The 144,179-nt window shown below is 42.9% G+C and overlaps 3 protein-coding genes, 1 long non-coding RNA gene and 1 pseudogene across 32 annotated transcripts; 4 read left to right on the forward strand and 1 right to left on the reverse strand.

Moving 5' to 3' along the window:
• Nucleotides 1–1,484: 1,484 nt before the first annotated feature.
• Nucleotides 1,485–61,843, reverse strand: LOC102122229 (uncharacterized). Of its 27 annotated transcripts, XM_073999910.1 has the most exons (6): nt 48,060–48,127; nt 47,537–47,696; nt 45,250–45,367; nt 44,942–45,108; nt 39,417–39,530; nt 1,485–4,790 (listed from the first exon to the last, which is right to left on the reverse strand). In XM_073999910.1, the coding sequence occupies exons 4-6, from the start codon at nt 45,063–45,065 to the stop codon at nt 2,680–2,682; spliced, it is 2,349 nt and encodes a 782-aa protein (XP_073856011.1). In that variant the 5' UTR covers nt 45,066–45,108; nt 45,250–45,367; nt 47,537–47,696; nt 48,060–48,127; the 3' UTR covers nt 1,485–2,679. The 27 variants fall into 27 exon arrangements, with proteins under 27 accessions (XP_073856011.1, XP_073856015.1, XP_073856002.1 ...); XM_073999914.1 differs by lacking the exon at nt 47,537–47,696; XM_073999901.1 differs by lacking the exon at nt 47,537–47,696 and having other exon boundaries at nt 39,387–39,530.
• On the forward strand, nt 39,823–40,601 carry LOC102121832 (transmembrane emp24 domain-containing protein 10 pseudogene; annotated as a pseudogene).
• Nucleotides 51,976–61,776, forward strand: LOC141407485 (uncharacterized). The gene is made up of 4 exons (XR_012416874.1): nt 51,976–53,564; nt 53,965–54,406; nt 61,043–61,218; nt 61,385–61,776. It is a non-coding gene; the product is annotated as an uncharacterized lncRNA (long non-coding RNA).
• Nucleotides 61,844–62,222: 379 nt separating the features above from the next.
• Nucleotides 62,223–64,375, forward strand: LOC102122596 (UPF0488 protein C8orf33). Of its 3 annotated transcripts, none has more exons than XR_010577615.2 (5): nt 62,223–62,251; nt 62,340–62,651; nt 62,818–62,972; nt 63,052–63,198; nt 63,770–64,375. XR_010577615.2 is itself a non-coding variant. In XM_065519933.2 (5 exons), the coding sequence occupies exons 1-5, from the start codon at nt 62,246–62,248 to the stop codon at nt 63,907–63,909; spliced, it is 690 nt and encodes a 229-aa protein (XP_065376005.1). In that variant the 5' UTR covers nt 62,223–62,245; the 3' UTR covers nt 63,910–64,375. The 3 variants fall into 3 exon arrangements, 1 of the variants encoding a protein (XP_065376005.1); XR_010577616.2 differs by having other exon boundaries at nt 62,818–62,960; XM_065519933.2 differs by having other exon boundaries at nt 62,818–62,902.
• Nucleotides 64,376–126,633: 62,258 nt separating this feature from the next.
• LOC135964855 (tubulin beta-8 chain) lies at nt 126,634–129,000 on the forward strand. The gene is made up of 4 exons (XM_065519934.1): nt 126,634–126,751; nt 126,998–127,106; nt 127,185–127,295; nt 127,778–129,000. The coding sequence occupies exons 1-4, from the start codon at nt 126,695–126,697 to the stop codon at nt 128,839–128,841; spliced, it is 1,341 nt and encodes a 446-aa protein (XP_065376006.1). The 5' UTR covers nt 126,634–126,694; the 3' UTR covers nt 128,842–129,000.
• Nucleotides 129,001–144,179: the final 15,179 nt, after the last annotated feature.

The raw sequence follows: 144,179 nt of genomic DNA on the forward strand, positions 1-144,179 counted from the left end.
TCACTTAGTAACCCGATATTCTGGCAAGTCAGACAACTGAATTAACTATGTTGAATATTCCACTCCAACACCCATACGTGAACCTGGTTGTCCTCACAGCCTACTGCCTCACTGCTGTGATGTCTTGGGCAGATCCTGGAGCATGATTTTGAAGACAGACCAGGGCCCTTCTCTACATCCCCCATCTCTGCCTCTCAAGTCCAGTCAGGCTATAAACATATGGCAGGGAGTAGACCATCAACTACTGTGAACTCTACCAGTTCAATGAGGAGCAAATAATGTCAACAAAGTATGGCCACCAAAGTACTCTTCTGTCACAACTGACATAGCCTGTGGTGAAAATTGCTGATGCATAGAGATATGAGGGGTAGGAGACACCATCTATTTACTACATAGCACAAGTGGGAGAGAACTATAAGGAAACAACTTTCCTTCACTACATCCCAGGGTGACCTGCAAATATGCCACTTATTCTTTTGTGAGTATAGTGAGCATGACTAAACACAGTAGCTCTCTGGGAAGAGCAAGAATAAAGGAGTCTTCAGAATGAGTTGTAAGATATGTATGATGCTTACTAAGTGGAACTCACAATTGTCCTGTTTAATGTCAGTCTCCTTGTTTTGAGAATGCTTCAGGTGACAAAGGCCTGTCAGCAGTATGGATCATGATGAGATTCCTGGAAGGCTGAACCTCTGCTGGTACAGGCATAAAACTCCTCCAGAAATGGCTTCTTTTTATTAACTAAAGAAACTGAAAATGCCTTTCTCCTCTCAATTTCAATGTAATTGGTTAAGCAGCCAGGAGAGGCGAGTGTGGTGGTACACACCTGTGGTCCCTGCTACTCATGAAGTTGAGGCAGGGGAATTGCTTGAGCCCAGGAGTTCAAGGTTACAGCATCCCAAGTAGCTGGGACTGCAGGCTTCCACCACCATGCCCAGCTAATTTTTGTATTTTGTAGAAATGGGGTTTCACCATGTTGGCCAGGATGCTCTTGATCTCTTGACCTGCCTGCCTCAGCCTCCCAAAGTGCTGGGATTACAGGCATGAGCCACTGTGTCCAGCTCCCTTTTGTCATCTCTTGATGGAACCTCAAAGAAGAGATCCTTGGGGGAAACTGATTTCTTTTTGCTTCCTTCTTGAAAGTTCTCTAGAAGTTGTAATTGGGTAACAAGCTCTAAGTCCCTGGCTCAGCCTGCAGGCAAGAGAGCGGGGTGAGTTGACATTGAGTTTTGACTTAACTTCAGGAGATTAAGGTTTCCAGTCACCTCAGGAAAAGACAAGAACTCTGTTCTTGCAGTGGAACATAGCTCTCTGTGATGGGTAAGTGAAGACATAAGCCACAGGCTCCCATTCTTGGACATTTTCCTGAATTTTCTTCATGACAACACATCTAGAAAACCCATCTACCAAATCCTATTTAAGTAAACTGTTGGGGTCCGTGTGTTTCCTAAACAAAGGAATGAACACACAAGACAACACAGGACGAGACAAACATGGCGGCCCCCCCGAACAACACGCTCTGCTTTATTTTATACAGCCGTTTGTGGAATGTTGCCAAGTCACAAGACACATTGTTGTTTTTCTGACCCTTCCCTGACTTTCTGGATTTTCAAGATGTTTACACATAAATCAGCCCCCAGGGTCTGCTGTTTGCAGTTGGCTCCTTTGTCCTCCCTGTTTGCAGGGAAGGAACGCCCTGCTTCGTTTGCAAGAGCAGGACTTATTGGGAACATCTCGTTTGTGAGCACATAGTCTTCTACAGTAAAATGTACAATATCCCATTTTGAATTAGTTGGATATATTGGGCCAGCTACAAGACTGCAAGCTCCTTGCTGGCAGCATCTTAACTCTTGGAAACCTGGAGGTGGAGTACAGTGTTATTTGACTTTTTAGCAAGGTCTCAACTATTTTAATCTACACAAAGACTCACCTTATTTCTTAACAACTTTTGCTTATAATCATGTTTCTCTTCCCTGTGAATTATCTGATGTTGAAAAATAATACTTCTGAAGCTTAAGGTACCATACTCCTTATCACAAAATAAAAACATTTTGAAGGGGCCCAAACAAACAAAGAAAACCCCAGCCTGGTTCCATCACACTTGGAAGTGCAAGGATCTCAACTACTTTCTCTGAAGTTGAAATAAATGATACAAAAAAAAAAAAAAAAAAAAAAAAAAGAAAGAAAAAAAGAAAGAAAGAAAGAAAGAAAAGCAAGTGGTCTCAAGTGAAATACCTAACTGTACCTTAAGGTCTGGTGCTATGAAATGCATCTAAATAATTAAGTTTCACATATCTACAGGGCTCAAGAAGGGGGCCCATCCTCTGAATCTGAAACAAGGTGTGCTATTGTGGGACTGTCACTACACACTTCAGTAGCCTGCCTTTAGTAAGCAGCTCACTGGGAGAGTGAAATCCCTTAAGAGCTGAATCTCTAAAAGGAAAACCATAAAGTGACTCATTTCTCACCAGCATGACTCTTGTATAACTGTGAAGAATTTATAGACTAATCAGTTACTCTCCATTGTGAACCGTACAATGTTGAATGAAAGATGACTGTGCACTAGAGTTCCCCACACTTACTACATTCATAGGCTTGCTCTCTAATGTGAATTGTGTGGATTTTCTCATGACTACTAAGAGTTATTCTCTGACTGAGGTTTTTCCACATTGATTACGTTTAAGGTCGCTCCCCACTGTGAATTCTCTGATGTCGAGTAAGGTGAGACCTTTGTCGGAAGGATTTTCCACATTCAGTGCATACATAGGGTTTCTCTCCAGTGTGAATTCTCTGATGTTGGATAAATTGTGAATGCTGACTGAATGCCTTGCCACACTCACTACATTCATAAGGTTTCTCACCAGTATGAATTCTCTGATGCTGAATGAGAGAGGAGCGAATATTGAAGGCCTTCCCACAGTCACTGCACTCATAGGGATTCTCTCCAGTGTGAATTCTTCGATGGCGGATAAGGTGTGCACTCTGGCTGAAGGCCTTCCCACAGTCACTGCACTCATAGGGCTTCTCTCCATTGTGTGTTCTCTTATGCTTAATTAGGGTGGATATCTGTCCAAAGGTTTTCCCACACTCATTACACTCATAGGGTTTCTCACCAGTGTGACTCCTCTGATGTTGAATAAGGTGTGACCCCTGGCTAAAGGCCTTCCCACATTTGTGACACTCATAGGGTTTCTTTCCATTATGTATTCTCTGATGCTGAACAAGGGAAGAAAGCACACTGAAGGCTTTATCACATTCATTACATTCATAGGGCTTCTCGCCATTGTGTGTTCTTTGATGGTGAATAAGATTAAAACTCTGGCTGAAAGCTTTTCCACACTCACTACATTCATACGGTTTCTCTCCTGTGTGAATTCGCTGATGCTGAATAAGATGTTCCTTTTGACTAAAGGTTTTCCCACACACACTACAACCATAAGGTTTCTCTCCAGTGTGAACTATCTGATGCTGGATAAGGGATAGACGAGCGCCAAATGATTTTCCACACTCATTGCTGATATAAGGTTTCTCTCCAGTATGAATTCTCTTATGTTGAATAACTTGTGAGCGTTGACTAAAGGATTTCCCACATTCATTACACCTATAAGGTTTCTCTCCAGTGTGAATTCTCTGATGGACAGTAAGAGTTCGGTTCAGGCTAAAGGATTTTCCACACTCATTACATTCATAGGGCTTTTCTCCTGTATGGATTCTCTGATGCTGAATGAAAGATAATCGTGTACTGAAGGCTTTGCCACACTCCTCACAGTCATAAGGTTTCTCTCCAGAATGAATTCTCTGATGTTGAATAAGGTGTGATTTTCTGTTGAAGGCTTTCCCGCATTCTCTGCACTTGTAAGGTTTCTCTCCACTATGAATTCTCTGATGATGAATTAGATTAGAGCTATGACTAAAGGCTTTTTCACACTGATTACACTCATGAGGTTTCTCTCCTGTATGAATTTTTAGATGTCGAATATAAGATGAATGTGTACTAAAAGCTTTCCCACATTTAATACACTCATAGGGCTTTTGTCCAGTGTGAATTTTACAGTGCTGAATAAAGTATGAGTGAGCACTGAAAGATTTGCCACAATCCTCACATGTGTAGGGTTTCTTACCATTGTGGATTCTCTGATGTTTACTGAGGATAGAGGGCCGACTAAAAGCTTTTCCACATTCATTGCACTCATAGGGCTTCTCTCCACTATGAATTCTCTGGTGCTGGTTAAAAGCTGTGTTCTGATTGAAAGTTTTTCCATGCCCAGTATGCTCAAATGGTCTGTCTGGATTGTTCATCCTCTGATTCTCACTAAGAACTGAACTCTGTCTGGGTACTTTCACTAACACAGCTGTCTGACAGGCTCTTTCTCCTAACTGGAAACTCTGGAGGTTAGTGAGGTCCTCAGGTTGTTTCAAGTTTTCTACACTTGACACTCTTGGATGGAGACTCTTCTCTCTAGACATTCTAACATGTTTGTCAAGATTTGAGTCTGTAATGCAGTTTTCTCCAACAGCATTGAACTTGTGGCCATTCTCTCTAGAGAGGGTTTTCACACATCTCATAGTAATTGCTCTGAAATTGTTCTTCTGGGAAAAGGAGTTCTTAACTCCTTCTACTGCATATTTTCTCCAGCAATTCTCTAACTTTCCCTCAGTTTTACTCATCTCTTCAGTTTCCTTAAAAATATTCCTTACATGATCTTCTGATTTTGCTCTCTGGGATTCCAATTCTTCAGAAATTTCCTGCTTTGGAATCAATTCCTCTTTTTCAATCATAGAATCATAGCCTGAAAGAATGAAAAAAAAAAAAAAAGTGAAACACTTGCATTCTACTATGGGAGGAAGAATTAGAGAATAAGCAGGAATATTTATATCAAACAAGTATCTTGTAGGATAACACTGACACTCAGAATGCAAATTTTAAAAAAGCAACAAATATGACCCCCTTGGGAAGAGGAAAAAGAGAAGCATGCTGGTAAAGCAATGAACCCTGGTGTGGGGAGGAAGAAGGAAGGTAATATGCCCAAGGTCAAAGGCTTAAATCTGCAACTAGGCTGACCAGGAACACATGGAGTAGGAAAGGCAAGATCTGAGAAAGGATTTGAGGAGGGTCATCAGGAAGGAGGAATTGGAGGCTGCCTCCACTATTCATGTCATTGCTGCATACTTTGTAAACAAGGTATCTTCTTATGGCTTACATATAGCATATTCAAATAGTTGTTGAAAATAAGTGATAAATGACTCATAATGAATGAAGTGTACATCAGTGCAATAGATGATGAAAAAAAACTATTTGATCTGGACAACTTGGTTTCACAGAAGCAAATCAGGAAAAACAGAAAAAAGCAGCAACCTACTCAGGCCAAGTATACACAACACTCCCAAATCCCACATTTCCAGTGAACAAAAGTGTCCAAAAATTTGTAAAAACTATAAAACTGAATTCTGAGACCCAATGAAAGCAAGCTTATTAAAAATAAAAATCCAAAACCAACCAACGAAGCAAACAAAAAAACAAGCACTAAGTCACATAGATACAAAGACTGTGGGAAGGATAACTGAGGTCAGAACAGTAAAAGGACAGCCCTATGTTGAGATACTACAAAATAACAATGGAATCTCCCTTTTGCAAATGGTGGTTATCATTAGTTATAATGGGATGCTCCTTGAAACTGCACTGCTTGAATAGGGAGACTGAGCTAAAAATACTAACTGGATGAGCTCTAAAATTGGGCTAAATATGGCTGGGTGCAGTGGATCACGCTTGTAATCCCAGCACTTTGGGAGGCCAAGGTGGGTGGATCACCTGAGGTCAGGAGTTCCAGACCAGCATGGCCAACATGGCAAAACCACATCTCTACTAAAAATCCAAAATTTAGCTGGGCATGGTGGTGGGTGCTTCTAATCCCAGCTACTTGGGAGGCTGAGGCAGGAGAATAGCTTGAACTCAGGAGGTGGAGGTTGCAGTAAGACAAGATTGTGCCACTGCACTCTAGCCTGGGTGACAGAGCTAGACTGTCTCAAAAAATAAAATAATAAAATACAATAAAATAAATAAAAAAATAATAAAATAAAATAGGGCTAAGTAATCTTAATAGATTTCCATGAACTACTCACGGTACTACAGAGGGACTGATTTTGCCATTCAGAGTATGAAAGGAAAAAAGCAAACTTCATAATTTACTCTAAAACCTACAAACAGTGTCCTAGAAGATAAACATCCTGAATTTAGGGAGAAAAATTTCTGAGGTATCTGAGGAGTTGAGTCCTCAAGGTAGTTTCAGGACTAAAGTCTAAAAGATGATTCTATTAGGTGTTATTTTGCTGGGGAGGAGACAAAATAAATGTGAACAAAATGAGAAACCACAAGACAGAGTCATCCATAAGACAAGAACCAACATCTCACACTAAAGTTCATGTTGCCATTTCCCTCAGATATCTGGTGATCCTTGGTTGGCTGTGTGTATTTTCTTTCTTTCTCTCTTTTTTTTTTTTTTCTGAGACGGAGTTTTTTTGCTCTTGTTGCCCAGGCTGGGGTGCAATGGCACAATCTTGACTCACCACAACCTCTGCCTCCTGGGTTCAAGTGATCCTTCTGGGTTCAAGTGATCCTCCTGCCTCAGCCTCCCGAGTAGCTGGGATTATAGGCATACACCACCATGCCTGGCTAATTTTGTATTTTTAGTAGAGACAGGGTTTCTCCATGTTGGTCAGGCTGATCTTGAACTCCTGACCACATGTGATTCGCCCACCTTGGCCTCCCAAAGTGCTGGGAGTACAGGTGTGAGCCACCACGCCTGGTCAGCTGTGTGTATTTTCAAATGACACAATAAAAAGATGCTTGGGACCTCTGCGTATGAGTGTACTTGTTAACTGGAAAGGTACTTAAGTGAGATGATTATAAGGTCACAGCACCCCTAAATACTAAAAACTGAGCTGTATTTGCTCAGCTTTGGTTTCTTTTGAGGCAATTTCCTGGGTTTTGCCCTAAATATACGATGCCTTGCTGTTAGGTATTCTTAGTGCAGGGTAGGGAGAAGATGTGGTAGTAGCGTCAATCATTTCTCTATTTAGATTATTTAGATAATACCTTAGGTTCAGGTTTTTTAGGACCAAAAAAACAAAAAAAAAAAAAAAAAAAAGAAAAAAACCTTCATAAGTGTTATATTTTTCTATCAAGAGGTATAAAACATCTGGTTGTATTTTTTCATGTGATGTTAACATACTTAATGGTCATTATCTAGATTCACTTTCAAATTTGGGATTGCGAAATAGTGATGTTTCAGTTCTGTCATTCCTTGGTTTTTTAGCCAAAATTTCCATGAAGTTAAACTTCTTGTCATCAATTGGGTATCCTGCCTTTCTAGTATTGTACCCAATACTAGATGTACAATACATCTAGTAAAGGCAGAATGTTCGATTCTTTTATTTACCAGTTTTCAGAGTGATGAATCAGTTTCCTAGCTTTCCTCAAAGGTGACCAATGAGTAGGACTTTCTTTTTTCTACCAGCCTTAATAAAGCCTAGGACCAACCTTTGATAAGATGATCCAATGGCATGTTATCTTCCTGTCAAAAGGAGACTTAATCCTCTCAAGAGGATATCATACAGAGCCTCTATGCCTTTTTATCTATAATAATTAACACTCAGAGCTGGCACAGTGGTGCATGCCTTTAATCCCAGAGACTTGGGAGGCTGAGGTGGGAGAATTGCTTGAGCCTGGACATTCCAGACCAGCCTGGTAAGCATAGAGAAATCTCATCTCAAACACACAACACACACCCCACTCAAGTATCAGAAAGCATGTGGGGAAAAAAAAGAAAAAATAAGAGATCAAGAGAGAAAATACATGATAGAAACAAACCCACAGGGGTCCCAGTGGCATGGGCAGTGTATGGAGCAACAGTAGGCAGCCCAGCTTCAGGAGGGCTCTTGGCAAACTGCATCCCACAGGCCCCTGCCACATGCCCTCCCTGCTACCAAGATGCCCAAGAGGAGGGTCAGCTCAGCTGAAAGGGCAGGGAAGGAAGAAGAGCCCAGGAGGAGATTGGTGAGGTTGTTAGCTAAACTGTTTCTGCAAAAGTGGGAATGAAACCCAGAAAAGGAGGAAGGTACAAATCTTCAGAGAAGAATGCAAATAAAAGAGAAAATGAGAACACAACAACAAAACTGGCCAAAGTGACTAATCAGGAAACTAAAAATGATTCACCTGCAGAAAATGAAAGCTATGGTGGCAAGCACCAGTAATCCCAGTTACTTGGGAGGCTGAGGCAGGAGAATTGCTTGAATCTGGGAGGTGGAGGTTGCAGTAAGCCAAGATTGTGCCACTGCACTCCAGCTTGGGTGACAGAGCGAGGGTTCTCCATCAAAAAAAAAAAAAAAAAAAAAAAAAAAGAAGGCGGGTGCTGTGGCTCACGCCTATGATCACAGCACTTTGGGAGGCTGAGGTGGGCGGATCACGAGGTCAGGAGATCAAGACTATCTTGGCTAACACGGTGAAACCCCGTCTCCACTAAAAAATACAAAAACATTAGCCGGGCGTGGTGGCGGGTGTCTTTAGTCTCAGCTACTCGGGTGGCTGAGGCAGGAGAATGGCATGAACCTGGGAGGCGGAGCTTGCAGTGAGCTGAGATCGCGCCACTGCACTCCAGCCTGGGTGACAGAGCAAGACTCCATCTCAAAAAAAAAAAAAAAAAAAAAAAAAAAAAAAAAAGAAAGGAAGGAAAGAAAAGAAAAAAATAAAATAAAATTGAAACTAAAAATGAGAGCTGGGTGTAGTGGCACACATCTATAGCCCCAGCTACTCGAGAGACTCAGGCAAGAGGATGGCTTGCAACCAGGAGTTAGAGGCCAGCCTGGGCAACATAGCAAGACCCCATCTCTAAATACAAAAACAAAACAAATCAGCCAGGCATGTGACTCAAGCCTGTAATCCCAGCAGTTTGGAAGGCTGAGGCAGGTGGATTGCCTGAGCCCAGGAGTTCAAGACCAGCCTTAGCAAAATGGCTGGGGAGGTCTCACAATTATGGCGGAAAGTGAAAGGCAGGTCTTACATTGCAGCAGACGAGACAGAATGAGAATTAAGTGAAATGAGCTTCCCCTTATCAAACCATCAGATCTTGTGAGATTTATTCACTACCACAAGAACAGTATGGGAGAAACCGCTCCATGATTCAGTTATCTCCCACCCGGTCCCTCCCACAACACATGGGAATTATGAGAGTACAATTCAAGATGAGATTTGGGTAGGAACACAAGAGTCATACCATATCACCACATATTCAAGAAGCTCTGAGAATCCTAAGATACAAAGAAAACCACACCTGGGTATAACACAGTCAAAACTACTGAATACCTGAGGAAAAAAATATCAAAAAACAGCACGAGGAAAGACATATTATCTTCAAGGTAACAATAAGACTGAAAGCTGACTTTGTGATTTTAGAGGTGGAAAACAACACACAAAAGGACATTTTTTAATTTTGAAGAAAACAACTGCCATGCTAGAATTCTACATCCACCAGAAATATTATTCAGAAATAAAAGCTTGAAAATTCCACTTCCTGGATAACAGTATAAACTGGAATTCAGTGGATTCACTTCTTGCAAAACAAAGCAAGAACTATTTAAAAAGAAAAAAACAAACCAAACAACCATTTAAAGTCTCTAGCAATTGCCCTGAGGGAAAAGAGCAGAGGAAGAAATATTTATGCAAGAAATTCTACTACAATTTGGTAAGAATAGGGAGAGTATGTAGAATTCCTCGTTTTGTTCTCCCCCTCTTCTCCTCCATCTTCTCTCTCACTTCCCTCTCTCTTCCCCCCACCAGCCTCTTTCCTGGAGAGGTTGTGGCATTTGAATCACAACCTGCTCCACCCCCTCCCTCACCCCCAGCTCAGTACAACAGATGGTCCACTCTAGGCAGATGTGGCCAAGAAGGGGCTCCCTCTCCCCTCAGTTTCCAATGAAAGCTTACCATATCTCACCAGTAGGATAGGCCTCCAGTGTTGGAACCGAACTGTCGATTCCTTCCTGGGCAGGGGTCGCCGCGAAAGATCACCGACACGAGATTCACAGCAGAGAGTTATTTATTACTAGCGCGCTAGGGTCCTAAGCTCTAAGTTGGCCCTGGGACCCTGACTGCTTGTTACAGGCTGTTTATATAGGCAAACATAAGTTCAAACACAGCTTAGGGCGCGAAATTCAAACAAAGCTTTAGGCGCGTGGTAATTGGGTCTGTCTATGGCTTGAGCAAGGTGTCTTGTTCTAATTGGTTAGAGCAGGACCTTATGAGGTTTTTTCCTGGAGTTGTTGATTCCGGGAACTTCGAGGCAGGGTGGGACCCCCGGAATTGGCAGGGTGGGACCCCATGAGGTTGTTTCCCGGAATTGGCAGGGTGGGACCCTATCAGGGTGGGACCCTATTGAGGCAGGGTGGGACCCTATCCAGAGCCACCTGGTGTTAATTTTTTTAAGTTCTTTTTTTATGAGGCCTAGTTTCTAAGTTTTATGCGGCCTAGTTTCATTCCCTCCTCTTTTTGTGTCAGAGGCTCAATCTTGAGCCTCTTCTTCAGTCCTGAGGGTCTGGTATTGTTGGGTCAGAACTATAGCATGTACTATATTTATTCTATTTTTAATAAGGGTGAGTAAGCGGTTGAGTATGCATGGCCTGAAAGTCAGGATGAGCGTGAGCAGGATGAGGGGTCCTAAGATGGTGGAGATTAGGGTGCTAAGCCAAGGGGATTGGTTGTACCAATTTTTAAACTAACTTTGTTGAGATTTTCTCTCTTATTATACACTTTTTCTGCCTCATTAACCAATTCCTGTAATCCATAGGTTTGGATTCCATCTAGTCTTTGGAGTTTTCCTTTGATATTTAATGCAGCTTGGTCTATGAATGCCATAGCTACGGTAGCCTTATGTTCTAGGGCCTCTGGGTCTAATGGGGTATATATTTGGAACCTTTCCAGAAGCCTTTCCATGAAGGCTGCCGGGCTTTCGTCCCTTTCCTGAGTTATGGTCCTTACCTTGGCCAAATTTGTGGGGCGCTTTCCTGCCCCTTTGAGACCCTCCAACAGAGCCTGGCGATAGATTTGGAGACTCTCCCTACCTGGTGCTGTTTCATAGTCCCAGTCTGGGCGGGTGAGGGGAAATCCCTCATCTATTTCATTGGGAAGTTGGGTTGGGAGGCCTCCTGGTCCTGGCACATTTTTCCGGGCCTCCAGGAGGACTTGCTGCCTTTCTTTAATGGTTAGGAGGACCTGCAAGAGTTGCTGGCAATTATCCTAAGTGGGCTGGTGAGTGAGGAGAATGGATTTTATTAACGAGGTTAGGGCCTGGGGATCTTGGGAAAAGGAAGGGTTATCGGTTTTCTAGTTGTAGAGGTCAGAGGCAGAGAAGGGCCAGTACTGGACCGTGCGATTGACAGTACGGAGGGGAAAAAGGGAGGATTGCTAAGTGGAAGGGCCTTCTGGGTCCTCAGTCCGCCGCAAGAGGAGACGAGGAGGTGTTGGCGGCGGCGTCCGAGGGGTGAGTTTGGGCGGGGCTGGAGAAGGAGACGGGGTGGAGGGAGGGGCCGAGGGAGAAGTTGGAGAAAGGGTAGGGGCCGAGGCGGTAGAGGAAAGAGCTGGGGACAAGACAGGGGGCAAGGGTGAAGCGTAAGGTGGAGGTCTCAGAAGGGGGTTTTGAGGTGGAGGAGGCAGGGGGTCAAGAAGGAGGAGGTCCCTCTGGGGTTCATCTGGGAGGACTGGCTTATGCGGGTCCGGATTCCGATTCTTTGGGGCTTCTAAGGCAAGGAGGGTAGATTGGGATGGGGAAGGGGAATGGAGGAAGGGTTTCACCCAAGAGGGAGGGTTTCGGACCAGATCCTCCCAAGTAATTATGTAGGCCACCTGGTCTGGGTGTCCGTGTGGCCCAGGATTCATCACTGTTGCTTTAACCTGTAAGATAATTGGGAGGTCAAATGTTCCGTCCTGGGGCCACCAAACATGGAGGGTAGGCCACTCGGACGAGCAGAATTTTCGCCATCGCCTCTTATGGACTTCTATGGAGAGGTTGTGGGCTCGAGCCCGAACGTCAGGGAAGTGAGTCAGGGTCAGAGACAAAGGAGTCATCAACGTCTGTCTTATTTCGTCCACGTATAACAAGGACAAAACGAAAGTAACAAAAACAAAGACCAGACAAGTAAGGAGAAGCCGCGCGGCCAGAGAGTGGCGCCACAAGATCACAAAATATTCAGACGGCAGGGGCGGCCTGCCTACGGATTTGAGGAGGCTGACTGAGTCGTTAGCCTTCTCCCAGACTACCGCCAGGGCGTCCCCCGGGGCATAAGTGGGAAGGTGCCGGACACGTCTGTGCCCCTTCCCCACTTAATTCAGAAGGAGTACCCCCAGAGTTCAGAGTTAGCCGGCAAGACAGACAGAACAAAACGAAAGTACCTGGTAGGTCCGTTCAGTCAGCAGTCCGTGGCCCGGGCCAGATGGGTCTCTGCCGGATGGGTCGGGGGTCCTCGGACGACACCACTTCCCGGCCAATGCACCAAATGTTGGAACCGAACTGTCGATTCCTTCCTGGGCAGGGGTCGCCGCGAAGGATCACCGACACGAGATTCACAGCAGAGAGTTATTTATTACTAGCGCGCTAGGGTCCTAAGCTCTAAGTTGGCCCTGGGACCCTGACTGCTTGTTACAGGCTGTTTATATAGGCAAACATAAGTTCAAACACAGCTTAGGGCGCGAAATTCAAACAAAGCTTTAGGCGCGTGGTAATTGGGTCTGTCTATGGCTTGAGCAAGGTGTCTTGTTCTAATTGGTTAGAGCAGGACCTTATGAGGTTTTTTCCTGGAGTTGTTGATTCCGGGAACTTCGAGGCAGGGTGGGACCCCCGGAATTGGCAGGGTGGGACCCCATGAGGTTGTTTCCCGGAATTGGCAGGGTGGGACCCTATCAGGGTGGGACCCTATTGAGGCAGGGTGGGACCCTATCCAGAGCCACCTGGTGTTAATTTTTTTAAGTTCTTTTTTTATGAGGCCTAGTTTCTAAGTTTTATGCGGCCTAGTTTCACCAGCAGTTTTCATCCCCTCCAACTCCAAGTTAAAGAGGCTAAATTCCAGTGAATAAGGCTGACAGGACAAGGGCTCCCTCCATTCAGCCTCTCTCCAAGGGCAGAGGCACAGCAGGCTAAGACTATTTGGGACCTGACTGCTCTGGCCCCAGCTTGCTCATAGGCAGAGGTTCCACAATGGGAAGACCATAGACTACTGCCTCACTCACTGCCCAAGGAAGTGGCTCTGAGAGTTTGCCTAGGAGGAGAGGCAGTCCATAAGAGAATTCTCAAGCTCTCCCTTAAAGAACTGACTTTATTTGAAACAGAGCATGGGGGAGGTTCAAGTCTAGGGTAACTCTCAAGAATAGCTCTTTAAATTAATAAGACACTAAACCACAGGTCAGCTGGTTTATCAGAGAGAACTAGGGAAAGAGACAGCTTCTGGAGTCAGAATAAACCTCAAAGATGGACTTTAAACAATACTCCTGCCCAAATTTAATTGGATCAGACCACTGAGCAATTCATGCCCTCAGGCAGGGGTCCCCAACCCCGAAGCCATGGACCGGTTTTGATCTATGGCCTGTTTGGAACTGGGCTGCACAGCAGGAGGTGAGCAGTGGGTGAGTGAACGAGCATTACTCCCTGAGCTCTGCATCCTGGCCGATCAGCCACAGCACTGGATTCTCATAGGAGCACGAACCCTGTTGTGAACTGCACATGCAAGGGATCTAGGTTGCGTGCTCCTTATGAGAACCTATTGCTAGATAATCTGAGGTGAAACCATTTCATCCCAGAACCATCCCTTCTCACCTAATCCATGGAAAACTGTCTTCTATAAAACTGGTCCCAGGTGCCAAAAAAGTTGGGAACCACTGCCCTAGGGCACTGTCAAAAACACCAGAGCAATCTGCCTGCAATTAGTGGACCCTAATGGGAACGATGTAATACCATCTGAAGTGGATAGCTTCACAGGCAGATCAGGGAGAGAGACAGAGAGTTGTGCCAAAAAGGTTATCATTGCAGGATGACTCTGATTATGCTCGAGGCTCCACATGGTGAAGAAAATGTATGCCACTGAAATAGTCTCATGAAGTCATAAAACAAATAAACCAGCAAACAACAAAAACAAGCTCTAGAGAAGGGGGAGGGGAACTAGTAACCAGAATTCCTGTATTACCTAAAATGTCCGTTTTCAAAAAAAGCAGGAGACATGCAAATAAATAAATAAATAAATAACAATAAAATGTGACCCATAACACAGGAAAAATGCAAGAACACAAACTGCCTGTGAGAGGGGCCAGAAGTCAGATTTAACAGACTTCAAAGGAGCTATGATAAATATGTTCCAAAAACTCAATGAACCATGCTGACTGAAGTAAAATTAGGTATGAAGACAATGTCTTGTCAAGTACAGAATATCAATAAAGACAAAAATTATTTAAAAAGCAACTAAATGGAAATTCTGAAGTTGAAAAGTACAATAATCAGAAATAACAATTAATTTGTGGGGCCAACAATAGATTTGAACTGGCAGAAGAATCAATAAACTTGAAGATAAACTGTGAGAAAAAAGAATTTTAAAAAATGAATGGAGCCTCAGGCAAGTGTGGAATATCTTTAAGCACATCTATACACACATAATAGGGGAGCCAGGAGAGGAGACAGAGGAGGTGCAGAAGAAAATATATGAACCACCAATGGTCAAAGAACTCTGAAAGGAAAATATCTTGGGCCCCCAAAATCACTAAGGAAAACTCAAGCTGGAAACTGCTTAGGGCAAACCTGCTTCCCATTCTATTCAAAATTATTCCTCTGCTCATTGAGGTAGATGCATATCTGACTGCCTCCTTTGGAAAGGCTAATCAGAAACTCAAAAAAAAGTAACTATTTGTGTCTCAGCTATCTGTGATCTGGAAGCTCCCTCCCCACTTCAAGTCTTCCTGCCTTTGCTTCAAGTTGTCCCACCTTCCCAGGCCGAACCGATGTACTTCTCACATAAATTTATTGATGTGTCATGTTTCCCTAAAATGCATAAAACGAAGCTGTGCCCCGACCACCTTGGGCAAATGTTGTCAGGACCTCCTGAGGCTGTGTCACAGCACATCCTCAACCTTGGCAAAATCAACTTTCTAAATTACCAGAGACCTGTCTCAGGTTTTCTGGGTTCACAGAACTAATCAAAAGAGTTTAGAAAGTATCTCAAAATAAACATGGAAATGCTGTCAGGCCTCTGAGCCCAAGCTAAGCTATCATATTCCCTGTGACCTGCACGTACACATCCAGATGGCCGGTTCCTGCCTTAACTGATGACATTCCACCACAAAAGAAGTGAAAATGGCCCGTTCCTGCCTTAACTGATGACATTACCTTGTGAAATTCCTTCTCCTGGCTCACCCTGGCTCAAAAGCTCCCCCACTGAGCACCCTGTGATCCCTGCCCCTGGCCACCAGAGAACAACCCCCTTTGACTGTAATTTTCCTTTACCTACCCATATCCTATAAAACAGCCCACCCCTATCTCCCTTTGCTGACTCTCTTTTCAGACTCAGCCCGCCTGTACCCGGGTGAAATAAACAGCTTTATTGCTCACACAAAGCCTGTTTGGTGGTCTCTTCACAGGGACGCGAGTGAAAAATGCAACATACCAAAACTTACGGGATGAAGCAAAAGCAGTACTAAGAGGGAATTTTATAGGAATAAATGCCTCCATTTTAAAAGATGCAAAATAATCCCAATTTTATACTTGAAGGAAGTAGAGGTGAACAAACTAACCCCAAAGTGAGAAGGAAGGAAATAACTGAGATTAGAGTAGAAATAAATACAATCTGTAGAAAGCAATAGAATAGAAAAACAATAGAAAAAACAACAAAACAGTTGGTTTTTTGAAAGTAACAAAATGGATAAACCTGTAGCTAGATTAACTAAGAACAAAAGAGAGAAAACTCAAAATCAGAAATGAAAGAGACATTACAACTGATGCCACAGAAATTAAAAGATTGTAAGATACTGCTGTGAACAATTACATGACAACAAATTGGACAATGTAGAAGAAATGGATAAAATCTCAGAAATATACAATCTACCAAGACTGATTCACGAATAAATAGAAATTCTGAGTAGACCTATACCTAAAACAAGGAGACTGAAGCAGTAATCAAAAACCTCCCAATAAACAAGGCCCAGGCCAGGTGTGGTGGCACATGCCTGTAGTCCCAGCTACCTGGGAGGCTGAGGAAGGAGGATTGCTTGAATTTGGGAGTTTGAGGCTTCAGTGAGCTATGATCTCGCCACTGCACTCTAGCTTGGACAACAGTGAGATTCTCTCTGAAACAACAGACAACAAAAGTCATATGTTGAATCACAAGGTGATGGTATTGGGAGGTGGGACCATTGGGAGGTGATTATGCAGGCAGGTCCCTCATAATTGGGATTAGTGCTCTTATAAAAGAGACCCCAGAGACCTTTGCTTCCTCTGCCATGTGAGGACATAGTAACAGGTTGCAATTCAGAAGGGGCCGTCATTAGAACCAGATCATGCTTGCACCCTAATCTTGGACTTCCAGCCTTAAGAACTGTGAGAAATAAAGATATTTATTGTGCAGAGGAGGTCAAGAATGCAGTGAGCTATGATGGCACCACTGTACTCTAGCTTGGGCAACAGAGCAAGACCCCATTTAAAAAAAGATGGGCCAAGTTTTTTTCTCAAAGAAGACACATAAATGGTCAAAAGGTATTAATATATGAAAAGATGCTCAACATCATCAGGAAAATGCAAATGAAAACCACAAAGAGGTATCACTACACACATTAGAATGGCTATTACTTTTTAAAAGCCTGAAAAATAACAAGTGTTGATGATGATGTGTTGGTAGAAATGTAAAATGGTTCAGTCATGCAAAACAATATAGATGTTTCTTTAAAAATTAAAAATAGAACCATAATATGATTCAGTAATCCCACTTTTGGGTAACTATCCCAAAGAATTGATATCAGAATCCTTTTTCTTTTTTCTTTTGAGATGAAGTCTTGTTCTGTCACCAGGCTGGAGGGCAGTGGCGTGATCTTAGCTCACTGCAACCTCCACCTCCCAGGTTCAAGCAATTCTCCTGCCTCAGCCTCCTGGGTAGCTGGGATTACAGGCACATGCCACCATGCCCAGCTAATTTTTGTATTTTTAGTAGAGACAGGGTTTCACCATGTTGGCCAGGATGGTCTCGATCTCTTGACCTTGTGCACTCACCTTGGCCTCCCAAAGTGTTGGGATTACAGGTGTGAGCCACTGCAGCTAGCCAATGTCAGAATCTTGAAGATAGGTTTGTGCTCCCATGTTCACTGCAGCATTATTCACAATAGCCAAGAGGTGGAAACAACCTAGATGTCCATCAACAGATGGAGGTATAAAGAAAATGTGGTATATCCATATGATGAAATATTCAGCCATAAAATATTGTAGAAAAAAATGTCATATGCAAAAAATGTCACATAAGTGAACTTTGAGGATATTATGCTAAGTGAAATAAGACAGTCATAGAAGGATGAATACTGCATAGTTCCACTTATATGAGGTATCTAAAACAGTCAAACCCATAGAAACAAAAAGTGCAATGGTGGTTGCCAGGGGTTGGGGAGAGGGAGAAATGGGGAGTTGCTATTCAGTGGGCATAGGGTTTCAGTCATGCAAGGTTTTGAGAAAGTTCTAGAGATCTGCTACACAGCATTTTGCTATTGTATTGTACACTTAAAAATGTTTAAGAATGTAGAGTGATCCTCATGTTATATAGTTTTACCACCATTTAAGAAATACTTGAATAATGGCTGAAAACTTCTGATATTTCCTGGAAAACATTAAACTGCACATCCAAGAGGCCCAAAGAACTCCAAGTAGGATAAACACAAAGATACCAACACTCAGAAACATCTGGGTAAAAACATTAAATGTTAATGACAAGGAGAAAATCTTGAAAGCAAGAGAAAAACAACTGATCATGTACAAGGGAACCCCAATAAGATAAACAGTAGACTTCTCATCAGAAGTAATAGAGGTCAGAAGGCAGTGAATAACATATTCAAAGTTCTGAAAGAAAAAGACTCTCAACCAGGAATTTTCTATACTGGCCTGGTGTGGTGGCTCACGCCTATAATCCCAGCAACTCTAGAGGCCGAGTTGGATGGATCACCTGAGGTCAGGAGTTCGAGACCAGCCTGGCCAACATGGTGAAACCCCATCTCTATTTAAGAAAAAAAAAAAAAAAAAAAAAAAAGAAAGCTGGGTATGGTGGCGTGTGCCTGTAATCCCAGCTACTCAGGAGGCTGAGGCAGAAGAATCACTTGAACCCAGGAGATGGAGGCTGCAGTGAGCTGAGATCGCACCACTGTACTCCATCCTGGGCAACAGAGCGAGACTGTCTCTAAAAAAGAAAAAAAAAAAAGAAGAAGAAGAAGTTTCTATCCAGCAAATTATCTTTCAAAAGTGAAGATGAAATAAAAGCATTACCAGATAAATATAAACAGACAATTTATTGCTACTAGACCCACCTTATAAAAAATACCAAAGAACATTCTTCAGGTTGAAAGCAAGTAAACCCAGATAGAAATGAGAACCCACCAAAAACACAAAGAACAAAGATAAAGGTAATTCTTTAATTATATAAGACAGTATAAATGTATGTATTTAATCTCAATTAATTTAAAAAGCAATGTTATAAATCAATTTTATATAATTATATTGTTTAGGCTTTAAGATGTAAACATGTATTATATATGACAACAGCACAAAGGAGGTGGATGAGAGCAGAGTTGTACTGGACAAAGGAAATGACAGCAGATGGTAACCTGAATGTACAGGAACATATGAAGAAAACCATAAATGGTAAGTAGGAAAGTAAACATTAAAAATTTTACCAATATATACTTTCTCATTTCTTTTCTATTTCCACAATTGACATAAAATTATATAAAGTAAAAATTATAAAAATGTATTTGTGGGTTTATAACACACATATAATTGTAAAACAACAGTACATAAAGGAGGAAGATTAAATAGAGCTATATATGAGTAACAATTCTATATCTCATTGAATTTTGTTAGTATAAATCAGAAGTAAATTCTGATGAAATGTATGTGGTAAGCTCGAGTTGTCATTAAGAGAATAACTTTCAAAAAGTGAAAATATCAGTAAAGAAATTAAAATGTTATAATAGAAAAATTGTACTTAATGCAGCTGGGCATGGTGGTTCACAGCTATAATCCCAGTCACTTGTGAGGCTGAGGCAGGAAGATCACTTGAGGCCAGGAGTTTGAGACCAGCCTAGGCAACATAAAAGCAAGACCCTGTTTCTAAAAATAAAATTGGAAAAAAAAAAAGCAAACAAAACAAAACAAAACAAAAAACCCCCACACACTTAGCCAGGCATGGTGGCAGACACCTGTAGTCCCAGCTACTTGAGACTTGAGGCTTGAGGCTCAGGAGGAAGGATCCCTTCAGCCCAGGAGTTCAAGGCTACAGAGAGCCATGATCAGGCCACTGCACTCCAGCCTGGGGAAACAGGGCAAGACCTGACTCTAAAAATAAAAATAAAGTAAAATCTACTCAATGCAAAAGAAAAAAATTAAGGAGGAATGGTGGAACAGAAAAGACACAAGATATACAAAATACAAAGAGCACAATGGCAGATGTAAACCCAACTACACAACAAAGTACAATAAATGTGACTAAACAATTCAAAGAAAAGGCAGAAAGAAAAAAAGGAAGGAAAAAAAGTCAGAGTCACAGTGGATTAAAAAACAATATCCAACTATATGCTGTCTATAGGAAATATACTTTAGATTCAAAGATATAAACAGATTGGAAGTAAAAGAATGGAAAAAGATACACAGATGCTTCTCAACTTACAATGGTGTTATGTCCTGAAAAACCCATCATACGTTGAAAATATAGAAGTTGATACGGTTTGGATCTATGTTCCCACCCAAATCTCATGCTGAAATGCAATCCCCAATGCTGGAGATAGAGCCTCGTAGGAAGTGATTGGATCATGGGGGCAGTTTCTCATGAATGGCTTAGCACATCCCCCTGGTGCTGTTTTTGTGATAGAGTTCTAGTGAGATCTGGTTAAGTGTGTGGCACCTCCTTCCTGTATCTCTTCCTCCTGCTCCAGCCATGTAAGATGTGCCTGCTTCCCCTTCACCTCCTGCTATAATTTTAAGTTTCCTGAGGCCTCCCTAGAAGCAGAAGCTGGTATGCTTCCTGTATAGCCTGCAGAACTGTGAGCCAATTAAACCTCTTTTCCTTACAAATTACCCAGTATCAGGTATTTGTTTATAGTAGTGTGAGAATGGACTAATAAGTAAAAAATGCATTTAATACATCTAACCTATCAAACACCATAGCTTAGCCTAGCCTACCTGAAACATGCTCAGAACATTTACATTAGCCTACAGTTGGGCAAAATAATCTAATACAAAGCCTATTTTATAGTAAAGTGTTGAATATCATGCAATTTATTGACTACTGTACTGGAAGTGAAAAACAGAATGATTTTGTACCATTGTGAAGTTGAAAAATCATAAATCAAATAAGATACCCTGTGTTATGCAAATAGCAACCATAATAAAGCTAGAGTGGTTATACTAATAACAACAAAATAGACTTTAAAATGTAACATGCTACCAGAGATAAAGAGGGACATTTTATAATGATAAAAGGGTCAACTCATAAGTTATAACACTTGTAAACATATACACAGCTAACAACAGAGCTTCAAAGAATGTGCAATGAAAGGTTGAAAGAATTGGGGTGTTGGGAGCAAACCCCCCAAAACCTGGCCATAAACTGGCCCCAAAACTGGCCATAAACAAAATTTCTGCAGCACTGTGATATGTCCATAATGGCCCTAACGCCCAAGCTGTAAGGTTGTAGGTTTATGGGAATAAGGGCAAGGAACACCTGGCCAGCCCAGGGCGGAAAACCACTGAAAGGCATTCTTAAGCCACAATTAGCATGAGCAAACTGTCTTAAGAGCGTGTTCTTGCTGCAGTTAACTAGCCCAACCTATTCATTTAATTCGGCCCATCCCTTCATTTCCCATAAGGGATACTGTTTTTTTTTTTTTTTTTTTTTTTTTTTTTTTTTTTGAGACAGAGTCTCACTCTGTGCCCCAGGCTGGAGTGCAGTGGCGCAATCTTGGCTCACTGCGAGCTCCACCTCCCGGGTTCAGGCCATTCTCCTGCCTCAGCCTCCTGAGTAGCTGGGACTACAGGCGCCCGCCACCGCGCCCGGCTAATTTTTTGTATTTTTAATAGAGACGGGGTTTCACCGTGGTCTCGATCTCCTGACCTTGTGATCCGCCCGCCTCGGCCTCCCAAAGTGCTGGGATTACAGCTGTGAGCCACCACGCCCAGCCCATAAGGGATACTTTTAATTTAATATCTATAGAAACAATGCTAATGACTGGTTTGCTGTTAATAAATATGTGGGTAAATCTCTGTTCAGGGCTCTCAGCTCTGAAGGCTGTGAGACCCCTGATTTCTCACGTCACAAAGAAGGGGAGCTTGGAAGCATCAGGGTAACAATGGGGCAAATTTGGGGGCTGGTTCTTTCCACCTTGGAACTTTTTCACACTGATGATGAGGAGGAACAAGAGTATAACGAAGTAACAGCAGAGGTTACAGAGCATGTTTATTTGCCAGCCAAAGCTAAACCGGCAAAGGAAGGAGAAGTTCATCCCTACTCTTCTGCACCCCCTCATTATTATTTTGAAGAAAATGACCCCACAAATCTTTCTTTTCTGGAGGACACTGTGCAAAAAGTAGTTGCCCCAGTGACTTTTCAAGCATTGCCTCCAGTGACTGCTCTTAATTCTATTCAGGCAGGAGTTCAGCAAGCTAGATGAGAGGGTGATTTAGAGGCTTCGAAGTTCCCGGTTAGAATACACACTCCAGTTCAAGAGGGAAATATTACAGCTACATTTGAGCCTTTTCCTTTTACATTACTCAAAGAATTAAAACAAGCTATAAATCAGTATGGACCAGGTTCTCCTTTTGTAATGGGACTGTTGAAGAATGTTGCTATTTCCAGTCGGATGATTCCTACTGAGTGGGATGCTCTTACTCAAGCTTGTCTAACTCCTGCTCAGTTCTTACAATTTAAAGCTTGGTGGGCAGATGAAGCTTCCATTCAGGCTGCTCGCAAGGCCCAGGCCCAACCTCAGATTAATGTAACCGCAGACCAACTTTTGGGGGTTGGCAGCTGGGCTGGTTTAGATGCACAACTGGTCATACAGGATGATGCCAAAGGACAGCTTAGAGGAGTGTGCATTAGAGCTTGGGAAAAAAAATCACTTCAGGTGGAGAACAATACCCTTCCTTTAGTGCTATAAAACAGGGACCAAGGGAACCATATGTTGATTCTATAACTCAGTTACAGGAGTCTCTTAAAAAGATGATTGCAGATTCGGCTGCTCAGGATATAGTATTGCAGTTATTAGCTTTCGACAATGCTAATCCCGATTGTCAGGCTGCTCTGTGACCTATCAAAGGGAAAGCACATTTAGTTGATTATATCAAGGCCTGTGATGGTATCGGAGGTAATCTGCATAAAGCTACCTTGTTGGCACAGGCAATGGCAGGACTGAGAGTGGATAAAGGAAACACTCCATTTCCTGGAGCTTGTTTTAACTATGGGAAGCATGGTCATACTAAAATAGAATGTAGAAAAAATCAGCAAATCAGGCCGCCAGATAGGGGAAAAAAAGAAAACTGTTGAGCCTGAAATATGTCCAAAATGTAAAAAAGGAAAACACTGGGCTAGTAAATGTCACTCTAAGTTTGATAAAGATGGGAACCCGATTTCGGGAAACACCATGAGGGACTCGTCCCTGGCCCCATTCTAAACCGGGGCATTTCTAGTTCAGGCCATTCCCTCACTCCTGTACAATGTCTGTCCCCCGCCACAGCTGGTAGTGCCACAGTAGATTTTTCTGCACAAAAGCTGTGAGCCTTCTGCCTGGGGAACCCCTGCAAAAGGTCCCAACAGGAGTCTGCGGACCCTTGACAGCAGGGACAATAGGATTACTTTTAAGAAGGTCTAGTTTAAGTTTAAAAGGCGTACATATACATACAGAAGTCATTGATTCAGATTACAATGGGGAAATTCAGATTGTTATATCTGCTTCTGTTCCCTGGAAAGCAAAGCCAGGAGAGCGCATAGCACAGCTCCTGATTGTGCCATATGTGGGAATCGGAAAAAGTGAAATTAAACGAACAGGAGGATTTGGAAGTGCAAATAAACAAGGCAAAGCGGCTTATTGGGTAAATCAAATTACTGATAAACGTTCTACCTGTGAAATAACTATTCAAGGAAAGAAATTTAAAGTTTTGGTAGATACAGGAGCGGACATTTCCATCATTTATCTACAGCACTGGCCGTCCACGTGACCAATTCCACCCACTCAATTTAACGTGGTTGGAGTTGGTAAAGTCGCTGAAGTTTATCAAAGTAGTTATATTTCGCATTGTGAGGGGCCTGATGGACAACCTGGGATTATTTAACCAATTATAACTTCTGTACCTACAAATTTATGGGGAAGAGATTTATTACAACAACGTGGAGCACAAGTTCTAATTCCAAAACAATTATATAGCCCTCAAAGTCAACATACAATGCCTGAAATGGGGTATGTCCCTGGTATGGGACTAGAAAAAAATTTGCCAGGTTTGAAAGAACCGCTTCAAGCAGAAAAACAGAGTTCCCACCAAAGATGAGGAAAACATTTTTGATGGTGGCCATTGTTAAGCCTCCAGAACATATACCTTTAAAATGGTTAAAAAAGATAAGCCGATTTGGATAGAACAATGGCCGCTAAGTAAAGAGAAACTGGAAGCTTTAGAGAAATTAGTTGCTGAACAACTAGAAAATGGGCACATAGCTCCAACATTTTCTCCTTGGAATTCTCCAGTTTTCGCAATCAAGAAAAAATCAGGAAAATGGAGAATGTTAACTGACTTAAGAGCCACCAATTCAGTTATACAACCTATGGGAGCATTACAGCCAGGATTGCCTTCTCCTGCTATAATTCCAAAAAATTGGCCTTTAATAGTCATAGACTTAAAAGACTGTTTCTTTACTATGCCTTTAGCTGAGCAAGACTGTGAACGGTTTGCGTTTACAATTCCTGCAGTAAACAACCTGCAGCCTGCTAAGCGTTATCATTGGAAAGTGTTGCCACAGGGCATGTTAAACAGTCTATTTGCCAGATGTATGTGGGGCAAGCAATGGAACCTACTTGTTAAATATTTTCACAGTGTTACATTATTCATTATATGGATGATATACTTTGTGCTGCCCCCACTCGAGAATTACTCCAATGTTATGATCACTTGCAAAATTCAATTTCTCATGCTGGTTTAATTATAGCTCCTGAAAAAATTCATACTCCTCCTCCTTACTCCTACTTGGGGACTTTAGTAAATGACACTACCATTGTGCCACAGAAACTAACCATATGTAGAGATAAATTAAAAACACTAAATGATTTTCAAAAATTACTAGGGGATATTAACTGGATATGACCTGCTCTAGGCATTCCTACCTATGCCATGAGTAATCTATTGTCTATCCTTAGAGGAAATCCTAGTCTCATTAGCCCTCAGCAATTAACAAAGGAGGCTGAGGTCAAGTTACAACTGATTGAGAAGCAAGGCCATAAAGCTCAGATAAATAGAATAGATCCAGAGAAGACTCTAGATTTGCTAACTTTTTCAGCTCAGCATTCACCTACTGGTGTTATTGTTCAAGAACAGGACTTAGTAGAGTGGCTTTTTCTTCCACATACTAATCCACGGACTCTAACTCCTTATTTAGGTCAAATCACTACTATGATAGCGATTGGGAGAACTCGGATTGTTAAATATCATGGATATGATCCTGGAAAAATTATTGTCCCTCTCACAAAGGCACAAATACAGCAAGCTTTTATAGTCTTACTTGGCAAATCCATTTAGCTGACTTTGTGGGCATTCTCGATAATCATTTTCCTAAAACGAAGCTGTTTCAGTTTTTGAAATTAACTAATTGGATTCTCCCTAAAATAACTAAATTTAAACCAACTGAAGGTGCTGAGAATGTTTTTACAGATGGGTCTAGCAATGGCAAAGCTTCTTATTTTGGCTCAAAAAGTAAAGTTTTCCAGACGTCCTATACTTCAGCTCAAAAAACAGAGCTTGTAGCTGTAACTGAGGTATTGACTGATTTTGATATGCCTATTACTGTGATTTCTGATTCCTCATACGTGGTTCACTCCACACAGTTAATTGAAAATGCTCAGTTATGATTTCATACAGAACAACAACTGATGACAAAAACAAACAAGGAAGAGAAATACAGATTACAGGACAGCCCATACACAACTGAATCTAGCATCATTTGGTGAAAAGATCCAATAACAAAAAGTTAAGAAATAGGCAAAATAATAACTTGGGGAAGAGGTTATGCTTGTTTTTCTCCAGGCCAAAATCAACAGTCGATTTGGATACCATCAAGACACCTGAAACCTTACAAGCCAGATGTCGAGGAAGAGACTCTGGGAGGATCCTGAGGACCCCTCAGTTGCAGCCATGTTGAGGCTGACGCTGAGGAGGACCCCAACTGTCACGAGCAACAACCGTTGAACACAGCCACCCACCTGGGGACAGATCAAGAAGCTGTCACAGATGGCAGAAGAAAACCTAAGGAAAGTGGGGCAACTAGTCACAATGAGTAATTTAATTGTAGCTATGATAGCGGTTATCACCACAGCCATGAGTATTCTTTCCATAAGGGCTGGTAATAATGCCTAGATGCAATCACTCTGACACAGTTACACATGCTTTCTGATCTCAGTATTTACCATAATAAATCTGCTCCTATAATTGAGGCATACCACCCTCAAAAACCTATTTGTAAACAGAATTGGACCCAGTTAGAAAAAAATGAACGTACTTGTTTAGGAAGATTGCTTTGCAGAACAGGCAGAGAGGTGCTACACAATGATTCCTATGGAATCATTATTAATTGGTCCCCTAAGAGGATGTTTAGCTTGAACTGCACCTGAGTCTGCGTGGCACGGTCACACTATGTTCAGCTGATCTGAACAAAACAGTCAGATGGTAGAAATTATAAGAAGCACGGCAAAAGTTCCTATTATCTGGAACCACGGTGATATAGTGGCACCTCAACCTCAAATGATATGGCCCGCTCTAGGAGGTAAACATAAGGATTTGTGGAAACTATTAAATGCTCTTAATAAGATCAAAATTTGGGAAAGAATAAAAAAGCATCTAGAAAGACACTCTACAAACTTGGTTTTGGATATTGCAAAATTAAAAGAACAAATATTTAAAGCATCCCAGGCACACCTGACCTTAATGCCAGAAATAGAGTGCTTAAAGGAGCTGCAGACAGATTAGCAGCTAGTAGCCCATTTAAATGGATAAAAACACTTGGAAGCTCTGTGATTTCTATGATGGTTGTGCTTTTAATCTGTGTTGTCTTTGTACAGTCTGCAGATGCAGATCCCAACTCCTGCGAGAAATAGCTCACCGTGACAAAGCTGCCCTTGCTTTTATCTCTTTGCAAATCAAAGAAGGGAGACATATTGGGAGCAAGCCTCCCAAAATCTGGCCATAAACTGGCCCCAAAACTGGCCATAAACAAAATTTCTGCAGCACTGTGATATGTCCATAATGGCCTTAACCCCCAAGCTGGAAGGTTGTGACAGGTTTACGGGAATAAGGGCAAGGAACACCTGGCCCGCCCAGGGTGGAAAACCACTTAAAGGCATTCTTAAGCCACAATTAGCATGAGTGAACTGTGTCTTAAGAGCGTGTTCCTGCTGCAGTTAACTAGCCCAACCTATTCATTTAATTCGGCCCATCCCTTCATTTCCCATAAGGGATAATTTTTGTTAATTTAATATCTATAGAAACAATGCTAATGACTGGTTTGCTGTTAATAAATATGTGAGTAAATCTCTGTTTGGGGCTCTCAGCTCTGAAGGCTGTGAGATCCCTGATTCCCCACTTCACACCGCTATATTTCTGTGTGTGTGTCTTTAACTTCTCTAGCGCCCCTGGGTTAGGGTCTCTCCGACCGAGCTGGTCTCCGCGTTGGGGGGAAATACATAGTTCAACAACAGTTGTCAGAGACTTCAAACCCCACTTCCAATTTGGATAGAACATCTAACCAGAAGATCAACAAGGAAATACAGTTGGCCCTCTGTATCTAGGTGATACAGTTTGGCTCTGTGTCCCCATCCAAATCTCTTCTCAAATTTTAATCCCAACATGTTGAGGGAGAGACCTGGTGGGAGGTGATTGGATCATGGGGGTGGTTTCCCCCAGGCTGTTCACATGATAGTGAGTTCTCACAAGACCTGATGGTTTAAAAGTGCTTGGCAGTCGACCCTCCCCGCCCACTGCTGCTGCCATGTAAGACGTGCCTTACTTCCCCTTTACTTTCTGCCATGACTGTAAGTTTCCTGAGGCCTCCCCAGGTATGTAGAACTATGAGTCAATTAAACCTCTTTCCTTTATAAATGACTCAGTCTCAGGTAGTTCTTCACAGCAGTGTGAAAATAGACTAATACACTAGAGATTCTGCATCAATGGATTCAAGTGACCACAAATACAAAAAAAAATTGGAAATTAAACAAAAAGCATGGTTGCATTTGTACTGAACATATACAGATTTGTCATTATTCCCTAGACAGTACAGTTTAACAACTATTTACATAGTATTAAAGTATATAGGAGGGGGATGTACATAGGTTATATGAAAATATTACACCATTTTATATAAGGGACTTGAGCATCTGTGGAGTTTGGTATTTGGAGGGGTTCCTGGAACCAATCCCCCATGGATACTGAGGGACAAGAGTAGAAGATTTAGAACACTATATACAAACTAGACTTAACAAACATATAAGTTGTTAGAGAATACTCCACGCAACAACAGCAGAATATACATTTTTCTCAAGTACACATGGAATATTTTCCAGGACAGATCATAGGTGAGGCCATAAAACAAGCCTTGAAAAGTTTAAAAAGACTGAAATTGTACAAGTTTCCTTGTCATTATGTTTTCTAAACATAATGGAATGAAACTGAAACTAATAACAGAAAACAATTTGCTAAATTCACAAATATGTAAAAATTAAGTAACATAGTACTAAATAACCAATGGGTCAAACAAGAAGTACAAAGCAAAATTAGAAAATACTTCGAGATGAATGAAAAGGAAGACACAACATATCAAAACCTGTGGGATGCAGCTAAATCAGTGCTTAAAGGGAAATTTGTAGCTGTCAATGCCTACATTTTTTAAAGTTAAAAAAATTTTTCTTTTTTCTTTTTCAGAAACTTTACTTTAAGTTCTGGGATACATGTGCAGAACCTGCAGGTTTGTTACATAGGTATACATGTGCCATGGTGCTCTGCTGCACCTATCAACCTGTCATCTAGGTTTTTAGCCCACATGCATTTGTTCTAATGCTTTCCCTCCCCTTGCCCCTCACCCCGTGACAGGCCCTGGTGTGTGATGTTCCCCTCCCTATGTCCATGTGTTCTCACTGTTCAACTCCCACTTACGAGTGAGAACATATCGTTTTTGGTTTTCTGTTCCCGTGTTAGTTTGCTGAGAATTATGGCTTCCAGTTTTATCCATGTCCCTGCAAAGGACATCAACTTATTCTTCTTTATGGCTGCATAGTATTCCATGGTGTATATATGCCACATTTTCTTTATCCAGTCTATCTGTGATGGGCATTTTGGTTGGTTCCAAGTCTTTGCTATTGTAAATAGTGCTACAAGAAATGTATGTGTGCATGTTATCTTTATAGCAGAATGATTTACAATCCTTTGGGTATATACTCAGTAATGGGATTGCTGGGTCAACTGGTATTTCCGGTTCTAGATCCTTGAGAAATCACCACACTGTCTTCCACAATGATTGAACTTATTCGCACTCCCACCAACAGTGTAAAGGCATTCCTATTTCTCCACAGCCTTGCCAGCATCTGTTGTTTCCTGATTTTTTTTTTTTTTGAGATGCAGTCTTGCTCCGTCGCCCAGGCCAGAGTGCAGTGGCACGATCTTGGCTCACGCCCGGCTAATTTTTTTGGATTTTTAGTAGACATGGGGTTTCACCATGTTAGCCAGGATGGTCTCAATCTCCTGACCTCGTGATCCACCTGCCTTGGCCTCCCAAAGTGCTGGGATTACAGGTGTGAGCCACCGTGCCTGGCCGACAATGGGGTTTTCCAAATATACAGTCAAATAGACACAATTTGACTGCCTCTCTTCCTATTTGAATACTCTTTATTTCTTTCTCTTGCCTGATTGCCCTGGCCAGAACGTCCAATACTATGTTGAATAGGAGTGGTGAGAGAGGGTATCCTTGTCTTGTGACGGTTTTCAAAGGGAATGTTTCCAGCTTCTGCCTATTCAGTATGATATTGGCTATGGGTTTGTCATAAATAGCTTTTATTATTTTGAGATATGTTCCATCAATACCTAGTTGATTGAGAGTTTTTAACATAAAGGGATGTTGAATTTTTTCAAAGGCCTTTTCTGCATCTATTGAGATAATCATGCGGTTTTTGCCATTGGTTCTGTTTATGTGATGGATTACATTTATTGATTTGCCTATGATGAACCAGCCCTGCATCCCAAGGATGATGTTGACTTGATCTTGATGAATAAGCTTTTTGATATGCTGCTGGATTCGGTTTGCCAGTATTTTATTGAGCATTTTTGCATCGATGTTCATCAGGGATACTGACCTGAAATTTTCTTTTTTTGTTGTGTCTCTGTCAGGTTTTGGTATCAGGATGATGCTGGCCTTATAAAAAGGTTAGGGAGGATTCTCTCTTTTTCTATTCTTTGGAATAGTTTCAGAAGGAATGGTACCAGTTCCTCTCTATACCTCTGGTAGAATTTGGCTGTGAATCTATCTGGTTCTGGGCTTTTTTGGGGTTGTTAGGCTATGAATTACTGCCTCAGTTTCAGAACTTGTTATTGGTCTGTTCAGGGATTTGACACCTTCCTGGTTTAGTCTTGGGAGGGTGCATATGTCCAGGAATTTATCCATTTCTTCTAGATTTTCTAATTTGTGTAGAGGTGTTTATAGTATTCTCTGATCATAGTTTGTATTTCTGTGGGATCAGTGGTAATATCCCCTTTATTATTTTTTATTGTATCTGTTTGATTCTTCTCTCTTTTCTTCATTAGTCTAGCTAGTGGTCTATTTTGTTAATGTTTAAAAAAAAAAAATCTCCTGCATTCATTGATTATTGAAGGGTTTTTCCTGTCTGTATCTCCTTCAGTTTTGCTCTGATCTTAGTTATTTCTTGTCTTCTGCTAGCTTTTGAATTTGTTTGCCCTTGCTTCTCTAGTTGTTTTAATTGTGATGTTAGGGTGCCAATTTCAGATCTTTCCAGCTTTCTGATGTGGGCATTTAGTGCTATAAATTTCCCTCTTAACGCTGCTTTAGCTGTGTCCCAGAAAGTCTGGTACATTGTCTGTTTGGTCTCATTGGTTTCAAAGAACTTATTTCATTCTTAATTTCATTATTTACCCAGGAGTCATTCAGGAGTAGGTTGTTCAATTTCCATGTAGTTGTACGGTTTTGAGTTTCTTAATCCTGAGTTCTAATTTGATTGCACTGTGGTCTGGGAGGCTGTTATGATTTCTATTCTTTTGCATTTGCAGAGGAGTGTTTTACTTCCAATTATGTGGTTGATTTTAGAATAAGTGCCATGTGGCACTAACAAGAATGAGAAGAAGTCAAGTCCTGAATATCCTTTAATTTTAAAGGATGCTGGCTGGGTGTGGTGGATCACACCTGTAATCTCAGCACTTTGGGAGGCCAAGGTGGGCAGATCATGAGGTCAGGAAATTGAGACCATCCTGGCTAACACAGTGAAATTCTGTCTCTACTAAAAATGCAAATAAATTAGCTGGGCATGGTGGCACGTGCCTGTAGTCCCAGATTCTCGGGAGGCTGAGGCAGAAGAATGGTGTGGACTCAGGAGGCAGAGCTTGCGGTGAGCTGAGATTGCACCACCGCACTCTAGCCAGGGCAACAGAGTGAGACTCCACCTCCAAAAAAAAAAAAAAAAAAAAAAAGAAAAATAAATTAAAAAATAAATAAAGCCTGCTAATCTTTTGTCTTGTTAATCTAATATTGACTGTGGGGTGTTAAAGTCTCACACTATTATTGAGTGAAAGTCTAAATCTCTTTGTAGGTCTCTAAGAATTTGCTTTATGAATCTGGGTGCTCCTGTATTGGGTGCATATATATTTAGGATAGTTAGCTCCTCTTGTTGCATTGATTCTTTTACCATTATGTAATGCCCTTCTTTGTCTTTTTTGATCTTTGTTGGTTTAAAGTCTGTTTTATCAGACTAGGGCTGCAACCCCTGTTTTTTTTTGTCTTTGCTTTCCATTTGCTTGGTAAATATTCCTCCATTCCTTTATTTTGAGCCTGTGTGTGTCTTTGCATGTGAGATCGATCTCCTGAATACAGCACACGGATTGGTCTTGACTCTTTATCCAGTTGGGCAGTCTGCATCTTTTAATTGGGGCATTTAGCCCATTTACATTTAAGATTAATATTTTTATGTGTGAATTTGATCCTGGCATCATGATGCTAGCTGGTTATTTTGCACATTAGTTGATGCAGTTTCTTCATAGTGTCATTGGTCTCTATATTTTGGTGCGCTTTTGCAGTGGCTGGAATGAGTGTTTCCTTTCCATATTTAGCGTTTCCTTCAGGAGTTCTTGTAAGGCAGGCCTGCTGGTGACAAAATCCCTCAGCATTTGCTTGCCTGGAAAGGCTTTTATTTCTCTTTTGCTTATGAAACTTAGTTTGGCTGGATATGAAATTTTGGGTTGAATATTCTTTTTTTTTTTTTCAGATGGAGTTTTGCTCTTACTGCCCAGCCTGGAGTGTAATGGCGCAATCTCAGCTCACTGCAACCTCCACCTCCCAGGTATGCACCACCATGCCCAGCTAATTTTTGTATTTTTTAGTAGAGACAGGGTTTCTTCCATGTTGGTCAGATTGGTCTTGAACTCCTGACTTCAGGTAATCTGCTTGTCTCAGCCTCCCAAAGTGCTGGGATTACAGGCGTGAGCCACAGCACCTGGTCCAATTCTTTTCTTTAAGAATGTTGAAAATTGGCCCCCATTCTCTTCTAGATTATGGGGTTTCTGCAGAGAGATCCATTGTTAGTCTGATGGGCTTACCTTCGTAGGTGACCTGACCTTTCTCTCTGGTTGCCCTCAGCATTTTCTTCCTTCATTTCACTCTTGGAGATTCTGATGATTATATATCTTGGGTTTGATCTTCTTGTGGAGTATCTTAGTGGTGTTCCGTGTATTTCCTGAATTTGAATGTTGGCATATCTTGCTAGGTTGGGGAAGTTCTCCTGGATAATATCCTGAAGTGTGTTTTCCAACTTGGTTCCATTCTACCCATTGCTTTCAGATACACCAATCAATCATAGGTTTGGTCTTTTCACATAGACCCATATTTCTTGGAGGCTTTGTTCGTTCCTTTTCATTCTTTTCTCTCTAATCTTGTCTTCATGCCTTATTTTAGCAAGGTGATCTTCATTCTCTGATACCCTTTCTTCTACTTGATCAATTCAGCTATTGATACTTGTGTATGCTTCATGAAGTTCTTGTGCTGTGTTTTTCAGTTCCATCAGGTCATTTATGTTCCTCTCTAAACTGGTTATTCTAGTTAGCAGTTCCTGTAACCTTTTATCAAGTTTCTTAGCTTCCTTGCATTGGGTTATAACTTTTTTTTTTTTTTTTTAGCTCAGAGAGTTTGTTATTACCCACTTTCTGAAGCCTACTTTTGTCAATTTATCAATCTCATTCTCCATCCAGTTTGGTGTCCTTGCTGGAGAGGAGTTGTGATCATTTGGAAGAAAAGAGGCTTTTTGGAATTTTCAGTGTTTTTGTACTGTTTTTTCCTCATCTTCATGGATTTATCTACCTTTGATCTTTGAGGCTGATGACCTTTGGATGGGGGTTTGTATGTGTGTGTGTGTGTGTCTTTTTTGTTGATGTGGTTATTGTTGCATTCTGTTAGTCACTTTTTCTTTTAACAGTCAGACCCCTCCTTCTGCAGGTCTGCTGCAGTTTGATGGAGGTCCACTCCAGACCCTGTTGACTTGGTTATCACCAGTGGAGGCTGCAGAACAGTAAAGATTGCTAGGCCGGGCGCGGTGGCTCAAGCCTGTAATCCCAGCACTTTGGGAGGCCGAGACGGGCGGATCACGAGGTCAGGAGATCGAGACCATCCTGGCTAACACGGTGAAACCCCGTCTCTACTAAAAATACAAAAAACTAGCCGGGCGAGGTGGCGGGCGCCTGTAGTCCCAGCTACTCAGGAGGCTGAGGCAGGAGAATGGCGTAAACCTGGGAGGTGGAGCTTGCAGTGAGCTGAGATCCGGCCACTGCACTCCAACCTGGGCGACAGAGCGAGACTCCATCTCAAAAAAAAAAAAAAAAAAAAAAAAGATTGCTGCCTGCTCCTTCCTCTAGGAGCTTCATCCCTGATGGGGCACTAACCTGATGCCATCTGGAGCTCTCCTGTATGAGGTGTCTGTTGACCTGTTAAGAGGTGTCTCCCAGTCAGGAGGTATGGGATTCAGGGACCCACCTGGGGAGGCAGTCTGTCCCTTAGCAGAGCTGGTGTGCTGTGCTGGGAGAATCCCCCTTGTCAGGATCAGCTGCTCTCTTCACAGCCAGGCAGGAAAGATCAAGTCTGCTGAAGCTGTGTCCACAGCTGCCCCTCCCTCCAGGTGCTCTGTCCCAGGGAGATGAAAGTTTTATCTATAAGCTCCTGACTGGGGCTGCTGCATTTCCTTCAGAGATACCCTGCCCAGTGAGGAGAAATCTAGAGAAGCAGTTTGGCCACAGCTGCTTTACCACACTGTGGTGTTCCGCCCAGTCCAAACCTCCTGGTCTTCTTAGCACTATTGGGGAAAACCACCTACTAAGGCCTCAGTAATGTCAGAAGTTGTTCCTTTCCCCTCCAAGCTTGAATGTCCCAGGTCAACACCAGACTGCTGTGCTGGCAGTGAGAATTTCAAGCCAGTGGTTCTTAGCTTGCTGGGCTCCATGGGAGTGGGACTCATTGAGAAAGACCACTTGGCTTCCTGGCTTCAGCCCCCTTTCCAGGCGAGTGAACAGTTCTGTCTCACTGGGATTCCAGGTGCCACTGGGGTATGAAGATAACTCCTGCAGCTAGCTCAGTGCCTGCCTAAACTGCTGCTCAGTTTTGTGCTTAAAACCCAGGACCCTGGTGGTGTAGGCTCATGAGGGAATCTCCTGATCTGCAGATTGTAAAAACCATGGGAAAAGTGTACTACCTAGGCTGTGTAGCACAGTCCCTCATGGCTTCCCTTAGCTGGGAGAGGAGGGAGGTCCCCTGGCTCCTTGCACTTCCTGGGTGAAGCGATGTTCCACCCTGCTTCCACTCCCTCTCCACTACCTAACTGGTCCCAATGAGATGAACTGGGTACCTCAGTTGGAAATGCAGGAATCACCCATCTTCTGTGTTGGTCTCAATGGGAGCTGCAGACCGGAGCTGTTTGTATTTGGCTGTCTTGGCCATCCCTCAATGCCTAATTTTTTTTTTTTTAAAAGGGAGCAAATCAACAACCTAATCTTCTACCTTAAAACACTGGGGAAAACAAACAAACAAACAAAACCCAAATCAACCTTAAAACACTGGGGAAAACAAACAAACAAACAAAAGAACTAAACCCAAATCAAGCAGAAGGTAGAAAATAAGGAATATAACAGAAACTAATGAACTACAGAATAGAAAAAAAGGCTTAATACTAATTCTTCACAAACTCTTCCAAAAAGACAAGAGAACACTTCCCGATTCATTCAATGAAAACAGTATTACCCTGATACCAAAAACAGACAATAAAACAACAGATCAGTATCTCTAATAAATACAGACACAAAATTCCCCAACAAAATGCTAGCAAATCAAATTCCACAATATATATATATAAAATTATACACCATTACTGAGTGGGACTTATCCCAGAAATGTAAGGTTTGTTTAGCATCCAAAAATCAATTAATACATCATATCCATTGAATAAAGGAAAAAAATCAAGAAAGGAAAACAAAGACACTTTCAGACAAAAGCTCACAGAATAATGCCAACTTAAGTACAAGAAATACTAAAGGAAAAATTTCAAACTGAAAATAATGATCTTGAACAGAAGTACAGAATTGCAGAAAGGAATGAAAAACACTAGAAAGGGTAACTCTAAATGAATATTTACTGTCAAGAAATAGCAATGGAATAAACTCTCTGGTGAGGTTTCAAAGTTGGTAGTACAAAATAAGTGACAATAATAATGAAAGGAAGGAGAGGGACAAAAGGAATTGTAAGGATCTTGCATTTTCCAAGAAGTGGTAAAAATATTAAGGTAGACCATAGTAAGTCAAAGAGACATATTTAATCATTAGAGTCATCACTTAAGAAAGAATGTACAGCTAAAAAGCTAATGGAGAAGAAACATAAAATTACATACAAAGCTTGATTTATTCAGAAGAATACAAGAGGCCGGGCGCAGTGCTTCACGCCTGTAATCCCAGCACTTTGGGAGGCCGAGGTGGCTGGATCATGAGGTCAAGAGATACAGACCATCCTGGCCAACATGGTGAAACCCCATGCCTACTAAAAATAAAAAAATTAGCCAGGCATGGTGGTGGGCACCTGTAGTCCCAGTTACTTGGGAGGCTGAGGCAGGATAATCACTTGAACCTGGGAGGTGGAGGTTACAGTGAGCTGGGACTGCACCACTGCACTCCAGCCTGGGCGACAGAGTGAGACTGCATCTCAAAAAAAAAAAAAAAAAAATATATATATATATATATATATATATATATATATAAAAATAAATAGTATAGGAAAAAAAATAGATGAGACAAATAGAAAACAAATAGCAAGATGGCAGACTTACTCTCAACTTTATCAATAATTGTGTTACATTTACATGGACAAAGCACTCTGCGAGGAGTACCCAAATCCACCTTCATGTTCGATAATTTACTAATTTTCTGACTCACAGAACTCAGAAAAGCTCTTATGCTCACAATTACACAGTTTATTAGGACAAAACGATACAATTAAAAATCAGCAAAGGAAAATGCCACACAGGGTCCAGGAGAGACCAAGTGTGAACTTCCAGGTATCCTCTTCCAGTAGGGTCACCTGGACAGACCTTAATTCTTCCGGCCACCATGTGTGACAACATATGCAAAGTGTTGATGACCAGGGAAGCTCACCTAAGCTTTAGTGTTCAGGATTTTTATTAATGGTTAGTACATGGACTTGGGGCACTCAGGTACCTTGACAGCTCCCCTCAGGGGTTAATCTGATACACTGTGGTCCAGGGACCCAGGCAAACAGAAATAAGCATTTGCTTTAAATCACATAGTTAGCATAAATCAGCATAGCCCAAGGCCCCAGGTGTACTCAAATACTTTTACCAGGCAGAATATTCCAACAGCTTAGAGGTTACCTCCAAGAAGCTAGTCAAGGGGTTAGTCCTAAAGACCTTTGGAATATGCAGGATTTGGGCAGTGCAGGCCTCTGAGTTAACCCTTTACTGCACACTCTAAAAAAAATGACTGTCAGACTGAATAAAATAATTCGACTTATATGAAGTTTATAAAACATTTCATACATAAGGACTCAGAAACATGAGGGTAGAATAAAGCCATATTGAGACACAAAAGGGCTCAACCTATTTGAGGATGTACTTCAGCAAAACAAGGAATAAATGAACAAATAGACACGGAATTCAATAGATGGTGACTCCAATGTAAGAGAGTAAGAATGGAAAGTGCCAGGAAGATAGCTATTCAGCAGCCCTGGAAAGCAATGAATCCTGGCCTTAATGCTGGATGAGTGACTGCACCTGGGGGACAAGGGAGAGACTAGTAACCATTCTTGACAACTCACAACAACTTAGGGAAGTACAAGATGAGTGGAAGGCAATGTTCACAGCAGCTTTATGTATACTGACCAAAAAACGAAAACAACTCAAATGTTTGTTAACAGAGTATGAACAAATTGTAGTATATTCAAACAATACAATATTATTCAGAAATAAAAAGAATTATTGATATACAACATAAACACATCTCAAAATAATTTTGTTGAATAAAAGCCAGACCAAAAGAATACATGCTCAATGATTCCATTTTCACATAAAACTCTAGAAAATATAATTTATAGTGACAGAAAGGAGATCAGTAATTACTTCAGGATATAAGTGGGAAGGAGTGAGAAAGGTAGGAAGGAGTGAAAGATGATGAAGGAGGAGAAAACTTTTGGGGGTGATGGATATATCTGCCCTAGATTGTAGCAATGGTTTCACATGTGTATACATATGTCAAAACATACAAAATTATATACTTTAAATATTTGTTAACATATTGTATGTTAATTACACCTCAATAAAGCTGGTTCCTTAAGGAAAATAAATAAGAGTATGGAGCTGAGATAAATCTGCCAGGAACCCAACCCTGTTCTGTCCCTGGCTGGCTGTGTGATCTGGGGCCACCATTTAATCTCTCTGTGCCTCAGTTTCCTGGGCACAGATTGTAAAGAGATATTGGCAAATTCCATAAATTCACTGTGACAGCACAGTGCCAGGCCTGCATCAAGCACAAATGACCAACGTTAGCTGTGTGGCAGCATGGAGCCCCAGGACTCTGTTCTGCTTACTGTTTACATGCTCAGGCCCCCCACTACACAGGAAGAAATGCTTTCTAGCTCATCTGTTTCCTTAAGACCCAGAATCAGCCTGGGATGCTCTGAGTGAATAACAGCAGGAATGAGAGACTTGGAAGAGAACGAACATCTCTCTAAGTGGCGTCTCCAAGCAGCCAAAACAGAGCTGGTCAGCAAACCCTGTGGGCAGTGTGAAATATATATTTGGTCTTCACCCCCATGACCTGGCATACAACTCCTAAAATCCTTGTAATCTCCAAAGTGCTTTCTTTTCGTAGGCTTATGTTGACTGACAGCTTTAGGATGAAGCTGATCACTGGAAAGGCCAAGGCATGATTTCAGGGTCGGGATTCTTAGCTCCAAAGCCCCAAACTCAGAGAGGGGAAAGGAGCTAAAGGTTAAGTTGATCACCAATGGCCAATGGTTTAATCAATCATATCTACATAATAAAGTCTCTATAAAAACCTAAGAGGACAGGGTTCAGAGAGCTGCTGGATAGCTAAGTAGATAGGATCCTAGAGGGTGATGCACCCAGGGAGGGCATGAAAACTCCACACCCCTTCCCCCATACCACAGTCTACACATTTCTTCACCTTTATCCTTTATAATAAATTGGTAAATCTCTTTTTTTTTTCTTTTCTGAGACAGGGTCTCACTCTGCCACCCAGGCTGGAGTGCAGTGGCATGATCTCAGCTCACTGCATCCTCTTCCTCCTGGGTTCAAGTGATTCTCATGACTCATCCTCCTAACTGGGACTACAGATGCACATCACCATGCCTGGCTAATTTTGTATTTTTTGTAGAGATGGAGTTTCACCATATTGGTAAGACTGGTCTTGAACTCCTGACCTCAAGTGATCTGCCCACCTTGGCCTCCCAAACTGCTGGGATTCCAGGCGTGAGCACCGCGCCCGGCCTAAACTGGCAAATCTAAGTGTTTCCCTGAGTTCTGTGAGCTGCTCCAGCAAATTAATAGAACCCAGAGTGAGGGTCATGGGAACTCCGACTTGAATCCTGTTGGTCTGAAGTTTGGAAATCTTGAACTTACAAGTAGTGCCTTGAGAGGACAGTCTCAGAGACTGAGCCCTCAGCCTGTGGGATGTCAGGCTATCTCCAAGAAGAGAGCACCAAAATGGAATTGAATTAGAGCTGTTTGGAGCATGGGAAAAGCCCTCCACACATTTGGTCACAAAGTCTTTGTTGATTGTTGCTGTGGTGTCAGAGCAGAGGAAAAATGTAATTAGCATTTTTCCCAAACAGCCTAAGGAGTGGATGACATGGAAGTGAAGAGACTGGGAGCCAGCTGCCAGGGAAAGACACTTGAGCTCTTTTTTGTGGCTGAAAGAGCATTTTCTAGGGTAAATAAAACACAAATCTACTTATGGAGAGATAACAGGGGCAAATAACAGCAAGAAAAGAGGACAAGATAGAAAAAGGAGGAGGAAAGCAAAGGCCTGAAGGTAACAAGAGATTTGTCTGGAGCTTGTAGAGAAGGGATTCGTGAGTGAAGCTGCAGCACCTACCACAGAAGCAGAAAGTGGGAGCAGACTCACATTCTCTCTTGTGCCTCCAGCTCCAGCTAATCTGAGTTCTCAGGATGTGTGGGGTCCATGGTTTGTCCCCCTGCTCCAGCCTGGAGATGACATCAGGTTTGGAAGCTTGCAGTCCTGTTCCAGAGAAAGGAAACAAGAGCCAAAAGTTCACCCAGGTAGAGGGTAGGATGGACCTGTGGTCTGAGTCTGTGTGATGGTTGTGTGCTTCCCTGCCACCTAGTCTCTAACCATGAAGAAAGACACAGACCTCTGCCTAAGCTGAAGAAAGGTCAAAACTAGCTTTTCAGGGGGACAGGGGGCATAGATAGGACAGCACTGTGGCCTGAACACATCATGGTAGAGGACTCATAGTAGGAGGTGTTGATGCCCAGCAGAAGGGTTAAAGGGGGAATGAGTCTCCAACACCATGTCTGGTTTGTCCGGCCCACCAGCCTGGCATGGCCCTTGTCCGTTGGCATTGCTGCTTTTGTTCCTGCTCAGCCCCAGCTTGGTCCTTGCCATTTCCTTCCATCTGCCCATTAATTCTCGCAAGTGCCTCCATGAGGAGATCCACAAGGACCTGCTAGTGACTGGTGCGTACGAGATCTCCGACCAGTCTGGGGGCACTGGCGGCCTGCGCAGCCATTCCTCAAGATTACAGATTCTGCTGGCCATATTTTCTACTCCAAAAAGGAGGCAACCAAGGGGGAAATTTTCCTTTACCACTGAAGATTATGACGTTTGAAGTGTGTTTTGAGAGCAAGGGAACAGGGCAGATACCTGACCAACTCATGATGCTAGACATGAAGCATGGAGTGGAGGCAAAAAATTATGAAGAGATTGCAAAAGTTGCGAAGCTCAAACCATTAGAGGTGAAGCTGCAACACCTAGAAGACCTTTCAGAATCTACTGTTAATGATTTTTGCGTACATGAAGAAGAGAGAAGAGGAGAAGTGTGATACCAATGAGTCAACAAACACTTGGGTCCTATACTTCAGCATCTTTTCAATGTTCTGCCTCATTGGACTAGCCACCTGGCAGGTCTTCTACCTGCAATGCTTCTTCAAGGCCAAGAAGTTGATCGAGTAATGAATGAGGCATATTCTACTCCCACCTTGTACCTCAGCCAGCAGAACATCGCTGGGACATGCCTGGCCTAAGGCATCCTATCAGCAGCACCATCAAGGTGGGTTGGAGCTTTCTTGCCAGAACTGATCTCTTTTGGTGTGGGAGGACATGGGGTACCACCTATACCCAACAAGTCAATGAGGGACTTCTTTTTAATTTGGTAGAATTTTGACTGGTTTTTGCAACAATAGGTCTATTATTAGAGTCACCTATGACAGAAAGATAGGAATTACCTAGATAAAGTCAAAGTCAGCATTTGTCCTGGGTTCCCTTGTGTGATCTGTTTGAACCATGTTTTCTTTTCTTCTCCCACTTGCTCAGCGGTTTGGGCTTCCACTCTAGTTCTTTTACCAAGATTTTTGTGTGACCATATTGACTTCATTTGGATTGTCCTCTTTCAATTTCCTTGCGAAAACACTCTTAACTTTCTCTTTACCCTTAGCTGAAACGTTTATGTAGCTTCTGGTGATATCTTTTCACGATTTTATGTCTCTTAAAATGGTGATGGATGTGACACTTCATAAAAGTGAGCTTCGAACTGTAGATAACTCTTAAAGAAAATATCATTTTAGACAATTAAAATATTCGTGCTTAACTGCTTGAACATTTTTCGTGTATGTGTATTTAATTCTATACAGTATTATCACATGTGTAGATTCATGTGACCACCACCATGACAGACAGAACAGTTCTGTCACATGGATCCCTTCCACTGCCTTTTTACAGCCACAGCCACATCTCTTTCTTATCCCCTAACCAAAACCTGCGGCTGCCACTGTTCTGTCCTCCAACTCTGTAATTTTGTCATTTCAAGCATGTTGTATGGATGGAATTATACAGAATGTAATCTTATGAGGTTGACTTTTTTTCATTCAGCATAATTCCATTGAAATTCATCCAAGTTGTTGCATGTATCAATAGTTTCTTCCTTTTTTTCTTTTAAAAATATTTCATATATTTGGGGGTATAAGTGCAGATTTCTTACATGCATATATTGCATCGTGGTGAAGTCTGGGCATTTCCTTTTGATTGCTGAGTAGTATGCCATGGTATGGATGTACCACAGTTTGCTTAACTATTCACCTACTAAAGGACATAAGAGTTGTTTTCAGTTTTTTGCCCTTACTAATAAAGCTGCTGTGAACATTCATGTACAGGTTTTTATGTGAACATATATTTTCATTTTCTGGGATAAATGCTCAAAAAGGCAATTGCTGGGTTGTGTGGTAAACATGTACATTTTTGTAAGAAACTACCCTACTCTTTTTCCAGAGTGGCTGTACCTTTTACATACAGCCACTCATACAATTCATACAGCAATGTATGACGGATCCAGTTTCTTCACATCCTTACCAGTGTTTGGTATTACTACTATTTTTTTATCTTAACCATTCACATAGCTGTGTGTAATGATACCACATGTGGTTTTGATTTGCATTTTCCAGTGGCTAATGATGTTGAGTATCTTTTCATATGTTAATTTGCCATCTATATATCCTCTTCATTGAAATTTCTGTTCATGTCTTTTGTCTATTTTCTATTTAAGTCATTTATTCTTTTAACTATTGAGTTTTGAGAGTTTTTATACATCCCAGATAAAACTCCTCTGTTAGATACGTGGTTGCTTGAATTTTTAACATAACTTCTACCAAGGAAAAATAAGTAAAATTTCCAACTCTTCTTGCATGGCCAGTCACTTAATTCCTGTCCTTCAGTGTTCCATCTAGAGAATTAAGAGATATGATGTATAAAATAGATATCTAGGAGGACCATTTAGAGTAAATACTTAAAAATCCAAAACAAATGAAAGCAAAGCCAATAATCACTGTAGGAGTATGAGGTGCCTAAGGGTCAAAACTAATGTAAATAAGAGAAAACGTGAATATAAATGACCATGTTTATAAACAGTTATGAAAAATGTTGTCACTTGAAATCTTTCCCACATCTCCCAAGAAAGTAGGTAGGAGTTTATCCTTTCTGTAATCTCTTTTTAACCCTGCTGACTATTACAGAGCTTGTTTAATCACAGTGGCAAGAATTACATGTATCTTACAGTAAAGCAGCAGAATACTGGAATTGTTAGAGAATCCTGATGTGTTGACCTGGATAAAGTACAAAGGTGGAAGAAGGAATGAGTTACGTTGTTAAAATCTTAGGCTATTCTGTTTATGTTCCTGCTACTATGAACCCAAGTCGGTTCTATTTTTTTTTTCCCTTTTGACTTCTTGTATCTTCCTCTGGGGTGGCATAAAAGTAGTTCCGTTGTTAACTTGTACAACATTGCCATCTGCTGTTAAGAACTGGCAGGTACTGCTTTTGAGAACCTGGTTGCAGGTCCTTACCATAGGCAGCAGATGTTGAAAAAATCTATCTGTAGTATTACATATACTAAGTTACAGAGGATGCATCCAAGTAGAGAAAATAACATGTGGGTTAAGATCCATCCTAAAGGGCGGGCGCGGTGGCTCAAGCCTGTAATCCCAGCACTTTGGGAGGCTGAGGCAGGAGGATCACGAAGTCAGGAGATCGAGACCATCCTAGCTAACACAGTGAAACCCTGTCTCTACTAAAAATACAAAAAACTAGCCGGGTGAGGTGGCGGGCGCCTGTAGTCCCAGCTACTCGGGAGGCTGAGGCAGGAGAATGGCGTAAACCTGGGAGGCGGAGCTTGCAGTGAGCTGAGATCCAGCCACTGTACTCCAGTCTGGGCAACAGAGCAAGACTCTGTCTCAAAAAAAAAAAAAAAAAGCTCCATCCTTAAACTTTTTTTTTTTTTGAGACAGTCTTGCTGTGATGCCCAGGCTGAAGTGCAACGGTGCTATCTCAGCTCACTGCAACCTTCACCTCCTGGGTTCGGATGGTTCTTCTGCCTCGGCCTCCCAAGTGGCTGGCAGTGCAGGCGCACACCACCACGCCTGGCTGGTTTTTGTATTTTTGGTAGAGACGAAGTTTCACCATGTTGGCCGGGCCGATCTCGAATTCCTGACCTCAAGTGATCTGCTGGCCTCAGCCTCCCAAAGTGCTGGGATGACATGTGTGAGCCACCATGCCCAGCTTCCATCTGTAAACTTTTTAATGTGAAATTCTATCATGTACCATTAGCCTAACAAGATTTTCTTTCCTATTTCTGACTGGTGCCTTTCCCCTTTTTAGGAGCAATGAAAGCTACTCTGTTATGTTCTTCTGATGTGACAAAATGTCAAGAAGATAGAAGAGAATATTTTATTTTGTTGATGCTTTTGTTCCCAAGTGTGACCCTAAACTTAAGTTTTGTAGGAATTGACATTCTTTCATGTCCCTTCCCTTTACTCATGCCAGAACTATCAACTGGGACATTTTGTGCTTTTGGTTTAAAAGTTAATTGATATTATACCTTGGTTTTATCCAAAAAGTAAAAGTATTTGCCTTTGACAAAAGACTGATACAAGAGGAAATAAGCTTTAAAAACAAGGGTGTTATGTGCTTTCCTCCATTTTTGAGCATATTATCCAAAATGGTCAGTATAACTTAAATGAGAATGATGCAGTTTAAGTAAATCTTGTTATACCATTGTCATGGACCCCTGTCATAAAGCCATTTTTCAGTTTGTTTGGGAAAGAGGCATATGGGATTTATACAGATTCACTTGTAAATGTTGGATTGGGGATTTTTGTGTAAATTTTCTCAAATAAAGGCTAGCAGAAACAAAAAAAAAAAAAAAAAAAAGGGCTAAAGGGAAGAGTACATTCCCGTGAAAGGAAAGCAGGGCCCTGAAACTAAACAGATCCAAATCCCAGATCTGCCACCAATAGGCTGTGTAAACTTATGAAAAGTGACAGTATTTGTTAGCCTGAGGTTCATTTATAAACTGTGTATCCTACCACTGATCTTCAAGATGCAGAAAGATTAATTCAGGGATAGGAATGTACTAACTGTGCAATGAATAATATTCTCCTTCTGTACACCAGGGAGGGTTGGTCAGGCATGCTGGCTCATGCCTGTAATTCTAGAACTTTGGGAGGCCAAGGTGGGAGGATTCCTTGAGGCTAGGAGTTTGAGACCAACCTGGGCAACATACAGGCTCTGTCTCTAAAAAAATAAAATAAGACAGGCATGGTGGCCCTTGTCTATAGTCCCAGGCACTTGGGAGGCTGAGGTGGGAGGATCTCTTCAACCAAAGATGCCAAGGTTACAGTGAGCTATGGTCTTGCCACTGTATTCCAGGATGGGCAAGAGTGAGACACTGCCTATTAAAAAAAAATCAAGGAGGGTCCCAGTACCACCTGTTCCCATCTCTGTGCAAACTAGACCTGCATGGTACCAGGGTCAAAATGTCTGGTCTTTGGTCACAGAATATGAGGAGCCTCTGAGCCCCAAGCTTGAGCCTCAAGGTTAAGGAGCAGGAAGCCCAGGAGCCGAGCCCCAGGGAGGGAACTTACCTAGTGAGACAAGGTTCCCATAGGTCTCCAGCATCACATCCCTGTAGAGGCCCCTCTGAGCAGGGATCAGACAGTCCCACTCCTCCTGGGAGAGGAGTACAGCCACATCCTCAAAGGAAACCATGATGTGGAATGACAAGATCTTGATGCAGCCCTCAGGTCAGGAACTGGAGGGAGAAGACACTAGGCTCAGGACTGGTAAAATCCCTCTGGGAACATGTACCTGTCTTCCCCACTAATGTCAACTCTTTAAGGCAGACACTATATTGGCTCATCTTGGTGTGCCCCAATCCTGACCTCTACTGTACCTGGTCCAGGGACAGGAAAACAGTGAGAAGTACATTTCAGGGACTTGAACTCAGGAACAGAGGACATCGGAGGAGACAGGGAGCTGTCCACCCTCTGGGACCAGCCCCTCATAGACTCCTGCCAAGAAAAGGCTGAGGTCACATGGAAGAGTCTCCATGAGGACCACTCACCTGGAGCCCACAAAGGAGCTGCATGACAGCCATCACTAGGTCTCTGAGCTTGTCCTGAGGTGTGGGCAGAGCCGCAGGGAGAAGAGAGTGATGGAGCCTGACCAACCTTCTGCTCCCCCCAGGTGCTCTAAGAGGGCCCAGACCTTTTGTAGTAGCAGAGACCCAATTATGAGCTGCCTGAACACCCCAGGAAAGGTGGATGAACTAAAAGTAGCCAGTGGTCTCTGAGATCATATCCCCTCCCCACTTTCCTGCTATACTTCTCCATGTCTCAAGAGAGGCTTTCCTGAGGCCCCTGGGATGACAGCATCCTGAGGCCACCATGTGAAAGCCAGGACCCTCGCGGTGCACTTGGCCAGGAGAGAGAATACACTGCATTTCCCAGGCCCACCTATGAGGTCCTGGGCAGAGGGCAAACAGCTGAGAACAGCGGACCAGGCTCTTGTGCTGAGGCAGTGAATGAGCAAATGGAGAAGTTGACATGTATGTGTGACACACAAAGAATGAATGCCGCAGCATGAGGGCAGCGGCTGGTGGTGGAGATATTTTACACAGGATGGCCAGGGAAGACACCTCCGATAAAGTGACAACAAATCGGAGATCTGGATGGAGCGAGGGTAGGCACCATGTGGATATCAGGGAGGTACATCCCAGGCAGGAGGAGGGCACAAGTGCAAAGGTTCTGAGATGCAAGCACACCTGTGTTCAAGGACAGGCAAGGAAGCCAGAGGGGCTGAACAGAGTAGGGGAGGGTGCAATAGGTGGGTACCCTCTGGGGAGGGTACCTTGCGGGCCTTAGGGCTATGCGTTTTATTCTGAATGTCTGGGAAGAGTGATATGACCTCAGATGTGGTCTCCACAGCTGCTGCTTTGAGGGTGCTTTGAATAGACTATGGGGTGGGGGTAAGGAAAAAACCAAAACCAGTCAGAAGGTTCTAGCAACAATCCAGTTAGAGATGAATGTCTTAGACTAGACTGGTGGTGGCAGAAGTGACAAAAAGCAGTCAGATTATGGATACATTTCAAAGGCACAATCAATAGGATTTGCAGATGAATTTCATGTAGGCCGAGACACAAGAGTTTTGGCCTGAGCAACTGAAATGATGAAATTTCCATATACTCAAATGAGTAAGACTGCAGAAGGATTAAATGTAAAAGTTTTCTTGTATACAGTAATGTTTAAGATACCTATTAGATTTACAAATGGAAAATTAGGGCATTTGGATATACAAATTGAAAATTCAAGAGTGAAGTTGGGCTGGTTGGGTATATACTGAAAACTGTCAGTACACAGATGACATCTAAAACCACAAATCTGGTTTTATTTTAGCAGTGACATATGTCACTCCCACAAAAGCCTTCCCAACTGGCCTCGGCATACACAGCAAGTCACCTCCTCACAGCCCTCTGCACATAAACAAATTCCTTCGTTTAGTTCAGGAGGAAATGCGCCCTTTTCCCTCTGCTCTAGGTGACCGCAAGGCCCAGTTCTCGTCACCGAGATGCTAAGGGAAGTTTGCCAAGAGGCATCTGAAGGGAAGTAAGGGGAATGGAGTGACCACAAAGGAAAGTCAGAGACACATTCTAGAGCCCTGGCACTTCACAACAAACTCTGGAACAAACCCTGCCTCATCTTCGTCATTTAAGCCTCTCTTGGACAGATTTTCTGACTGGCCGATGAACACAAGCTCACTGATGTCTTCACAGTCTCCAGCTGAGGCACACCTTGGTCAGAGGGAATCTTCCAGTCGTCAGACAGGGCTCGCCTTTGACTGGCCCCTGCTGCTTCTGCCCTTTGTGAATCACAAGCGGTGCCTCTTAACGCACTCTGCCTTCACTCCTAAACTCATGCGGGAGGCATGTAATGCCGCTGTTAGGCGCATGGGCTCTGGACTCGAATAGGACTGAATTCTAACCTTGGATCCACCACTTACTAATGCGGAGGTCTCAGGTAAGTGACTTGAGTTTTCCCACAGACCATAAAATGAGATTAACACTACTCCTTAAGTGACTATATTGAGTTAAATGAGAATATGTATAAAATGCTCAGCACAGTATTAGCAAACCGCAAACAATACTAAGTCTCAATTGTCTTAATCAGTAAGTCAGCATTTACCGAGTGCCTACTAAACGAATGAGCGTTCAGCTTGTTCCAGCGCATGTGTGAGATATCATTTCCTGCCTGTTCCTTTCCTTCCCCACAGCAGACGCTCCTTCACACCACCGCTCTACCCTTTCAATCCATTCCTGCTAAATAAAATACACTTTTCTGTCTTCTGAAAAGAAAAAAAAAAGCACAATTCAGCTCACCCCCTTACATTGCCCAAACTCCCTTCCTCTGCCAGGCCTTTTATCCATCAGGCTTCCCTGCTTCAACGTTGCTCCGGAGCGTGGAGGACAGCCCGCGGACCCGCACGCCCGGCCGCCTCCGCTTCCGGCTCACACCACCCTCGCCCTGCCCGCCCCTCGGTCAACACAAAGCGGGCGCTCAACAACCCGCAGCCGCCCTCGGCGCGTCCTCTACGGGTCACTGAGGCCGCGAGCTGCGTCCTTTGGCCCCTCAGAACCCCGGCACCGTCCCTGCCCGCCCCAGCACCGCTCCGGCACCTCCGCACCAGGCGCCCTAGCTCGGGACTCACTCAGCTCGACCACGGAAAGGGAAGGACCACGAACGCTGACTCCCGGGCCGTGGCGAGCCAAACCCCCTGGACCGGAAATGCCTAATCTGAATTTCCGCGTGCCCCTCAGCTCACCAACCAATTGAATTCCTAATCTGAACTTCCGCCCTGCCCCTCAGCTCACCAACCAATTGAATTCCAGGTTTCGTGGGTCCGCTCTAGGCGGCTGATAGTACTCAATGCTCCGGCAGTCCTGTTCCTTCTTGGTTAAGCCCATACAAGCCCTTGGCGGAATCTGCGGGTGAGAGGGCGCAGGCGCAGAGGTGCCGCCGGCGGTGTGCGGTTGCGAAGGAAGGAAGGGACCCCAACACCGGGCGTTCCTGCGGACGCTCCTCAGCCGGGGGTTTTCTCCGGCCTCTGGACCCGGCCCTTCCTGACCTAGGACGTCTGGCTGCGCACTGTCCCCCTCTCTGGGGCGCCTTTTCCCCACCTCCAAGTAGTGATCAAGCTCAGAATCCAGCTCGCGTCCACTGTGCACCTTGCACTTCCCACCTGTAAGTCTTTTGACCTCACCGCCCCCTCGAGAAGGCTGCTGCCATCGCTTAAATGCGGAAACCGAGGTGCAGAGAGGTTTCAGACCTGTTCCGGTGGAGCTGGAATTGGAGAACCAACTGCTCGGTGCTGAGACGCGCGTGCGGAACGGGCGGCGGGCGGGGGTAAAGCGGAGTGAGGGGAGAGGGCAGGTGCGACCTGGGCAGGTGAGGAGCACGGGCCCCGAGGGAGGACTTAGAGAATGGAAAGGAAAGCATCCTGTCTTCAGCGGGACAGTGGGAGCACTGAGGTGTCAGAGAATGAGCAGTTGTGGGAAGAGCCATAGGGTATGTATGTTATTTTTTAGAGACGGGGTTTTGCTCTGTCGCCCAGGCTGCAACCTCGACCTCCCGGGCTCAAGCGATCCTCCTGCCTCAGCCTCCCGAGTAACTGGGACTACAGGCAACGTGCCACCACACTAAATCTTTTTTAATTTTTTGGGGGGAAGGTCTCTCTCTGTCTCCCAGGCCAGAGTGCGGTGACGCAATTACTGCCCGACTCCTGGGCTCAAGCGGTCCTCCCACCTCAGCCTCCGGAGTAACTGGGACCACAGGCGCCCGTAATTTTTGTATTTTTTTGTAGAGGTGGTGTTTTGCCATGTTTCCCAGGCTGGTCTTGAACTCCTGAGCTCAAGCGATCCACCAGTCTCAGCCTTCCAAAGTGCTGGGATTACAGGTGTCAGCCACCACGCCTGGCCCTAAATATTTTTTTTAAAGTTGGATTTTTCATGGTGCCCAAGGGAAGAGACACTCCTTTCCCTTCACCAAGAGCATTTCTTTTAGAAAACTTTCTAATAGAAAAATCTTTCTTTGCCCTCTTGAGATATATGCAAAATTTTAAAAAAGCTACATAAGCCTCTTGCCAGTTTTATAAACCAGGAATGTCTTTCTTAAGGACTTTAGAGTGATTTCTTTGAAATATAAAGGCCAAGGAAGATATTTCCCCTCCTTGTCTCTGGGAATTTAGCAGGTGGCTGGCTCCAAGTTGTAATTGCCTGCTTGTCATAGAGATATGAGGTTTGTTTTAACTTTGGATAAAGGCAGTTAGCTAACACGGATGGCCGCCCCAATTACCACGTACCTGCCTTCTCCTTTAGAAACACTGTGGCCATTAGGGGCAACTCATGCAGAAGACCCAGGAATCTTCCAGGTATACTCCATGGGATGCCTGTTCCACTCTGGCCCATTGGCACAAGCCGGCCTAAAAAAGGACAGTAGGGTCGGTTCCTCACTTCTCCTGTTGACTGCTATTTCTTTTCTTCCAGCTTTCCTACTCCCTTGATCCCAAACTTACTAGGGGTATTTAGTGAGCACTTACTGTTGCAGTAAAGCTTTAGCCAAGGAGGCCGGGCGCGGTGGCTCAAGCTTGTAATCCCAGCACTTTGGGAGGCTGAGACGGGGGGATCATGAGGTCAGGAGATCGAGACCATCCTGGCTAACACAGTGAAACCCCGTCTCTACTAAAAAAAAAAAAAAACAAAAAAAACACAAAAAACTAGCCGGGCGCGGTTGTGGGCGCCTGTAGTCCCAGCTACTGGGGAGGCTGAGGCAGGAGAATGGCGTAAACCCGGGAGGCTGAGATCTGGCCACTGCAGTCCAGCCTGGGCGACAGAGCGAGACTCCCTCTCAAAAAAAAAAAAAAAAAAAAAAAAAAAAACACTTTAGCAATGGAAGACAAAGAGACCTTTGGAGACCAAAGACAACTTTAAATCGGGTACCTGGGCAGACAGCAGGCTCATGCCCAAAATGGCTGCCGACCCAGACAGAGAAAGCAGGTTTGCTTATTTGTCGCTTGAGGCGTGAAAAACAAGGCAGGATACAAGTTTCAGACAAAGACAGTAAATTATTCAACCTGTGACAATTCTGAGAAAACTTACATTTAGTGATCTTGACCAGTCAACCTTGAAGCTGGACAGAGTTGGGGTAAGGGAAAACAGGAATTACAGAAGTATGCGGGAGTCGGGAGGCCGGAGGTAAGCTTGGAAGGGTGAGATAAGCTTGCAGCTGCACCTTCTTAGAAATGCTGGGTGGGGCTGCTTAAATTTCTTAGCCTATGTGTAGATGCCTACACTAAATGTTAACTAGTACCTATGTTATGTTTATTATTTAAACTTTAATATTACTTATTTTATTTTATTTTCCTTCCACATTACCTCTGCTGTTAGCAGCTTTGAGAAATGCTGCTATAAGATGTGGGACGTCATTAAAGGATTTAAGCAGAGAGAGGCAAGATCAGATTAATGTTTCAGAAAAATATTTACTGTTTTCCAGCTGAAACTAGTACAGTGTAATTTACTTTCTGGTCACAGCACACAGCAGTCACATCCTGGAGGAACTGTACTGCTCTAAGGTCTAGTCTGACCTGTGGTTTAAATGACCTTTAGCAAATTGTCTTTATTACATTTGTACACTGCATTCACCAGTCTGCTCTTCCATGGCGAAGGGGGCAGAACTGTTATTGAGGGTTTTCTACATCCAGTATGTTCATAAGATTTCTACCCTGTGTGAACTTCCAGATGTCAAATAAAGGCTGGATGCTGACTAAAGACCTTCCCACATTGTTTACATGTGTGTAGGGTTGCTCACCAGTAGTATTCCTCTGGGGCTTCATAATGGTTGATCCCAGAGAGAATGCTCTTTCACACTCATTACATTCATAGGGTTTCTCTCCAGTGTTCTGTGATGGCAAAATAGAACTTTGAACAAAGGCCTCTCCACATTTGTTACACTGATAGGGCTTATTTCCAATGTGGGTTCTCTGGTGTTACACAAGATTAGAGCTGTGGTTGAAGGTTTTCCCACACTGTGCCTTCATAGAACTTGTCTTCATAGTGAAATCTATGGTGTTTTCTAAATTGCATTAGTCCTTCTTAAGGCTTACCATGTTCACTACACTACACAATTCCTCTCCACGGTAATTATTTCAGTGCTTATTAAAGGTTGTACTCTGACATTCTGCGTGTTTATGAGATTTCATTAGGATGTGGGCTTTCTGGTGATTGTTAAAATGTGAGTTATCTGAAGCTGTGTCCAGATGAATTACCTTAATAGGTTTTCTCTTTTGTAGGAACATTCAGATATGCTACAGGGTTTGAAGTCAAGCCTAGGAAGCTGTTAACCTTGTTATACTCCTGGCTTTTCTCCCATGGAATGTTTTTATGGATCACTATGACTTATCTTCACATTTACTTGACTAGTACTTAAACATTTTCTTAGTTTTCCTCTACAAAGATTTCCCTGATATTTCTCTAGTAGATTCACAACTTCACAGGCTTTAAAAAAGTTGGGTGCTTAGTCAATATCTCCTTTTTAACACTTACACAACCCACTGTGGTTTCATGCTTTAGGGGTTCCTTTTGGAGAGGCAACTCTTGGTTATCTGCCTCACAACCTGAAACAATACAGCAAGCAGGAAATATGGTATAATAAAAAGACCACAGCTTTTTAATTCTAAAGACCAAGGTTCTACATTTCCTCTTCTCCTTTCCAGACAACTTAGTTCCAAAGGTATAAAGTAAAGCTGAGCAAGGTAGCATCCATACCAGGGCTGGGGGAACCAAAACAGGAAAGAGCAGCAGGGTGGAGGCCATCCATATAGCAAGCCTGGCACAGTGTGTCCAGCCTGAGCAGGCTAAAGATGTCTTCATGGAAGGGCAGAGGCAGAAGGGCAGGAAGCAGAGGTTGCAGTGAGCCAAGATTGCGCCACTGCACTCCAGCCTGCATAACAGAGCAAACCTCTGTCTCAAAACAAACAAAAATCAAAATGATGAAACCCCTATTTGTAAGACTAAAACTATAAAACTCTTAGGAAAAAAAAAGGTATACATTTTTGTGACCTAAAATTCGGCAATAGTTTCTTTTAAGTGACACCACAAACACAAGCAACCAAATAAAAGATAAGTTGGACTTCAAAATGAAAAACTTGTGCTTCAAGAAATACCATCAAGAAAGTGAAAAGACAACTTATAGAATGGAAGAAAATACTTGCAAATGATATATCTGATAAGGGCACAGTATCCAGAATATATAAATAACTCTTACGACTTGTCTAAACGGACTACCATAGGATAAATGGCTTTGACAAAAATTTACTTCTCACAGTTCTGGAGGCTGAAGTCCAAGATCAGAGTGCCAGCTGGCTGTTCTTGGTGAAGGTGACTCCCTGGTTTGCAGATTGTTGTTTTCACACTGCACCTTTGCCTAGCGGAAAGGGGGAGCCTGGGGATCTTCATCCTAATCCTGTCTTGGGCCTCCATCCTCATTACCACATCTGAACCATCTCAGTGGGGACTGGGTTTCAACATAGGCATTTTGTGGTGGACACGAACATTCTGCTGTAGCACGACTCGACAATAAAAAACATCTCAACTGTAAAGGAGGTGGAAAGGCAGAAAGCAAAGGTCAGTGGGGGATTCTCTGAGCGTTTGAAGACGGTGCAGGTATCTATAAGGATCACATGCGGCTTCCCTTGCCTCCTGCTGCGCAAGGGCGGGTGCGTTCAAGGAAGTCCCACTGGGGCTTTTGGGGACCCAGCACATCTCGGGCGAGTGGGTGAGGGTAGAGAGGATGCCTCAGTGTGTCCGGACACCACCGAGACCATAGTCCTCCACGGGCACCTGGAGTGGATCCAGCTGCGTTGAAGTCCAGAAGCACGTGGACTGCCTCAGGACCATGCTTCCCACCCAGGTTGTTTCCTCCCTCTGGGAGCAGGAATGGAGATGAGTCTTGGGGTGTGCGTGGTACCCCTGGCCTGGTGCTGCTGTCAGCTCTGAACCCTCCCCTGCTTTCTCCGGGAATGCACAGTTAGGCTCTTCGCGCCAGTCCCCCTGGTAGGGCTGGCCGTCTGGGACGCTCAGGCGTCCTTCCCTGACCGGCTGCAGGGTCTTTTGTGGCGTTTCTGTCTCCTTCGCTGCTGTGTGATCCATTGTTAACATTGGTAAGTCCACATGGGTCTGCCTCCTCAGAAGAGAGAATTTGACAGAGAGGCATGAAGCATCAGGCAGAGGGAAAGATGGAGGCAAGTTTTAGAGCAGGAGTGAATATTTATTAAAAAGCTTTAGAGCAGGAACAAAAGGAAGTAAAGTACACTTGAAAGAGGGCCAAGTGGGCTACTCAAGAGATCAAATGCATGGTTTGATCCTTGACTTGGGGTTTGATACATTGGCAAGGTTGTGGCGGTCGGGGTGGGGGTGCATCCCTTCTCTGATTCCTCCCTTGGGGTGGGCTGTCCACATGCCAGTGGCCTGCCAGCACTTGGGAGTGGAGGTGGGGCACATGCCCAGTGTGTTTACTGGAGTTGTGCGTATGCTCACTTAAGATGTTTCTTTCCTTACCAGTTGAGTCTTCCAATAAGGTCATCAACCAGTTAAACTCTGCCACGTCACCTCCCAGTGTGCATGCTCCAGCCTGCTTGCCCAGCTCCTAAGATCTTATTGGGAAGCTGCTGATCACCAGCTTCAGGTGTTTTCTATCTGTTGGGGGACTGCCTTTCCCTGGTGCTGGCAGCAACCAATTGTTATTTGAAAGAGACAACAACTGCCTGACTATCCCCTGATGGTCACCTGGTGTTCCTGGTGGGTGGGGTGCTCTCCTGACTGCCTGACTACCTACTGTAACACTATCACCCCCACTGAAGCTCCAGAGATCTTGGGAAGACGTTATCCACTAAGCCTGTTCCCAAGAAGCAAGATTTTGACTTTACTAAGCCCTCCACAATCTGTCAGATACAGTGCTGCATGGATAAATAGCCATGGATGGCTGACCCAGGAAGGTGCTGAGGTGAGCGGGCTCCTGAGAGACAAACATGCTCATGAGAGAACTTTCTGTTCAGTCAGCCTCTGAGCAAGCGCTTCTGTTAAACACAGCAGGCAGGTGTATCAGTCTCTTCTTAGGCCGGGCGCGGTGGCTCACTCCTATAATCCCAGCACTTTGGGGGGCTGAGGTGGGCAGATCATGAGGTCAGGAGATCAAGAACATCCTGGCTAACACGGTGAAACCCCATCTCTACTAAAAATACAAAAAAATTAGCCAGGCGTGGTGGCGGGCATCTGTAGTCCCAGCCACTCGGGAGGGTGAGTCAGGAGAATGGTATGAACCTGGGAGGCGGAGCTTGCAGTGAACCGAGATTGTGCCACTCAACTCCAGCCTGGGCAACAGAGCAAGACTCCATCTCAAAAAAAAAAAAAAAAAAAAAAAAGGAAAAAGAAAGTCTTTTCTTTCATTGCTATATTCTGTCATAACTGAGACTGGGCAATTTATATTTTAAAAAAAGGTTTAATTGACAGTTCCACAGGCTGTACAGGAAGCATGGCTCAGGAGGCCTCAAGAAACTTACAATCATGGCAGAAGGCCAATGGGAGGCAGACACATCTTACATGGCTGGAGAAGGAGGAAGAGAGAGCAAAGGGGGAGGTGCTACACACTTAAACAACCAGATGTTGTGAGAACTCACTATCATGAGAGCAGCAAGGGGGAAATCCACCATCACGATCCAATCACCTCCCACCAGGCCCCTCCTCCAACACTGGGGATTACAACTAGACATGAGATGTGGCTGGGACACAAATCCAAACCATATCACATGGATAGGCTGGGGTTGCCATAAAGACTCTATGGTGAAGGACTAAGAACAATATAGTGCAGCCACCAGCACAGGCCTTCCCAGATGGAGGTGGGGGCTGGGAGGTGAAGAGGAGGGAAGAGAGGGTGAAGGCAATGATGTGTGTGTGTGTCTGTGTGTGTGTGTGTGTCCTGAGGGGCCTGGGAAGATTTCAGGGGAGAGGATTCAGGCAGCTGGCATTACTGAGAGTTCTGATTATGCTCTGTCAGTACTTGCCCTGACAACAATGATATCATTTAGCATTTATTGAGTGCATATTCTGTGCCATTTATTCCCCAGAACAACCTCTTCAGGTGGCATATTAATCATGCTTCTCTAGAGAAGCAGAACCAGCAGAAGCTAGATAGGTAGATGGATATGGAATGGCTCACACAATTACGGAGGCTGAGGAGTTCTATGATCTGTCTGTAGTCTGGAGGCCCAGGAAAGGCAGTGGTGTAATTCAGTCTGAGCCAGAATCCAAAGGCCTAAGAACCAGGGGAGCTGACGGCATAAACCTCGGTCCCAGGGCTGGAGAAAATGAAAGTAGATATCTCAGCTCAGGGTGAGACAGGAATAAAGGGGCAAATTCCTCCTTGTTCCACTTTTTCTATGTCACGTCCTCAACAAATTGGATGACATGCACCCATGTTGGGAAGGGGAATCTACCTCGCTGATTCAAATGCTAATCTCATCCAGCAATGCCCTCACCCAGAAATAATGTTTAATCTGGGCACCCCATGGCTAGTCAACTTGACAGGTAAAGTTAACCATCCCGGTAATTACTATTGTTTTTTCCTACTTCACAGATAAGGGACCTAAATCATATAGAAGCTGAGTAATTTGGCCAAGGTCACACTTCTAATAATTGACCAAACTAGAACTCAGCTAGACTGGTGCCCATGCACTATGATGTACAGACCAGCTGAAAAGTCTAAGACTGTGACTCAAGCTTACAGATCTTGGGCAAGTCCCTTAAGCTCTGAAAATCCATTTCCTTCATTTATAAAATGGAGATGATAACAAAATGTACCTCATCTGCCTCATTTTTTTTTTTAATTTTAATTTTTATTTTTTTTTTGAGACGGAGTCTCGCTCTGTCGCCCAGGCTGGAGTGCAGTGGCCGGATCTCAGCTCACTGCAAGCTCCGCCTCCCGGGTTCACGCCATTCTCCTGCCTCAGCCTCCCGAGTAGCTGGGACTATAGGCGCCCGCCACCTCGCCCGGCTAGTTTTTTGTATTTTTTAGTAGAGACGGGGTTTCACCGTGTTAGCCAGGATGGTCTCGATCTCCTGACCTCGTGATCCGCCCGTCTCGGCCTCCCAAAGTGCTGGGATTACAGGCGTGAGCCACCGTGCCCGGCCTCATCTGCCTCATTAATTAGTTGTAAGGTCAAGGGAACTGTTAATAACTGGACATGAACTAATTTTTGTTAGTGTTATCAGAGCCATATTTGTCAGAAAATGTACCTTTGATAGCTTAGGACTGTCTTTAACTGTTTTAGAAAAGAAGCATATGCTAAAATCTTGCAAAATCCAGTCTAAGTAAATGTGACTGTTACAGGAAGACCATCTCTGGAGTTGGGCCCTTTATAAAGAAGATTTCAGGGCTCTGATACCTGCCTTCTCTTCAGGACATGCACATTCCTGTCCTGCATTTTCACTGATTTTTTGAGATGCTTATAGTCAGGAAAATTTACAGCAGTACCCTTTCCCAAGCATTCTCTTTAACTATGGAAGTATACGGTTATTTTTTTCCTTAATTGATGTCATATTCTTTTTTTCATCTTCCTTCTTGGTATATATTTTCTCATAATATTTCCTAACTTAAAAATTAGATGTTTTTGGCTTTTAATTTCTTGTGTGGTGGTGTCTTTAATGACTTTGTGCTTTTCATTTATTTACTGACATCCATTCTCCTATATTTTATTTTTTTTTTGAGACAGGGTCTCTGTCTTCTAGGCTGGAGTGCAGGGTGGTGCAATCATGGCTTACTGCAACCTTGAACTTCTGGGCTCAAGTGATCCACTTGCCTCTGCCTCCTAAGTAGCTGGGACTACAGGTACACACCACTACGCCCAGCTAGTTTTTAAAAAATTACTTTTTTTTTTTTTTTTTTGAGACGGAGTCTCGCTCTGTCGCCCAGGCGGGAGTGCAGGGTGTGATCTCAGCTCACCACAAGTTCCACCTCCCAGGTTCACACCATTCTCCTGCCTCAGCCTCCTGAGTAGCTGGGACTACAGGTGCCCACCACCATGCCTGGCTAATTTTTTTGTATTTTTTAGTAGAGACGAGGTTTCTCCATGTTAGCCAGGATGGTCTTGATCTCCTGACCTTGTGATCCACCCGCCTAGGCCTCCCAAAGTGCTGGGATTACAGGTGTGAGTCACCGTGCCCGGCCAAATTATTTTAAACTACGAAGACAAGAACCGAGGTCTCACAATAGCCATCAACAAAAGATTCTTGCATTAGTCATGAGGAAAGTAAAAATATTAACTTAAGAATTTTATACATTAAGAATGCATATTAAAATTTCAAGATCAACTACTAAAAGAATAAAAATAGAGCACCTAATTTCCAAACCAGCAGAGAGAGGAACGTGGGAAGAGAGAAAAAATCTATAATTAATCCAAAGTAAAGTGAGAAATGGAAAAAAGTGTGGAAAAACAAAGACAAACAGGATAAAACTAATAAAATATCTATCAGTAGGGCTAAATTTTCCTGTCATGAGGCAAAGATTGCAAGGCTAGATTTAAAAGATCAAGCCATATGGAGATCTTAAAACTTGAGCACAAAGTTTGAAAGTAACAGAATAGAGAAGAGAAAGCTGTTGAAGCTTTGTAACTATCACATGAAATCAACTGCCAAACTAAAAGTTTTACTATAGTTAAAAGAATGTCGTTACATAATTCTGAAACATTCAAATTCACCAGAAAGGTACCAATATTTTAAATTTGCAGAAGAAAAAATCTCTAATATACCTAAAATTATAGAATAGCAAAGAGTAATACACAAATTCACCATCATAGTGGGAGAGTGTTATATGCCTCTCTTACTAATTGATAGACCAGAGAGACAAAAAATAAATTATTACGGGTTAAGAAGTTTTTCCTCTCCTGACACAAAATAGGTGGTGCCTTCTCTAGCACCAACTGAATGTCCAACAATTCAGTTTGATTCTCTTACTGCCTGCCAGAGTGAGCATCAGACCACAGGTTTAAGGGTAAGTCCCACAAGTCTGCCTTCACTTAAGACAACAGTTGCAAAAATAACCTGGGTGGGTACCCAGGTTACCCACACTTCTGTCTGACTTTGCTATAAAGTCAGGTATTCCCCAAAGCCAGCCTCTCTTCCAGATTTAATAATTTGCTAGAATGATTCACAAAACTCAGGAAAATGCTATACTTACCATTACCATTAATGATAAGGGATACAAATGAACAGACAGATTCAGACAGGGCAAGATCCAGAAGGGTCCCAAGCACAAAAGCCCTTGTCTCTGTGGAGGCTGGGCACAGCACTTACTAGGCACATAGATACATGAGCTAACTCAAAAGCTGCCCACTCAGTCATTTTGGAGTTTTTATTGAGGTTTCATTATACAGGCATAATTGTGTCCATTGGCGATTAACTCGATCTCCAGCCCCTTTCCCCTTCCCAGAGGTTGAAGGGTGGGTCAGAACTTCCAAGCTTCTAATCAAGGCTTGATCTTTCTGGTGACCAGCCCCTATCCTAAAGCTATCTAGGGGCTTGCCAAGAGTCACCTCAGAACAAAATATGCTGCTGTCACCCTTATCACTGAGGAAATTCCAAGGGTTTTAGGAGCTCTCTGCCAGGAACCTGGGAAAAAAACCAAACTTTTTCTTAATCTACCATAAGGATATAGATTATTTATGCTCCAATTTGAATGCTGGTGGCAATGAAAAATGACATGTCTGGGAATAATTAACACAATGTGAAAGGTATTCATAGAGAAAGTTATAAAATTGTACTAAAAATATTAAAAAAAAACCCTATGTAAATGAAGAGGTATACCAGGTTCGGGTTAGTCTCATGATTACTAAATATGGAGATTCAATTCCCCCCAAAATGCTCTATAGAATTAATTCAATTCTAACAAAAATCTCAGAGGTTTTTAATAGGAAAAAAAGCTGATTTTAAAAATGTACGTGCTGGTCATGTACAGGAGCAGTGGCTCATGCCTGTAATCCCAGCATTTCGGGAGGCTGAGGCAGATCACTTGAGGTCACGAGTTCGAGACCAGCCTGGCCAACATAGCAAAATCCGGTCTCTACTAAAAATACAAAAATTTGATGGGCATGGTGACGTGCACCCGTAGTCCCAGCTACTTGGGAGGCTGAGTCATGAGAATCACTTGAATCACACAGGTGGAGGTTGCAGTGAGCTGAGCTCATGCCACTGCACTCCAGCCTGGGTGATAGAGTGAGACTTTGTCTCAAAAAAATAAATAGTGAAAAGTATACACAAAGACAAAGGGCCAAGAATAGTCAAGGTGCCTGTCTTTGTTTTTTGCTGCTATAAAAGAATATGTGAGACTGGGCAATTTAAAGAGAAAATAAATTTATTTGGCCCCTGGTTCTGGAGGCTGCAAAGTCCAAGATTGGGGGGCTGCATCTGGTGAAGGCCTTCTTGCTGCATCCTCAGAGGATTGAGGGGCTTAGTGGAGGCAGATTACATGGAAACAGGTATGTATGATTTGTAGGGCATGGGCTGGCTGGACAGTCAGGCAAAGGGTAGTCCATGGCAATTAAGGACCTTGGACTTTATCCAGAGAAAATGGAAGATTTTTAGGCAGCAGGCATGGCCACTGTCATGGTCAGTTTTTGTTTAGAAAGATCACTCTAGCAGCAGGTGGTTCAGGAAAGACAGGAAGGACTGAGACTGGAAGCACAGAGATGAGTGATGAATTCGTTGCAGTTGTTCATGCTGTGGGATGATGTGTGTGGGAGCGTGGGGGTGGGGGTGGCAGTGGAGATTATTTAGGAAATAACTGGATAGGACCTGTTGCCTAGGGAAGAGGAAAGAATCTGGTGTGAGGCCTGTGTTCAGGGAGATGTCTGGGCTGAGGTTTTCTGGAAGAAGCAGTTCTAGACCAGTCAACTGAGACAGAGAAAGGCCCTTTTGGAGCTGGAGTGCACTCCCTACTCAAACCTCCAGTCTCCTGGGACGAAAATGCACACCAAACTGTGCTGGTTTTAAAATGTCTAAAAAGTCTTCCTCCCTTCAAAAGGTGAAGCAACTTCATGAGAGGCTATGATCTAGAACCACCCAGCTACACTGTTGCTAGATTCCTGACCCTCAGAATAGTATGAGATAATATGTGTTGTTTTCAATCAGCTGATTTTTTTTTTTTTTTGAGACGGAGTCTCGCTCTGTTGCCCAGGCTAGAGTGCAGTGACTTGATCTCAGCTCACTGCAAGTTCCGCCTCCCGGGTTCACGCCATTCCTGCCTTAGCCTCCAGAGTAGCCACGACTACAGGTGCACGCTGCCACGCCCGGCTAATTTTTTTGTTTTTTTTTTTAGTAGATACGGGGTTTCACCGTGTTAGCCAGGATGGTCTCTATCCCCTGACCTCGTGATCCGCCCACCTCGGCCTCCCAAAGTGCTGAGATTACAGGCGTGAGCCACCGCGCCCGGCCAATCTGCTGAATTTTGGGGGTAATCTGCCACACTGCAGTAAATAACTACCAGCGATGACCAAACTTTTACCCTTCCAGACCTTGCAGACCAGGCAGCTAACACTTCCCATCCCACGGTCTCAGGAAACACCACTTTCCACTCCTGTGTCCCCGACAGGAATCATCAGACAAGTCGAACTCTCACCTTCTCAAGCAACACAACCCACCCTCCTGGCCTAGCCCGCTCCTGAAGCCTCACTCAGTCTCACCTCAGCCCCTACGCAATTCCTCTCAGTTGTCAGGCCTCCATCGGCGGGGGTCGAGTGTTGTGTGTGACCCCAGGTCTCCAGCAAGGTATAGTGGGAGGGAAGCATCCGGGAGAAGAGAGGTGGATTGGCCTCTCCCTCTCCCCCATACCGCCACCCTCCCTCACGCCCATATCCTGTCCAAGGCTCTTCCCGCGTCTGCTTCTGAAATCCCTCCACATCCCTCCACCCCATGTGCCCTACTCGTTGCACAGGAGCAGAGAGAACCGCAGAACACACGTCTACGATTATGCCACTCTTCAGATTTACATCTTGCAGCAACTTCCCACTGCGTTAGAACGGAAGTAAACCTCCCAACTCACAGACCTCACCCGAGCCCCCACGTCCCGCGTCGCCGGCCTCTCAACCGACGGTGCCCTGATCCTCTCGGAGCGAGCGCCGCGGGCTGCGCCGGGTCCCAGGCCTGCGCCTCTTCCCCATTTCCCAGGGGTCTTTGCCGACCACCCTCCTGCGCCACAGCTGCTCAAGTTCTGTTTACTTGCTTTTCCCTCCCCACCAAAAGGTGAGCCTTGAGAAGACACACCCTTGTGTAGAGCTTTGAACTTTTATCCGGAAAGGTGCCGGGCACATAGTCGGTGCCCGGGAGCACTTGCGAGACCGCCCTGCAGCCTCTTTCCGGATCCCCCAGGCACCCCCGACCCCGGCCTCGCCCCACCCTGCCCTCGCCCCAGCCCCGCCCTGCCCTCGCCCCAGCCCCCGCCCCAGCCCCGCCCCGACCCTGTCTCAGCTTCGCCTGGGCTTCATCCCGCCCCAGCCTCGCCCAGCCCCTCCTCTCCTCTCCCCGCCCGTCCCCTTCCCGCCCCCGCCCCGCCTCGCCTAGCCCCGCCCCAGCCCCGTCCCAGCTTCGCCTGAGCCAGGTCCCAGCCCCGTCCCACCTTCGCCGCGCCCCAGCTTCATCCCGCCCCAGCCTCGCCCCTTCCCCTCAGGGCCCCCGCGCCCCGCCCCGCCCCGCCCCGCCCGCGACCCTGCGGAACCTAGAGTCGCAGGCGCCCTCTTGGAGGACGGAATTCGACGTCGGACTCCGCCTCGCGTAGTTCCGGTGGCGACTGCGGAGCATGGCGGTGAGCGGTGTGGAGAAGACGCGCGGGTGGCTGGGCGTCGCACTGTCGGTGGCCCTCCGTGACCCTCGTGCTGCCCCCCTTTCTCCAGGCCCTAGGACATCTTGCCGGGGAGGCAGCGGCGGCCCCAGGCCCGGGTACTCCCTGCGCGTCCCGCAGACACCGGCTTCCCGGCCTGGTTTCCAGCGTCCGGAATCCCTCCACTGTCTGTCTCTGCCCAGGGCAACCCACGAGCAGTAACGCCGACCCCAGAGCGCACCCGTTAGGCGATGAAGGCAGTGCAGCGTCGAAAAAACAAAAGAATAAGAAGAAAACCCGGAACAGGGCCTCTGTGGCAAATGGAGGCGAGAAGGCCTCAGAGAAACCCGCCCCAGAAGAAGTGCCCCTAAGCGCTGAGGCCCAGGCAAGGGCGGGCGTCAGTCAGGAAGGGTGGAATCCCCTAGTGCGAATCCACGGGCACATGTGATCTGGGGTCCGCAGAGTTAAGGCGGGGAGGGGGATGGGATGGGGCCAGGCGCTGTTTTGTGTCCCAGTGCCCTCTCACAGCCACTTCCCCAAATCCGTCACAGGCGCAGCAGTTGGCCCAGGAATTGGCTTGGTGTGTGGAACAACTGGAGCTTGGCCTCAAGAGGCAGAAACCCACCCCAAAACAGAGTAAGGGACCTTTCTATAGAGTTGGGGAATGTGAAGAGTGGCACCGCCTGGCCTGCAGGTGCTGGCAGAGGTGAAGTTGTTTCCTTTGCGGTGGGGCGGTAGGAGGTCAGTAGTAGAGGTTTTCACTAGTCCTTTGTTTTTATTCGCAGAAGAGCAGGCTATTGGAGCAATCCGAACCCTGCGCAGCAAAAGAACGCCCCTGCCCCGGAAGAGGCAGTTGATGCACTCCTTGTTTGGAGACTATAGGGCTCAGATGGAAGCCGAATGGCGTGAGGCCCTGCGGGCTCTCAGATCTGGTGAGGAGCTAGTAACTGGTTGATTTAGGAAGGCCTAATTTAAGGAGGAAGTGCCTAGGGGGTGAAAGGAAGAAGGCCCAGAGCAACAAGGCTGGTGGGGGAAGGAGATGAGCTCAGGGAAGCCTGAGGGAACAGGGAAAGAGCAAGGATGGACCTGTCTCTCCTTTTCCCAGGACTGAACCTGGGAAGCAGCGGGGAGGTCATGGGAGGAGCGGGAAAGAGTGTGACCCTGTGTTGGTCCTGCTCCTGGCTTGGGGAAAGCTGCGTTATGTTTTTGTGTCTTGGCTCTCTCTACTGGCAACGAAGCCATATCCCATAACAGTTTGAGTGCAATTCCTGGAGCCAGATGAGCTAGGTTCAAATCCTGGATCTACCACATAGTAGTACTAACACCTTTTGCAAACTACTGAACCTCTCTAAATGGGCGGTGATAGTAATATCAACCTTACAAATTTGAGGAATTAGTTAATTTATTCAAAGTGGTTAGAATTGTATGGGCAAACATAACTGTACAGGTAATGTTAGCTGTTGTTATTCAGTTCTCACATACGCTGCTTCTCTCCCCTGACAGCTGCTTATTTAGCCCAGGTGCAGCCTGTAGATGGAGCCACCAGAAAGAAGAGCCGAAGGGTCTGCAGGCCTCGCCCTATAGGGCGAAGCAAAGCCACTCTGGACACTCCTGATGAAGAGTTTCGGTTCAATTTCTTTTAGCTTCTCCCCCGACCTGGAACATTCCCCCTCCCTTGGGGTGGTGTAGGGGTTTGTTTTGAGTGCAGAGCCTTTTCAGGACTTCTGTTGGCAGAGAACCCTGGGGTTGGTCTGTCCCTGGCTGGTCCAAGTATTTAGAGCTGTTGTGAAGGTGTGAGACCATCAGATAGGCAAAAGACCCCATTTGTTTTGTGATGAAATGTTCTCTCTTTCAGAACAGAGAGAGGTGCATTTAGAAAATATACAATAAATTGAAGTGACTGTTTGAAGTATTGTAGAAAGAATATTGTACTCAGTCTTTAGGATTAGATTAAGTGGCTGTTGGTAACAAAGATTAGTGGAGAAGCTATATAATTATACACTGTTTTTCACTTTTGAAAGGAATTCCTGTCAAATGGTTTAGTGCTTAATGCTGTTATGTCACATTGCCCTAGTCTTTATTTTTGATAAAATTGGATAACGAGTGAAAGAGTGTGCTGACCACCTGTGTTAGAGGAAGTACAGAAGACGGCAGGGGTCTGGTTCCCTGGGTCCAGTCCCTTGCCTCGATCCTTTGTCCATGTTGCCTTCATTCCTGAGCAGGTGTCATCCTCAGGGAACCAGCATGGCAGCCACCAGGCATGGCTGTCTTCTCAGGAGGAAGGAGCTTCTTGCCCTAACAGTTCTGGCCTGAGACCTGGATTGAGCCTCGGCATGTTGGAACCGAACTGTCGATTCCCTCCTGGGCAGGGGTTGCCGCGAAGGATTACCGACACGAGATTCACAGCAGAGAGTTATTTATTACTAGCGCGCTAGGGTCCCAAGCTCTAAGTTGGCCCTGGGACCCCGACTGCTTGTTACAGGTTGTTTATATAGGCAAACACAAGTTTAAACACAGCTTATGGCGTGAAATTTAAACAAAGCTTAAGGCACAAAATGATTGGGTCTACCTATGGCCTGAGCAAGGTGTTTTATGCTAATTGGTTAGAGCAGGACCTTATGAGGTTTTTTCCTGGAGTTGTTGATTCCGGGAACTTCGAGGCAGGGTGGGACCCCCGGAGTTGGCAGGGTGGGACCCCATGAGGTTGTTTCCCGGAATTGGCAGGGTGGGACCCTATTAGGGTGGGTCCTTATTGAGGCAGGGTGGGACCCTATCCAGAGCCACCTGGTGTTAATTTTTTTTTCTATATGAGGCCTAGTTTCTAAGTTTTATGAGGCCTAGTTTCATTCCCTCCTCTTTTTGTGTCAGAGGCTCAATCTTGAGCCTCTTCTTTAGTCCTGAGGGTCTGGTATTGTTGGGTCAGAACCATAGCATGTACTATGTTTAATTTATTTTTAATAAGGGTGAGTAAGCGGTTGAGTATGCATGGCCCGAAAGTCAGGATGAGCGTGAGCAGGATGAGGGGTTCTAAGATGGTGGAGATTAGGGTGCTAAGCCAAGGGGATTGGTTGTACCAATTTTTAAACCAATTTTGCTGAGATTCTTTTTCTTTTTTTCTCTTGTTTAATTTTTTTTTTAGTTTTGCCATAGAATCTTTAACTACTCCTGAATGATCTGCATAAAAACAACATTGCTTTTTCAGGGCTGCACAGAGCCCGCCCTCTTTCAGAAAGACAATTTCTAGTCCTTGTTGGTTTTGTAATACAACTTTAGACAGAGAAGTTAAGGACTTTTTAAGTTTTGTAATAGATTGTTTTATGGCTTTAAGGTCTTTATCTATGGCTATTTTAAGTTGTTGCAGATGATGGTTACCATGCACTAGGGCTGCTGTCCCGGTTTCAACTTCAGCCGCTACCCCAATTTTTAACATAACGGCGAGGGTGAGGGAGATAGGTTTTCTCTTTGGTTTAGTATGAGTTTTTTGCTTATACCGGAGATTAAAGGAGTCTCCAGAGTGATAGTATACTCGGGGAACAACTTGTACCAATACGCAATAGTGGGTGCCGCTGCTAAAAACGGCTGTGGATACACAGGGGGTGAGCCCAGTGTTGCAAGCCCACCAGTCCGTCTTGGAGGGGACCAAATAGTGATTGGAGCTGGGTACTGTCAAGGTTACATTACAAAGATGCTGGTGACTAGGGGGCACTCGGCCTATGCAGGTTCCCGACCCAGAAACCTCAGCCAGGGTTAGTTTTCTTTGTTGTTCCCACGCGCATCCAGTAGGGTTGGCGGAGTTAGTGAAATTATTAGTGGAGGCGATGCCTTCATAGTAAGGGGGGCCTGTTGCCAGACATAGCCAGCAAGAGGAGGTAAATTCTGGCTTTGTCTGGTTTAAAGCGAAATAGGAGCCTTTTATGAGATTTAGGAGCCTGTCACCTATTCCCAAGTCAAGGGGCCCGCGGGTGATGTTTTGGGCTGAGGGTGTGTATTTAGAGGAGGTGGAGATTAAGGGCGGGTAAGTGCTTTTAGGAGCTCTTGGTTGGGGCTCTCTCGATGCAGGAACCAGGGGCTTCCCTGTTTCTGATAAAACTTGGTTTGGTCCTACTGCGACAGGGGCTGTGATAGGGTTGACTATTAATTTGATTTGGATAGGGATTTTATACAGTGGCTTTTGGTATAAATATAGGCCCCATGTTAACCCGGATATTCAACGGTTATTAGATTTTGCTGCATTTTTAAACTTGATGCGGACCAGATTGCAAGTTTTTGAATATTGGGTTTTGGTGCAGCGCTGGACAAAGGACATGGTTATGTACCAGGGTTTTGTGGCCCATTTTCATTCTCCATTATTAGTAGTTATACAGGACCAACTAGCGCAAAACAGGGCATTTATTTTTTCACAAGTTTTCCTTATTTCTCCTGTCTTGAATCCGGGACAGGCATAGAACCCGTTCTGGCTTACGGACACCCTTCTAGCCTGTTTTTTCCATTTTTCCCCTTCCATGTTATTTATTTTTGCTATTTTGTCTAGGTTGAAATAGAGGTTAGGGAACCAAGTTCCTATAGGAGCAATTTTTGAGGTTTTGTTTAAGACTTTATGAGTACTAAAATCAGTTACCTGCTAGGTCAGGTTATATGGCCGGTGGGGGTTATTACTGCCAGCAACGCAGGGAAGGAGGGCTAGTAACAAGCAAGGGGCTAGATACGAGAGAGTTTTATCTTGAGCGGGTTCTCGGAGCGTCGGAGTTTCCATGTCTCAGGTGGTGTTGGTCCAGGCGTCCCTGGAGCAGCCTTGGCGTGGGATGCGTGGATTTAAGTGGAGATTCCGTTAACCTTTATGGCTGTGGGCGTGGTCAGGAGAACAATGTAGGGTTCTTTTCACCGAGGCTCTAGTTCTTGAGTGCGATGCCGTTTAACGTAGACAGAGTCTCCCACCTGGAAGGGGTGACTGGTTTGTGGATGTTCTGGTTGGTACAGTTCTGCCAAGGGGGCCCAGATTTGGGCCTGTACTGCTTGGAGTCCTTTTAGCCGGGCCTGTAGGTCAGTCTTAGGATTGGAGGGGGAGAAGGAGTTAAGCAAGGTTGACAAAGGGGGAGGTTCTCCGTAGAGGATTTTATATGGAGTGAGCCCAAAACGGTTAGGCGTATTTTGGGCCTTTAACAGAGCTAAGGATAGGAGGCGTCTTCAATTTTTTAAACCAGTCTTTAAGGTTAATTTAGTAAGGGTTTTTTTTTATTGTTCTATTTATTCTTTTTACCTGTCCTGAGCTCTGGGGTTTATAGGCACAATGTAATTTTTAATTAATCCCCAATATTCTGGCGAGCCCCTGACTTACCTGAGAAATGAAGGCCGGCCCGTTATCTGACTTAATTACCTTGGGAAGTCCGAATCTAGGAAAGATTTTTTCCAAAATTTTTTTGGCTACTATGTATGCCGTTTCTTGCCGGGTGGGGTAGGCTTTTACCTATCCTGAAAAGGTATCTACAAACACCAGTAAGTACTTATATCCAGCATAGTGAGGTTTTACTTCAGTGAAGTCTATTTCCTAATAGACTCCTGGGCGGTTACCACGAGTTCGTTTCCCTTCTGGCACTCGGGTAGCCCCAGCGTTTACCTGCTGACAGACCTTACAGGCAGATGTCACTTGTTCTACAAGGGTACTTGCCTTTGGGATTAGAAAGTCAGTTTTTTCAATCAGTAATTTTAGCTTTCGACTACTTAAGTGTGTCCAGGCATGCATCTGCTGGATTATTGCCAGGGCCTCCTTTTGGGGAAGGACTATTTTTCCTTCTTTTTCCCAGTTTTTAGTGTTTTTGTTTTCTATAGCCCCTATGGCTTTTGCTTTTTCCTGGTTTTCTGGGGTATAAGTATGTTCAATAGTTATATGGCTGGTTTTGTCAGGTTCTGTGGCTAGGGTCAGTACTTCCGCCATGGCAGCTTGCCTGGCCGCTTGGTCAGCCTGTCTATTTCCTACTGCGACTGGATCCTGTCCTTTCTGATGCCCGGGGCAGTGAATTATAGCCACTTCTTGAGGAAGAAAAAGGGCTTTTAATAAGGCAATTATTTTAGCTTTGTTCTTGATTTTCTTTTCTTCTGAGGTTAGGAGACCTCTTTTTTCATAGATACTTCCATGAGTATGAGCCGTTGCAAAGGCATATCGGCTATCAGTATAAATGTTAGCTTTCTTTCCCTTGGACAGCTCTAGGGCCTTGGTTAGTGCTATTAACTCAGCCTTCTGTGCAGACGTGCCAGGAGGTAGTGATTGTGCTTAAATGGTGTTGTGGCCATTTACTACTGCTGCTCCCGCCCTCCGGGTACCTGAGTCAAGGTAACTGCTGCCGTCTGTGTACCAGGTGTGATCCGCGTCTGGGAGTTCTTGGTTTTTAAGGTCTTCCCATGTTCCATGGGTCTTAGCCAGTACTTGCCGACAATCGTGTGGGCTTGGTTGGTCTTCTGGTACCGGCAGCAGCGTAGCAGGGTTTAGGGTGACCGGAGGGCCAAACTGGACGCGGTTCGTGTCCAGTAGGAGGGCCTGGTAGTGGGTTAGGCGTGCGTTGGTTATCCACCGGTCGGGGGGCTGCCGCACTATGGCCTCTAGAGCATGTGGGGTAATAACAGTCAGTGGCTGCCCAAGGGTTAACTTAGCAGAGTCCTTGACCAGCATAGCGGTGGCTGCCATGATACGGAGACACGGGGGCCAGCCGGCCGCCACAGGGTTTAGCTTTTTAGACAGGTATGCTACCGGTCTTTTTCAAGGCCCTAATTTTTGGGTCAAGACCCCTTTGGCAATTCCTTGTTTCTTGTCCAGGAAGAGGGTAAAGGGCTTTGAGGTGTCCGGTAACCCAAGGGCCGGGGCAGACAAGAGTGCTTGTTTTTGTGCCTTAAAAGCCAATTGATGCTCTGTCTGCCAGGTGAAAGGGGTGCTTTCCTTGGTGAGTGCATAAAGGGGGGTGGCCAGTTTAGCAAAACCGGGTATCCACAAGCGACAGAACCCAGCAGTTCCCAAGAATTCACGTACCTCCCTGGGATTTTGTGGTGGTGGAAGGCGAGCCACTGTCTCTATGCGCTCAGGGGTGAGCCACCTTTTCCCTTTACTCAAGATATACCCCAGATATGTTACCTTGGTCTGACAGAGCTGTGCCTTCTTGGCGGATGCCCGGTATTCTTTTTTACCCAGTGCCTGGAGTAGATGCCTAGTACCTTGTATACAGATTTCCTTTGTAGGAGCAGCCAAGAGGAGGTCATTTACATACTGGAGTAGAGTTACGTCTGGATTTTGGGTCCGGAAGTCGGTCAGGTCTTGATGAAGAGCCTCATCGAAGAGAGTGGGAGAGTTCTTGAATTTTTGGGGAAGCCGGGTCCAGGTCAATTGGCCCGAAATTCCTTTCTCAGGATTCTTCCACTTAAAGGCAAAGAGTTTTTGGCTTTGGGGGGCCAGAGGTAAACAGAAGAAAGCATTTTTTAAATTTAATACCGTATACCAGTTATAGCCTGGTTTTAAGGTGCTGAGTAAGTTGTAAGGATTGGGGACCGTGGGATGGATGTCCATGGTTCTTTTGTTAATTTCTTTCAAGTCTTGGACAGGCCTGTAATCCTGAGTACCAGGCTTTTTTACTGGCAGAAGAGGAGTGTTCCAGGGCGAGCGACAAGGTTGCAACACTCCGAGTTCTAGAAATTTGTTAATGTGCTGCCGAATTCCTATATGAGCCTCTTGGCTCATGGGATATTGCTTGATAGACACGGGCACCGCCGTGGGCTTTAGATTAATTATGATTGGGGCTTGATACTTAGCTAGCCCGAGTTCTCCTGTTTCCGCCCAAGCTTGGGGAAAATCTTGCAACCAAATATCAGGGAGGCTAGTGATGACTGGAGCGTTGAAAAGCCGATGCTCATCTTGCAGAGACACAGTTAAGATTTGGATGGGCTGACCGTCCCGATTTAATACCTGGGCCCCTGTCTCGGAGAAATGGATTTGGGCTCCGAGCTTGGTCAGAAGATCTCGCCCTAGGAGGGGGTAGGGGCATTCAGGTACCACTAAGAAGGAATGCGTTACTATTTCTTGTCCAAGATTAACTGTCCGGTGGTTAGTCCACTTGTGCAATTTTCCCCCTGTTGCCCCCTGGACCCAGGATGTGTGGGAAGACAGGGGCCCGTCTGCCTTTGTCAAAACTGAATGTTGGGCGCCTGTGTCCACCAAGAAGGTGGTGGGTTGCCCCCCTACAGAGAGAGTTAGCCGGGGCTCGGGGGGGGCTCCAGAGCCTTGACACCCCTATTCGCTATCTTCACCTAGGGTGAGGACAGCGGCAGGTTTCTTTTGGTCTTTAGGACGCTTGGGGCAATCTTTGATCCAATGTCCCCGTTCTTTGCAGTAGGCACACTGGTCTTTTTCCACTTTTGGCTGTCTTCGCTTCTCTCCCTCTCTCTCTGGTCCTTTCTCTTTCACAACTGCCGCCAGGATTTTTGTTAAATGCTTATCTCTCACTCGGTCCTTACGATTCTCTCGCTCTATCTGTTTCTTTGCTAACCTGGCTTCCCTTTCCTCAGGGGTTTCTCTCTTATTATATACTTTTTCTGCCTTCCTAACCAATTCCTGTAATCCATAGGTTTGGATTCCATCTAGTCTTTGGAGTTTTTCTTTTATATTTAATGCAGCTTGGTCTATGAATGCCACAGCTACGGTAGCCTTATGTTCTAGGGCCTCTGGATTGAATGGGGTATACATTCGGAACCCTTCCAGAAGCCTTTCCATGAAGGCTGCCGGGCTTTCATCCCTTTCCTGAGTTATGGTCCTTACCTTGGCCAAATTTGTGGGGTGCTTTCTTGCCCCTTTGAGACCCGCCAACAGAGCCTGGCGATAGATTCGGAGACTCTCCCTACCTGGTGCCGTTTCATAGTCCCAGTCTGGGCGGGTGAGGGGAAATCCCTCGTCTATTTCATTGGGAAGTTGGGTTGGGAGGCCTCCTGGTCCTGGCACATTTTTCCGGGCCTCCAGGAGGACTCGCTGCCTTTCTTCAGTGGTTAGGAGGACCTGCAAGAGTTGCTGGCAATCATCCCAAGTGGGCTGGTGAGTGAGGAGAATGGATTTTATCAACGAGGTTAGGGCCTGGGGGTCTTGGGAAAAGGAAGGGTTATGGGTTTTCCAGTTGTAGAGGTCAGAGGCATAGAAGGGCCAGTACTGGACCGTGCGATTGACAGTACGGAGGGGAAAAAGGGAGGATTGCCAAGTAGAAGGGCCCTCTGGGTCCTTAGTCCGCCACAAGCGGAGACGAGGAGGTGTCGGCGGCGGCGTCCGAGGGGTGAGTTTGGGCGGGGCTGGAGAAGGAGACGGGGTGGAGGGAGGGGCCGAGGGAGAAGTTGGAGAAAGGGTAGGGGCCGAGGTGGTAGAGGAAAGAGCTGGGGACAAGACGGGGCAAGGGTGAAGCGTAAGGTGGAGGTCCCAGAAGGGGGTTCTGAGGTGGAGGAGGCAGGGGGTCAAGAAGGAGGAGATCCCTCTGGGGTTCATCTGGGAGGACTGGCTTAGGCGGGTCCGGATTCCGATTCTTTGGGGCTTCTAAGGCAAGGAGGGTAGATTGGGATGGGGAAGGGGGATGGAGGAAGGGTTTCACCCAAGAGGGAGGATTTCGGACCAGATCCTCCCAAATAATTATGTAGGCCACCTGGTCCGGGTGTCCGAGTGGCCCAGGATCCATCACTTTTGCTTTAACCTGCAAGATAATTGAGAGGTTAAATGTTCCATCCCAGGGCCACTCCCCATGGAGGGTTGGCCATTCGGACGAGCAGAATGTTTTCCATCGTCCCTTACGGACTTCTACAGAGAGATGGTGGGCTCGAGCCCGGACGTCAGGGAAGTGAGTCAAGGTTAGAGACAAAGGAGTCGTCAACGTCTGTCCCATTCCATCCACATATAACAAGGACAAAACGAAAGAAACAAAAACAAAGACCAGACAAGTAAGGAGAAGCCGCGCGGCCAGAGAGTGGCGCCACAGGATCACAAAATATTCAGATGGTAGGAGCGACCTGCCTACGGATTTAAGAAGGCTGACCGAGTCGTCAGCCTTTCCCCAGACTACCGCCAGGGCGTCCTCCGGGGGCATAAGTGGGAAGGTGCTGGACACGTCTGTCCCCCTTCCCCACTTAATTCAGAAGAAGTACTCCCCAGAGCTCAGAGTTAGCCGGCAAGACAGACAGAACAAAACGAAAGTACCTGGTGGGTCCGTTCAGTCAGCAGTCCGTGGCCCGGGCCAGATGGGTCTCCGCTGGATGGGTCGGGGGTCCTCGGACGACCCCACTTCCCGGCCAACGCACCAAATGTTGGAACCGAACTGTCGATTCCCTCCTGGGCAGGGGTCGCCGCGAAGGATTACCGACACGAGATTCACAGCAGAGAGTTATTTATTACTAGCGCGCTAGGGTCCCAAGCTCTAAGTTGGCCCTGGGACCCCTACTGCTTGTTACAGGTTGTTTATATAGGCAAACACAATTTCAAACACAGCTTATGGCGCGAAATTCAAACAAAGCTTAAGGCGCAAAATGATTGGGTCTAGCTATGGCCTGAGCAAGGTGTCTTATGCTAATTGGTTAGAGCAGGACCTTATGAGGTTTTTTCCTGGAGTTGTTGATTCCGGGAACTTCGAGGCAGGGTGGTACCCCATGAGGTTGTTTCCCGGAATTGGCAGGGTGGGACCCTATCAGGGTGGGTCCTTATTGAGGCAGGGTGGGACCCTATCCAGAGCCACCTGGTGTTAATTTTTTTTTCTATATGAGGCCTAGTTTCTAAGTTTTATAAGGCCTAGTTTCAGGCAGACTTCTTGTCTAAATGTTGGCCATGTCAATCTCAGGCCCTCTGTTCCACGGAATTGGGAATCTCCAGGTGACCTAATCCTCGTTAGTGGCTTGATGTTTGCTGGTATGTTCCAAACTCGGTTCCCAGACTCGAGTGATACCTGGAGCCCAGCTGCCTACTCAGCATTTCCACTTGGGTGTTTCATAGGCATTTCAAACTTGACGTGTTTAAGATACTTGATTAGGCTCCGGTTTCCCTGTGGTGAAGGGGTGGCCTGCCCCTCCACACCTGTGGGCATTTCTCATTAGGTGGAATGAGAGACTTGAGAAAAGAAATGAGACACAGAGACAAAGTATAGAGAAAGAAAAAGTGGGCCCAGGGGACCGGTGCTCAGCATGCAGAGGACCCACGCTGGCACTGCTCTCTGAGTTCCCTCAGTATTTATTGATCATTATCTTTACCATCTTAGAAAAAGGGAAGTGGCAGGATAATAGGATCATCATAGGGAGAAGGTCAGCAGTAAGTCATGTGAATAAAGATCTCTGTGACATAAGTTTAAGGAAAAGTACTGTGCCTTGATATGCATATGCAAACATCTCCATAAACCTTTTTAGTGCATAAAGAGCAGCATTGCTGCTAGCACGTCCCACCTTCAGCCCTAAGGTGGTTTTCTCCTTTCTCAGTAAACAGAACATACAATCGGGTTTTACACTGAGTTGGTCCATTGCCCAGGGACGGGCAGGAGACATGCTTTTCTCTATCTCAACTGCCAAGAGGCCTTCTTTCCTCTTATACTAGTCTTCCTCAGCACAGACCCTTCACGGGTGTCAGGCTGGGGGATGATCAGGTCTTTCCCTTCCCACGAGGCCATATTTCAGACTATCACATGGGGAGAAACCTTGGACAATACCTAGCTTTCCTAGGCAGAGGTCCCTGTGACCTTCAGCAGTGGACGTGTCCCTGGGTACTTGAGATTAAGAGAACGGTGCTGAGACTTTTCACAAGCGTACTGCCTTCAGGCACTTGTTTAACAAAGCACACCCTGCACAGCCCAAAATCCATTAAACCTTGAGTCACCACAGCACATGTCTCTTGCAAGGACAAGGTTGGGGGTAGGGTCACAGATTAACAGCATCTCAAATACAGAACAAAATGGAATCGCTTATGTGTACTTCTTTCTATATAGACACAATAGCAGTCTGATCTGTTTTTCTTTTCCCCACTTTTCCCCCTTTTCTTTTCAACAAAACCACCATTGTCATCATGGCTTGTTTTTTTTTTTTTTTTTTTGGAGACGGAGTCTCGCTCTGTCGCCCAGGCTGGAGTGCAGTGGCCGGATCTCAGCTCACTGCAAGCTCCGCCTCCCGGGTTCGGGCCATTCTCCTGTCTCAGCCTCCTGAGTAGCTGGGACTACAGGCGCCCGCCACCTCGCCCGGCTAGTTTTTTGTATTTTTTAGTAGAGACGGGGTTTCACCGTGTTAGCCAGGATGGTCTCGATCTCCTGACCTAGTGATCCGCCCGTCTCGGCCTCCCAAAGTGCTGGGATTACAGGCTTGAGCCACCGCGCCCGGCCCATGGCTCGTTTTTGATGGTCGCTGTCTCTTTGGAACTGTTGGGTTTACCTGCAGACTAACAGCAGACAGCACAGGCACACAAGGATTAATATGAAATTTACAATAGTAGTACTTTAGATGGTCTTAACCAAAGTGACAGGGTTAAGATTTGCGAGGCCATCAGCAACTCCTGCAATTGCCTCAGTTTATGATACCAACACAGAGAACACATACTTCATCAGGTAATAAAATATCTCAAAGCAAGTGGAGGCAGGATGAGATCACAGGACCACAGGATGGCGTTAAAATTAAAATTAAAATTGCTAATGAAATTTCCGGTACGCATTGTCATTGATAACATCTTATCAGGAAACAGGGTTTGAGAGCAGACAACCTGTCTGACCAAAATTTATTAGGCAGGAATTTTCTCGTCCTAATAAGCCTGGGAGTGCTACAGGAGACTGGGCTTATTTCATCCCTTCAGCTTCGACCGTAAAAGGTGGCATGCTTCCAAGGGGGTCGTTTATGGGCCTACCCTCAGAGCGCATTCTCTTTCTCAGGGATGTTCCTTGCTGAGAAAAAGAATTCAGTGATATTTATCCTATTTGCTTTTAAAAAGAGGAGAAATATGGCTCTGTTCCGTCTGGCTGACCAGCGGCCAGTTCAAGGTTACCTCCCTTGTTCCCTGAACATCGCTGTTATCCTGTTCTTTTTTCAAGATGCCCAGATTTCATATTGTTCAAACACACATGCTCTACAAACAATTTGTGCCGTTAACACAATCATCACAGGGTTCTGAGGTGACATATATCCTCCTCAGCTTACAAAGAAGATGATGGGATTAAGAGATTAAAGACAGGCATAGGAAATTATAAAAGTATTAATTTAGGAAACTAATAAATGTTCATGAAATCGTCACATTTCATGTTTTTCTTCCATAGCTTCAGCCAGTCCCTCCGTTCAGGGTCCTTGACTTCCTGCACATCTGTTCTTCTGATATCACCACTTTGTTCATCTTGCGAGTCAATGGTGCTCGATTGCAGTGTTTCCATCTCCGTGGAGGTGCAGAACTTCAAATGTTTAGTGGGTATCCAAACAGGAAGCTGATTTTCTCCTGGTGAAACAAGCAAAACCTCTTCCCCAGGTTATCACCTTCCCTATTTCCCATGTCTTATTTTTGTTTTTTCACCAAATCAGTTTTCCTTCATGTGGACTGTTCTTTTTACCAGTAAGATGTTGTTCTGCAGAAGTAATAGTCTGATTTCTATAAATGTTTAAAAAATTTAAAGTATGGAGTGCTAGATTAAGTTGCATCTGAGGAGTGGTACGCTCCTTGCTGTCTCCCCCTTTTTTTTGTTTGATTAACTGAGTTTTGAGTGTTCTATTAGTTCTTAATTTTTCTATTTCTGTATCCCTAAATAATGAAAAGGAGTAGAGGTTTGAATCTTATCAGATGCTATTATTAGTCCTGCGTTGGCAACCTCTGCTTGCAGAAATGTTTAACAGTCAATTAATTTGTCTCTTGTTTCTGCAGCACATAAAAATATAATCAATATAGTGAATGATATAACAATCTGAAAATTTGTCTCTAACTGTTTGAAGGACTTGACCTACGAAAGTCTGATAAATAGTTGGACTATTAAGCACTCCCAGAGGTAACACTTTCTACTGAAACCTGGTGGCTGGTTCTTTATTATTTATGGCTGGTATAGTAAAGGCAAATTTTTCACAATCCTGCTCTGCCAGAGGAATGGTAAAAAAGCAGTCCTTCAGATCAATTATAATTAAAGGCCAGTCTTTTGGGATCATGGCTGGAGAGGGCAATCGGTGTTGAAGAGGCCCCATGGGTTGAATTACGGCATTTACAGCTCTTAAGTCAGTTAACATACGCCATTTGCTGGACTTTTTCTGAATTACAAACACAGGAGAATTCCAGGGTGAGAATGAAGGCTCATCGTGTCCCTTTTCTAGTTGTTCCTTTGCTAATAAATGTAAAGCCTCCGGGTTTTGTTTTTGTAGTGGCCACTGATTTACCCATACGAGTTTTTCTGTTTTCCAAGTTAATGGAATGGGTTTAGGAGGCTCTACAGTGGCTGCCCCTAAAAAGGATGCCCTATTCCTTTTCTTTCTTGATTTTCCTCAGTCTCAGTTGGGACTTTAATGCCATTTTCATTTTTTCCTGGTCCTTTTTCTGGTATATATCCCATCTTAGTCATGATTTTTTGACTCATGGGGCTGTATAATGGAGCTGGCATAATGATTTCCTCACCCCACTGTTGTAACAAATCTCGACCCCATAGATTAACAGGAATTGAAGTAATCATTGGCTGAACAGTACTTTCTTGATTATCTGGCCCTAAACAATGTAAAATCTTTGTACTCTGATACACTTCTGAGGCTGTGCCTATGCCAACAAGTCTTGTAACAGCTTTTTGTTTAGGCCAATTTTTTGGCCACTGATTTAAAGCAATGACAGAGACATCTGCTCCAGTGTCTACCAACCCTTCAAACTGTTTTCCTTGAATAATGGCCTTACACACAGGTCTGCTCTCAGAGACCTGACTTGCCCAATATGCAGCCTTTCCTGCCGGATCAGTGCTTCCAAACCCTCCTGTTCTTTTTATCTCACTGTTTCCAACTTTAATATGAGGCAGGAGTAATAATTGAGCAATCCTGTCTCCTGGACTGGCACTCCAAGGAATTGAGGAACTAATAACCAATTGAATTTCACCTTTATAGTCTGAATCAACCATACCAGTATGAATTTGAACTCCCTTTAAATTTAAACTTGATCTTCCTAAGATTAGTCCTACAGTCCCCTCAGGCAATGGGCCGTATACCCCAGTGGGGATTTTTCGTGGAGGCTCCCTTGGAAGCAGAGAGACTGCTTGTATAGTACATAAATCTACTGCTGCACTGCTGCTAGTGGTGGGGGATAATTGCTGTATTGTGATAACTGACTTATTCCCTGAGGCACTTGTGACAGTGGGGGTTGTTGTTCCTGGAAACCTGAGGAACAAAAGTCTGAATTGGAAATGCCCCAGTTTGTTGCGGGGCCTGAGGCTGGCCCCTCCTCTTGTTTCCCAACAGTGGTTGCCCAGTTTTATCAAATTTAGAACGACATTGATTAACCCAATGTTTTCCCTTTTTATATCTTGGACATAGGCCAGGTGGCTCTTTATCTGTTGTTGTAGTAGCTTGAGTAGTTACATTTTGTTTATTTGAGATGAGGCAATTCTTTTTTAGATGACCAATTTGACCACAATTATAACATTTTCCCCCAAATGTTCTAACTTGTCCTCCTAAAGCAACTCCTGTGATTGCTTGAGCCATAAGCATAGATTTATGCATAGCTCCTCCAATTCCATCACAGGCTTTAAAGTACTCTGAGATTACATCTTATCCTGCTGGGACCCTTCCTTTTAATGGCTTAATGGCTGATTGACAATCAGGATTGGCATTTTCATATGCCATCAGCTCCACTATGACCTTACGGGCATTCTCATTGGTAACTGACTTTTGAGCAGCATCTTGAAGTCTTGCTACAAAATCAGGGTAGGGTGCTTTAGAGCCTTGTCTTATTGTATTGAAGGAGGGACAGGCGGTTCCTGGGTCTTGGATTTTCTCCCAGGCCCTAAGGCAGATAGCCCTAATTTGCTCAGTGGCCTCATTTGGCATTATTACTTGTTGACTATCAATGCTCCAATTTTGACCTGTTCATAATAGTTGATCTACGTCTGTATTAACTGGAGGATTGGCAGTCCTATTTCTTCGGACCTGTTCTTGTGCCCCATCAATCCACCAAGCCTTAAATTGTAAAAATTGAGAGGATGAGAGTGATGATTTTGCCAGAATCTCCCAATCATAAGGAATGAGTCTATGTCTATGAGCAATGGAATCTAATAATATTCTCATGTAAGGAGAGTTGGGTCCATACTCTTTTACTCCTTCTTTCATTTCTTTTAGCATTTTTATAGAAAAGGACTCATATCTGGCTTCAGCTACAGGAGGCTCTCCCTCTTGGGCCCCTTCTCCAGGTGGTCTTGATTCTAATATTACCGGGAATTGCCACACTTCAATATCTCCTTGTTTTCTTGCCTCATCAATAATTTTATGTAATGCACTACCTGTCCACTAGGTGGCGCTATAGGATTAAGTCTCATGGTGGGCGGCTGAGGATATGGCACCCTGCCCTGTGGTGCTGGAAACATTCCTGGTTGTCCATATGGATTTTCTGGGGGCAGCCGATACTGAAGTTCGGCTGGTGGCCATTATTGATAGGCTACTGGCGGCTGGGTCTTATTTTCTACCAGCTGATATTGTGGACACTGTATATGGATTGGCATTGCCGTGACAGAGACTGTTATCTTTTTGTATTTGATCTTCTTTTGGAGTTTGTACCTGTTTAACCTGCATTTGAGGTTGTAAAGTTACAGGCATCTGAGCTGCTGTAAGAGGATTTGGCCATCGTGGTTTAGACTCTGATGGCACCAATAATTCTGGACCTTTTTCTTCTAATTTTAACGTTTCAGGATGAATCACCTCCTGTAATTGATTATCATCAAGATTTTGCATTGACCGAGCCATTACCAGCTCTGCTACACATTTACAATGTGAACTTTCCGTTCCTTTCTGGGATTCTATCCCTGCCTCTTTTTCACAATCTACTGCACAGCCTTCAGGGACATCAGAAACTGAAATGCTATCTTCCTCTGTTTGAAACCGTTCTAAAGCTACTTTAATAATGACCCAATCATTCCATACTGTAAGTGGGATGATTTTACCTTCCCTACTTGCGTGTTTTAATTCTTTGCCAATTTTTTCCCAGTCTTTTAGATCTAAAGTTCCCTGTTCCAGAAACCATGGGCAAAACTGATCTATTGTTTGAAATAGCATAATTAGATTTTTGGTAGAGACTTTAACTCCCCCTCTTTTTAAGAGAATTTTAATAAAGCTACGATAAGAGGCATATTTACTTTTAGTTTGCCCCATTGTTACCCTGGGTTCTTCCAAGTGCACAAGCTTACTGCAAGGCTGACTGTAGACGTACTCGGGAGTCTCTCATCGACTTGTCCTCAATGACCATGCTTGAGCGTACCTTCACCTTAGAGAAAAGCACCCACGTTGGGCACCAGATGAAGGGGTGCCTGCCCCTCCACACCTGTGGGCATTTCTTGTTAGGTGGAATGAGAGACAGAGACAAAGTATAGAGAAAGAAAAAGTGGGCCCAGGGAACTGGCGCTCAGCATACAGAGGACCCATGCTGGCACTGGTCTCTGAGTTCCCTCAGTATTTATTGATCATTATCTTTACCATCTTAGAAAAAGGGAAGTGGCAGGATAATAGGATCATCATAGGGAGAAGGTCAGCAGTAAGACATATGAAAAAAGATCTCTGTGACATAAGTTTAAGGAAAAGTACTGTGCCTTGATATGCATATGCAAACATCTCCATAAACTTTCTTAGTGCATAAAGGGCAGCATTGCTGCTAGCACGTCCCACCTTCAGCCCTATGGCAGTTTTCTCCTTTCTCAGTAAACAGAACATACAATCGGGTTTTACAATGAGATGGTCCATTGCCCAGGGACGGGCAGGAGACAGATGCTTTTCTCTATCTCAACTGCCAAGAGGCCTTCTTTCCTCTTATACTAGTCCTCCTCAGCACAGACCCTTCACGGGTGTCAGGCTGGGGGATGATCAGGTCTTTCCCTTCCCACGAGGCCATATTTCAGACTATCACATGGGGAGAAACCTTGGACAATACCTAGCTTTCCTAGGCAGAGGTCCCTGCGACCTTCAGCAGTGGACGTGTCCCTGGGTACTTGAGATTAAGAGAACGGTGCTGAGACTTTTCACAAGCGTACTGCCTTCAGGCACTTGTTTAACAAAGCTCACCCTGCACAGCCCAAAATCCATTAAACCTTGAGTCACCACAGCACATGTCTCTTGCAAGGACAAGGTTGGGGGTAGGGTCACAGATTAACAGCATCTCAAATACAGAACAAAATGGAATCTCTTATGTGTACTTCTTTCTATATAGACACAGTAACAGTCTGATCTCTCTTTCTTTTCCCCACAGTTTGGCTTCTTTTCAGTGAATGGCACGACTGCCTGTCTAGTTGATTTGGCAGCAAACCTGTGTCATCCTCAATTGCTGTCTCTCTAGCACTGTATACTTCTGTATACTCTCTTTTCTTTTTCTTTTTTTTTTTTGAAAAGGAGCTTTGCTCTTGTTGCCCATGCTGGAGTGCAATGGTGCGATCTCGGCTCACTGCAACCTCTGCCTCCTGGGATCAAGCGATTCTCCTGCCTCAGCCTCCCAAGTAGCTGGGATTACAGGTGTGCGCCACCAAGTCTGGTTAATTTTGTATTTTTAGTAGAGATGGGGTTTTTCCATGTTGGTCAGGCTGGTCTCGAACTCCTGGCCTCAGGTTATCCACCCACTTCAGCCTCCCAAAGTGCTGGGATTACATATAAACTTTTAATACTTCAACTGGCATATCAGCTCTGTCTTCAAAATGAATCTCAAGTATTTCACGTTTTCTTTATCCTCACTACTGCTCATTCTACTTAATGACTGTTCTTACCCTGCCTGCTGTGTTAGCCAGACTGACCCTTCATGTATGTTGGATCACTGTCTCCTGATTCAGTGACTTCATTGTACCTAGGATACAATATGAAGTCTTATGTACAAGGCCCTGCCTAGGCCTGCACGTGTTTACGCCCTGACGGCCTCTCTGATGTGGTCCCCCTCTGCTCCTGAGGTAACTGGACTTAATTCTGCCTCAAGGTCTTCAACCTCGCTCTTCCTTTTGCCTGGATGACTCTTCCTTCAGATCTTAGCATAACTGGCTTCCAGGAAAGTAAACATCAGCTTTGTGCGAGAAAGTGCCTCTCTGCCCTATCATTCATCAGGTCGAGGTAACGTATTCAGGAAATAGATTTCCTCCGTGGTCACTGTGCAGATGTAAAGTGTCATATAATGACCCCCTTGAGTGTCTGTTTTCCCACTGAGAATCCTTGTTTATTAAAATCATGGACAGCCACTTTGCTGTTAGAAATCATCAGTAGGAAGGAAATGTCTGATCTCAAAAAGATTCCTTGATTTACAACCTAGATGCAGAACTTCAAGTAAGGGGTTTTAGAACTCTACATCTCAAGGAAACAGAAGCCTGGTTCACTTCACAGTTCAGACCAGGTCTTTAGCCCTCTACCTAGCCCCGTCTTGTTATGTGCCCATCAAAACACTGTTTGATTTACATTTCACTGAAACACACTTTTACTAAATCTTCTAATACTCATGTCTCTTGTGAGATGACCCATGGATCTGATGTTCAGTCTTCCATATTAGAATGAGCCAATATATTAACTGTCCCTTAGGGACTTCGAATGATTGGACTAGGACAGTCCTTATCTTTTGGATCTTATTATCACCGTGCTGCCCGTCCTGCATCCCCCATTGGTGGTTGGCCGTTTGCCCTCCAATCTTTTTCTGTGAGTTTGGAGTGCTTGAGTAAAGGAGATGCTAGGGCAGATCTTCCCCCTTTGTTCCTTTGCTGGTGTCTCCATGGTTCTTCCTCCAGGGGTTCCCTATTGGGCCCTGTTAAAACCACCTATTCTTGGTCTGTCCAGCCTAAGGGTCCCGGTTTGACTTAAGGATCAGGTTGGGGTTGGGTTAGGGTGAGGGTGATGGAGAGGATTAGAGAGTGATGGGGGGTTTAGGGTGAGTCTTAGGGGATAGAATAAGGGTTAGAGGGTGAAGGTGAGGTTTTAGGGTGAGGATTGGGTTAGAGTTAGTTTTGGTTCAGTGATGTGGTTAGTGTTAGATATTAGGTGTTAGGGCTGATGGTCTAAGGGTTAGAAATTAGGCGAAGGTTAGGGTTTGGGATCATAGATTCAGACTCAGCTTGCGGAGCTGTTTGTCACTAACATTGTTTGCCTTCTGCTATAATCCCTCCATCACCTCTAATTTCAAACCCTTCCTTAACCTGGCAGAGCTCAACTAAGGGCTTCTCTGTATTCACCATGGTTATCATCAGGTTCCATTTCCCTTGGAAGCTTGTTCATACTTACCCATATTATTTTGTAATGTGTGCAGAGATATCTGGCTTTCTAATATGTTGTTTAAATCCCATGACCTGAATTTAACAAGTGGATTTTTTGGCAACATTGAATTTTCTTCTTTAAGCATTCTTAGAGCAGAGCTGCTTCCTCACAGAGGATTTTAAATTATTATTCTTGGTTGCTTTACAAGATAATTTTGCAGCTTGCACGTTTTTCTTCAAAATCTTAAAAGGTTTCATCTACTATTAGGCCAGGCACCACGGCTCGCGCCTATAATCCCAGCATTTTGGGAGGCCGAGGCGGGTGGATTACCTGAGGTCGGGAGTTTGAGACCAGCCTTAGCAACATGGTGAAACCCCATCTCTACTAAAAATACAAAATTAGTCAGGTGTGGTGGTGCATGCCTGTAATCCCAGCTACTCGGGAGGCTGAGGCAGGAGAATCACTTGAACCCAGGAGGCAGAGGTTGCAGTGAGCCGAGATCACGCCATTGTACTGCGGCCTGGGCGACAAGAGTGAAACTCCATCTCAAAATAAAATAAAATAAAATAAAATAAAAAAGTTTTGTCTACTTTCTTCATTACATTTGATAAATTTACCAACTCTAGGTCCATCTGTTTTTCATGGGTTTGGCATCGTTTGCTCTCACCCAAGGAACATGTACCCCCAAGTCATAGGCTGTCTCGACAGTTTAGCAGTTCTAGGACAGAGGTGACAAGTTGAGTTGCCCCATGAACTGAACTAAGCCCTGATGGCATCTCACATTGAGCTGTGACAGCTGATGTTCCTTAGCTTGCCTGGTCCAGAGTCAGCACCCACCGCCTGATGTCCCTGACTCCGCTCTCATGACATCAACTTTTGTCCTGGAGTTTACCTGCGGGGTTGGGTGTCCCTAGAGATTAGGCTGCAAAGTACCCCAGACCCTCTTGGTAAGAGCTGTTGAGCAGGTCCTCGCCTGGGACACATGTGTTGGCCTGTAGAGTCCAGGGTTGTATGGGATGTCATTGCCCACTAGGTTTGTGTCTCCCTAACCATTGGTATTCAGGTTGGTTGGGTGGGTGGTTGGGCAGGTGGAACACAGGCAGGTAGAGCCAGGACTGGTGAAGTCTAAGTTTAGAATTAGGGTTAATTTTAGGGTTAGATTTGATATAGGGGTTAGAGTCATCATGTTCACCTTGTAAGTGGCTGGACAGCAGTGGCTGATTGCTCTATGAGTGTCTCTAAAAAATCTTGTTTGGCACCAGGCACGGTGACTGATGCTTGTAATCCCAGAACTTTGGCAGGCAAAGGTGGGTAGATCACCTGAGGCCAGGAGTTTGAGAGCAGCCTGGCCAACATGGTGAAACTCTAGCTCTACTAATAATACAAAAATTAGCTAGGTGTGGTGGTGCACACCTGTAATCCCAGCTACTTGGGAGACTGAGGCATGAGAATTGCTTGAACCTGGGAGGTGGAGATTGCATTGACCTGAGATTGTGCCACTGTTCTCAGCCTGGGCAACCACAAGACCCTCTATCCAAACAAAACAGAAATGTTGGGGCTGGGCATGGTGGCTCATGCCTATAATCCGAGTACTTTGTGAGGCTGAGGTGCGCAAATAACTTGAGCCCAGGGGTTCAAAACCAACTTGGGAAACATGGCAAAACCCTCTCTACAAAAACCACAAAAATTAGCTGGGTGTGGTGATACATGCCTGTAGTTCCAGCTACTTGGGAGTCTGAGATGTGTGGCTTGCTTGAGCCTGGGAGGTTGAGGCTGTTGTGAGCCAAGATGGCACCACTGCACTCCAGCCTGGGTGATAGAGTAAGACCCTGTCTCAAAACAAAAAACTTAAGCTGGTGATGGGACCAGGCTTACTGGAGCCCTACTGTCTCTCCAGACAGGTGGGTTCACATAGGCTGGTGGCTCGGCGAGGTCTTTGCCATCTGATAAAAGGTGCATTGCTGTGGGTTTTGCTTACTGGGGTCACCGCCATTTCCAGAAAGACGGCAGCAGTGGTATTGGTAATTATGCTGGATCCCAGAATAGAATGACCTCAGGGACATTGAGGGAGCAATGTGACATATCCCTGTGCTTTGGTGCAGTGGTAGTTATACCATCTGCAGAGCATGTCTTGCCAGTGTTTGTGCTGTCTCTTGTCAGATGGGGTGTATTAAAATGGCAGTTTTGCAGGGGTTCCTGGTGATTCCTGAGTAGAGGGTTCTGGCAGTGTGGAGGGCATGGCTGAGTCCCCACCTTCCCTGGAAGTGAGACACAGCAGCATTGTGGCATGGCTTTCCTGGGTCCCCAACATCTGTATGTGGTGAGGTGGCAGTGGGACAACATGCTCATGTGCCCTGCTGTAGCCAATAAGATAATCTGGGATTCCCTACTGTCTTCAAGTTGGTGCCACATCCACTGCATGGGTCAGCTTGCCTGGGTCACTGCCATCTTCTGGATATGGGGCATGGCAGAAGGCAAGGCAGAGCAGCTTCCTGGGGCCCCACAGTTCTTTGGAAGAGACAGAAGCAGCCAGTGAAGGCATGCTGGGGTCCCTTCTGTATTATGGAAGGGGCTCTCAGCTGTCTTTGGAAGAGCGGCAGCAAGTGTTTGCTTGTCTTATGAAAGTGGATGGGGTATTTTCCCACCACATCTTGGAATTGTAGAGCAGAGTGGTGGCATTGCAGGGTTTCCCATCATCTCCAGGAAGGAGCTGGCTGACAAGGGTGCCTGCATTCACTTGGAGGGATGGTGTGGCTGTGGGTATGGGCTTACCAGCTTCCCTGCCATCTCCTGAAAAGAGGGAATGCCACTGGCAGCAGTACCTGCATTTTCATGGAAGTGAGAGTCACATAGGCAGTTGGGGGTAGTTTGCTGATGTCCCCCAGCTCTCCTGATAGTGACACAGTAGCAGTAAGGGGCAACTGAATAGGGTCCTCACCGTCTCCTGGAAGCTTGGGGAAGTGGGGTGTGTTGGGTCCCTCTGTGTCTCCTGGAGTGTGGGGCATCAGGTGTCATTTTGCCAGGTTGTGCTTGTATACTGGGAGTTGGGGAGCAAAAAGAATGGAGGGCAGTTGGCCAGGGTCCCTGTTCTCTCCTAGCAAGTGAGGGTGGTGGGGTAACCAGCTGGCCTGTGTCCCAGCATTTCCTGAAGTAGGGCAAGGCAGTGGGGCTTGCCTTTCTATTCCCTGCCATGTCCTGAAACAGGCCCTCGGCAACGTCGGGGAACAGGGCACATGGCCATGGTGTTGATTTGCTGGTCCCTGCTCTTGGAAGATTGGACTAACATGGGTTCCATTTGGCTGGTTTTCTGACCTTTCCAATAAGTGGGGTAGATTTCTGGGTCCTTGTTGTCTCCTGTAAGAAGGGAGTTGGGGGCAAACAGTGAGCATATGAGGTCTGTCCTGCTTTATAGATCCGGCACCTTGGTGGCTCTGTGTCTAGCCTATTTTGCCTCTAGGGAAAGTTCACTGTCTTTCTGTCACTGGCCTGTGCTGTCCCTCATGAGGCAGACACTCCTGGGCCATGCAGGAGTCCAGGCCATGCAGAAGTTCAGGGAAACCTGAGCTTCCTAAGGCCTTTCCAGGAAAGTGGCGCACAAACCCCTCCCCTTCACAACTCAGAAACCAAGACCAATTCCATAGCCACCTCAGAGCTGGCTGGCCACCTCACAGCTCAGCTCCATGTCTATGTGAGGGAGGAACAGGTGTTTGGGGATGGCCTGGCATCCTTTCCACATAGCAGCTGCCTATTATTCTTTTTTATGTTTCTCTTTTTCTTCCAGTCTATAGGACTTCATAAATTAGGAAAATAAGCTTTTTATGACATGAGTCGCAAATATTTTGCCTTAGTTTGACTGTAAGCTATTGTAATATAGAACTTACATTTTTCTTTTAAAATTTGTAAACTGTGAATATGTGCATCGTACTAGATGTTAATTAAACCTTAACAAACTTGTTTTTAAAATACCACACATTTTCTTTTCTTTCTTTCTTTTTTTTTCTTTTTGAGATGGGGTTTTGCTCTTGTTGCCCAGGCTGGAGTGCAGTGGTGCGATCTGGGCTCACTGCAACTTCTGCCTCCTGAATTCAAGCGATTACTCCAGCCTCAGCCTTCTGAGTACCTGGAATTACAGGCATGTGCGACCACACCTGGCTAATTGTTGTATTTTTAATAGAGACAGAGTTTCACCATGTTGATGAAGCTGGTCTGAAACTTCTGACCTCAGGTGATCCTCCTGCCTCAGCTTCCCAAAGTACTGGGATTATAGGCATTAGCTACCGTGCCTGGACTTAAAATACCACACATTTTCTTACCTATTTTTGCATTTTTTATTTTTAATTTTTGAAGAGCATCAAAACATACAAGTGGCTTTGTTTGGCAGGGAAAGAATGTTGAGGAATCGATGGAAATTTTCATGATACCTGGTACAGTATGGTGAGTCTCCTGTCTCAGTTTCCCCCCCACTCCATCTAGTGTGTATGAAAGTATTTGTCAGGGCTGAACTGTGTCCTCCTGGTCAGTGGTCAGCATTGTGGCTCAGGAAGGGGGGGCCTGGACCCTGGCTTTGCCTAGGTGAAGATGCTGCTGCAGACTCTCCTGCCCTCTGCAGCGACCAGGTGGTCAGTCAAGTAGGGTTAGGGAGAGTTCCTAACCCTAACTCTATCTGGTAACCCTAACCACTCTCTGGGCACAGTGCTGCTGCAAGTAGAACAGGCTCCGGGAAGGGCACAGAGATCACTTTTCGGCCCGGATCTGCCTTATCGGCATCTGGGGCAGCATGCTGTGGATGTGTAGGTCATCTGCAGAGCCCAGACCTAACACTTCCTGTGGCTAATGGTACCCCCAGGCCTCTCTAGTCAGGCTCCAGGGAGACAATGTAGTAGATCAAGAAGTTGGGGTTCACATTGACATAGTGGCCACCCTCCACCTGCGGAGGTCCTACCTGTGGCCATGGCCACCATGCAGTTGATGCTGAGCAGCTGCATGTGCTCCACTGAGCAGGGACTGCTGCTGCTGGCTCTCCTGCTATGCTACCTGCTTGACTATGCCTGCTGCACAGCTGAGATCATGGCCTGGTACATCTTCTGTACAACAGCCACTACCTGCTCCATCACAGTCTCCAGCACCTCACTGGTCAGCCCCTGCCAGCACCAGCTGGCCTAAGTTGCCACAAGCTAGTACCCTCTCTGACCAGCCTGGAAATGGGCTGGAACATAGAGACATTGTTGGACGAAACCCCACAGTCCACTGCGACATTGCACTGGGGAAACTTCAGACACTTTTATACTACAAAGGTTTAAGGTTAGGGTTAGGAGGTAGAGTTGGGGATGGCATGAGGGATACAGATGGGGGTTAGGTTTAGGGTTTAGGGTTAACGGTTAAGGTAGGGTTTGGGTTAGGGTTCAGTTAGGGTTAGGTTAGGGGTAGGGGTTAGGGGTAGGGTTAGGGTTAGGGTTGGGGTTAGGGTTGGGCGAGGGCTAGAGTTGGGGTTGGGTTAGGTTACGGTTGGGGTTGGGTTAGGGTCAGGGTCAGGGTCAGGACAAAGGTTCAGAGTTCAGGGTTCAGGGATAGGGTTAGGGTTAGGGGTTGGGGTTGGGGTTGGAGTTATGGCTAGGGCTAGGGCTAGGGTTCAGGTCCGGGTCCGGGTCACATCAGGGTCATGGTCAGTGTCAGGGGTCAGGGTTAGTGTTAGGGTTATATTTAGGCGTTAGGGTTAGGGTTTAGGGTTAGGGTTATGGGTTAGGGTTAGGGTGGGTTCGTTTTAGGGTTTAGGGTTCGGGTTCTGGGTGAGGGTTAGGGCTAGGTGTAGGGGTAGGTCTAGGGCTAGGGGTAGGGTTAGAGGTTAGGATTTCGGTTAGGGTTTGGGTAGGGTTAGTGTTAAGCGTTAGTTTTAGGGTTAGCTTACGGTTAGGGTTAGGCGTAAGGGTTAAGTGTTAGGGTCAGGGTTAGGTTAGGCTCTTGTTCAGGGTCAGGTTTTGGGAAGCATCAGGGTCATAAGGGTAGGATGTTAGGGTCTGCGCTAGGGTCAGTTTCAGGGTCATCGTCATGATTAGGGTTAGGGTCAGGGTCATGGATAGGGTTAGGGTTAAGGGTAAAGATTAGGGTTAAGGGTAAGTGTTAGGCTTTAGGGTTAGTGTAGAAGTTAGGGGTCAGGGTTAGGGTCAGTGTCAGTGCATCGTTCAAGTGTTAAGGGTTAGGGTTAGAGTTAGGTTAGGGTTAGTGTTAGGGTTAGGGTTTAAGGTTTGGGTTAAGGGTTAAGGGTTATGGTTAGCTTACAGTTACGGGTAAGATTTAGGGATAAGGGTTAAGGGTTAGGGTCAGGGTTAGTTTAGGGTCAGGGTCAGGTTAGGGTCAGGGTCAGGTTAGGGTCAGTGTCAGGGTCAAAGTTAAGGGCTAGGGTTAGGGTTTAGGGTTTGGATTTGGGGTTAGGGTTAGGGGTTAGTGTTAGGGTTGGGTTAGGGTTAGGTTCAGGGTGAGGGTTAAGGTTTGGCTCAAGTTTTGGGTCAGGGTTAGGGTTAGATTTTAGGTCAGTGTTAGGGTCAGGTCAGCCTTAATGGTTAAGGGTTAAGGGTTAGGGTTAAGGTTAGGGGTTAGGGTCAGGGTCAGGGTCAGGGTTAGTGTTGTTAGGGTTAAAGTTAGGGTTAGGGTCAGGGTCAGGGTTAATGGTTAAGGGTTAAGGGTTAGGGTTAAGGTTAGGGGTTAGGGTTGGGTTCAGGGTCAGGGTTAGTGTTGTTAGGATTAGCGTTAGGGTCAGGGTCAGTGTCAGGGTCAGCGTTAGGCTTAAGTTAGGGTTAGGTTAAGTTTAGGGTTAGGTGTTAGGGTTAGAGGTTAGGCTTAGGGTTTAGGGTTAGGGTTGGGGGTTATGTTTAGTGTTAGGGGTTAGGGTTTAGCGATTAGGGGTTAGGGTTTAGGGGTAGAGTTAGGGTTTAGGGTTAGGGTTAATGGTTCACTGCAGTTTTCATAAATAATCTAGGTAAACAATTAAAATAAAATAATTAGGCAAATGTAATGGGACAAATACTTGTAGACAAACTCATAATTTGGAATTTTAAGTTTTATTAAATTAAATAATAGATATTTCATTATTTGAGTATTTTCCAATAAAAATATATTGTAGAAAAACATTCTAAGAAAATGTGTATCCTTTTTAAAAAGGTGAACAACATTTGTCTAATTCAAGGTTTATTTAAAGGTTATGTATAAAACAAAGTAAAAGGAACCAGGAAATAAGAGAGATGTAAAGAAAGTTATAAAAATAAAGATGTTTTTTTCTTTTAGGAAAGCTTAAAGAGACATAATTTTATATGAGAAAGAATCTTGTATGGTAAACATAGTCCTAAAATAAAATGACTGGTTGTTTAAGAAAGAGAGAGGTTCAGGACAGACCAGAAAATCCAAGCATATCATGAACAGTCTGTGTAAGTCACAATAAGAGGATTTAAAAAAAAAAAAAAAACCAAAAAACTTATATGATTAAGTTGTCTATAATTAAAGGGAAATTATAATAGTCTTTCTAGAGATTGGGCTTAACGCAAAAAAAAAAAAAAAAAAAAAAACCCACTTATACACTAAATAACTGGTTAGAGCAATGAAATTTTCTTAAGGGATTGATTTACTCTTAATAAATTATAAGAGACTCTAATTTTTTTCAACCCAAAGTTCAACTTTTATTGCATCTCACCATTTTTTATTTTCTCTCCCCTTTGAAAGGGTGCAAAATAGTAATGCTCCCTTTCAACTCATTTTCAGCTCATGTAAGTTTTTTTCCTCAAGTTCTGTTTGTTGTGGCCTGATGCTAACAATGCTCTCTTAAAGGTCTAAAGGAAATGTTTTCTTTCATCACAATATTCTGTGCAGTGCCAAAGGTCTTTTCTTCTGCCTTTTGGTAACTGGTCTAATAGATTTCGTGGTTTATTGAACTCATTGCCATTATTATTAAATTTTGGTTTGCTTAGAAAAAAACTGAGATTGAAAAAAATTTTCTTAAATTAAGGTTATACATCCATGTATCTTTCTCTATGTTCTTTTAAAGTCCTTGTGACATGAAGTTACAGGACTTTGAGTCCTGGGTCTAAAAAGGACACTAAGTTCTGCTAAATCTTAAACACTGACAGGAATTCAAGCCTCATCTTCAGGCCCAGCAGAAGACGCCAATCAAAATGAACTACATTCCTGAGATGCAGACATTAAAGTTGTTCAACTCCTCAGGGCCCAGGGATTAGCATGGGCATGTGAGATTGTAAGGGCCAGTTTTGAGAGAGGAAATACATTGAGTTTCTCTGTAAATTAATCATTACTGTCAAAGGCACACTGACGCAAGACCAGCATGTGGGCCCTGTGTCAGATTGACAGGTTTTCTTGAAGCATTACTGACTCCTTAATAAAGGTTATAAAAGGCTTATGGAAGTTATATGTTATGGTCAATATTAAAATTTTATAGATTGTTTATATAAAATTTTGAAAAATCTAATTCCCTTCTTGCTGTTGTTTTAAATTAGGGCTTATTGTTTGAAAATTAAGTCTCCTCTCCCAAACAATGAAGACTTTTGCCTTTTAAAAAAAATCCTTGAGCTATCACTTTGGTCAAATCAGTGACTTATTTTACAATGACCTGTGATATCAAGTGTTTTAAACCTTTCATATCTGACAAACTTTCCAAAATCAAATTATAAATTATGTATTTTTCTGTCCTAATCATTTAAGATACTAGGTTCCCTAAAGTCTAAAAATGACATAATTTGGCTTATTAGGTATAAAAATTATACAGAAAGCATTGTCAAGTATGAAATTGTGTTTCATTTTCTTTGGACCGTATTTGTATAAATATGTTATTGGTATGTGTTCTAAAATTATGGGAAACTCCTATAATTCTGATATGACTTAGTGTACATTATCGGTAATAATTGTAATTGTTATATTACATTATTTTGTGCCACAGAGGTAACAAATTTCCTTGTCAATTGTGTCTTTGACTATGGCTGCCCTAAAACTTTTTGTTATCCATAGACAATTGTCTTGTTTTGGTCCTCTTCAGAAGGACCCAGCTATGCGATAAGCAAATGATATAATAAACAAATTGTAATGGGAAAGAGGAGAAGGGAAAAGACATATATTATATATATACACACACATATATATATGTACACACACACACACATACATATTTACACTCACTAGATGATGGATGATTCATCACCAGACCGGGAAGCAACATCCTGGGGTCCAGAGTTGGCCACTAGTCCGTGCACAGATGAGGAGAGGTCCCATGAAGCTTCAGCGTGGTCTGGGAACCTAGCTTTTTTTGTAACAAGTTGTTCGACATGAGGCCCAGTCATGAGGGCCCTTCATGACTGGGCTCGAGGAACACAAAAAGTGAACTTGTTTTTGAAATTGTCTGTCATTTTTCAATAACTATTTCTCTGAAACATTGCTGAATGAATGCCTCAAGGGCTCACACAACTCGTTCTGGGACTTAGTGACCATTGTTTGTGTCCATGTTCAATTGAGTTCAAATTTAATACTTAACTTTTCCTCCACAATGTCCCATATTATCTTTATCCAATCAGTCATCGATGGGCATTTAGGTTGATTCCATGTCTTTACTATTGTGCATAGTGCTGCAATAAACACTTATGTGCTTATGTCTTTATGATAGAATAGTTTATATACCTCTGGGTATATACCCAGTAATGAGATTGCTGGTTCAAGTGATAGTTCTGCTTTTAGCTCTTTTGAGGAATTACCATTCTGCTTTCCACAACGGTGGGACCAATGTACACTCCCACCAACAGTGTATGTGTGGTCTTTCTCCACAACCTTGCCAGCATCTGTTATTTTTTGACTTTTTAATAATGGCCATTCTGACTGGTGTGAGATGGTGTCTTACTGTGCCTTTGATTTGCATTTCTTTAATGACCAGTGATATTGAGGTTTGTATTCTATGGTTGTTTGGTCACATGTATGTATTCTTTTGAAAAGTGTTCATGTCTTTTGTCCACTTTAAATTTTTTTTTTTTGTTTCCATAAGTTTTGGGGCAACAGGTGGCAATTTGTTACATTAGTAAGTTTTTTATTGGTGATTTGTAAAATTTTGTTGCATTCATCACCTTGTCAGTATACACTGAACCCAGTTTGTAGCCTTTTATCCCTCACCCCCTTCACCCCTTTCCCCCTGAGTTCCCGAAGTCCATTGTGTCATTCTTATGCCTTTGTATCCTTATAACTTAGCTCCCACTTATAAGTGAAAATATATGATGTTTGGTTTTCCATTCCTGAGTTACTTCACTTAGAATAATAGTCTTCAATCTCATCCAGGTTGCTGCAATTGCCATTATTCATTCCTTTTTATGGCTGAGTAGTATTCCATTGTACATATATACCACAGTTTCTTTATCCACTCATTGATTGGTGGGCATTTGGATTGGTTCTGCATTTTTGCAATTGCAAATTGTGCTGCTATAATGTGTGTGTGCAAGTATCTTTTTTGTATAATGACTTTTTTTTTTTCCTCTGGGTACATAGCCAGTAGTGGGATTGCTGGATCAAATGGTACTTCTACTTTTAGTTTTTAAAGGAATCTCCACACTGTTTTCCATAGTGATTGTACTAGTTTACATTCCCACCATCAGTGTAGGAGCATTCCCTTTTCACCACATTCACACCAACATCTATTATGTTTTTATTTTTTGATTATGACCATTCTTGTGAGAGTAAGGCGGTATTGCATCGTGGTTGTAATTTGTATCTCCCTGATTATTAGTGATGTTGAGCATTTTTGTTCATATGTTTGTTGGCCATTTGTATTTCTTCTGAGAATTGTCTATGACCACACTGCCAAAAGAAATCTACAAATTCAATGCATTTGCCATCAAAATACCACCATCCTTCACAGAACTAGAAAAAACAAGTCTTGGCCGGGCCCGGTGGCTCACACCTGTAATCCCAGCACTTTGCGGGGCCGAGGCGGGTGGATCACGAGGTCAGGAGATCGAGATCATCCTGGCTAACACGGTGAAACCTCGTCTCTACTAAAAATACAAAAAAATTAGCCGGGCGTGGTGGCGGGCGCCTGTAGTCCCAGCTACTCCGGAGGCTGAGGCAGGAGAATGACATGAACCCAGGAGGCGGAGCTTGCAGTGAGCCGAGATTGCCCCACTGCACTCCAGCCTGGGCGACAGAGCGAGACTCCGTCTCAAAAAAAAAAAAAAAAAAAAAGAAAAAGAACAATTCTAAAATTCATATGGAACCAAAAAAGAGCCCTCATAGCCAAAGCAATACTAAGCAAAAAGAACGAATCAGAAGGCATCACATTACCTGATTTCAAATTATAAGACCATAGGCACCAAAACAGCATGGTTCTGGTATAAAAATAGGCACAGAGACAAACAGTATAATAGAAAACCCAGAAATTAATCCAAATATTTACAGTCATCTGATCTTTGACAAGGCAAACAAAAACAAAGTGGGGAAAGAACACCCTACTCAACAAATGGTGCTGGGACAATTGGCAAGCCACATGTAGGAGAATGAAACTGGATCTTCATCTCTCACCTTATACAAAAACCAACTCAAGATGGATCAAGGACTTAAATCTAAGACCTGAAACTATAAAAATTCTAGATGATGACATTGAAAAAACCCTTCTAGACATTGGCTTAGGCAAGGATTTCATGACCAAGAACCCAAAAGCAAATGCAAGAAAAACAAAGATAAATAGGTGGGATTTAATTAAACTAAAGAGCTTTTTCACAGCAAAAGGAACAGTCAGCAGAGTAAACAGATAATCTATAGAATGGTAGAAAATCTTCACAATCTGTATATCTGACAAAGGACTAATATCCAGAATCTGCAACGAGCTCAAACAAATTAGCAAGAAAAAAAGCAAACAATCCCATCCAAAAGTAGGCTAAGAACATGAATAGACAATTCTTTGGCCACTTTTTAATAGCGTTGTTTGTTTATCTCTTGTAAATTTATTAAGTTCCTTATGTTGAATGTTAGACCTTTATCAGACACATAGTTTGTAAATATGTTTTTTCATTCTGTAGGTTGTCTATTCACTCTATTGATAATTTCTTTTGCTGAGCAGAAGCTTTTAAGTTTAATTAGATCCTACTTGTCAATATTTGCATTTGTTGTAATTGTTTTTGGTGACTTTATCATGAAATCTTTGCCTGTTTCTATGTCCAGGATGGTATTGCTTAGGTTGTCTTCCAGGGCTTTATAATTTTGGGCTTTACTTTTAGGTCTTTAACCCATCTTGAGTTGATTTTTGTATATGGTGTAAGGAAGAAGTTCTGCTTCAATCTTCTGCATATGGCTAGCCAGTTATCCCAGAACCATTTATTGAATAGAGTCTTTTCCCCATTGTTTTTGCCAGCTTTGTCAAATATTATATAGTTGTAGGTGTGTGGTCTTATTTCTGATCTCTATTCTGTTGGTGTGTGTGTCTGTTTTTGTACCGGTATCATGCTGTTTTAGTTATTGTAGTGCTGTAGTATAGTTTGAAGTTGGGTAATGTGATGCCTTAAGCTCTGTTCTTTTTGCTTAGGATTGCCTTGGCTACTTAGGTTCTTTCTTGGTTCTGTATGAATTATTAAATAGCTTTTTCTAGTTCCATGAAGCATGTCATTGGTAGTTTAATAGGAATAACTTTGGGCAGTATGGTCATTTAAATCATATTAATTCTTTCTCTCCATTAACGTGGAATAATTTTTCATTTGTTTGTGTCTTCTCTGACTTCTTTGAGCAGTGTTTTGTAATTTGCATTGTAGAGATCTTTCACCTCCTTGGTTAGCTGTATTCCTAGGTATTTTATTCTTTTTGTGGAAATTGTGAATAAAATTGCCTTTCTGATTTGGCTCTCAGTTTGGCTTTTCTTGGTGTATAAGAATGCTAGCAAATTTTGTATATTGATTTTGTATCCTGAAATTTGTGGAAGTTGTTTATCAGCTTAAGGAGTTTCTTGGGTAACAACTATAGGGTTTAGATAGATAATTATGTTGTCTGCAAACAGAGGTAGTTGGACTTCTCTGTCTATTTAAATAACCCTATTTCTTTCTCTTGTCTGGTTTCTCCAGCAAGAACTTCTAATACTGTGTTCAATAGGAGTGGTGAGAGAGACATCCTTGTCTTGTGCCGAGTTTCAAGGAGAAGGCTTCCAGGTTTTGCTCACTTAGTATAATGTTGGCTGTGGTTTGTCATAGGTGGCTTTTATTATTTTGAGGTATGTTCCTTCAATACCTCATTTATTGAGAGTTTTTAACATGAAGCATTGTTGAATTTTACTGAAAGCCTTTTCTGTATCTATTGAGACAATCACGTGGTTCTTGTCTTAATTTTATTTATGTTATGAATCACATTTTATTGATTTGCCCATGATGGACCAACCTTCCATTCCAGGGAAGAAGCCTACTTCACTGTGTTGAATTAGCCTTTTGATGTGTTGCTGGATTCGGTTTGCAAGGATTTTGTTGTGGAATATTGAATAGATGTTCATCAAGGATACTGGCCTGAAGCTTTCTTTTTTTGTTGTGTCACTGCCAGGCTTTGGTATCAGGATGATGCTGGCCTCATTGAACAAGTTGGGGAGGAATCTCTTCTCCTCTATTTCTTGAAATTGTTTTAGTAGGAATGATACTGGCTCTTCTGTGTACATCGGTTAAAATTTGACTGTTTATCAGGTCCTGGGCTTTTTTGGGGGGTTGGTAGGCTATTTATTACTGATTCAATTTTTGGAGCTCATAATTGGTCTGTTCAGAGACTGAATTTCTTCCTGGTTCAGTCTTGAGAGGGTGTGTGTGTCCAGGAATTTATTCATCTCTTCTAGGGTTTCTAGTTTGTGTATGTAGAGGTGTTCATAGTAGTTGCTGATTGTTATTTTTATTTCTGTGGCATCAGTGGTAACATTCCCTTCATCATTTCTAATTGTGTTTATTTGAATTCTCTCTCTTTTCTTCTTTATTAGTCTAGCTAGTGCCTATCTTATTAATTTTTTAAAGAAACCTTGATTAAATGATCTTTTGAACAGTTTTTCTTGTCTCAATTTTTTTCAATTCACCTCTGATTTTAGTTATTTCTTGTCTTCTGCAAGTTTGTGGTTGATTTCTTCTTGCTTTTCTAATTCTTTCAGTTGTGATGTTAGGTTGTTTAAGATCTTTCTAACTTTTTGATGTGGACATTACTTCTTATGCCCTACCCTAACTTTTCTCCTTCTCCTAGAAAACTCAGAACCATGCTTTCTAAACCAATTCAAACTTTCTCAGTGAATCAACCTGGTCTCCCTGAGGCAAAGTTAGCAATTTTCCATTTCATGTGGTTCTCTTTCTCTGTAAGAATATCTAATGCAACAATGCAAGCGTTTCATTCCCTCCTGGATATGCGGGGAACTCCTTTTGGCTGAAACCAAGACTTAAAACTTTGTTCTTTCAACGTCAATGAAGATCTACTTACAAAGTCTCCATTTTTGCAAGAAAGATATATATAAATATCAATGAAAATAAATATGAAATTATGACATACAATTATATTGTGGAAAGGCTGAATAAATAAGTGAACTAAGCTCTAAGAAAAAAAGAAGATGACATAAAATGACATATAAATGAAAAACCTGAGCTGGTATGGCATAATTAATGAAGGGGGCCTGCCCCGCCACACCTGTGGGTATTTCTCACAAGGTGGAGATGAGAGACTGAGAAAAGAAATAAGACACAAAGTATAGAGGAAGAAAAGTGGGCCCAGGGGACTGGTGCTCAGCAAGTGAGGGCCTGCACCGGCACTAGTCTCTGAGTTCCCTCAGTGTTTATTGATCACTGTCTCTACTATCTCGGTGAGGGGGATGTGGTAGGACTATGGGGTAATGGTAGGGGTAGGGTCAGCAGGAAAACCTGGGCAAAGGAATCGGTGTCATAAATAAGTTTAAGGAAAGGTGCTGTGCCTGGATGTGCACATAGGCCACATTTATGTTTAACTTTACACAAACATCTCAATGCAGTAAAGAGCAGTATTGCCGCCAGCATGTCTCACCTCCAGCCATAGGATGGTTTTCTCCTATCTCAGTAAATAGAATGTATGGTCGGGTTTTACACCGACACATTCGATTCCCAGGGATGAGCAGGAGACAGATGCTTTCTTATCTCAACTGCAGAGGACTTCCTCTTGCACTAATCCTCCTCAGCACAGACCCTTTACAGGTGTCGGGCAGGGAGACTGTAAGGTCTTTATCTTCCTGTGAGGCCATTTCTCAGGCTGTCTCAGGGGTGGAAAACCAGGAAAATACCCAGGCTTTCTTGGGCAGAGGTCCCTGTGGCTTTCTGCAGTGCATCGTGTCCCTGGTTAATAGATAATGGAGAATGACGATGACTTTTACCAAGCATACTGCCTGCAAACACATTTTTAACAAAGTACATCCTGCGCAGCCATATATCCCCTAAACCTTGAGTCAATACAGCATATGTTTCTGTGAGCAGAAGGTTGGGGCTAAGGTTGCAGATTAACAGCATCTCAAAACAGAAGAATTTTTCTTAGTACAGATCAAAATGGAGTTTCTTATGTCTTCCTTTTTCTTCATAGACACAGTAACAGTCAGATCTCTCTTCCTTTCCCCCACAAGTAATGTACCAGGAAAGTATGTACATTGCAGAAGTGGCAGGAAAACTGCATACAGGGTGAGACCTGACCAAAAGCTTTAAGGAAAGGTCAGATCTCTGTATGGAAATTGGAAGGGGAGACAAGGAGAGGATAGAAAATATAAATTTTTGGATCAATATCCTTAAAAGAGATTAAAGAGGACTCAGGAAAACATGGTCTGCTTTAGGAGAAGGACACATGTTCCATGCTGGCCAAAGCTCAGAGCATCCCTACCTTCTCCAGGAGGAAAGGGGAGGCAAAGGAGCAGGCAGACTGCAGCATGGCCAGGTCAGCACAGGGCACCCAGGCCAAGCCAGGTGGGCTCCATTGTACAGGTAGGGAGGAGCCACTGCAGGGTGGGCTTTATTAATTGGTTTGTTTTGTTTAGTAACAAAGACACATGATCAAAGTTGACCTTCGTAGGTGTTGCTGCAGCTGAACATAGTATAGATAAAACCAGTGTTTTAAAAATTATGTTGTATAAAGCACTAGCCCCAGTGAGATATTAGTGGAACACACAGGCACACACACACACACCACACACACACACACACACACACACTCTCACACTGAGCCCAGATTATTCTGCAAATGCTGGATTAAGCAAACTAAAAGAAACATCTTTAGTGCTGGGCTTTTCAGAACTTGGAATGTAGCTATCTGATTCATAAAAGAGCAAGGTTAAGACAGAGCATGTCATTTTTTCCAGAAATGTTGAAACACTTTCTTTCCCTTGGCTTCAGTGTCACCTTCTTTCTCCTGTTCTCCATCAACCTCTTTGGCTGCTCCTTCTTGATTTCCTTCTTGACAATCTGCTGGTGCTCAGCCATGCTCTTTTCATTCCCCATGGATTTCTCAAGTGTGTTTCTATTCCTGCAGATCAAACTTTCCTCGTTATTCCTGACACCTCTCCCTGTCTGACCCTACCCCGGTCTGACGCAGGTGTTCCATCCTGTCCTTGTCTGACCCTCCCCCATTCTGAGGCAGGTGTTCCATCCTCTCCTTGTCTGACCCTCCCCCGTTCTGTGGCAGGTATTCCATTTGTGTGTGCTTTTGGCATCCTGGGATGCTCCCAGCGTGTTCCCTGCCACACTCCATCAGGTTTTCTCCCCCAGACTCTGCGAGGGCAGCAGCTTTGTCTCCACTGTTCCTTCAGCGCTCAGCACATAACACAGAAACTGACTCCGTAACATTTAGTTGGTCAACTGAGACTAAATGTATGTTCCTCTAGGTCTTAAAAAGTTACAATAAGCAACGTAGTGCAATAGTCAAAATAAGTCTCTTTAGTCAGGAGTTCTTTGTATATGCACAACAGTTTGAAGTCATTATTAGGCAAAGTGAAACAGAAACTGTCACAAAGTTCCCTAAGATAAATCATTTTGCTTTAATCTTCAATTCATCATGTGAGATAATCAAGACCATGTGTTATTGTAAATATTTCTAGCTTACAACACGACAACCTGATTTTTGTTGTTTGAAATAACCACAATATAAATCAGTTAACTAAAAATTTTGTAAATAAACCTTTCAAATAAAATTCTGTCTAAATTTTATATTATATGTTCAAATGATAACGAGCTCATAGGCTTTTCCAATACCTCAGTCAAAACATTGTACTGATTCCAGCTGTGGGACAGTATCTGAGAGTTATGTTACAGATGGGGAAAAGGTACTTACGTGACCTTGGTCTTTGCACAACTGTGCTCTTTTGGGTCAGGAAAAAGCTGTTCCCTTAAAATCCTAAAATCTCTTTTGTCAGGTCTGAAGGGGGGGCAGGAAACACAGTTTTAAAAAATTTAGCCACAGATGTTTTATTCCTTGCTTAAAGCAGTGAATAGATAAAGGCCACTAGAAGAGTTTCCAATGTTTCTTCGGAAGCAGTGTGCCTGAGAACATCTTCCTGAAACTCTCCCTTATCTATGCCCAAAATCACCTTAGGTAGGAGTGTCAAAACTCAGCAGGCTGAGGAGATCCAAGGAGATCACTGAGCTCTGAGGCTTATGAGAGATGAGAGAGAGGTCTAAGATTTTTGTGTATAAATTTATGGGTTACAAGTGCCATTTTGCTGTAAGCATAGTGAAGTCAGGACTTTTACGGTATCCATCACCGGAATAATGCACATTGTACTCAGTAAGTAATTTCTCACTATTCACCCCGTCCATCCCCTCACCCTGCTGAGTCTCCATTATTATTCCACTCTCTACGTCAATACCTACACATCTTTTAGCACCCACTTATGAGTGATAAAATAGGATGTTTACTCTGTGTCTGGCTTGCTTTGCTTACAATAATGGCCTCCAGTTCCATCCATGTGTCTGCAAAAGTTATGATTTTATTGTTTTTTTATGCCTGAATAGTATTTCATTGTGTATATTTTCTACATTTTCTTCCTCCAATCACCTGTTGATGGACATTTAGGTTGATTTTATATCTGTGCTACTGTGAATAGTGTTGCAACAAACAACAAGTACAGGTATCTTTCTGATACATTGATTTCTTTTCCTTTGTGTAAATACCCAGTGGTGGGATTGCAATTGCTGAATCAGACAGAGCCAGTTGATGATCAGTAATGGTGGCCAATAACCAGCTAGAAACAAACTACTTAGCAGGGCCTGAAAATGCCAAAATCCTGAGGCCACTGACCTTCAAAAACTTCAGCAGCCCTGAGTGAAACGTCCAAACACAGTAATCCACCATTCCAAGACCCTTTATTGTCTGTCCTCTGTGCATCTCAGAAGTCTCTTTTTACCACAACGTCTATATACTGCATGAGCCATTTATATGAAACCACCTGACACTCCAAGGCATCTTATACTATGTATTCAACCAGGTATCCCTAGTACCTAGCACAGTCCTGGCATATAGTTTGCTACTAAACATTTGTGGAATGAAGTAATTATCTTGTATCCAGGTTCCAAGTTTTAAGGTGATTTCTCACTAAAAATAAAGTATTACAGTTCACAAATAATCTAATTCCTTTTCTACAGATGGGATTGATTTTAATTTTATCCCCTAATAACATTATTTTCATTTACTTCTATCTAAATACACTGTCCTAAGAGAGCAATAAGAAGGAGAGTTGAAGCTGGAGCTTGAAGAATTGTACATGGTCCACACTGTGGCCTGAAGTGCATCACTCACCTGAGCTTCATCTGTTAGGTATGTCAGGGAAGATAAGCAGATGAGAGTGGCCTCAGCAGAGGACCCCAGATCTCTGGCTTCCCCATCTGGTAAGTGCACCTCTGTGAACAAAGTCTTCAGAGCCAAATGACAAGAACGGCCCAAGCAGTCCACCAGGGAAACCTGAGTCCAGTGTACATCAATGCAGAGCATCAAGCACAGCATAACAGGAGTACAGTTGCCTAGTCCTGTTCAGAGATAACTGCATCCCACACACACTGTAAAATGAGGAAATGCAGAGAAACAGATGTAGCTGAAGAAGAGAGCAGGAGCAACAAGGAGGGACAACCACAACCTAGGAGGGGCCAGAGACACCTGGACCCCATGCTAGGCTCAGTGCCTGTTATACTCTTGGGACCCAGTGCTTTCCCTCTGCATCACTTGGCATACTTGGCATTTTTTGTTGCTTAAAATAATGTTTACAGTGTTCACCTTTCCTAGGAGACACAAGCAGACCCTGTGACATTACAGCTCCTGACACACAGTAGGTGTATCACAAACATCTGCTGAGTTCACACACTCTTGCCTTCTCAAACCTTCTTGTCAAGTCTTCAGTGAAAAGGAATTGCTGATTGAGCAAGAATTAAGCTTCTGGAGACTCCTGGATCTACTGAAGTTTGAGACAAGGTGAGATTTGTTTACTGCCATATTCCTAGCTCATAGCATACTGTAGTCACTTAATACATGTTTGTTAAATAAGTGAGTGAATTGATTCATACATCTCACTTAGCTATATGTTTTCCGAGTAAAACTGATACATTTAATACTTTACTTCTGGTATAATTTTACTTTACTTATTCAACAAACCTGACAATTCAACTAAGTGCCAGGCATACAGCTGCTGAAGAAAAAGAGGTATAAGGTACAATTCCTGTCTACATGAAAGCCATACTCTAAAAAGTAGAAACATATGAACAAATTATAACAATAAATTGACTGAATTCAAAGTCATAGGGGTTTGTTTCTATTCTAAACAGCTCTAGTCAGGAAGCGTTAGAAAGTTCTAAACAGGAAATGTTCCAACACACCATCTATGCATGAAGCAGAAGCCACCCATATTGAGTTTGCTACCACCAACCCCAAGAGCAAGAATTCCAATCCTGCTGCTGCAACATAAGTGTCATTCTGATTTTATTCCTGCTGTGTAACCCGGTTTTAGACACTCCGATTTTATTCCTGCTGTATAACCCCATTTTAGACTCTCTGGTTGTCAAAGTATTAAAGAGGAAATATTATTATAGTGATGAGCCCATTCACTGCAGCCATCTCAATATCATACCAATTATAAGGCCTATCCTTTAAAAATAAAACTGTTTGTTTATTCAGATATCAGTGTCACATAAACATATTTGCCATCAGGCTTTGGATTTATGGGTTAAATAACATAAATGTGATTAGAGGCTTAAGGTTTACACTTTTCTGGTTCTCAAATTTTTTTCAAAGTAGCATATGCCTTTCTAAACAATTGTTAGTACATTTTAAAAAATAAACATTAAAATGTATATTTTCCAAAACAAAATACAGCTCCCATTGGTAAATGAGGATGTTGAGATACAACAGACAAGTTCTCTTGGGAACCATTTAATCACTGCTCACTTTTACACTCTGTCCAGAAATGTCAATGGCTTTAAAATATAAAGTATATTACTTATACTTTATACTTCTTCAGTATAGAAGTATACTTCAGTATAGAAGAAATATAAACTTATACTTCTTCAGTATTGTGCAACATTTAGTACTTGTTCTAGCTATCTCACTGAATAGTAAGCTATTCCAAAAGTTAAGGAATTATTCATTGTTTAATACTGTTTATTGTTATTATTTGTTTATTAATTTTAAATAACATTATTTCTCATGGTTTTGTGGGTTGACAGGTGCTACAAAAGTTCTCTTTTGGAGTCTTTCTTGCAGTTGCAGTTGGTTGGCTGCTGCTGGAATCCCCTGAAACTCAGCTAGGCTAAAGAGCCTGGACAGGTTACTCACCTGGCTGGCAGTGCACACTGGCTGCTATGTGTGGTGGTTACTCACCTGGCTGGCAGTACACATTGGCTGCTGTGTGTGATGGTTACTCACCTGGCTGGCAGTGTACATTGGCTGCTGTGTGTGATAGCTGTCTGATGCTCCATGTTACTTGGAGTCCTTATGACATGGGAGTTGGTCCCAAGACATACAGGCAAATACTACACAGCTTCTTATGACCTGGCCTTGGAGGTCCTAGAATATGACTTCTGCTGCATCCTATTGGTAAAGCAAGTCATTGTGACCAGCACAGATTCAAGAAATGGGAGACTAGACTTTACCTGTCAATATAAAGAGCAGCATGTGCATGGAGGGAGGAAAGAAATTGAGGGCATCATCTTGAAGACTATCTTATCACACCATTATTCCAACTAATGGACATTATGTTTTAGATGGATAGTACTAGCTACTCATGTGTCCCCCCAGAAACCCAAGCTACACATGGACATATTGAAAAGAATGTCAGTACCATTAAAAAACTAGAAATATCACATGGGATGACCCAGGTTAATTCAGTCTATCAATTACATCAATATAATTCCCTTCTTGTAACCCTAAATATGGTAAAACAGAATTGAATTCTACAAGTCTTTCATTTGTTTTCCTATGGAATAATTAACAAACCCAATAAATGTGTAAATAGTATGAAGTCCAATTTATTTTAGATTTATACCTCTTAATTTCAAAGCTTATAGAAATCCAGAAAACTAATCATAATCCATAATGTCTGGTCCAGAAGTCATTGTTCTAAGAGTATCCTGTGGCATGCTAAAAATGTATTACCAACTAGGCAATTTAAAACTTTTTTGTTGGTGATTTTAAGAGAGCTGACTAGCTCATCAGCACAATTCACACAGATTAAGAGTGGAGGTTACTCTGCTGAGTGGATTCATAATGATCAGAAAAAAAATCACAAATGAGAAAAGGAGATGGAGAAGGGGAAATTGCCATCAATCACTAAAACTAAAGTGAATTTTCAAATGGTCTGACTTTGTATTTTTCAAAGAAAAGGTAGCTTATTGTGATATAATAAGAATCCCACTTGTATGTCTTCTTGTGAGAAGTATCTGCTTATGTCTCTTGTCAAAGTTTTAATGACATGGTTTTCTTAATGTTCAACATCCCTAATCATCAGAGAATGCAAATCAATGTAAGATACCATCTCATATTATTCAGTATGGCTACTACTAAAAAGTAAAAAGATAACAAATTCTGGTTAGACTTCAGAGAAAATAAAATGCTTACACACTGTTGGTGAGAATGTAAATTAGTTCAGCCACTGTGAAAAGCAGTTTGGAGATTTTTCAAAGACTTTAAAACAGAAGTACCATTCAACCAGCAGTTCCATTACTGAGTATATATCCAAAAGAAAATTAAAAATTATACAAAAGGAAACCCCATATGCACTTGTATATTTATCATATTGCTATTCACATTAGGGAAGGCGTGAAATTAACTTACGTGTGAATCAATAAATTGGATAGAAATATGTGCCATATATATACCATAAAATACTATGCACACATTAAAAATAATACAATCATGTCCTGTGCAGCAACATGCATATGTCTGGAGGCCATTATCCTAAGGAAATTAATACAGGAACAGAAAACCAAATACCACATGTTCTTGCCTATAAGCGGGATCTAAACTTGGGGTCCTCATGAATATAAAGATGTCAACAATAGACACAACTACTGGATGAAGGAGGGGAGGAGGAGGGCAGGGGTGAGAAACTATGGGTGCTATGCTCACTTCCTTGGTGATGGGATCAACAATATCCCACATAGCTCAGCATCACAATATATCTATGCAACAAACCTGAAAACGTACTCCCTGAATCTAAAAAATTTAAAGCAGAACAGAGTAAGAAGGCAGAATAGAAACCTACAACGCTCATCCCCCACACAAAAACACCAAATTTTCACAACTCACTACATTCAAGAAGCACTGTCAAAGGGACCAAAAATTAGGTGAGCAATCACAGTACCTGGCATTAACTTCATGTCACTGAAAGAGACATTGGAGAAGACAAAAAATGACAGTTTAGAAGCATGGATGCCACCTCTTTTTCAACAACCAGTAGTGGCCACATGGTGCAGAGACTGTATGTTTGGGAGAAGGAGAGCACAGTTTGTGAGACTTTGGAATAAACTCAATACTACCCCGTCACAGTAAAAAGCAGAACCAGATTGTACTCAGCTGACATCTGCCAATAGAGGGGGAAATTGGATTGGCCCTAGCAAGAGGAAAATCTCCCATCTCAGTGTTGGGCACTTGAGTATTTACAAGCCTTACCATCATGAGTTGAAGTGTTATTGGACCTTAAGAGAACTGAAGGGGCAATATAGGCCACAAAGACTTCAATTGTTAGGCAAGTCATACTCTGAGCTGGGCTTGGAGCCAGTGGAATGTGGAGGGTGGGAAGAATGCGGCCTACTGAGACACCAGCCAGAGCAGCTAAGGGAGTGCTCACAACACCACTCCCCCACCCCCCACACAGCAGCAGCCACGCAACACAGAGAAACCTGTGAATTTGGGAGAGGGAGAGCACAGTGACTAGGGGACTTAACATTAAACTCAGTGCTGCCTTGTCAGTAAAGACCTGACAGAATTCATCACCTGCTGACTAAAGAACCCCTGCACCCAGAATAAAAACCGTGATACCCAGCCAATACACCATGGGCACTGGGCTCTGAGAAGTGCTAACTTCAGATGTGACCCAGCACATTTCCAGCTATGGTAGCTACAGTGAAAGACTTCTTCTGTTTGAGAAAAGCAGTGGGGAAAGTAAAGGGAACTCTGTGTTGCACCTGATATACCAGCTCAGCCACAGTGGGGTAGAGCACCAAGCAGATTCTTAGAGTCCCTGAGTCCAGGCCTAGGGGCTTGATCAACATTTCTGCACTTGCCCTGGGCCAAAAGTCAAGTCCCAGGCATTGCAGAATTTATCACAAGCTAATCAAAGAGTCCTTGGGCTTTAAGTGAGAAATTGATGATGATTTGGCAGAACCCCCCCCTTGGCCGGTGGTGTTGGCAGTCATAGGAGAGGTTCCTCTGCCTGCAGACAGGGGAAGGAAGAGTAGAAAATACTTTGTCTTATGCCCTAAGTGCCAGGTTAGCTACAGTAAAACAGAAGAGCAGGTAAATTGTGAAGATTCTATACTTTAATCTCTGGCTCCCAGGTAGCATACGGACCCACTCATGGCTAGGGGAACTTGCTGCCCTATAGACAAAGACACAAACCTGGCTGGCTTTGCCATCTGTTAATCATAGAGTCCTAGGGCTTTGAGTAAACTTATATGGCAGCCAAGTAGTGGTTACAGTGAGCCTTGGGTGAGACCAAGTTCTGTGCCTACTTCAGGTGTGAACCAGCACAGTCTCAGTGGTGGTGGCCACAGGGGTGCTTATGTTACCCCAACTCCAGCTCCACATGCCTCAGCACAGAAAGAGAGATTCTGCTGGTTTGAGAGAAAGTAAGGGAAAAGAACAAGAGTCTCTACTTGATAAATCAAGAGAATTTTTCTTGATGATAATCCAAGGCCACCAAAGCAGTATCCCTACGTGTTTGCATTAACTACCATGTTATTGGGTTTGGGACCTAAGTCTCTGAACACCTAGAAAGCATTCCCAAAAATAATGGGCACAAACAAGCCCAGACTGTGAAGACTACAATAAAGACTGAACTCTTCAATGCCCAGATATAGATGAACATCTACAAGTATCAAGACCATCCAGGAAAACATGACCTCACCAAACAAGCTAAAAAAGGCACCAGGGACAAATCCTGGAAAAACAGAGATATGTGACCTTTCATACAGGAAATCCAAAATAGCTGGTTGAGGTAATTCAAAGAAATGTAATATAACACAGAGAAGGAATTCAAGATTCTATCAGATAAATTTAACAATGAGATTGAAATAAAAAGAATAGAGCCAAAATTCTGAAGTTAAAATGCAATTATCATAGTGAAGAATTCATCAGAATTACTTAAAAGAATTGATCAAGGAGAAGATAGATTTAGTGAACTCGAAGTCAGACTGTTTGAAAAGACAAAGTCAGAGGAGACAAAAAAGAATAAAAAATAAAGCATGCCTACAGAATCTAAAAAATAACTTCAAAATCGAAATCTAAGAGTTATTGGCCTTAAAGAGATGGTAGAAAAAGAGATAAGAGTTAAACATTTATTTAAAAAATATTAAATAATATTAAACAATTCCCCAACATTCGATATCAACATTCGAGTGCAAGAAAGTTACATAACATCAAGCAAATTTAACCCAAAGAAGACCACCTCAAGGCACTTTACTGAACTCCCAAAGGTTAAGGATAAAGAAATGATTCTAAAAGCAGTGAGAGAAGAGAAACAAATAATATTCAGTGGAACTCCAATACATCTGACAACAGACTTTTCAGGGGAAAATTTACAGGCTGAGAGAATGGCATGACATATTTAAAAAAGTTAAAGAAAAAAAAGGAATAATGTATCTGGCAAAAAGTCCTTTAAACTTGACGGAGAAATAAGAACTTTTCCCAACAAACAAAAACTGAGGTATTTCATTAACACCAGACTTGTCCTACAAGAAATGCTAAAGGGAGTTCTTAACCTGAAAGAAAAAAAGTGAGTAAGCAATAAGAAATCATCTGAAGGTATAAAACTCACTAGTAATAGCACATGGAAAAACACAGAATATTATAACATGATAATTATGGTGTGCAAAAATCTCAAATAGAAAGAGTAATAAACCAATAAAAAATAACTACAACGTATTTCTAAGACATAGTAAAATAGGGAAGGAAGAGAAACAATAAAAAGTTTAAAAGAACGGTAATGGAGTTAAAGTGTAGAGTTTTTATTAGTTGCTTTGCTTGTTTCTTGGTTTATGCAATCAATGTTAAATTGTCCATAGTCTAAAATGATGTGTTATAAGACATTATATTCGAGCCTCATGGTAATTTCAAATCAAAAAGCGTACCACAGATGTACAAAAAGTAAAAAGCAAGAAATTAGATAATATTACAACAGAAATCACCTCCACTAAAAGGAAGACAGGAAGAAAGAAAAGAATGATGAGGCACAAGTATACATATGTAACAAACCTGCACGTTATGCACATGTACCCTAGAACTTAAAGTATAATAATAATAAAAAATAAAAAAAATTAAAAAAAAGAATGATGAGAGGACAAAAATCAACCAAAAACAATAACAATGGTAAGAGTAAGTGCTTATCAATAATAACATTGAATGTACATGAAGTAAATACTCCAATCAAAAGACAAATAGTGGATGAATGGACAGAGAAGCAAGACAATGATTTGTGACCTACAAAAAAAAAATACTTTACCTATAAAGATACATTTAGACTGAAAATAAAAGGATGGAAAAAGTTATCACATGCCAATAGAAACCAAAAAAGAGCAGAAATAGCCTTACTTATACCAGACAAAAATATATTTCAACAAAAGACTATAGGAAGATATTAAGAAGGTCATTATATAATAATAAAGAGCTCAATTCATCAAGAGGATATAATTGGAAATATATATGCACGCAACATTAAAGCACCTAGATAAATGAAGCAAATATTTATAAGAGCTAAAGAAAGAGACATCAACACAATAATGGCTGGACACTTCAACACCCTACTTTAGTCATTGGATAGACCTTCCAGACAGAAAATCAACAAAGAAACATCAGACTTAATCTGCACTATATAACAAATGAACCTAATAGATATTTACAGAAAATTTCACTGAAAAGCTGCAGAATACACATTCTTCTTCTCCGCACATGGGTTATTTTCAAGGATAGACCATATGTTAAGTAACAAGTTTAAAAACATTCAAAAAAATGAAGTAATATTAAGCATTTTCTCTGACCGCAATGGAGCAAACTAGAAATCAATTAAAAAATGAATTTCAGAAACTATACAAACACGTGGACATTAAACAATATGCTCTTGAATGATCAGTAGGTCAACAAAAATGTTAAAAAGAAAATGGAAAAAATTTCTTGAAACAAATGATAATGGAAACATAGCATAGCAAAACCTATGGAATATAGTAAAACAGGTATTATTGTAAAAGTTAAATTTATAACTGTAAGTGCCTACATAAAAAGCAGAAAAGCTGCAAATAAATAACCTAACAATACATCTTAATTAACTAGAATAAAAAGGCCAAACCAAGCTCAAAATTAAAAGAAAAGAAATAATAAAAAATAGAGTGGAAATAAATAAAGTTAAAATGAAGAAAACAATGCAAAAGATCAATGAAACAAAAAGTTGATTTTTTGAAAAGTAAAACAGTTGACAAATATTTAGGCAGGCTAACTAAACAACAGAGAAGATACAAATTAATAAAATCAGAGGTTAAAAACGAGACATTACAAGTAACACTTCAGAAAATCAAAGGATCATTAGTGACTACTATGAGTAATTGTATGCCAACAAATTAGAAAACCTAGAGGAAATTAATTCTTAGACAGACACAACTTACCAAGAGTGAACTAGGAAAAAATTCAAAACCTGAACAGACCAATAACAAATAACAAAATTAAAGCCATAATAAAAAAAAGTCTGTAGGACCAGACTGAAAAATAGAGAAGGAAAGAACATTTCCAAACTCATTCTTTGAGGCTAGTATTACACTGATATCAAAACAAGACAAAGACACATTTAAAAAGCAAACTACAGGCCCATATTTGAGAATATTGAAGCAAAAATTTGCAAAAAAAACTAGCAAACTGAATTAAACAATACATAAATAGGTAATTCATAATGACCAAGTGGAATTTATCCCAGGGATGCAAGGATGGTTCAACATGCAAATCAATCAATGTGATACATCATATAAACAGAATGAAGGCACCAGGTGCAGTGACTCAAGCCTGTAATCCCAGCATTTTGGGAAGCTGAGGTAGATGGACCACCTGAGATCAGGAGTTCAAAACCAGCCTGGCCAGCATGGCAAAACCCCATCTCTACTAAAAATACAAAAATTAGCCAGGTGCAATGCTGGGCACCTGTAATCCCAGCTACTTGGGAGGCTGAGGCAGGAGAATCACTTGAACCTGAGAGGCGCAGGTTGCAGTGAGCCAAGATCATGCCATTGCACTCCAGCCTGGGTGACAGAGGAAGACTTCGTGTCAAAAAACAAAACAGAAAACAAAACAAAATGAAGGAAAAAAATCCATATAATCATTTCCATTGTGCTAAAAATTATTTGATAAAGTTTAATATTGTTTAATAATAAAAAACCCTTTGAAAACTGGGTATGGGAAGAACATATTTCAACATAATAAAAGTCATATGTGACAGACCCACAGCTAGTTTCATACTAAGTGGGGAAAAACTAAAAGTCTTTCCTCTAAAATCTGGAAGATGACAAGAATATCCACTTTTACCACTGTTATGCAACATAATTCTGAAAGTCTTATCTGGAGCAATCAGACAAGAGAAAGCAATAAAAAGCATCCCAATTGGAAAAGAAGTCAAATTATCATTTTTGCCAATGATGTAATCTTATATTTGAAAAAACATAAAGACTCCTCTGATAGGGTTTCAGTGTGTGTCCCCTCCCAAATCTCATATTTAAATGTAATTCTCAATGTTAGAGGTAGGCCTGGTGAAAGGTGATTTAACCATCGGGGTGGATTACTCATAAATTGCTTAGCACCATCCCATTTGGTACTATCCTCATGACAGTGAGTGAGTTCCCATAATATCTGGTCATTTAAAAGTGTGTAACAACTTGCCCCTCTGTTTTTCGCTCCTGTTTTTTGCCCTGTGATGTGCAAGATTCTGCTTCGACTTCTGCCATGACTGCAAACTTCCAGAGGTCTCCCCAGAAGTGCATGCCAGTGCTATGTCTTCTCTATAGCCTGTAGAATCATGAGTCACTTAAACCTCCTTTTTAAAAAATAAATTACCCACTCTCAGCTATTTATAGTGATGCAAAAATAGTTTAATACAGAAAATTGGCACAAAGGAGTGGAAAATTGTTATAAGAATATCTGAAAATGTGGAATCAGCTTTGTACTTGGATAAACAGGCAGAGGTTGGAAGAGTTTATAGGACTCAGAAGAAGACAGAAAAATGAGGGAAAGTTGAGATTTTCTTAGAGACTGGTTGAATGGCTGTGACCAAAATGCTGATAGTGATCTGGATAGTGAAGGCTAAGCTGAGGAGCTCTCAGATGAAAATCAGAAACTTATTAGGACCGAAGCAAAGGTCATGCATGTTGTCTTAGCAAAGTGGTTGGCTGAATTTTGTTCATGCCCTAGGGATATATAAAAGTTTGAGTTTGAAAGTGATGATTTAGGGTTTCTGTTGGAAAAATGTCTGAGCAGCAAAGCGTTCAAGATGTGGCCTGGCTGCTTCTAACAACCTATGCTCACATGTTGGAGCAAAAAAAGTAGTTGTAACTTATTTTTACTTACAAGGGAAGAATAGTGTAAAAGCTTGAAAACTTTGCAGCCTAGTCATGTGGCATAAAAATAAGAAGCTTTTATAGAAGAGGAACTCAAGCAGGCTGTGGAGCAACCACTTGTTAGAGATATTTGCATAATCTAAAAACCAAAACAAAAAATAACCCCAGCAAGTGTTGATAGCCAAGACAGTGGGAAAGAGGAATTGAAGGTATGATAGAAATATAAAAGGCAGTCCCCCCCATCACAGGCCCTGAGGCCTAAAAGAAGAGAATAGTTTCTGGGATCAGGCCTAGGACCTGCTGCCTTGGGTAGCCTTGGAACATGGCTCCCTGCATCCTGGCCACTGCTCCAGCTCCAGGTGTAGCACAAATTGGCCCAGTTACAACTCCAGTCACTGCTTCAGAGAGTGCAAGCCATAAGCCTTGGTAGCTTTCGCTTGTCTGTAAAGGATTTTATTTCTCCTTCACTTATGAAAGTTAGTTTGGCTGGATATGAAATTCTGGGTTGAAAATTCTTTTCTTTAAGAATGTTGAATATTGGCCCCCACTCTCTTCTGGCTTGTAGAGTTTCTGCTGAGAGATCTGCTGTTAGTCTGATGGGCTTCCCTTTGTGAGTAAACCAACCTTTCTCTCTGGCTGCCCTTAACATTTTTTCCTTCATTTCAACTTTGGTGAATCTGACAATTATGTGTCTAGGAGTTGCTCTTCTCGAGGAGTATCTTTGTGGTGTTCTCTGTATTTCCTGAATTTGAATGTTGGCCTGCCTTACTAGGTTGGGGAAGTTCTCCTGGATGATATCCTGCAGAGTGTTTTCCAACTTGGTTCCATTTTCCCCGTCACTTTCAGGCACACCAATCAGATGTAGATTTGGTCTTTTCACATAATCCCATATTTCTTGGAGGCTTTGTTCATTTCTTTTTACTCTTTTTTCTCTACATTTCTCTTCTTGCTTCATTTCATTCATTTGATCTTCAATCACTGATAGTCTTTCTTCCAGTTGATTGAGTCGGTTACTGAAGCTTGTGCATTTTTCACGTAGTTCTTGTGTCATGGTTTTCATCTCTCATCAGTTCTTTTAAGGTCTTCTCTGCATTGATTATTCTAGTTATCCATTCATCCATTCTTTTTTCAAGGTTTTTAGTTTCTTTGTGCTGGTTACATAGTTCCTCCTTTAGCTCTGAGAAGTTTGATCGACTGAAGCCTTCTTCTCTCAACTCGTCAAAGTCATTCTCCGTCCAGCTTTGTTCCGTTGCTGGCAATGAACTGCATTCCTTTGGAGGGGGAGATGTGCTCTGATTTTTTGAATTTCCAGCTTTTCTGCACTGCGTTTTCCCCATCTTTGTGGTTTTATCTGCCTTTGGTCTTTGATGATGGTGACATACTGATGGGGTTTGGTGTGGGTGTCCTTTCTGTTTGTTAGTTTTCCTTCTAACAATCAGGACCCTCAGCTGCAGGTCCATTGGAGTTTGCTTGAGGTCCACTCCAGACCCTGTTTGCCTGGGTATCAGCAGCGGAGTCTGCAGAAGATAGAATATTGCTGAACAGCGAGTGTTGTTGTCTGATTCTTGCTCTGGAAGCTTCGTCTCAGGGTGTATCCAGCCATGTGAGGTATGCTGTGTCAGTCTGCACCTAGTAGGGGATGTCTCCCAGTTAGGCTACTCAGGGGTCAGGGACCCACTTGAACAGGCAGTCTGTCCATTCTCAAATCTCAACCTCTGTGCTGGGAGAACCACTGCTCTCTCCAAAGCTGTCAGACAGGGACTTTTACATCTGCAGAGGTTTCTGCTGCTTTTTGTTTAGCTATGCCCTGTCCCCAGAGGTGGAGTCTACAGAGGCAGGCAGGCCTCCTTGAGCTGCGGTGGGCTCTTAACCCAATTCGAGCTTCCTGGTGGCTTTGTTTATCTATTTAAGCCTCAACAATGGCAAGCACCCCTCCCCCAGCCTCGCTGCCACCTTGCAGTTAGATCTCTGATTGCTGTGCTAGCAATGAGGGAGGCTCCGTGGGCATGGGACCCTCCGGGCCAGGTGTGGGATATAATCACCTGGTGTACCGTTTGTTAAGACCCTTAGTGAAGGGCAGTATTAGGGTGGGAGTTACCTGATTTTCCAGGTGTTGTGTGCCTCCATTTCCCTTGGCTAGGAAAAGGAATTTCCTTTCCCCCTTGTGCTTCCCAGGTGAGGCGATGCCTCACCCTGCTTCAGATCTCGCTGGTTGGGCTGCACCCGTGGACCAGCATCGACTGTCCAGCATGCCCCAATGAGATGAACCTGGTACCTCAGTTGAAAATGCAGAAATCATCCATCTTCTGTGTCACTCACGCTGGGAGCTGGAGGCTGGAGCTGTTCCTATTCGGCCATCTTGGGCACCACTTCACCTTGGTAGGTTTCATATGGTGTTAGACCTGTGGGTATACAAAATGCAAGAGTTGACACTTGGGAGCCTCCACCTTTACTTCAAAGAATGTATAAAAAAGCCAGGGTGTGCAGGCAGAAGCATGCTGCAGGGGTGGAGCCCTCATGGAGAACCTCTACTAAAGCAATGCAGAGAAGAAATGTAGGGTTACAGTCCTGATGTGGGCTCCACAGTGGGGCATGGCCTAGTAGATCTGTGAGGAGAGGATCGCTGTCCTTCAGACCCCAGAATGGTAGCTCTAGCTACAGCTTGCACCTTGCACCTGGAAAAGCCAGAAGCACACAATACCAGCCAGAGGCACACAATACCAGCCCAGGAGAGCAGCTGTGGGGGCTGAACCATGCAAAGCCATGAGGTCTAAACGTCCCAAGGCATTAGTGTGCCCTGGAAATGGGACATAGAGTCAAAAATAATTATTTTGGAGCCTTACAATTCAATAACTCCCCTTCTGGGTTTCAGACTTGCATGGGTCCTGTGGTCTCTTTCTTTTAGCTGATTTCTTCCTTTTAGAATAGGAGTATTTACCCAATGCCGATGCCTCATTTGTATCTTGGAAGTACCTAATTTGTTTTTTATTTTACAGGCTTATAGGAGGAATAAACTAGCTTTGTCTTAGATGAGGCTTTTGACTTTTGAGTTAAGGCTGAAATGAGTTAAGACTTTGATTATTGGGAAGTCATGATTGTATTTTGAAATATGAGAAGGATATGAGATTTGGAATGGCCAGGGGCAAAATGATATGGTTTGGATGTGTGTTCCCCCTAAAATCTTATGTTGAAATGTAATCCTCAATGTTGGAAGTGGGCCTAGTTGGGAGGTGATTGAATCATGAAGGCAGGATTTCCATGAACAGTTTGGCATCATTTCCTTTGGTGCCATTCTCATAATAGTAAGTTTTCATGAGAGCTGGTTATCTACAAGTGTGTAGCACTTCCCCCCTGCCCTCGCACTTACCATGTGATGTGCAAGCACTGGATTTATTTTTCACCTTGATTGTCAGTTGCCAGGGGCTTCACTGGAAGCAGAAGCCAGTGCTATGTTTTCTGTACAACCTGTAGAACCATGAGTCAATTAAGCCTATTTCCTTTATAAATTAACTGGTCACTGATTATTTTTATAGCAATGTGAGAATGGCCTAATATATCCACCAAAAACTATTAGAAGTAATAACTTGAGTAAATTTGTGGAATACAAAATCAACATATACATATCAGTAGGATTTCTATATGCCAACAGTCAACAAACTGAAAAAGAATTCAAAAAAATCATCCTATTTGCAGTAGCCACAAATACAACAAAATGTATGGGAATTTACCAAAGAAATGAAAGTTCTTAACAATTAAAAATGTAAAACACTGATAAAAGAAATGAAAGAGAACACAAAAAAATGGAAAGATATTTCTATGTTCACAGATCGGAAGAATCTGTATTTTTAAAAATGTCCATATGATCCAAAACGATCTATACATTTCATGCCATCTCTATCAAAATAACAATGACATTCCTCACAGAAATAGAAAAAAAATACTGAAATATATATGGAACTACAAAACACCATAATAGTCAAAGCTATGCTGAGTATATAAACCAAAACTGGAGGAATCCCATTGCCTGGTTTTAAATTATACTATCAAACTATAGCAATTAAAACAGCATGACACTAGAATAAAAACAGACATAAAGACAAATGGAATGAAATACAGAACTTAGAAACAAACTCATACAGCTAAACTAAACTTATTTTCAACAAAAGTGTCAAGAACATACAACAAAAAGTAAGGCAGTTTCTGTAATGGGAAAACTGGCAAGCCACAGGCAGAAGAATGCAACGAGAACTCTATTTCTTGCCACATACAAAAATAAAATTAAAATGAATTAAAGACTTAAACCTAACACCCCAAACTATCAAGCTTTTACAAGAAAACATTGGGGAAACTCTTTAGGGCATTGGTTTAGGCAAAACTTTCTTAAATAATGCCCCATAAGCACAGACAACCAAAGCAAACATGGACAAATGGAATTACAGCAAGTCAGAAAGTTTTTTTTAAAGAGAAGGAAACAATAAAGTGAAGAGAAAACTCACAGAATGGGAGAAAATATTTGTAAATTACCCATCTGAAAATCAATTAATAGCTACATGATATGGTTAGGCTTTGTGTCCCCACCCAAATCTCATATTGAATTGTAATCCCCAGATGTTGAGGGAGAGACTTGGTAGAAAGTGATTGAATCATGGGGGTGGTTCCCCCATGCTGTTCTTCTGATAATGAGTGAGTTCTCATGAGATCTGATGGTTTTATAAGGGGCTCTTCTCCTTTCATTTCACATACATGCTCTCTCGCCTGCTGTCATGGAAGAGGTGCCTGCTTCCCCATCTGTTGTGATTATAAGTTTCCTGAGGCTTCCCCAGCCATGTGGAGCTGTGACTCAATTAAACCTATTTCCTTTATAAATTACCCAGTTTCACCAGGTGCAGTGGCTCATGCCTGTAATCCCAGCACTTTGGGAGGCCGAGGTGGGTGGATCACAAGGTCAGGAGTTCAAGACCAGCATGGCCAAGATGGGGAAACTCCGTCTTTACTAAAAATACAAAACCTAGCTGGGCATGGTGGTGGGTGCCTGTAATCCCAGCTATTCAAGAGCCTGAGGCAGAGAATTGCTTGAACCTGGGAGGTGGAGGTTGCAGTGAAACAAGATCGTGCCAGTGCACTCCAGCCTGGGTGACAGAGCCAGACTTCATCTCAATAAATAAATAAATAGATAGATAAATAACCCAGTCTCAGTTTTTTTTATAGCAGTGCGGAAACAGACTAATACACGACAATATATCAAGTTCAAAAAATTCTATAGAAAAAAAAAGTAGTAATCCAAGTAAAGAGTAGTCAAAAATTTAAATGGACATTTATGAAAAGAAGACATTCAAATGGCAAGCAGACAAATGAAAAGGTGCTCCACATTACTGATCATCATAGAAATGCAAATCAAACCTAAAATGAGATACCATTTCACCCCAGTTAAGGTGGCTTTTATCCAGAAGTCAGTCAAAAACAAACGTTGCTAATAGCCAAGATTTAGAAGAGACCTAAATGTCCATCAATAGATGACTGGATAGAGAAAATGTGGTACATATACACAATGGAGTACGATTCAGCTATAAGAAAGAATGAGAATCTGTCATTTGCAGTAACATAAATGGAACTGAAAGTCTTTATGTTAAGTGAAATAAGTCAGGCACAGAAAGACAAATGTCACATGTTCTCACTTATTTGTGGGTGCTAAAATTTGAAACAATTGACGTCATGGAGAGTATAAGGATGTTCACCACAGGCTGGGAAGGGCAGTGGGGGAACAGGGAGTTAGTGGGGATGCGAAATGGGTACAAAAAATTGTTAGAAAGAATGAATAAGACAGTCTCTGATAGCACAACAGGGTGATTATAGTCAAAAATAATTTAATTATACATTTTATAAAAACTAAAATAGTATAATTGGATTGTTTATAACATAAGCTATAAATGCTTGAGGGGATGGATACCCCATTTTTTATTATGTATTACTCATTGAATGCCTGTATCAAAGTATGTCATGTACCCCCACAAATATATACACCAACTGTGTACCCACAAAAATAAATTAACAATTAAAATTAAAATTAAAACCAAAGGGAGGAGAGTATAATCAGGCATGTGTGACCCATGGCTTGAACTAGCTTTTCAGGTTAACTTTGGAATGTCCTTATCCAAGAAGAGGGGTCTATTTAGTCAATAGGGGCTTAGAAATTAATTTTTAGTTTATAAGTGGAAAAAGGAAGGATTTTAAATCCTGAGCCATAGCTCTCAGTCAATCAATCCCTGCAGGGAACCCTGTTCTTTACTCTGGAGATAAACACTAGTTTTCTTTTCCACGGAATAACACCACATTTCAAAATGAAGGGAAACATCTGGAAACTAAGAGGTACAGCCTTATTAAGTTTGATTTGGTTTCCATTGTAATTAATTGAATCATGTGTGTTCCAGTGTCTGTCTTCAGTCTTCTCCTACTTTAGGCCCATGATTTAAATTTGCTCAGCTCCCTGCTCAACAGCAGGAAATCAGTTAGAATTATTTAAAAACCTCATTGTGGCTGGGAGCAGTGACTCATGCCTGTAATTCCAGCAATTTGGGAGGCCAAGGTGGACAGATTGCTTGTTGTCAGGGGTTTGAGACCAGCCTGGCCAACAGAGTGAAACCCCATCTCCACTAAAGACACAAAAATTAGCTGGGTGTGGTAATTCATGCCTGTAATCCCAGCTACTTGCGAGGCTGAGGCAGAAGAATCTGTTGAACCTGGAAGGCAGAGGTTTTGGTGAGCCAAGATGGTGTACTGCGCTCTAGCCTGAGCAGCAGAGCAAGACTCTGTCTCAAAATAATAAATAAATAAATAAATAAATATCTCATTGTGTTTCAAACAAAATTTCTTCTGCATATCCACTGTATCAACTTGCACATTAACTATAACCATTTTGTTTATATCCAATCCTGAGAAATCTTTGAGGACTAATTTCACTCTTTTCTGCCATTTTGGTAAACATACCAAATGCCATCAAACAAAATGCACAAAATTCCTGAGAAATACATTTTATCCTTGAGGAGTAGACTTGCCGTGTTAGAGGAACTCATGGCTACCAAGCTTCTAGTTTAATAAACATGACTAGAATACTCTATCTTAATATGAGTAGCTAGTACTCACAAGGCATCTAGAAAGTTAATACTTATGGTCTGAAAATAGCCACATTTTTTAGCTGGCCACAAATTACAATTGCAGAATATTTATGGCCATACAAGACATCTTCCACCAAGCCTGAAAAATGTATAAATGTCCTAGGACTGCAGCATTTTTTCTTAAAGATAATATTAGTGAGCTAGCTTAGGTCAACGGGTTAATGGCCATTGTTAAAACCAATAGCCCCGACTTCAGTGAGTACATCTGCACCTTCCAAGTTTAATTGTAACTCTTTCTCTTTATAGTTACTTATAAGTGGAGACACTAACAAAAGACAATGCATTCCTGCTCTTGTTTTCTGAGGATGTCCAACTCTGTAATGGAGTAATTTCTGATAAAATTGCTTCCTTCGCTGTGCTCTCTGACTCACCTCAAATTTTTTCCTGCACAAAATCTAAGAGTCCCACTTTGTGGTCTGTATCAGGACCCTTTTTTCCAGGAACATCTTTCAGCAACACCATGAAGGGACACCAAGACAAGACCTCCACTCCAAGGAAAACAAGCCACACAGAATCAATTGGTTGGCAAGTGGGTCATCTTTTAGAGTCGTGAAGCCATTCAGGTGGGCAAGAACGATTATCCACTATTACTTAATGAGAGGCCCTAGGGTATAATATTAGGGTGACTCAGCCCAAAGTTAGAGACTTGGGGGTGTCATACTCAGATTAGAAGCCAAGTTCACAAGATTAGAGGCCCTGGGGTATATTGAAAAGAGTGGATTTGGCTAAAGAAGATGTTTGCCAAGTTCTCTTTTTGGACTGCCCACCTTGTGCTCTCTGTCCCTCACCTGAGTGCTCTGCATCTTGTTGTCACCTTTCTGCTCACCAATTCTGTTTTGTAGTAGCCTGGAGGCTGCCCCAGGAAAGAGGCCCCAAACAGTTTAGCTTTTAGTTTCCTCAGTGATCCTCTGACTTTTAGCTGATTGCTTATTTAATTTGCCACTTGTCCAAGTGACACTGAAAACAAGAAATGTCTTGGAACCTAGTATTTTTGTACCTTAGTTATCAGAAAAGATCAGCATTAACCTCTCCATCATTATGACTAGAAGTTGAAATGTGGTATTTAACAGCCCTACATGATAGGATCAGATCTGCCTGTTTAGTGACAGCCTCTTTTATGACAACCCCCTGTAAACAGCCTCAGGATGGAGAATATGAGACTTTTTCTTAATAGTTTTCTCTCATTTCTTAACCATAAGGTCATCTTTGATGATCTGGTATAAGGCAGCTGGACTCTACTTTCTAAACCCAGCATGTCACTTTTTTCCTGAAAGAGTTTTGTCGTAGCAGTGTGAAAATGGACTAATACATTACAACATACAAGTTACAGCCTTCCCATTCCCCCCCCCCTCCTTTTTTGCAGCTTAATTTGTTTTATAGAAGAGAAACTAAGAAACTAAATGGGAGAAAATACTTTACATACAGGCTTCTCTGATACTTGGTCAAGATAAAAAGTTAAAATGGGCTTCTATATGTTTGATGGAGGAAAAGACAAAATAGGGATGGCACATAATTGATTACCCTTCTAATGCAAGTGCCTCTTAATATTAGGCTTTTCTTAGCTGAGGCTGAACTCTCCCCTGCCAGTCTGAGTACCCCATAAGAACACAGACTCCTTCCAGTTTTGGTGAGGTGTGCAACATGTTATTAATTTCTTCTAGTTTTCCAGAGTTATCTAGTGTCCGGGCATCATCTTCTCCCTGCCCTTCAAGTCCTGTCTTACATACATACCCCACTCTCAAAACAGCTGAGCTTCACCAGAACAACATGCAGTGGAGCCTCTTATCAGCTGGCAAAGTTGAATGTTTGCCCTCTCTGGGAAGTGACAGATGATAATAGGGACACTATATAGGTATACGGACCCTTTTCTGTGTCTGAGTTAGCCATATGCAAGGAAAAACTAAAACAGCTTTCAGAGGTTCCAGGAAAATTTGTAGACAAATTTGGAGGCTAATCTTGATGTATGATCTGACCAGGCAAGATTTGCATATATTTATGCTCACCTGCTGCATGGTAGAAAAGCAGTGTATTATGGGAGTGGCTAGAGCACAAGCTAACAGGGTGGCAGCCTGCAACCAGGGACCTGACACCTATCAAGTAGGAGGCACAGCAGTGCCTGACTAGGACCCAAAAGAGAACTAGAATCTAGAAAAGAGATTCTAATCTAGAATTAGGAAGAAAGTGGGATATATAGAGAAAAAATTATGATAATTTGACTCCTTGAAGGAATCAAAAAAAGTGTGATAAAGCTTTTTGATTTTTACAAAGTCTGGAAAATCACTCAGGGAAAAGATGAAAACCTAGCCTTATTACAAGGGTGGATAATTTAGACTTTGAGGGAATACACTAACACTGACCCTGACTCCAAGAAGGGACAGGCATTGCTAGGAGTTTATTTTATAGCCCAGTCTGCTTCTGATATCTGCAGGAAGCTGCCAAAAGCAGCTTTAGCCTTCCAGACTCCTGTGGATCAGATTTTAGACTTGGATTCTGCGGTTTTCCATCACAGGAATAGGGCAGAGAAAACATAAAATAAAGCAAATCTCCCAAGAGGCCCAGCTTCTAGCTGAAGCCTTGTGCTCTCCACCATTTCAGAGGCAGCCCCTTAACCCCTGGCCCTCGCAGAGGAAGTGAGAAGGTAAAAGTCCCAATCCGTGCCTCTGGGCCACTGTGCCTTGGATATCAACCAATGTGCCTTCTGTAAGAAGGTCGGCCACTGCCGCAGGAAATGCACTGTGCTTCCAAGGGAGCCATCATCAGAGCCCAGCAGACTCAAAAGTGGTAGGGCCTGATACCTCCTACCTCGGCTCCCATTGCACTGTTAGCTATTGAGAGATGGAGGGGCCTCAGGTGACTCTTGAGGTGGCAGGTAGGAGCATTAACTTCTTATTAGGTGCGGGAGCAGATGACTCTGTCCTGATTCAATACAAGGGGCTCCTGTCTTCTCATGATGGCCAAGCCCCAAAACACTGCCTTTTGCATCTTCTAAGTTGTCTTCCAGGGGTTCTGGGTTTCTCATCTGCCTTTTTAGTACTGTCTGAATGCCTGACCTCTTACTGGGGAGAGGTTTATTGACTCAGACCAAGTGATGGTCACCCTCACAGATCATAAAGCATAGAAAATGTTACTTTTGATCCTGACCCCTCAGGGGAAAAAAAAGTTAAGAATGAGCTGTCACATTTACCACCTGAGGTGTTGTCTCAAGTAAATCTTGAGGTTTGGGCCACACAGGCTCTGGGAAACGCACTAAACCCCTCCCCCATTCAAATCCAACTTGAGCCTCGTGCTCCTTGCCCTCAAGGATTTATTTTTTATGTCTCAAAAATAAATAAACCATCAGATCCCATGAGGCTTATTCACTGTCACAAGAACAGCATGGGAAAGACCCATCCCCCGATTCGATTACCTCCCACTGGGTCCCTCCAACGATATATGGGAATTATGGGAGCTACAATTCAAGATAAGATTTGACTGTGGACACAGCCAAAGCACATCACAGGTTATGAAACAAATTTATTTAGGAGGCCAGACTTAAGAGAGATGAATCCCTTGACCATCCCAAGGAAGAGTGGTTAACAGATGCAAGTTGTTTTATGCATCAGGAAAACAGGAGGGCTAGATATACCATTATTAGTCAGCACAAGAGAATCAAGGCACAAGCCTTGCTGGCCTCTACCTCAGCTCAAAAAGCTGAGTTAATTGAGCTTACTAGGCCCCTGCAGTTGGGAAAGGATTTGAAAGTTAAATACTTTACTTTTAATTCCTTGACAATACATTTTAGGGCAAGAAGCATGAGGGGAAATTCAACCCCTTATTGCCAAATTCTTGCCTATGAGTTACCAAGGTCGTGAGAGTCTCCTTACAATACTCCCACATCACCAGATGAAAAGCCTAATGGTATGAGTTACTAAGGCCATGAGAGTCTCCTTACAATACTTGCATGTCACCAGATGAAAAGCCTAATGGCATGAGTTACAATACTCACACATTACCAGCTTCCACATTCTTGCAGTGTGAATTACTAAGGCCGTGAGAGTCTCCTTACAATACTCACATGTCACCAGATGAAAAGCCTAATGGCAAGTACAGATTTGTCAGAAATCTTAGAGCATTAATAAATGCAGTTTTCTCCATACACCTCATTGTCCCCAATACTTACCAAGTCCCAGGGGATGCAAGCTGGTTTACACTCTTAAGTCTGAAAGACACATTTTTCTGTCTTTCAATGCATCCAGATTCATAATATGTTTGCCTTTGAATGACTTATCCAGATACACATTCAGCCTAAAAACTAACCTGAACAGTCATCTCTGGAGGGTTCTGGGATAGTCCCCACTTATTTGAAAATGCTCTAGCTAAGGACTTAAGAAATCTACAGTTGGAAAGAGACACAATTATTAATATGTAGGTGACTTGCTAATTGCTAGCCCAACTAAATAAGACTCACATTATAGTACTGTTAAGTTGGTAAATTTCCTGGGAACTTGCAGATACAGGGTATCACCATACAGGGCTCAGATTTTGACTCAAAGACTTAAATATTTGGAATCTATCTTAACCTCTAGAACTGATCAACGTCCCTAGAAGATAAAAAAAGCTATTTTAGTCATCCAAGGATCCCAGTCCAACAAATGACTGTGGGCTTTTTTAGGAAATGTCTGGGTACTGCTGCTTATGGGTGCCCAGATTTGGACATGTAGCCAAGCCTTTATATGATACACTAAAGGGAAAGATTTATAGCTCCTAGAATGTAATTAGAACTGCAAACAAACCTTCAATACTCTCAAGGAGAAATTGGGCTCTGCTGCAGCCGCGGGAGTCCCCAGGTTGGATGAACCATTTTTTATCTATGTGGCCAAAAAGCAAGTCATAGGCCTTGGGTAATCTTGTCCCAAAACTGGGGGACACTCTAAGGCCAGTAGCCTAATTTTCTAAGCAGATAGACCAGGTGGCCTCAGGGTGGCCTTGATGTCTTAGAGCTATTGCTGCGGCCACTTTTCTAGTAGGCAAAGCTAATAAACTAACATTAGAACAGCACCTACAGGTTTTTGACCCCACAACAAGGGATGGTGGTCCTGGAAGCTAACGGGCACCAGTGGATAATAGGAGAATATTTATGAAAGTATCAGGCCTTATTGCTAGACACTCCAGACACAACCCTTAAAGCCTACCAAACCATAAATGCAGCTACTTATCTGCCAGAGTCCACAGGTGCTCCCAGCGTTTCTGGCATACAGGTTGTATTATTCTGTTCTCATGCTGCTAATAAAGACATATCTGAGGCTGGGTAGTTTATAAAGAAAAGAGGTTTAGTTGACTCACAGTTGCACATGGTCGGGGAGGCCTCACACTCATGGCAGAAGGCAAATGAGGAGCAAAGTCACATCTCTTACACAGCAGCAGGGAAAAGAGCTTGTGTAGGGTAACTCTCCTTTATAAAATCATCAGCTGTAATCCCAGCACTTTGGGAGGCCAAGGCAGTGGATGACCTGAGGTGAGGAGATTGAGGCCAGCCTGGCCAACATGGTGAAACCCTGTCTATATGAAAAGTACAAAAATTAGACAGCCATGATGGTGGGTGCCTATAATCCCAGCTACTTGGGAGGCTGAGACAGGAGAATCGCTTGAACCCAGGAGTCAGAGGTTGCAGTCAGCTGAGATCATGCTACTGCACTCCAGCCTGAGTAATGGAGCAAGACTATGTCTCAAAAATAAATAAATAAATAAACCATCTGATCTCACGAGGCTTATTTACTGTCACAAGAACAGCATGGGAAAGACCCATCCCCTGATTCGATTTCCTCCCACTGGGTCCCTCCAATGATATATGGGAATTATGGGAGCTACAATTCAAGATAAGATTCAACTGTGGACACAGCCAAAGCATGTCACAGGTTATGAAACAAATTTATTCTAGCAGGCCAGACTTAAGAGAGATGAATCCCTTGATCATCCCAAGGAAGAGTGGTTAACAGATGCAAGTTGTTTTATGCATCGGGAAAACAGGAGGGCTAGATATGCTGTTATTTGTCAGCACAAGAGAGTCAAGGCACAAGCCTTGCTGGCCTCTACCTCAGCTCAAAAATCTGAGTTAATTGAGCTTACCAGGCCCCTGCAGTTGGGAAAGGATTTAAAAGTTAACATTTACACTGATTCCAAGTATGATTTTTTAGTGCTTCATGCTTATGCTGCAGTTTGGAATGGGTAGGGACTCCCGACCCCCAAGGGCTTTTCCATACAACATCATTCAGATTTTGAGCTTGTTAGAATGCTGCTTTGCTGCCAAAAAGTGACTATAATTAATTGCAGAGGACATCAAAAGAGAGACTGACCATGTAAAAGGAAATGCCCTTGTAGATGCCACAGCCAAGGCCCCTGCACTGAAAGGGCCAATGAAGCTTATGGGCGTGCTGGTCAGCATGCATAGAACTGGGCCAGAATACTCTGAAGAAGAACAAAAATGGGCCAGGGATTGCATTTCAGTCCAGGGCCCCTCTGGCTGACTGAAGGATGGTAATAAATTACTAATGCCAAGTATCAATCACAGGAATATAATTCAGCACTTTCATGATTCTTTTCACCCTAGAAGAGATTATTTGTTTCTGTTAATGTCTCATTTGTTTATAGGGGTAAATCTTTTCAAGACACTAAAACAGGTGTCTCAGCACTGAGAACTGTGCCTGACATGACCCAAACAGCAAGCAATTTTCTACTTCTCCAGTTAAACCTGTTCAAAATGAGGAACCTATCCAGGTGAGAACTGGCAACTCTAATTTACTCAGCTGCCTTTCTGCAGGAGATTCAAATATTTGCTAATGCTCACTGATACCTTCACTGGTTAGATCGAGGCATTCCCACCCCATCTGAAAAATGTTTACCAGAAGAAATAACTCCTCAGTTTCGGAAATCTAAAAACCTGCAAAGCGACAAGGGCCCATCTTTCACAGCAGGTGTATCCCAACACCTATCCTCAGCTTGAAGAATCCAATATGACCTTCACTCTGCGTGGAGACCGTGGTCCTCTGGAAAGGTGAAAGGGCTGATCCTACTCTAAAGAAGACTCTAGCTAAATCAGAGGCCTATCTCTAACACCCATAGCTTACTGCAGGTTTGAACTGCTCCAAAGTAAAGCTTATAATGAAGTCCTGTTGAGTTAACATACGGAAGGCCTTTCCTAACCACAGATCTCCTAATAGAGGAAAGGACTCATCAATTACAAAAATATGTCATCAATCTAGGGCAGGTGCAAGGCACTCTGTGAGTATGGAAACAAGAGTCTCCCCCTCCCACATGGGAGGAAAATTCAGTTTCAGGTCAGCTAGGGATTTAGTCTTAGTAAAGACATGGGAGGAAGTTCTCCAGCTGACCAGCTTTCCCCAACGTGGAAAGGACCACAGCAGGGACACCTGAGCTCCCCAACAGACGTTCAACGCCAAGGGACTCACAGGTGGGTACACCTGTGTGGAAGTAAAGCTGCTGCTTATTCTGGGAGCCTAATCTGAGGCTGGGGGAGGTGGGCGCGGGGCTATTTCAGCGTTGGCGGAGGGCGGGCTGGGTCACTGCGCGTCTGCTCCTCCTCCTCGCCTCTCTCCTGCCGCCCTGATCCCGCCTTAGCCATGAGGGAGATCGTGCTCACGCAGGCCGGGCAGTGCGGGAACCAGATCGGCGCCAAGGTTGGCAGTGGGGGCTCTGAGGGCCCGGCTCGGGCCTGCGGGTGGCCAGGGAAGGTGTTGGCAGTGGTGGGGGTGGGGGCGGGTCCCTGCCGGGGACGCGGTGGGACTGGGCGGCTGGCGAGGCGGCCGGGGTGGACCCAGGGACACGGCGGCCTAGGGATGGGGGTGCGGATGAGGGTGGGGGTGGGAGAGGGCCTGGCGCCCCCGTGACTGGCCCTGGCCTGTCCGGCCCCTCCCGTCTCGCAGTTCTGGGAGGTTATCTCTGATGAACACGCCATCGACTCCGCGGGCACCTACCACGGGGACAGCCGCCTGCAGCTGGAGCGCATCGACGTGTACTACAACGAGGCCTGCGGTGAGACCCCCGACCTTCCCCCACCGCCCTCCTGGGAACGCGGCCCTCCCCTCGCTCATGCCCTCCCGCCCCTCTCAGGTGGCAGGTACGTGCCCCGCGCTGTGCTGGTGGATCTGGAGCCGGGCACCATGGACTCTGTGCGCTCGGGGCCCTTCGGGCAGATCTTCAGGCCGGACAGCTTCATCTTTGGTGAGCTGTGGGTGAGGACTGGGGTGCGGCTTCTTAGCCGCTCAAAATCTAGGAGTGCCGCAAGGTCATGGCCGTGGGAACCGTGGATCCAGGGCCCCTGAACACCCTCCTATCCTCCCAGTCGCTCCATCTGCCTCCTAAACGGGCTTTGGGAGGAAGGCCCAGGTGTCTCCTCAAGGTGAAGAGCTACTGATGTGAACTCCCTGCAGGGAGCTGAGCTGGGGCCACGGCTACTGCCTTCCCTGAAAATGGGCAGGAGCCACCTGCAGGGAGGTCTGTCAGCCTGTCTCAGGTTTGACTCCTGACTTAATTTCTAACAGGGGAGGCTGCTGCCCTGTAACTCTGGGGGAGGGGTTTCATTTGCTCCACCTGTAGGGAGAACGCTGCGCTCACCTCACATGACACTTGGCCCTTTTTGCATTATGGTGACCACTGATGACCCTATACCTGGCCATCGAGTGACTGGCTGTACTGTCTTACAGGTCAGTGTGGGGCCGGAAACAACTGGGCCAAGGGGCACTACACAGAAGGCGCGGAGCTGATGGAGTCAGTGATGGACGTTGTCAGAAAGGAGGCTGAGAGCTGTGACTGCCTGCAGGGTTTCCAGCTGACCCACTCCCTGGGTGGGGGGACGGGGTCTGGGATGGGTACCCTTCTGCTCAGTAAGATCCGGGAGGAGTACCCAGACAGGATCATAAACACATTCAGCATCCTGCCCTCGCCCAAGGTGTCAGACACGGTGGTGGAGCCCTACAACGCCACCCTCTCCGTCCACCAGCTCATAGAAAATGCAGACGAGACCTTCTGTATAGACAACGAAGCGTTATACGACATCTGTTCCAGGACCCTGAAACTGCCCACGCCCACCTACGGTGACCTGAACCACCTGGTGTCTGCCACCATGAGCGGGGTCACCACGTGCCTGCGCTTCCCAGGCCAGCTGAATGCTGACCTGCGGAAGCTGGCCGTGAACATGGTCCCGTTTCCCCGGCTGCATTTCTTCATGCCCGGCTTTGCCCCACTGACCAGCCGGGGCAGCCAGCAGTACCGGGCTCTGACGGTCGCTGAGCTTACGCAGCAGATGTTTGATGCTAGGAATATGATGGCAGCTTGTGACCCCCGTCATGGCCGCTACCTAACGGCGGCTGCCATTTTCAGGGGTCGCATGCCCATGAGGGAGGTGGATGAACAAATGTTCAACATTCAAAATAAGAACAGCAGCTACTTCGCTGACTGGCTCCCCCACAACGTCAAAACAGCCGTCTGTGACATCCCACCCCGGGGGCTAAAAATGTCAGCCACCTTCATTGGGAACAACACGGCCATCCAGGAGCTCTTCAAGCGTGTCTCAGAGCAGTTTACAGCAATGTTCCGGCGCAAGGCCTTCCTCCATTGGTATACCGGCGAGGGGATGGATGAGATGGAATTTACGGAGGCGGAGAGCAACATGAACGACCTGGTTTCTGAGTATCAACAGTATCAGGATGCCACAGCCGAGGAGGAGGAGTTTGAGGAATATGCTGAGGAGGAAGAGGAGGAGGCCTAGAACTTTCCCTTTCTAGGTAAAGGGGGGAAGCAGTGTGGATTCTTTACTGTGTTCTGACTGCCATGTGTCACTACACACTTGTTCGTGTCTTCACCTCTCCTCCTGCATTGTAAAGCATTTTTATAGTATACGATTTTGCCTAATAAAGTATCCTCATAACATCTGGCTTCACCTCCAACTTCTATCTGTGGGCCCCCCTCCGGCTATGGCTGCCAGATTTGCATGGTTGTCCTGCAAGGCCGAAGCTGTCTGGGTTTGTCCTGTGCCCAGGAACAAGCATTCCAGTGGCTCCAGGAGGGGTGGGCAGGGGCTGTGGACATGGCAGGCAGGCTTCACATGAACCTGGGGATGCCCTGGGCCTTGGGCGGCCACATGGTGGAAAACCTGTTCTGAAGGCAAGCCTTGGCTTATCCCATGTTCCAGACTTCTAGGGGACCAGCTGGCTCTGTTTCTGGAACCCTAAAAGTGGTCAGTGACCCTGGTGGGCAATGTCCCCAAAGTCCCATCTCACGGTAGGAATGTGGTCAGACAGCTGGCTCTGAACCAGCAATGAAGGGTGGGCAAGTAGGACCCCAGCCACTCCATCACCATGATGGCCTGGGTGTGTTTGTGTGGCCTCATTCTCTTGAGGTGGGCATGGGCTATCTGGCAGGGACTAGTGGGCAGGAATCAAGCCCAGTGTATACTCACACGCACTGACCCCTATGTAGAAGGAGATTAGGTCCTGGGGGCCATAGATGGCGGTTGCTGGGCCTGTGTGCTCGGGGCAGTCTCTCCAGAGGCACAGATGGGGTTTCTGAACAGGATCTGGGGAGACGGGCAGGTGGTCACAATGCTGCTTCCTCCCCCAACTGGCAGCCAGTGAGAAAAACGCCCGAGTGGAGGTCTGACCTGCCCCAGTCTGGAGGCCTGATGCTCTCTGGAAAGGTGGCTAATGCATACTGTGTCTCCCTGTCCCCCACTCCAAAACTTCAGGGCAAAAGTAACCCAAGATTGTCAGGATGAGACTGACAGTGGCACCTTTGGGAATAGGCCCTTTAGCCTGGCAGAGTCTCCTCCCCAGGCTTCTTAGGGAGCCCGGACTTCAAAGCCTGCTTTGGGGAAGCTGTCACATAAGAGATGTGTGTGTGAGCTGGGTGCCGGGCAGCATGCACGGTGGTTTTCTACCTGGCTCTTGTAGAACTTGTCCACGGCCTGTGTGATGGTCTCTTGGTAATTCCCACCCCCACCCCCACCCCCATCACACAGATAAGATGAAGCCAGCATAGCCTGGGGGTGGGCAGATGTGTGTACACACACGTTCCCTGGAGGGGTTACTTTTATTTTTTTATTTGGGGGGATAGCTAGTGAGGCAGCCTGACACTTGCTTATCTTGTCTTTTAAGCATAGAGTCCTCTATGGAGTGGGCATTGGGGACTTACTAGCTGGCCTCTGCCAGCTATTTGGCTGCCCCAGTTTCCGCCCTTCACAGACATGCTGGCCACCTGATGTGACATTCAGTGGCCTTGTTTGCAGCTAGTATGATGAGACAAGTGGATCAGGTACGTTATAAAACTGAGAAAGCACACAACATGCAGAGTGAAAGGAATAATGACCATGTGTGTACTGCTCTGCTAAAGTCCATGTCACGTGACTGAGATGACAAACATTTTTTCACATAACATTTGGGCCCTGAGACAGGGCATTTATGTTTTACTTTTGATTTATAACAGAGTTAGAATAAATACCACCAGGCTTTCTTTTCTGTTTTCCCCAACTCCCACTTTACCCCTCAAGTTTACCTACCTCAGAGAGAAAGCGGAGCTCGCCTGGTTAATGAGAGCCTGAAATGATTTCAGCCAGGTCACTGTGTAAAGGTCATACTGCTTCTGTCTCCTTGTGTGTCATTTGCTCAGCTCAAGTATTTTGTAGCTCCCTGTATACACTTAGCTGTGTTACCTTCCTAGCCTGCTTTCTTGGTTTGATACATGCCTGAGAGCATGTGGGAGCACTTAAGGTCTAGGGTCATGGGAGGACTGTTCTGCCACCCAGCTCATCTCTCCAGCTCCACCTGTATGCATGCCTTCCTCCATCTGATTCCAGAGCAGGGGATGGGAGGTCTCACACTGACCTCAATCTCAGCCTGCATGCATGTCTTTCTCCATCTGATTCCAGAGTAGGGGGTGGGAGGTCTCGCACTGACCTTGAGTTCAGCCTGCATGCATGCCTTCCTCCATCTGATTCCAGAGTAGGGGATGGGAGGTCTCACACTGACCTCAAATTTATGGACTTTTTCTACCTCTGCTTTCCCAGACAGCCTCTGCTGTGGGACTTATAAGGAAATTTGTGAAGTCAGTATCTACTTTCCTTGTGTGGGTGTTTTATAAATTAGATCCCTGGGGAATAAATGTTAGAGGTACTCCAAACCCCTAACCTATAAACATCTAAGCCTGACCCTTTTTTGGTGGTAAAATATATACAACATAAAACTTACCATTTTAACCATGTTTGAATGTACAGTTGAGTGGCATCCAGTATAATGTGTTGCACAACCATCTCCTTTATCCATATCTACAACTTCTTTATCATCCTAAACTGAAACACCATACCCATAAATAAGTCTTTGACAAGAAGATTGATGCATTTGACTCCATAAAAATTAAAACTTTATAGGCGAGAAAAATGTCTCAAAGTCAAAAGTCAGCAGACTGGGGAAATAGATCTCAACATACACGACAGACAAAAAGCTAATTTGGGTTATATATATATGTGTGTGTGTATATATATATGTGTGTGTGTATATATATATATCCTAAATTATTAAAAGACCAACAACCAAATTGAAAATGGACAAGGGATGTAAAGAAACAGTTCAAAGAAACATGTAGATTTTTAAATATTTGCTAATTTTTTTACTGTGGTAAAATATGTATAACAGAAAATTTAAGTACATTAAGTACAAATACGTTGTTGTGCAACTATCACCACTATTCATTCCAAACCTGTCATCACCCCAAAGTGAAACTCTGTATCCATGGAACAATAGCTCCCCTTTCCCTTCCCCCCATCCCCTGGAAACCACGTCCTACTCTCTGTGTCTATGAATTTAACTGCTCTAGGTACGCTATAAAAGTGGAAAACATAGAGTATTTGCATTTTTTGGTGTTAATCTTTGCAAGGTTTATGTTGTAGCATGTATTAGAATGCCTTTCCTTTTTAAGGCTGAATAATATATCATTGTGTGTATTGATCATATTTGCTCATCCATTCATCTGTACATGGACATTTGGGCTTTTTCTACCCTTTGGCTCTTGTGAATGCTGCTATAAACATGGGTGTGCAAATTCCCACTTTCAGTTTCTTGGCATATATACCCAGATGTGGAATTACTGGATCATATGGTGATTACTGTTTTCCACAGTGGCTGTGGCATCTTACTTTCCCCCAGCAGTGTGCAGGAGTCCTGACTTGTCCACATCCAGCATTTGCTGTTTTCTGGGGCTTTGTTGTTTTGGTTTGCTGGTGGTGGTTTTTTTGACGGCAGCTACACTTATATGTGTCAGTTGGTATTGCATTGTGGTTTGGATTTACATTTTTCTCATGATTAGTGATGCTGCGCAGTTTATACTGTGCTTACTGGTCATTTATCTATCTTCTTTAAAGAAATGTGTATTTTAAAACCTTTGCTCATGTTTAAATTTGATTGTTTTGTTGTTGTTGCTGAGGTCTTTATATAGCCTGGTTATTACTTATCAAATATATAATGTGTGAATATTTTCTTTCCCTCTGTGAATTTATTTTCAACCTGTTGATTGCATCTTCAGATACATAAAAGCTTTTCACTTTGATGAAGTTCTTTTCATGTATTTTTGTTGATATTGTCTGTGCTTTCACTGTCATATCCAAGAAATTATTGCCAGATTCTACGTTATGAAACACTTTTCCTGTGTTTTCTTCTAAGGGTTTTATAGTTTTAGCTCTTACAATTAGATGTTCGGTCCATTTTAAATTAAGTTTTTTATATGGTATAAAATAAGGGTCCAGCTTTATTGGTTTCCATGTAAATATTCGTTTTTAACACCATTTAAAAATATACTGTCCTTTCCCCATTGAATAGTTTTGACTCCGTTGTTAAAAATCATGACCATATTTTTTGGTTCTTTTTTTCTATTGCATTGGTCTTTATGTCTGTCTCTATGCTGGTACAACATCGTTTTGGGTACTGAAGCATTACAGTAAGTTTGAAACCAGGAGGTGTTAGTCTTCTAACTTTGTTAGTTTTTAAGATTGATTTGGCTACTTGGGGTTTTTTGAGATTTCATCTGAATTTTAGAATAGGATTTTCTATTTTTTCAAATATTGGAATTTTTATAGTGATTTTATTGAATCTATAGGTGACTATAGATAACAATGGCATCTTGACAAGGTTTTGTCTTCCAATCCATAAACATATGATGTCTTTTCATTTATTTGTGTCATCTTTAATACTTTTCTGCAATGTTTATAGTTTTTGCTATGCAGGTTTTTCATTTCCTTGGTTAAGTTTGTTTCTAAGTATTTTATTTTTTTGACGCTATCATAAATGATACTGTTGTCTTGATTTCTTCTTCAGATAGTTTGTTATTGTAGAAATACAACTGATTTTTGTGTGTTGATTTTGTATCCTGCAGTTTTGCTGAATGTTATTTATTGCATCTGATAGTTTATCTCACAGAAACTAAAAGATTTTTAATATATAAGATTATGTCATCTGCGAATAGAAAATTTTACTTTTTTAAATATCGGAATATCTTTTATTATTTTACTTGCCTTATTGTTTTAGCTAACTAGAACCTTCAGTACTATATTAAGTAAAAGTAGTAAAAGCAGGCACCCTTGTTTTTGCTCTTAGGGTAAAAACTTTCAGTCTTTCATTATAATGTTAGCTATGTGTGTGTGTGTGTTTTAAAATATAACATTATGTTAAGGTGTTTTATTCCTTTTTATAGTTTATTAAGTATATTTTATCATGCATGTGGGTTAAACTTTGACAAATGCTTTTTCTTCTTTGATTAAGATGATCACATGAGGGTTTTTTCTTCTTTATGTTACAGTGATATTACACTGATTTTCATGTGTTGGAACATACTTTTATTTCAGGAGTCAATTATACTCATTCATACTGTATAATCCTTTTAATGTACCACTAAATTTGAATTGCTGGTATTTTGTTGAGGATTTTTGCATCAGCATTTGTAAGGGATGTTTGTTTGTAGTTTTCTTATGGTGCTTTTGTCTAGCTTGGTGTCAGGGTAATACAAGCCTCATAGAATAAGTTAGAAAATGTTACCTCCTCTTCAATGTTTTGAAAAAGTTTGAGAAAAACTGGCATTAATTTTGCTTTAAACATTGGGTAGAATTCAACAGTGAAGCCATCTGGTCCAGGCTTTTCTTTGTTGCTGAGTTTTTGATTACTGATGCCGTCTTCTTGCTGAATCTCCTTATTGAATAGGTTTATTCAACTTTTCTGATTCAGTCTTAGTAGGTTTTTTGTTTCTAGGAATTTGTTCATTTTATTTAGGTTATTCGATTTTTTAGTCTACAATTCCTTGTGGTACTCTCTTACATCCTTTATTTACTCCAAAAATTTGGTAGTAATGAACTCATTTTATTTTGAGTTTTGTAATTTGAATATTCTCTTTTTTTCTTAGTCAATCTAGTTAAAGTTTTCAGTTTTGTTGAACTTTTTCATAGAACAAACTTGGTTTTGTTGATTTTTAATATTGTTTTTCTATTCTCTGTTTCACTTCTTTCCACTGCTATCTTTATCATTTTTTATTCTGCTAGCTTTTCTTTGCTCCCTCTTTTCCCCTCTGTTTTTAGTTCATTAGGTATAAAGTTAAGTTATTGATTTGATGTCTTATTTTTTTATAATCATTTGTAGCTACAAATTTTTCTCTTATGGTACTGTTTTTGACATATCTCTTAACTTTTGGTATTTCATATTTTTAATTTGTCTCTAAATATTTTCTGTTTTCTCTTGTGATTTCTTCTTTTATCCATCCTTGAGTGTTCAATACCTGTATTTTTAGACATAAAATGTGTAACCTACAGAATTTTCTTGATTTGTTACAATTTTATTTGTTGTAAGATTTATTTCAGAATTAAATGTGTGTATCAACATTTGTTATGTTCTCATAAACTTTGTAATACATGGAGATTCCTGATCTGCATATGTAAACCTCTACATGAACATTATTTTGAAGCATTTAACCTTCTGTTTTAATATTCCAAATGTCTAAATGAAATTGAGATTTTGGTTTTTGAGATGAAATCATGGTAGGTGATTGAGAAATGCTTAAAAATTAGCCAAAACTTAAAATTAAGCTAAAGTTTACCTTCAAAATTCAACCTGAATGAGTCGCTCTGTATTGCTGGTAGTAAAAAGTAAGTGTTTAATGGTATAAAAGCAAACTTCAGAGAATGTGTTTTTTTCCCCCAGTTGACATCAAATTGAAAGCTGTGAAAAATTTTTTGGCCTTATGCACTTTTTACTTTAGAATTCCAACTTTTTCTAGTTAAAATTTTTCTAAACAGATTCCTGTGTATTTGAAAGACAAATGATTTTTTTAGTTGAAATGCTTAAGAAATTTTTAAGAAGCTAAAGCTGCTGTGCTTATTCTTGCTTTAAATAGTTTATTTAATATAACTACATTTTAGGAGTTTGATTGTTAAGTTCCTCTAAACTTTGGTTAAGAAGCAGAAAGCATTATGTGAGATTTTTGACACATGCTTTCAAGGAATCTCTTTTAAAAATGTTAAAGGTAGAACTATTTAATATAAAATTGAATCTTTAATTATGTGTTTGCATAATTTGAAAAACTATGTCTCACAGCTTTTTTAATGCCCAAGTATGATATATATTTTCCTTTAGTAAGATGCAGATAATAATTGTAGTTACCATGGGCTAACTATATGCCACATGACATGCTAAATTCTTCATGTATATTTATCTTCTAATCTTCAGAATTGTCTAATAAGTTTGGCAGTTTTAGTATCTCCATTTTTACAGCCATTTCATTATACAGTCTCATCATTTTTCTGTGCTTGATTCTTTATAATTTGTTTTTTTATGTGCTTTTATTCCTAATATAAACATTTAGAAATTAGAAATTAGAAAACTAAGATTTAAAAATGGAATAAATTGTCCATGGGACACCCAGCTATAAGATGCAGAACCAGGATTAAAACTGGCATCTGCCCGATTCTAAAACCTGCGATGGTAACCACTGTAATTGCAGAAAAACTTCCTTGATCATTCTACATGAATTAACTTATCTGTCTGTTTCTTCTCTCGTTCTTCATTGTTGTTCTTAGTACTCATTACGACTTGACGTGCATCGTAAATTTTTTTATAGAGATGGGGTCTCACTTTGATAATCATACATGTATATTTTTAATTTGATATCTTTCTCTCTTGCTCTTTCATTCACCGTTCTCCTAAAAAAATTCCAGGCATTCGTATGTAGTTTGTAGGTATTGGTTGATACTTAAATGATTGAATGTAATTAGTGTATTCTGTACAGCATCAGTGCATATGTTATTCAACATGTTATAGACTTTGTGTTTTTCTCTCTTTATATTTTTCTTTCTATATTGCAGCAGTCCCCAGTCTTTTTGACACCAGGGACTAGTTTCATGGAAGACAACTTATCCATGGACTGGGCAGGGGGATGGTTTCAGGATAATTAAAGTACTTTACGTTTATTTCAGACTTTATTATATTGCATTATAATATATAATGAAATAATTCATAACTCACCATAATGTAGAATCAGTCAGAGCCCTGAGCTTGTTTTCCTGAAACTAGACAGTTCCATCAGGGGATGATGGGAGACAGTGTCACCCAAAATGTGGTGCTTATGTCCGGTCTACTTCATAATCTTGTTTTGATTGCTGTCACTGCAAAAAAAAAACCCCTGCTTCACAAAGAGCATTTTGGAAATGGAAGCAGGAGTTTCAGGGATATTATTGATGATGAAATGTCAATGCTCCTGTGGAGAACAGCAGTGGCTTCACTATCCTTACATTTTACATAACATTTGCTATTATTGGTCCTTCTCCATGTTCTTATTTTTTTCTGATATCTCTCCTTTTAAATGGCACATATAATCCTGTTATTTTATTTCTAAATTTTTTAATGCTTTTCAATGCCTGCAGGTTTTTACTGAATACCTCTATAATCATTTAACTCCAATTCTATTTCAATAGCTAAGCTGCCCATCTGGTATTTCCATTGGTTCTTATACCTATCACAAACTTGATAAATCTGAAGTTTGGTTCTATAGATAATTTTCTTGTAATAGTTTAAAAATATGTTCAAAAATTATTTGAAACTCTTTAAAAAGTATGAAGGATCTTCAAAAAGTCATGGAAAATGCATATGGGAAAAACTATGCATAGATTACAAAAATATTTTGCACCTAAATAAACTTGTACTAACTTGTTATAACATGTCTGAACAGGATCTATTTTGAGGAATTATAATAAGGAAACTAAGACAGCAATTTGAAAAAAGATCCTATTAGAGCAACTTGAATCCTGCTAAAATTAAAGCAAGAATAAATATCAAATGTATGGCAATTTTGGGTGAAAGAATAGTAAAATCACTGATTCTTTATAACAATTTATGAGGACGGTGCCCCCCAACATTCACAAGTTTGCAAATGAATAACTCATTTTAAGAAGCGATGATAAGAGTTGAAGATAAAGCCTGCAGTGGCAGACAATTCACATTAATTCACCAGAAAAGAAATTAATCTTGTTCATGCCCTGCTTTAGGAATGACAGCAGTATAAACAACAGTCAACACCATAGCCATCTCAATTGGTTAAATTTACACAATTTTGAAAAATTTTTCCACTCAGTAGATTCAAAAACTCTTATTTCCAGATCAGCAGCAGACAAAGGCAGAGCTTTCAAATGAAATTGTATGTAAGTGTAATCAAGATCCTGAGCATTTCTTCAGATAATTGTGTGAGGAAGTCAAACACAGCTGTTCCAATGAAATTTTCAAGCCAAAACACAATTAAAGCAATGGCCACCAAGAGGTGAAAGTGGTCCAGTCTCAGCAAAAGGTGACTGGCCTGGAACAAGGCTCATAGTAACAGTGTCTTAGAATGCTCAAGGCATTTTGCTTGTTGGCTTTCTAGAGGGCCAAAAACAAAAAACCCAATAACACATGCTATTATGAGAGTATTTGGGGACAGTTAGCCAAAGCTTTAGAAGAAAAATTTCCAGAAAATTTCACCAGAGAATTCTTTTCCACCACAACAATGTTCCTCCTCATTCCCCTCGTTAAAAAAAGACAATTTTGCCAGAGTTTCCATGGAAAATTATTAGGCATCCGCCTTTTATCCCTGATTTGGCTCCCGCTAACTTCTTTTTCTTTTTTGATTTTAAAAAAACTTTAAAGGAGATCCATTTTTCTTCAGTTAATAATGTAAAAAAGGCTGTCTTGACATGGCTAAATTCTGAGGACCTTACTTTTTGTAGGGATAGACTAAAGGCTGGTATTATTGCTTATAAAAGTGTCTTGAACTTGATGAAGCTTATGTTGAGAAATAAAGTTTATACATTTTACTTTTGTGTTTTACTTTCATTTTTTCACAAACTTTTTGAAGTCCTTTCATAGACCCTAATTCTCTTCTTGAAGGTATATCAAGCTGAAAAGTCCTTTCTGGTGAATGGAATGTGATGGAAGTGACCATGTGTGACTTCTGAGTCTAGGTCATAAAAGATTTTGCCGCTTATGCTTTGTTTTTTCCTAAGCCACTCACTCTGGAAGAAACCAGCAGCTATTTGGTGAGAACAATCAAGCAGTCCTACAAAAATATCTACGTGGAGAGAACCTGAGGCTTCAATTACAAACCCCACCAACTTGCAGGCCATGAATGTTAGCAAACTTGGAAGTGGATCTTCTAGTTTTGGTCAAGCCTTGGATGACAGCCCCAGTTGAAATCTGACTGTAAACACACGAGATGTCCTGAGGCACAACCACCATGATAAATTGTTCTTGAATTTCTCATTGACAGAAACTCAATTAGGTAATAAATATTGTGATTTTATGCCACAAAGTTTTGGGGTTACATGTTATGAAACAATAGACAGCAATTTCACTCTTTCAATATCCATTTTATTTTTTATACAATCATGCATTTTTGATGGTGGGGATTTATCTTGAGAAATGCATAATTGTGTAATACGATTGTTGTGTGAACTTCATAGAATGTACTTACCCAAACCTAGATGGTATAGCCTATCGCAGACCTAGACTATATGGTACAGCCTATTGCTCCTAAACCACAAACCTGTCAGCATGTTACCATGCTGAATGCTGTAGGCAATTGTAACACAATGGTCAGCATTTGTGTATAAACAGAAAAGGTACAGTAAAAATATGGTATAAAAGATTTTAAAATGGTACACTTGAATAGGGCACTTACTTCAGGTGGTCTGCTAATTTTCATGGTGACATGAAGATTCCACTGAAATATATTCTGCACTATCCCCTGCCATAGGTGGCAGCCTTGACTATGTGCACCACCCATGAAGGTCACCTTTGCCTTGCTTTTCCTGACTTGTCAAGTGCATGATGATGTGGTAAGTCAGCACAAGAGCTGAACTCTGTTCTCTTTCTATTGAGTTCTGCAGCTATTTATTCTGAGTTTGGTACCTAGATTTTGTAGACCCCATTTGGTTGACATTCTTGGTAGAATGAGGCCATCTTCATCCCATTGTGCTATCCTTGTGTTACTGTTATGTGTTATAATGCCTGAAGTTTTTTTATAAGAACAATCTGAGGGTAGACCATTGGCATAGGACCTTTGTGCCTATTGTTTGAGGCAACCTCACAGAGAGGACAGTTAGTGGTTGTCCCTCAATCAGCATCAGTTTGGATAAGCATTGCTGTCAGTTACTGTGAAACTGGTTACATTCTCCTTTCACTTTTTTCATCTTTAGAAAACATCTTTAATCCATAGAGCATGTTTTCTCTGGTATTATACCCACTAGGGTCACAGGCTTTTTTCTGCTTTAAGATATGGCCAACCATTGCATTAGGGCTGAGATATTAGGCGCACAGGATTACACACAAACTGTACTCTAAATACTCTTCATTTTAGGATAAAACTATTGGTACATATATACTTTAATTACAATTCTTACACTTATTTCTCTGAATAGCTTTACTTAATCAAGGATTATTTGAACCTTTAATGGCCACATTCATTAATGTTGACTAGAGAAACATTGTTCCTTTGAGAGGCACTTTAGAAAAACAAAGATTCCTCAGGTCCAATGGGCAGTATTTTTAGTTGGTAGGAAGAAGACTCTACATAGAATTCTAAATAAAACATTGCTCCACTAAAATATTCTGTGGCTAAATATGAAAAAAATTACAATCAGAAGCAACAAAAACTAGACATGTTTTAGTAAATCCTTCACCTCTTTTTCCTTCGGTTGCCTCCTGGTGTGCAGCTCTCCCTCCTGCCCCTTATAATTCTGACCTCTCTTCTTTTGCCCTACCATTGACTTCTCCTTCTTGCTTCTTGTTCTGAAATTATTTTCTCAACTGTCATAAATTCCCAAATTGTTTATTTCATCTAAAGATCCACCTTTACCATGAGCCAGATATGTAAGCAACTGCAGAATTTAAATCTAGTGCATGAGTTCAGAGTTGTACATGAACTAACAAGTTATAATGAACAATTTTTAAAAACTAAAGAAAATCAAATATTCATCAAATAATTTAGAATTATTTAGGGTACATATGGCCCAGAGTTACTTGATATATCAACTTGTACACCTGTTATTTAGAACATCAGATGCTAAATCCTGGATGACAAATGTGATTGGCCTGACCTCTTAGAGAACTTGTAGAATTCCTCTTTCCAAAATAAAGATCAGGGTCAAAATCATTCATAAAAAGAGTAAAACTACTAAACTATAGAATAATTTGGAGATAGACTCTAAAATTTATTGTCACAACTCAGAGTTAAATAAAACAGGTTTTCATTAAAAATCAAATGTAAAAGTTATAGAAGTTAAAATCTTAATAGGGATAATTATAAAAGCTATCACTAATACTCAACAGGAAACTTCAGAAGTTATAATTATTTTGCCATTTATGTTTTACTATCAAGTATAATTATTGTGTTTCTTAAAAGAAATAAATATGTCATTATGAGGTGATCAGAGAGCAGACAAAGATGTTAGACATTTTCTCATCTATTCACTCAGCAATGCTGCCACAGAACAAAATCTGTGCCAAGGGCCCTGGTGGGCCCAGCATGTGGTGCTCAGAAGTGATGGAGTGGCTCTTTCCCCCACTGAAGGAGCCCACAGTCTGAGGATATATGGACAAAAACACTAAAGCAAGTGCATGTAAAAGAAGAGTAAATGCTATAATTAAAATAAAGTAGGTTGTTGGGAGGGAGGGTGGGGGGCCATAGCATTCAAGGGACCCAAATGCCTCACTGAGGTGACATTTATGCCATGACCAGGATGACAACAGAGGGCCAGCCCTGCACAAGTCTGGGAACAGTGTGTTGGGGAGATGCCACTCCTGGTGGAGACATACAGGCAGAAGTGACTTTGGCAGAGGATGTGAGAAAGAGACTGGTGGATCTAGAGGGAGCCTGGGGAAAAGGAGAGGGAAGGAGGACTCTGGGGCCTGGAAGAAGATGGTGATCTGCTTCTCTCTGACAACATTGTCCCCAAACTCGGCACCTTTAACAACAAATCCCTATTATCCTATGGTTTATGTGGACCTGAATCTGGACACAGCTTCACTGGCTGCCTGCCCCTGGGACTCCATGAGGCCGAGACTGTGTTCTCAGCTGAAGCTGGGCTGTGGGAGGATTGGCTTCCAAGCACACTCATGTGGGTACTGGTTGGATTCAGTGTAGATGAGAGCCTGAGTGTCTCCCGGGGCCTGGGTACTCCCTCATTCTCTGTTGTGTAGGCCACTGCATAGAGCAGCTCATAACACTGAAGCTTGCTTTCTGAAGTTGAGGAAGGCAGTAGAAAGACAGGGAGAGAAATACATACTGACAGAGAAAAAGAAAGACATAGGCAGAAAATGAGGGAGAAAATACTGGACAGAGTAAGTAAAAGAGATGAGAGAAATTGAGAGAGAGAGACAGGTAGAGTTGACATGCAGGGATAATGAGCAGTCAGTAGCCCAGCAGGGCCTTTGGATGGGTTTTATGGAAGAAAGCAAGGGGCCGAGAGGATGAAACTTTGAAAAAGTGATCTTACTTCCTTGGTGACAGACCCCAACAGAACTTAGAACTCTGGTACCCAAGCACCCACGTCCTAGAGACAGCCCTGTATCTAGGTCACTTGGTGGGAAATGCTTAAGAGGGCACGATGTGCTCCTGCTATATCCCAACTCTCTCAGGCTCTTGCTTCAGGAAGGTCTAAAGTGCAACCCTTTTCTGAGATGCTGACATTGGCTTATTCCTCACTCTAGATGTCTCTGGAGATTTTGTAGGGATTGCCCAGAGGTAACATGTAAGCCTAGGGCAGGCCTCTCCAGCCTAGGTCTCACCAGTGCTGTCATTTCTTTTTACATTAGAATGTAAAGAAAAATTAGAAATTTAAAATAGGAACAATTGACTAAAACTACATTTTTGTTATATTCCCTAAGGTTCTGTATTGGTGGTGCTGGTGGTGCTGGTGGTGTTTTATTTCAGACAGGACCTCGCTCTCACTCAGGCTGGAGTTCAGGAGTGCAATCATAATTCATTGTAGCCTAGATCTCCTGAGCTCAAGCAATTCTCTCACCTCAGCCTCCCAAGTAGCTGAGAGACTGTAGGTGCACACCACCAACCTGGCTAATATATATTTTTTATTTTTAGCAGAGATGAGGTCTCATTATGTAGCCCAGGTCTGTCTTGAACTCCTGAACTCAAGCAATCCTCAATTTTTGATACATAGCTTTGCTAGGTGTAGGATTCTTAGTCGACAGTTTTTTTTTTTCTTTCTGTGAGCACTGGCCAAGGAAAGTTTAAAAAGCATAAACAGAGAAACTTCAAATAAGGCAATTAAATGAACAAATAAAGAGCTGAGAAACAACAAAGACTGAGTATTGAGGTTGTACTTATGGCAGCTAATGATGGAAGGGATCCAGTCAGAGAGTTCAGGCAGAATTGTATTTGCAGAGAGTAGAAGTCTGAGGGTGAGGGTGTCCTAAAGGAGGCCAACTGGAAGACTTGTCTGTTATAGAATCGAAGACAATGCATGGGAACACACCACACCAAACCCAAACAGGCTGAGCTGGTGCTGTGTGCTAAGATATATAGGTTTGTGGGAAGAAAAGCTACCATTATAACATCAAGTTTTTTTTTTTTTTTATTAAAAGTATCATAAAAGTGGCAGTTTTAATCAGGATTAAGGTTAATGTTTAAGTTAGAATTCAGGTTTGGTTGGTGGGTGTTACAAAGCAAAAAATGTATCTGTTGCCAAGAAGTAGGTGTTCTAGTTTGTGAAATAAAATATCCCATGACTAGAGACAGTAGAGGAGAAAAAGGGATGGGATGGCAAACACAGGTTCCTGGAAATTTATGTCAAAATAAGGTATATAAAGAAGGACAGTGTGCATCTCAGTCATCAGTGCTGCCTGCAATGGAGGTGTTATTTTTCTGCCCTTGATAAATATACCAGGCCTACTATGTGAGAGGTGAAAAGCAGCCTGCATTCTGCTTCCCACGCCAGATGCCTTGACTTGGGGCTCTTTTCCCAGGGAGAAAAAGCACATCTTTTAAGTAATTTTGGAGCATGAAGTATCTTCCAAATTCCAACAAAGTAGCTTATATTTCTAGGTAACCCTGAGACCACTGAAGAAGAAATAAATGAAGGCCATGAAACTTTCTTGAACTTGTGGGAATCCATGAGAAAATCTGACATTATGTTCTCTTCTCTTGGAAGGTAGAAATATCATTTAATTTCTGTTTTGCTGACAAGAACTGTGGTCCTGAGCAAGGCTACCTGGGACAATGACCTCACACATGGAAAAGGTTGGAGCCCATCTGTTTCCAATCTGCTGTTTTCCAAAAATTAGGGAAGTTCAGTTTTCCCTTTGATAACTGTCTGTTTCTAACAATCCCAATGCCAGGGCTGTCCTGTGTCTACAAGTGATAATGACAAATATAGGCCTGAAGGAAGATGAGCTGATGGCATTCCCAGCTTGCTGTCCTGCTTCTACAGGGGACAATGACAATATAGACCTGAAGGAAGATGAGCTGATGGCATTCCCAGCTTATTACCACTCCTTGGGGGCCTTATCTCACATACATGGATTCAATTCATAGACTCAG

This window comes from Macaca fascicularis, chromosome 8 (genome assembly GCF_037993035.2).
Source record: "Macaca fascicularis isolate 582-1 chromosome 8, T2T-MFA8v1.1".
NCBI lineage: Eukaryota > Metazoa > Chordata > Mammalia > Primates > Cercopithecidae > Macaca > Macaca fascicularis.

Bases quoted from the DNA above. Each gene is read 5' to 3' on its own strand.
- LOC102122229 (XM_073999903.1), bottom strand. From the start codon at position 45,065: ATGGTTTCCTTTGAGGATGTGGCTGTACTCCTCTCCCAGGAGGAGTGG. The intron at 39,531-44,941 runs GTAAGTTCCCTC...TCTCTGGAACAG, and splicing joins TGGGAACCTTGTCTCACTAG to GACTGCAAGCTTCCAAACCT. The intron at 4,791-39,386 runs GTAGGTGCTGCA...TCATTCTTTCAG, and splicing joins TCCCACTTTCTGCTTCTGTG to GCTATGATTCTATGATTGAA.
- LOC102122596 (XM_065519933.2), top strand. The intron at 62,652-62,817 runs GCAAGGGCGGGC...AATCCGTCACAG, and splicing joins CCCTAAGCGCTGAGGCCCAG to GCGCAGCAGTTGGCCCAGGA. The intron at 62,903-63,051 runs GTAAGGGACCTT...TTTTATTCGCAG, and splicing joins GAAACCCACCCCAAAACAGA to AAGAGCAGGCTATTGGAGCA.
- LOC135964855 (XM_065519934.1), top strand. From the start codon at position 126,695: ATGAGGGAGATCGTGCTCACGCAGGCCGGGCAGTGCGGGAACCAGATC. The intron at 126,752-126,997 runs GTTGGCAGTGGG...CCCGTCTCGCAG, and splicing joins GGAACCAGATCGGCGCCAAG to TTCTGGGAGGTTATCTCTGA. The intron at 127,296-127,777 runs GTGAGCTGTGGG...ACTGTCTTACAG, and splicing joins GCCGGACAGCTTCATCTTTG to GTCAGTGTGGGGCCGGAAAC.